Here is a 144,179-nt window from a genome sequence, read left to right on the forward strand (position 1 = left end):
GTGAGACTGTCGGGGTAATCTATTGTGCCTGTTGCTCCCCGTGTCGCCTCCTGTGTATAACTGAAACCCGACAATAATTAGGAGACTGCTACACCGAATGATTATGCTCCGCCCATTAGAAAAAAAGAGGGACATCCAGGGAGCCAGCGGCTTTAATTCCACACACCATCCCCATTCACATATCTGTCCATGATCTCCTCTACTGGTGGGTGCAGTACTTATTTGGTGGAGCATCACCTTACAATGCGCCTGGGTAAGTCCAATCTGATGGCATAAACAACGATTTCTCGAAGTTCCGATAAAGGTCCAACACTTAATAATTTCCCTCTCTAAGCTTATCTGCACACCTTCCCCTCACTTCCCGCAGGACCTCCCCCCACCTTTGCTTTCTTCGGTCCTATCCTATTAGATTCGCTTTCACCACCCCGTATCAATTTCACCAACCAGCGCATAACCTCACCCTTACCCCTAACAGAGTTTCATGTATCAACTAATACACACAAAATGCTGGTGGAACGCAGCAGGCCAGACAGCATCTATAAGGAGAAGCACCGTCGGCGTTTCAGGCCGAGATCCTTCGTCAAGACTGACTGAAAGGAACAAAACTAAGAGATTTGGAAGTAGGTATGGAAGTGGGAAATGCAAAATGATAGACCAGAGGGGGTGTGATGAAGCTAAGAGCTGGGCAGGTGATTAACTGAAGGGATACAGAGCCGGAGAAGGGAAAGGATCATGGGATGGGAGGCCTAAGGAAGAGGAAAGGGGGAGGGGAGCCCCAGAGGGAGATGGAGAACAGGCAGGGATTGGTGGAGAGAGAGAGAAAAAAAAAACAACTAAATGCGTCAGGGATGGGGTAAGAAGGGGAGGAGTGGCATTAACGGAAGTTAGAGAAGTCAAAGCTCATGCCATCAGGTTGGAGGCTACCGAGCCGCAAGGTGTTGTTCCTCCAACCTGAATGTGGATTCATCATGAATGATTCATATCAGAATGGGAATGGGACATGGAATTAATATGTGTGGACACTGGGAGATCCTGCTTTCTCTGGCGGACACAGCATAGGTGTTCAGAGAAACGGTCTCCTCGACTGCGTCGGGTCTCACCAATGTATAAAAGGCCACACCGGGAGCACCGGACGCAGTATACCACACCGGCCGACTCACCTGTGAAGTGTCGCCTCACCTGATAGGGCTGTCTGGAGCCCTGAATGATGGTGAGGGAGGAAGTGTAAGAGCAAGTGTAGCATTTGCTCCGCTTAAGGATAATTATCAGGAGGGAGATCGGTAGGAAGGGATTTGGGGGACGAATGGACAAGGCAGTCGAGTAGGGAGCGATCCCTGCGGAAAGCAGAAAGGGGGGGGGGAGGAAAAAATGTGCTTGGTAATGGGATCGCCTAGGAGGTGGCGGAAGTTACGGAGAATTATACGTCTGAAACTACACCTTCTGGTTCCTCCTCGCCATCCACCAGCTTCTAAATCTGTCTCTGCATCTTTTCCCGGCAGTAAATTACACAACATTCATACAAAGCAAGTTTTGGGGGAGGAGAGCTGTCATAAACTCACGATGTTGTCGGGACTTGAGAATGTCCTCCACAGAAATTCCGCAGACAAGGAAACCAGAGGGTTTCATTTCTGGGGCTTGTCCCGGATCGATTTACTTCTGCGCTTTGTGATTGACATGCCCATTGATCAAGTGGTTTGTGTGTTTAAGCCTGTGTTAAATATTTGACCGGTAGATTGATTAAGATATGTGCTCATGGATGCTGCAGATTCTGAGCACTGGTGCGAATCCATGGGGTTCCCGGCAAGGAAAGCGTGTGCATTTTGGTGGAGCAACACCTTACAACGTACCTGGGTAACTCCAATCTGATTGCATAAACAACGATTTCTCGAAGTTCCGGTTATGGTCCAACACTTCACCATTTCCCTCTCTAAATGCCTCTCACTTACACCTGCCTCTCACTTCCCTCAGGTCCTCTTCAGCATTTGCATTCTTCCGTCCTCTTCTAATAAATTAGCTTTCACTAACCTGTATCAATTCCTGCAATCACCTTCTCAGCTCATTATCTCATCCTTGCTCCCATCCGAGTTTCATGTATCACCTTCTTGTTCCACCTCGCCTTCCACTAACATCTAAATCTGTCTCCGCATTTTCGCAGGTAGCAAATTGCACAGCATTCAGACAAAGCGAGATTTGAGGTCGGAGAGCTGTGGCAAACTCAACAGATTTTCGGGACGGGAAAGTGTCCTCCAAAGAAATTGCGCAGACAAGGAAATCAGAGGGTTTCATTTTGGGGACTTGTCCCGGATCGATTTACTTCGACGCTTTTTGATTGACATGCCTATTGATCAAGTACTTAGTGTGTTTAAGCCTGTGTTAAACTTTTGACCGGTAAATTGATTAAGACATGTGCTTATGGATGCTGCAGATTTTGAGCACTGGTGCGAATCCATGGGGTTACCGGCGTCGAATGCATGTATACTTCGAGTGATAGGGATTCGGGTTTCCGAAGGATTGTTAAAGCGATCTTTCGGTTCCTTTGAAGCAGTTAGAGCAGGTACGATGACGGAGCGGAGGTATGACAAATTGCTGGACAAAGACTTCGTTTTAAATCAGACTAGAACTGCCATAATCGCAGTTGAACTGCCTGGTATCATACTCCGGGAGAGTAGGGGAGTGATGGGCGCCGTTGGCTGCTCATACTTTCCGGGAAGAAGGGAGTGTGGCCGAGCGTACTGAATCGGAAACCGAGTTTCCCGTAGCAAAGAGTGGAGAATTCAAAGAAGGGTTCCTTTCATTTCTGCGGAACAAAGGGGTGAAGTAGTCTGATGTGAGATATTCAATGAGTCCTCCAGAGAGGAGTGATAATTTTGAGTTGTAATCATCCCTTACATTCCTGGCGACTGAATAGCAATGTAGAAAGTCACAGCTATTCAAAGCTGAGATTGTCCTCAGGAGTGAAGCCCGCACCGAGGTGGAAGAGTAATAGCTGACTTGGGCGAAGCAGAACTCTCAGATGCTGGATGAGTGGCGTGCGCTTACAGCAGGACAAAACAAACACAACGATTTATTGCAAGTTTTAGGTGAATCTGCCAACGCGGTGAGATCCGTTTGCTGCATCAGCCATCTAGAGAGTGTGATTGCGGCGAAGGGAAACGCAATGAACCATATAACGGCTGAGGAAGGAATGGATCCCGGTGGAAGGGTACCAGTCAAGTGGGCTGCTTTGTTCTGAATGATGTCAAGCTTCTTAAGTGTTGACGGATTTGCACCTATCCCACCGAGTGGCCAGTGTTCAACTACACTCTTGACCTGAGCATTCCAGATGTTGGACAGGCTTTCGAGAGTGAAGAGTTGAGTTACACGACACAGAACTCCTAGCCTCTGACCTGATCTTGTAGCCACGGTGTTAATATGACCAGACCAGTTCGTCTTCCTGTCAATGGTAATCCACAGGATGTTGATAGTGGGGAATATCACTTAATGTAAAAGGACGATGGTCAGATCTTCTCTTGTCAGAGATAGTCATTGGCTGACTGGGTTCTGCTGCATTTGGGTATGAACTGCTTCACTGTCCGAGGAGTCACGATTGGTGCGGATACTTCACCCGTGAAAGTCCTGTAGTGATATACTGAGAATAAGATGGTCGACCTCCAAACAGCACAACCATCTTCCTCTGTGTCACGTGTATTTCCAACGTCTGATTATATTAAACTCTCATTCACAGTGTGTCTATTTTAGCTAACGCACCTTGATGCGATTCTCAGTCGAATGCTGATACGTTGTCCAAGGCTTTCACTCCCGCCTCACTTCTGGTATTTAGCTCTTTGGTCGGTATTTGGAGCAAGGAAGTGATGAGGTCAGGATCTGATTGGCCATGGCGGGACCCACACTGGGCATCCGTAGGCATGTTATTGCAGAATATGTGTTGCATAATGGCACTGTAGATGACCTGCTCATTTTTTTCTGATGATTGAGAGTCTGCCGATAGTGCGGTAATTGGCTGGGTTGGACGACTCATGTTTCATGTGCACAGGACACACTTGGGCAACTTTCCACATTGCCAGGTAGATGCCGGTGTCGTAGTTGCACTGGAAACATATGGTGCGGCAAGTTCTGGAGCACAAGTATATAGGACTCTTGCCGTTTTTTTTATTTCTTCTGAGCTACTAGTATTTTACAGTGTCCAGTGCGTTCGGTCGTATCTTGATATCACGTGGACTTAATCGGATTGGCTGCCTGCTGACAACTGGGAAGTTGGGGGCCCCTGGAGGAGGCCGAGTTGGATTATCTACTCGGCACTTCTAGGTGAAGGGTGTTGCAGTTGCCAGAGCCTTATCTTTTGCACAGGTGTGCTGGCCTCCATTACCTGACAGTACTATTGTTCTGAAATGATCGATATGGTGGCCAGTCAACAGTAACGTTTGTACAACATCTTGATTTTTCTGACAATATGCACCAACTCCGAACAACTGTACTTCAAATGCAAGCGTAATTATTAGGATGTAGCCTCGGGAAATGATTGATAATTCATCTTTGGATTGCTTGCGGTTTCTGACAATTTGAGGATGGTATATATTGGAAAAAAATCACTATCTTGTTTCTCTCCGCTGATGTGCCCTGAATTGGTAAAACAGTTTGCCATTGCTCAATAGCAGGTAGCAGATGGCTTCGAAACACAACATGGTGATATTTCCATGATCAGTATTTGCGTAATCTTCCTGAGATGTCACTGTTTTCATCGTTAAAGACCATGTAAAATACGTACTCATATTACGCCCACCGATTCAGAAAGTTTAGTCTGGCATTCACTAACATCCTTAAGAAAAAGCAACTCCATCTCTCTGACGGCTGTTGTTTTGCAGTGTCCAAGCTCTTGCCAGGGAACTTAACCTAACCTACTCTTTCTGCCCAGATTACATTTAAATTAGTAACAACAACCAGCCAAAAACGTCGCAGGCCTCTGGTGCTGAAAGAATCCTTCTTATGTGGCGATCTGCATCATCAATTACGGATGCTGTTAGTCATTTCCTTCAGGATCTCGTGCGAACTATCCTTTCACCCTTGCTTACATATGGAACTTCATCAGAGGCCTTTTCGATCTCCGATTAAACCACTTGCACCGCTTTGCCTCAAATTCATTCCTGATCACATTGACAAAAAATATCATCATTCCCTAAGACAGGGAATACGATCCATTAAAAAAGAAAACTGTGCGGACAATCTCTAATCAAACGCCATCTTGGTCAATCCATGCTTTTTTTAATTCTTCAGAATCAGAAACTGTAAAAAAAATGTTAAGTTTACTGAATTATAGCTCCGTTTTTTTCTCTGTCTGATTCCGTCTTATACGAAGCAAATCATTTCTGAGTCTCCAGCGTCCCGGTCCGTCACCGATGGTTAACGGTGAGCAATTCTTCGTGCAATTTCTTCTATAACCCTCGCTGTGTTCCAACGTTAGATAGTCACGACTTTATTGGGTACGACCTATACCTAATGAATTCGAAACTGTGTGAATATTCCTGGTCGTCTGCTGCTGTAGCGCATCCACTTCCAGGTTTGACGTGTTGCGTGTACCGAGATGCTCTTCTGCAGCTGGTCCTCAATCCCATGCATTCAAATTTTAGATGCTGATCTGTAATGTGGAACTAAAGAAAGTTCTCCCGGTGTCCAAATACACTACACACACACTCGCTCTCTCCACAGATGTGCATGATCCTATTGTAATGGGTTCTTCAGACTGGAGTATGTCAGTCTTCGAGGCTTCCGGAGCACTCGTATTGGCTAAATGATCTGTAACAGGAGTGATCAGAGTTATTTAGATTTAGCCTCGAGAGACTCGCTCTTGTCATGCGGCCTCCTGTTAAAGTTTGTTGGGTTCATTTTGATTGGCTCACGGATTCAGTGTTTATTGTCTTTCTGATGCTGCTGCCAGATTAGCACTAATGGCCGAGTCCCATTTACTTCTGACAGTGTTAACGGCCCTGATACCAAAATTATTTTGGATTAATTATGAGCAAAGACTATATCAGTGTTCCTATATCAGAGTATTTACTAATTTTCCTCCTCGACTATTGGGGTGAAGATAGCGCAGTGAAAATGGCTCCGGGGCAGTATTTGTTGTATGTTTGCTATGTCAGAAATCTAGGAGAGCGGCTGCGTCACGAAAACTCCATTTTCCACCAAAGTGCTGTTCCTTAGAGAACGTGTTAAGGAGCTGGAGCTGCCCTTGGAAGACCTCCAGCTCATGCAGAAGACTGTGAGGGTGAAATAGAGGTGCAAACTCATCCTTCTGTTGTCGGGGGCAGGTATCTGTCAGTATAAGTTTAAGGAAGGGAAATAGGCCGCTCCCCTCACTAATAAGACTGCCACTGATTACTATTGAGGGGGATGAACTGCCGCGGGTGGGGAAGGCGCAGTCACCGTGTCTCTGGCTCTAAGTCTGGGACTGTGGCTAAGAAAAAAATAACGAAGTTGACGAGGACTGCAGTGGTGTTAAGAGTTTCCATGTGTTCCACCAGCATTTTGTGTGTGTTGTTGTTTGTATTTCCAGCATCTGCAGATTTCCTCGTGTTAGTAGAAGAGGGACGTAAATTCTGCGCGCTCGATAGAGACACCCGGACGGTATGTTGCCTCCCAGGTGCGAGTGACATGTATACATCCGATCGGGAATACGGCATTCCAATGGGGGTGTTTGAGCAGCCAGATTTCAAATAGCAAATATTGGAACCAATCACATATCTATGGAAGTGATGAGGTCATTATGAGCTATTTTAGCTGGCGAGGTGAAATGTTGCGAAGCAGGATCTCTGGGCTAATAAATCTCTGAGTTGGTACTCATGCAATCGCCAGTGAGGAAAAGACCAGGATGGTTTCGCGGAAAACTGCGTGAGCGAGAAACTGGCGCAAAGGGGAGGAGATCAGATTTCTAGATCACTTGGGATCTCTTCTGGGGAAAGTACTACCTTTACAAAAGGGATGATTTCGACCTGAACCCAAGGCCCAACAATATCCTTGCATGCAGGGTTGTGATAGATGTTCGGGAGAATTTACGAGCAGGAACCGTGTATCGTGAGACTGCAAGCAAGGACAGCTGATGATGGGGCAAACTGTTAGTAAATGGGATGAGCTGCGATCTAAAAGAATGTGAACATTGCAAAGTGTGATGACGATGGGATTAAGGACGTGGTCTATAAATTAGAACAGGGAATAGAAAATGCATTCCAAAGGGTCAATATTACATTTGAATGCAAGCTGCAGAACGGAACAGAAAGAGTTGTAGCACAGTTTCCAATTACAAATTCGACGTTGTGGGCATAACTGAATCATGTCTGAAAGAAGGTAATAGATGTAGGATTAATATGCAAGGATACTCAGTATATAAAAAAAGACAGGCAAATAGTCTGCAGATGTTGTGGTGGTAAAAAGCCAAATAAAATAGCTAGAATGAGCTTCCAGTAGAAGTGGTAGCAGTTTCGGTAATGTCATTTAAGATGAAATTGGATAGGTATTCGGACAGGAAAGGAATGGAGGGTTATGGGCTGAGTGAGGGCCAGTGGGACTAGGAATGTGTACGCGTTGGCACGGTCTAGACGGGCCGAGATGGCCTGTTTCCGTGCTGTAATTGTTAGATGGTTATATGGCTGAAGAGGTGACATAGCATCGTTATTGGTCCAACTAAGGAACTGCAAGGCTAGAAAGCCTGTGATAGGTTTTCTAAAGGTCTCCATACGGCAGCAAAGATGTCGTTCACAAATTACAGCAATTCACGTCAATAGGTCAATATTACGATAGTTTCAGTGGTTTTCAATATGTATGGGACCAGTTATTCTCGACTGGGTGCTCTGAGGGAGACGGATGGGGGTGGTGATATGGCATCGCATCTGAGATACTGCATGTCTAATATATAGGTCTGATGTAATATCATAATACGCCGCAAGTTAAACTACTCGCAGAGACAGATACTCAGGAATTCTGCACGGTGTTGACCAATAGCTGATGTGGATCATCTCAGCTCCACTGGCCGAGCATTACTAGTATTATCTGTCATTTTACAATTGTCATCTTCATCCGAAACAAACTTTACAGTCTGAATAGAAACGCTTGTCATTTGTAGTGGATAGTGTCTGCGTAGATTTGTAATTGGTACATTGTATTAGCCAAAGAGAGGATGCGCTCCGCTGACAGATTCCAAACAAACTATGAAATTCCACGCAAGTTCTAATCACTGCTCTTTAGATGTTGAACTTTCGGACACCTGTGTACCGCAGAAATAGGGAGATACACCGGAAACTTGGATCCAGTAGAGATTCGCTTCATGATTGAAGCATTCTAAGGAAAAGATCTGTTGTTCGTTTGATCTGTAGCATTTCTCAAAACTTCCCGCATCTCTTTTAAGCTCAATTAAACTTGTTTTGTGGACGGTCGATGCATGTTCGCGATATTAACTCCTCCAGGGAAGCGAATATGTTTCAATCTCTCTCAATAATTGCTTATGAAAGCAAGATGTGATACCAGCTCTGAGATTTCCTGCCCAGATACTCAGAAGTTTCTATCCCACTCACTCTCCCTGACTCCTAATGGCAGGGACATTATTGGTTCGATAATGGTTTAAGTCTGATGCAAACAATTTTCACAATTGTGCTGCACAGCGCCCTGAGAGTCAGACACATTTTAGGAGTCATTGACTTTGTCACTTCAGCATTTCCTGTCAGATTCTTCTCATGTTCAGATACTCTTGCAAACAGCGCCCTTTCAAATACATGCCGTCAGTCTATCTGTGTCAGCCAATCTCATGCATTTACCAGCGCATTAATTAGTGATGTGTACGTTGTATTATATAGTATTGTATTGATATTGATATTTATTGTGTTTTCAAAGATGCCGCCTCGGATTCGAGTAATAATCGTTTTGCTCTCCATTTCGCTGTTTGTCTGATGAGTGACAATACGTACGCTTGAGATTTGTCGAGCTGAAGTCAAAGCGAGCTACAGACTGATCCGAGTGAAAACAATGCCGAAAACGCACAAACGGAACAAAGGTTTTCGGTTTTCCAGTACATTTACATATCGGTGCCTCTGGGGCTACACTATTCAATGAAAATTATTCAAGGAAATTCAACTGAACGCTCCTGCGTGATCTTCTAATTTACGTCTCATGGTCATTATTCCTCGGAGAGGTAATATTCAACAACTTCACAGTTTGCACACAATATGCGTGGCGGAACAATTTTCCTAGTTGCTGGTCCTGTGATGTCATTGACTGGATACGAGTGGCTGGACAGGCGATGATGAGGGAAGGGAGATAGCAGACATCAAAGCTCAGAACATCATGGTGAAGCCTTTTACATGAGTATAAAGGGACGCGACACAAGATCGTAACAAGGAAGAACTCCTGACTAGCGTAGACTCCTTTCCTACGTTTTCTTTTCTTTCGCTGTTCATTGTATGTTGGGAATGGATGTTTCGGGGACAATTAGCAGGCGTACACATAGGTTTTTGGATGTATAAATTAACGTGTTTTAATTGATACAATACGTACAGAATCTGTCTGTGCCTAGCTCATCATTGTTACAAATGATGTTCATCACCCAGCATAAATTGGTGTCAACGTCGACAAAACATCGTGCACCAAATGGCCTTTCCAATAATTTACATAATTTTCTCCTTTTCAATAACACTTCAGAATATCCGCAACTTTAAAAACTCCATGTACGAGCTAATGCGCCACTAGGATAAAGTGACGACTGAACGACTTGTTTTTTTTCCCGGTTCTGGTTGCATTGAAGTATTTGTAATCAGGCAGGAAATGTATTCGTATGTATGCAGACCATTATCCACTAAGTAACTCTGATTTTGGCATTATTTTGTATAAAGTTGGTTTCACCTTATGGCCTCACTTACCTGGAACTACCAACATACTGCCAGTGTCACAATGAAAACTGATGGAGAATATTTATAAAGTCCGTCAGCTATTTCATTACTCTGATATTACTACCTCTCGAGCATCGCTCTTCATCCGTCCATTATACATTCTCATGTATCTCTAACAGTTTATCTATCTGAATAAACGTTTAGTGGTTTATTTAATAGTATTGGCTAGCATGATTTTGTATTCCTATTTTAACTTCTTAATGGCATTTTATAGTTGCATCTGTGGGCACTTAAAAACTTCCGAATCATCTAAATTCCCACTAATTAAACACTATTGTAAGCTTTCGCTTTGGCTATTATGTTGGCTCTGACTTCTCTTGTTCGCCACGATTGTATCTTCTATACTTTAGAACACATCTCCTCTTTGGGATGTATATAGCCCGTGTCTTCTAAATTCTTTCCGAAAATCATTGTCATTCTTACTGTGAGTTATATCTGCCAATGTTCTTTTCTAGTCAGTTCTGGCCAATGTCTCCCTCAAGACTCTGTAATTCCCTTTAGACCACTGTAAGTCTAATGCATCCCACATCACATCCCTTTTATTAGGCTTCAGAGTGCATTCCATCATATTAAGATCATCTTCACCAAAGCGTACTTTTACTAAGCCCTGTAACCAATTCCGGCTCATTTTACAGCAGCTAATTCAGAATAGCTGATCCCATAGTGACTAAACCTTGAGCTGCTCTAACATCAATCAGGTATGTATTCAAGAAATCCTGCAGCTTGAAATCCAGCACCAACATGATTTTCTCACTCTTGCTGAATATTTAAGTCCCTTATGACGATTGTTGTACTACCCTTTTGGCATTCATTTTCTATCTACCGCTATAATTTGTGCACAACATCCCTACTTTTGTTTGGGGTTCGGTGTATAACTCATATCAATGTATTTTACCCTTACAGTTCAGTAGCTCTATCCACAATGACTCAAGGACTCACGATTCTATATCACCTCTTTCAACTTATTTCATTTCATTTGTAACTAAATGTGCAACACTGACGCTCTACCTTTCTGTGTGGAATTCTTCTGCAATCTGTATCATTGGCGTGCAGTTACAAACTGTACTCTTCTTTCAACAATATGTTAACATTTTCTGTACCCATCAGCTTTCGAAGAAATGTGGCAGTGTGAGCTTCATTTTCTGGATATCAGTCCTTGGTACAGAGTGAGAGTATGGGATTCCTCAGGTGTCAATCTCTGGTTAAATGTGAATGTATAAATTTTCTTCTATGCATACCAGTCTTTGCACAGCGTGAAAATGAGGGTTTCATTCTGTATCTGTCAGTCTCCGTTACAGTGTGAGAGTGTGCGTTTCACTCTGTATATCTCAGTTTCTGCTACAGTGTGAGAGTGTGGGTTTCATTCTGTATTCGTCAGTCTCTGCTACAGTGTGAGAGTGTGGGTTTCATTGTGTATATGTCAGTCTCTGCTACAGTGTGAGAGTGTTTATTTCATTCTGTATATGTCTGTCAGTCTCTGTGAGAGTGTGGGTTTCATTCTGTATCTGTCAGTCTCTGCTACAGTGTGAGAGTGTGGGTTTCATTCTGTATCCATCAGTCTCCGCTACAGTGTGAGAGTGTGGGTTTCATTGTGTATGTGTCTGTCAGTCTCTGCTACAGTGTGAGAGTGTGGGTTTCATTCTGTACCTGTCAGTTACTGTTACAGTGCGACAGTGTGGGTATCTTTCCTTATCTGTCAGTTTCAGGTACGATGAGAGAGTGTAGGGTTAATTGTGTATCTTTCAGTCTCTGCTACAGTGTGAGAGTGTGGGTTTCATTCTGTATCCATCAGTCTCCGCTACAGTGTGAGAGTGTGGGTTTCATTCTGTATGTGTTTGTCAGTCTCTGTTACAGTGTGAGAGTGTGGGTTTCATTATGTATCCGTCCGTCACTGTTACAGTGTGAGAATGTGGGTTTCATTGTGTATGTGTCAGTCTCTGTTACAGTGTGAGAGTGTTGTTTTCATTCCGTATCTGTCAGTCTCTATTACAGTGTGAGAGTGTGGGTTTCGTTCTGTATGTGTCAGTCTCTGTTACAGTGTGAGAGTGTGGGTTTCATTCTGTATGTGTTTGTCAGTCTCTGTTACAGTGTGAGAGTGTGGGTTTCATTCTGTATCTGCCCGTCTCTGCTACAGTGTGAGAGTGTGGGTTTCATTCTATATGTGTCTGTCAGTCTCTGTTACAGTGTGAGAGTGTGGGTTTCATTCTGTATCCGTCCGTCACTGTTACAGTGTGAGAATGTGCGTTTCATTGTGTATCTGTCAGTCTCTGTTACAGTGTGAGAGTGTTGGTTTCATTCTGTATCTGTCAGTCTGTGCTGCAGTGTGAGAGTGTGAAGAAAGGAATCAATCAGGGTAAACACATCAGGAAGCGATTTCTTCAAGCAAGTAATCCAGTTTTCAGTAAGTGACAATATCAGAACAGTAGGGACCTGACAGAATAATAGAATCGTAGCGACTACCATTCAATTAAAATTAAACAGTTTTGCAAATCTGTGTGCCCTCAATGCCGTCTGTTGGACCGAATATAAGTAAAGAAACAGAGAGCAGAGATTTCAGATAAATCTCTGTGCCCTCAATGCCGTCTGTTGGGCCGACTATCAGTAAATAAACAGAGAGCGGAGATTTCAGGTAACCATGTCTGACGATTGGTGGATTTCGTACTTCTTGAGGCAAAAGCACTGAATGGCGCAATAAATCTGCGGCATCTCAACTGTCGTGAACTAAGTGTCCCATTAGATAAAAAGCAGGTTCCCGTCGCTGCGCGTCACCCAGGTCACCGGCATTGGCAAATGGAGTAGCAACCCAATACCCAATGATTGCACCTAACTTCCAGTGTCCTGACCTTTTGGAACTGAACATTTCCTTCAAATTATTCCGCGAGTTACAGTCTCAGTTACGCTTTCCTTTCTCCGCAACAATGGAGTTGATTTGTCACCATAACAATACGTCATCATCAATATTTCAAGAAATTCCAGTGGTCTATCATCTGTTACTTGGGCTTTAAAAACCGTCAAATGCAACTGGTGTGAAAGTATACAGTAATGATCTTCGCATTTTATAATTTTTAGGATCCCAAATAGAAAATGTAGTTTTAAGAACACAGTGGGGAGGAAGATGGTCAGATGTAGAAGAGGGAACTCCTGATTACATTCGCGGAGAGAATGCTTCCTTTGCTTCAGTGGAAACGCAGGCTGACATGAAAGCTGGAAAGTTATAAACGATTTTATTCAGTTAGTATTCCGACCGATGTTGGTTCAAACGACCAGGGAGAAATGGAGGAGGAGTGTTCACGATGAGGTTTCTTTCCTACGAGGAGACAGATAATAAGATATACTGTTGTGGTAAACCTGCTCTGGATCATCGCAACTGTCAGCACGTATTTCCTGAGACAGGAGTCCTGGATTCAGTAAGTTATCAAAGCGCAGGCATCAAAGATTTGCTTAATTATCAATTGGGATGCGTGCCAGCAGCATTAATTATTATTATGAGAGATACACGTCAGAAGGAAAATGTGTGGTTAACTGTTGTTTTATAAATTATCTTTAGAAGGGACTCACCGGGAAGAGCAATGATAGCGAGGACTGGGTAGAAAATCACCTGAATGGCGATTAAAGCATTCGTGACTCGAACATCTGCCGTTATCCGTTCATCATCTGCAAAAACATATGGAACCATCCAGAAGATATTTTTCCCATTTCCTGTTATATTCCAAGCTGTCCTTCCAGAATTCTGATCCATGACAGAACGAGCTAGTCTGTCGTTACTTTCCCTCGTTGTGCAGCTCCGGATCTCTGTCCCAGGCAGGAGAGGCTGCTCCCACTGAAAGTGGGGAACTGAGAGAAAGGGACTCTTATTAATAAGAGAGAGAAACCCTCCGGTGACGTCAACCGTATAACTTGAAAAGATGTTATTTATTTTCCATGAAATGACAGAAAGAGTTAACCCTTGGTTTACCGAGTAGCTGCTATACGTCTATTACATATATCGGAATTACCAAATTAATTAAAAAATAACTAAAAAGATTTCGGTCGACTTAACTGAATATAAAGTGGAAAAATGGTCCTTAAATAATAAACAAATGTATGCATTTACTTTTAAAATCCCGTGAAAGGAATGAGGTAAATTAGTCAAAAATCACATTTGATTCTTTCGTGATGTGTGTAAAATGAGAAATGCAAACAGCGGTTCTGAAACAGCGGCATTAGCTCAGGATATGTCAATTTTATAAGAGAGAAAGACTATCAGCCTTTCTCGAAAAAGGAGTTATCTTGGTAGCCGGGAGTAGAGACGAGGCAAGAACGTCAGACATGCGGAGGAGAGGAAGGCAGGAGGTGAGAGAGGGAAAGGCAGAATGAGAGACAAAGAATGATGGAATTAACTGTCGGCAACAGGGTTCCGTCCGACACAATGTAGATCGTATCTCCGAGTGGTCGATAAGTACTCTTCGCACGCAGTCTTTGCACTTGTGCCTTCACAAGTGGCTGATTAGTATTTCTCATGTCATCCTGATATAGTAGTAGCTTAATAATATTCGACATGTGCACTCTGCCTCATGCTGTTAAATCAGAAAGAAACAAGGAAAAATGGTCCTCTTACTGTCCATACCCGTACCCGTGTCCCACACAAGAGGCCAGGCCGCAGTCATATAGACTTTACCACTGTACGGCAGCTGTTGCTTTCCCGCTGGATGTAAACAGTCGATATGATAGAAAACGCTTTAATCCAGGGGCATCATCACCTTTTTGTGAAGTGACTTCGTATTTATTGGTGATGCTCTACGTTTGTACAATTTGCCCTCGATTGAAGCTCTCACAAAAACCAGCAGCCACCAGTGCTCCTAATCGGTTATTCAGATTATTTTACTGTGCCTTTTCCCCCTTTATGTGCCTTCTTGGAATGTTTCGTGTTTTTGAACAGTATCCACCTTCATATATTATTTGCAAATCTTTGGAAACGGATGTTATTTTCCTTTCCCCCTGAATAAGAACATGGCATATTTGTAAGACTTCAAAGGGCGAACGAGAACTAAGAAGCACGTCTCTTCTTGAATGTTATTAATCTCTGCTGTGGTTTCCAATGAGCTTCTCTTAAAGCTTAGAAATGTAGAAACAGCAGAGAGGACATGTTGATTCACATTGAACATTTGACAGAAATGTGTTCAAACCTGGAGACGGTTTCATTAACAGGTTACAATAAAACAGATTTCTTCGTCAGACAAAACATCAGGCAAGCACAGTTTTTCTACAGTAGGTGTCGAAGTAAAGATAGTATTAGATTATTCGGTTGTCACCATTACGACCAGCCACTGAATACAGGCTGCACATGTGATTTTCTTTTTCATCTGCTGATCAACTGGACAGTGATCAGATTTAGATTTGAGCGTATAAATCATGAATTTCTTCGGTGTAATTTCAACAAATTAATTTTACGGATGTGTAGCTCCGTGCAATAAACACTCCCTTTCCCCGTTCTGCTCGGAGTGCAACCACAGTCTGATGTAATGACAATGATAAAACACAGCGAGCGTTCTTCCCCAACAGCTAGTGTTTACTGATATCCTTGTGTAAGATCAATACATCATTTGATCTTAACTTTTTGTGTGCTAGGAATCCCATTAATGATAGGAGATGAATTATTAACTAGAAACGTTGTGCATAATCACTCAAAGAGTTGACCTGCACGTAACGAGAGCTGTACAATTCATCTGCTTCTAACTCAGGCCACGAACATATCAATCAGCCCTCGTATAAATGAGACAATCTTGAGTTTCGACACGTACCCAAATGCACGGACAGTCTGCAAGATCGTGCGCAGTCACCTATTCGACGATACACCCTAAATCAGCATGCTTCCCTGCTCAAACCCTCATATGCACATATGATTATACCAGCGAAAATATATTTAAACAGCTCATCAAGTAATCGCCTCCACCTGAAAAAGTTGCAAGAACAAAATGAAAAAAAAATTGAAATCAGTCACACGCCCAAATCTGCCGACATCAACAAATCCATGTGCATCCATACACCCCTAAATCTGTGCCCAATCCCGCACACACTCACACATCTGTGTGCCCAGAAATCTTTACACAGCATCAAACTCACCACATGCATAATTGATTATACCATTTCAAATCTTTCAAACAGATCAGAAAATAGCTGGATCCACATGAAAATGTACAGTGAAAATAGAGTTTATCATTCAAATGCATTTATTATGAAGGTATCTACAAATGAAACATGCTTGAGATTGTCACAGCTCCAAAATAGCCGTTATATTCTTTACGTTTGAACCCATTTTCACCACAACACCCTGAAATCTGCGTACATTGCCAAATCCACACGCAGCCAGATATCATGTCCTCTGCCCCAAATCCATGTACTCCACACAGTACACATGCAATGCAGAAAGTAGTGTGCGCCTCCTAATACACGGACACCAGTCGGCATATTCGCCGGCAGACGCAAATCTGAGCACATCCCCAAGTTCACGAGCAACCCCATATTCGCCGAGGCACCGCCTAATCTCTGCACATCCCGATATCTGTGCACAAGCCGAAATCTGCTGGCCCGCCACTTGCACATTAGATTATCCCAGAGCAAGAACAGTTAGAAAAATTGGTGTCTCCATTTTAAAGAATAGCAAGAGCAAAGCTCAAACTTCAATGAGTTTTGGGATTTATCATACCCGCAGATCGACAGACTCGCTGAAATCCGTGCGCTGCCTTAAACCCGGCGATACGCCCGAATCTGTGCGCACACCTAATTCCAGTCCACCAAAATATACTACGAGAGAAACGTAAATCTGTGCACACCCCAAATCTCGGGCGTACCCTGTTTGGCATACAGACCCTTAAATCGTTTAGCATCTCGAAATTATGATGCATATTTGACGACAAATGCTTTAAAAAAACGCTTCCTGGTGTGTTTACCCTTATTGCGTTTTGGAACGCTGGCCTTTATAAATCAAAGCATTGAGTACAGAAGTTGGGATGTAATGCTAAAGTTGTACAAGGCATTGGTAAGGCCAAATTTGGAATATTGTGTGCAGTTCTGGTCACCGAATTATAGGAATGATATCAATAAATTAGAGAGAGTGCAGAGACGATTTACTAGGATGTTACCTGGGTTTCAGCAATTAAGTTACAGAGAAATGTTGAACAAGTTAGGTCTCTATTCATTGGAGCGTAGAAGGTTGAGGGGGGATTTGATCGAGGTATTTAAAATTTTGAGAGGGATAGATAGAGTTGACGTGAACAGGCTGTTTCCATTGAGAGTAGGGGAGATTCAAACTAGAGGACATGAGTTGAGAGTTAGGGGGCAGAAGTGTAAGGAATACACGAGGGGGTATTTCTTTACTCAGAGTGATAGCTGTGTGGAATGAGTTTCCTGTAGAAGTAGTAGAGGACAGTTCAGTTGTGTCATTTAAGGTAAAATAGGTATATGGACAGGAAAGGAGTGGAGGGTTATGGGCTGAGTGCGGGTAGGTGGGACTAGGTGAGATTAAGGGTTCGGCACGGACTAGGAGGGCCAAGATGGCCTGTTTCCGTGCTGTGATTGTTATATGGTTATATGGTTATATATTGATTCCTTTCTCGGGGAAAGTGCGGACTCTGCAGAGTTGCAAAACACAATAACAGGGATCAAAATTCAAGTTAAAGTTATTATTGGCGTATCTATAAATGATGCAACTTTCACCTCCAAATGGTTAGACACACCAGATCAACGATAACCCCGAAATATGTTCGCACTCACAGATCCATATCATGACACCAGGCTTTGACCCAAGCCCCGAAGGGTCAGTGCTAATTCTGTGATGGATGTGTCTCATAGAAACATTGAAAACCCACAGCACAATATAGCTCTGTCGCCCACAAGGTTTTGGCTAACATGTCCCTACTCTAAGCTCCATGTACCTATCTAAAAGTTTTTTATTTTAAAGACTCTAGAATATCCGCCTCCACCACCGTTGCCGGCAACTCATTCCTCACACTCTCCACCCTCTGTGTAAAAAACTTACAGCTGAGAACTCCACTGTACCTATTCCCCAGCACTTAAAACCTGTGTCCTCTTGTGGCAACCATTTCAGACCTGGGGTGGGAGTGGGGAACCTCTGACTATACACACGATCAATGCCTCTCATCATCTTATACTCCTATCAGGTCACCTCTCATCCTCCGTCACTCCAAAGGGAACTGGCCGAATTCACGCAATCTGATTTCATAAGGCATGTCCCAAATCGAGGGAAAATGCTTGTAAATCTCCTCTGCACCCTTTCAATGGTTTCCACATCCTTCCTGTAGTCTCAAACGTCGACTCTATTCCTCCTCATAATGCTGAATACTCCGAGAGCGTGACAGAAAGCCGTGAATAGCATGCTAAAGTATATTGGTAACGGCTTTCTATATTGAAGGCTGATGACCAGTTGTAGAGCGTAGAGTAGAAATTAAAACATATTGTGGAAAGTAGAAGGGGAGCGATCCAAGTTACAGCAGATATCCGGTGACAAGACTGCGATGGCGTGGTAGACTGAGAAAGGGCACTCACCCCCAGTCAGAATATTCAGTGAATACAAATCAGCTGGGCCCTTTCAGCGTTTGGGTCAACGATCGACTGGACAGTTCGGAACGGTGTACGGAAGGGAGGTTTTCGCAGTCATTCTTATTGAGACCACCCCCAGCCCTGTACTGTACATCCACTTAGCTTACTGCTGACCATGGAGGAGTTTAGAACCAGAGTGCAAAGCATCAGAAATGAGGGCGTCCTTTTAGAACGAAGATAAGGAGCAATATCTTTAACAAGAGGATGGTCAATCTGTGGAATTCATTGCCTCAATAAGCTGTGGAGGTCAATTCGCTCTGCGTACTTAAGGCAGAGATTTACGGGGAGAAGGCAGAAGATCGAGGCTGAGAGGGAAAATAGATCATGCATGATCTAAACACGGAACAGAATCGGTGAGCCAAATGACCTAATTTTGCTCCGTTAGAATTTTTCGCATGGTCGAAGTTGATTAAGTTAATGAAACAGGAACAAGTACAAAAAAAAGATGCTGTTTTGTTAGGAATATGAAGGCATGCGCTAAGTACTAGAATGGCTGCTGTTGATGGTCTAATCACGGGAAAAAAATCCAAAGCCAATTACTTTAAAATACACTTAATCTACTGTGTAAATGAGAAATAAAGTATAATAAAACTACATATTTACAATACACTCTAATAATGAAATATTATAGACTCAACAGAACATATTGGCGAAGAAATGATAGATAACATTTAAGCTGCTCAAATACGAAACCTTAACCTTTGAGAGATGAAGTACAAACACAACAATGAGAAAGGCTGGGAGAGTATTGATATGCAGAAGGATCTTGGGACGGGGTTCGATCGAGGACAATAAGATTATAGCGATAATAGTCAGCGTAGATGACTATTTCCCGCAGTGGATCTGCCGAATACCAGAAGGTTACTTTATTTGTGATAGGGCGAAAGAACCGCAAGGTTAAAAACAAAACACTGCTGGGAATTGTGTACAGACCCCGAAACAGCAGTAATGATGTGGCCTGCAAATTACAACGGGAAGTGGAAGATGCATTCTGGAAAGGCCATGTTTCAATTGTCATGGAGAACTTCAATATGCATGTAGTTTGGTGGATATCTGGTGGGTGCTTCATTACGGGATACATAGTTTCTAGAATATCTACTAGATGGCTTATCAGAGCCCCTCGTGTTTGAGCTCAATGGATCGGCTCTTCTGTACTGGGTGATGCACAATGAACCAAAATTGTTCAGAGAGCTCCAGCTATCAGAATCCTTAGGAGAAAGTGATCATAACATGATCGAATTCCCCCTGAAATTTGAGAAGAAGCTAGAGCCAAACGTATCAGTACATCAGTGGAGTAGTCGGAATTACAGAGGGTGAGTGAGGAGTTGGCCAGAACTGATTGAGAAAGAAAAGAAAAAAAAACTGGCAGGGATGACAGCTGAACTGTAATGTCTGGAATACGCGGAAACAATCTGGAAGGCACAAGAAATATACATCTCAAACAGAAAGAAAATCATTTTAAAGAAATGATGACACAACCATGGCTAACGCCACGGTAGAGGATCTGAATGCGCATTTTGCAACAGTCTTCACAATGGAAGACGTCTGCAGTAAACTGGACATTCAAGAGTGTCCTGGAAGTAAAATTTGTGCAGGGAAAATTACGACTGAGAAGGTGCTCAGGAGGCTTCCTCGTCTGTGGGTGGATAAATCTCCTGACCTGATGGAAAGCACCCTCTGGATCTGAAGGGAGTAGCTGGAGAGATTGCAGAAGCATTAACGATGATCTTTCAAGAATTGATGAATTCTGGCATTGTACCGGAAGTCTGGAAAATTTCAACTTGCAAATGTTACTCCCCTATTTAAGAATGGTGGGAGGCAGCAGAACGGAAACTAGAAACCAGTTAGTCTGATATCGGTGTTTGGAAAGTTGTTGGAATCGATTGAAAGGGATGAGATTACCGAGTATCTAGAGGCACATAGCAAGGTAGGCTAAAGCCTGAAAGGAAAATCCTGCCTGACAAACCTGTTGCGATTTTATTGGGAAATTACAAGCAGGGTAGTCAAAGGAGATGCAGTAGAAGTGGTGTACTTGGATTTTCAGAAAGCCTTTGACAAGGTGCTATACGTGAGGCTGCTTAACAAGATAAGAGCCCATGGAATTACAGGGAAGTTGGTGAAGCCAGGGAAGCATAGGTTGCACAAGAGGGCACGACTTCAGGATTGATGAATGTCCATCTAGATTTGAGATGAGGACAAATTAGCTTAGTCAGAGGGTGGTAAATCAGTGGAAATTGTTGCCACGAGCGTCTGCGGAGGCCAGGACATTCGATGTATTTAATTCAAGAATAGATAGGTTCTTGATTAACTAGGTCATCAAAGAGTATGTGGTGAAGAGACAGGGAAGTGAGGATGACTGGAAGATTTGGATCAACACATGATTGACTGGTGTAGCAGACTCAACAGGCCGAATGGAATACTTTCACTTATATCTTATGGCTATCTGGTCTTAATACGGGATTTCAAAATGAAAATAAAAAGCAAAAGAGAGGGTGAACTATTGAGCAAGATTAGTTGGAGGTTGGAGCACTGGAAAGTGATTATGAAGGGAAAGATCGAGTACGAAAGTATGATAGCGAATAATATTAGTAAGGACATCAATCTCTTCTTCATATATAAAAAGTAAGAAAAATAGCAAGACTGGACATCAGATCGCTGAACAACGATGCTGGAGATGTAGCAATGTGGGACCATCAAATACCGGAAGAACTAAAAAAATATTTTGCATCAGTCTTCGTTGTGGAAGACACTAGCAGTGTGTTGGAAATTTGAGGTGTCATGGGTATGAGGTGTGTGAAGTAGGTTAGTGAGTAACTCAAATATCTGAAGGTAGATCAGATGGACCATACGGTGTACACGCCATAGTTGTGAAAGAGTTGGCTGAAGACATGGTTGAAGTATTATAAATGATCTTGCAACAACCACTCGGTCTGCAATGTTTCCGGAAGACTTGAATATTGTAAATCTCACTTCACTCTTCAAGCAGGGAGAGACAGAAGAAAGGAAAATCTAAGCCATTTTGTTTGACCACAGGGGTTGGGAAGATGTCCGAGTTAATTATTACTGATGATGTCTCAGTGTACTTGGAGACACATGATAAACTAGGCCGGAGTCAACATGGCTTCATCCAGGGAAAATCTTGCCTGAGAAATCTAATGGAATTCTTTCAAGGGGGAACAAGCCAGACAAATGAGATCTTCCGAATGCTTTTGAGAAGGTGCCACACAATGAGGCTGCTTGACAAGCTACATGGTAATACAGTGAAGGTTCTAGCATGGACAAAGCAGTGGCTGATGACTGGGGGGGGGGTAACTAGAGCGTTTTCTGACTGGTAGGCGTTGTCCAGTAGTGTTTCACAGGGGACTCTGTTGGGGTCTATTCTTTTTTGCGTTAAATGTCATTCATTTAGCGATGGAAATGGTGGTTTTGTTGGAACAATTGAAAAATCCTATGACTTCTATAGCTCTGCCGATTAACGCACACTCTGTAGTTACTCGCTTTATCCAGACTTCCGTTCTGCAAGATGGAGCAACATAGCTATTCCCCTGTCCCACAGTGTCCTTGGCAATCCGGGGCATTGATACATTGGTTAAGACCGAACAATCTCATCTCAGCCTCTCTATCCTCAAGCAAATCCCATCAGATGCTATAGTCCATGATTAATATTACAAGTCCACTTTTATTTTAACTCCCTCTTTATTTTGTATTGTTTATTTGAAATTAGTGACATCATTCATTTTCATGACGGTAAAACGTTTTTGAATACGTCTTCGTATAAATGAGCAACTTGCAATTGTTGTAATTTCTAAGCAGATTTATGTACGCCAGGATAGTCATTATAACATAGAAATACAGTTGCGTCAGCATTAATTAAACCGCCTGCCTGGTGGAAGACATCCCGTAGCATTCGTTTGCAGCATTTAAAATGTGGTACAGTTTCCCGGATGGTTGCAGCTGGAACAGTTTGTGGTTAGCGTGACCCGGGTCTCTTATGATCCTTAGAACCCTATTTACACACCTGTCTTTGTTTACGTCCGGAATAGTGGGAATTCCATATGTACAGATGAGCCTGGATGTTAGAGTCCTGCCATGGAGCGAAGTACAGTGTGCATACCAGGCAGTGATGCAGCCAGTCAGGATGCTCTCAATCGTGCCACAATGGAAAGACCGTAAAACTTGGAAACCCATACCAAACGTTTTCAAACGTCTCAGGTGAAGGAGGCGCTGTTGTGCCTTTTTCACCACAGAGCTGGCGTGTACAGACGACTCGAGATCCTCGGTGATCTTTATGCCGAGGAATTCGAAGCAGTTCATCCTCTCAACAACAGATCCATTAATGTCAATAGGAACTCAAAGTAAGAAGCAATTGCACTGGTCACATCAAACACTGTGCCAAAAATCTTCTGTTTGGGCTTTCCCGAAGCTTCGTACTGTCCTCCACTTCTAGTGTTCCCGATGGTGAATTCTCACTCTGAACTTCAACCCATCAGCGAGCACCTTGGCAAAGGATGGGATTATAAGTCGACACTGAGACCCGTGTTTAGGTAGGCGATAAGGAATAATTGTTAACATAATTAGCACACACAGTAACGCCTCTAGCCTGGTTTTCATTTGAACATTCATGTTTTATTCAATATTTGTAAACATTTATCAATTGTATAGAACTCCATTTTTCCCGATTATGGAGTGTGGACCAAGCTCCATAATATACGCCATTGGGCTGCTTCTCAAATAAAACTGTTGTATGTTTGCATGAATTTTGTGTATTAGTGTTTGTAAAAGAATGTCGATTTGGAACAGTGCAAGCCGAAGGAGAGTGGTCATTCATTGAGTACATGTACAGATATTTGGCTCATTTCTGAACGCGTCCCACTTACCAGAAAACGTCCGTCTCCAATCGACACTTGTTAAGTGTTTTTGATACTGTCAAAATTGACCTTTCTCCAATGAAAATTCTCAACGCACGAACAACAACGAGCAAAAAGCTCGTTTACATATTTACATTGAAACCAATGGCATTGTGATCACCAGTTACGAGTTCGTTAGATCAAGCTTTTATCTCTTGCCCCGACTCATTAATTTCATAATAGTATATAAAGTATCGCAAACGCTCTCTGCAGCTAGTAAAAATCCTGAACACATTGGACGATCTCCTAACGCGGGACCGAATGGTCTACGTCTGCACCTATTGTCTATTGTCATATAGTCCTTTAAAAGTGTGGAATTAACAATCAACGTGCGGAAAGTTAAAAACACCTACTCTAACAACCGTAATGGTTTGCAATAAACAGCGATATCTCCTCAGCATTGGCCGTCAAGGTACTATTGACTATTGGGTGGGTAGTAAACTATCACCATTAACGTGATCATACCTTTCCTCTTTTTCAGTTTCACTCATAAAACCACAATAGTTTAATTCTGCATCTGTCCTGACTGAAGTCAGCCGTGACATTTTCGCTGACTATTAACGCTACTTTTCCTGCTTTAGTCCATCCCGCTCTATCACTCTGAAACAAAGGAACTCAGGGATACTGAAATGCCAGACCAGACTCTTCTGCAATCAAGTCTCATAAACGGCTAAGTTACCATGATACCAGGTTTTGATCCTAGCCCAAAGTTCATCGACTTATTCTCCGATACTTCTGCGACTGAAGTATACGCAGTGCAGAGCACTAGTCGTACCTTCCTGCCTTTGTGTGAGATCTTATCAAAATGTCGGTACAATCTCTCCACTAACTGTTCTGGCACGCTCGTTCCCACCTCCCTACAAATGTTGTTTAAACTTACTCATGCAGCGCCAGCTAACCTTCGGCAGGATATTATCATTTCTAGTTCACGTGCAAATCGTCTTTATCAATGGGTCTCAGGTTCCCTGGAAGAGAGATCAATGATCCAAAAAATCGTATGGCCTCCCTCCTGCACCAGACCATTAGCCACGTGTTAATCTGCATCATATTTCCTGTACTGGCCTGATAAGGACGCGGCACGAGTCGCTGTCAGAACCCCGAAGATCCTGCCCTACACCTCAGCACCTAAATCTCTGAATTTCCATTGCAGGAATTCGTCACTATTCCTACCGATGTCATTGGCACCGAGCTGGAGCCAACCCCTGCCGGCTCACGCTCCTACTGGAGAATGTTCAAGACTTAATCCAAGTTGTCCCTGACCCTGGCACACGGGGGGCAACATACCATCCAGGAATCTGTTCTTCCCTTACCAGTCTGAGTCACAGACCATACACAGTGCCAGAGATCCGACCTCTATGTCTTTCCCCGTCCAGGCCATCCAACCAGAAACGGCATCCAGGTGTTGCTGACGGTGATGGCCTTAGAGATAGTCTGCACTGGGTCTTTAAAACCTTTTTCCTCCTGATTGTCACCCAGTTTTCTGTGTCCTATCACTCTATATGTTCCGGTCCATCACGTCCGAGGCTCTGAATGAACTGGAGTTCATCCAGCTTCAACTCCTGCACCCCAGGGCGGATTGTTACACGCTGCAGGTGTGCGCACTTCCGGCAGGTGTCTTCATCAGGAACTCTGGAGGCCTCCCCGTCTTCCACATCCCGCGAGGAGCCTTTTACTGAGTCGATGGCGTCCAGAGCCTGTTCCTGCCTTATTTTAATGTGTTCAGTGCCGTTAACACTGGATCAGAGAACCTGAGCGAATTACGTTCTCTAAAGCGTCTCATCTCTCAGAAAGGCCGCTGCTCTAACGTCCAAAACACCCTGCTTCTGTTTCCTCTCCGTCAGATTAAACATTGATCTACAAGCCCGAACAACATTCTGACTGTAATAACTCATCCATGACGGAATGATGAAACAAACACAGGAGACCAAACGGCCTTTCTGCACGATGTCTTATGTTCTTGCGGAACTTGTCACATCTTCGCTTTATTCCACAATCATCAGATTATTGGGCCTTGTAGTCTACTTAACAGCATCCATCTGTAAAGCAGCGCTGCTCGGTATCATTGAACAAACTGTATTCAGTTTCTTTTGACATTGTTGCGATCAACTCCCACCCAGTTTTCAGATTCAGTCCTGTCTATAAACGTTTATTTCTCTGCTTCCCTAAATGTAAAATTATTGAGTCTTCCAAGCGTTCTCATCCATCTCAGCAAACATCCTTCACAGATTCTTGCCGAGACGCGTCTCACGAGTCTTCGATTTGGAATTGTTTTACAGCTTCACTTTCCACAGAAGTTGCCTAACCTGAGAAAATTGTAACACTCTCGCTTTCATTTCCGATTGGCAGGTCGATATGCGTGATTGTGTGTATATAACTTTGCTTACAAGTCAGGCATTCTTTCCGTTCTCAAACACACATCAAAAGTTGTCAGGATGGCCGAGTGGTCTAAGGCGCCAGACTCAAGGAATGAAAGTCCTTCCACCAAACGGGAGTGTTCTGGTCTCCATCTGGGGTCGTGGGTTCGAATCCCACTCCTGACATAATTTGTCTTTAAGTATTCAATCGAGGCGACGTTATTTCTGCAAACAAACCTTGGGTTGTTTGAGGTGGATTAGAAAAACTGTTGGAGGATAAGATTATGTTCTTGACACTGTTCATCGCATTACAATAGATCACTCGACACCGAACTGTGGGTAAATGATTTATTCAGAAACAATTTCACGGTGAAGGATCTCGTCCCGAAACGCCGACTGCTTACGTCTGTCCATAGATGCAGCCTGGTCTGCTGAGCTCCTCCTGGCATACTCAGCTGATCAATATAGTTTCTAAAGTGAAATGATTGGTCGTCGGAATATTCAATGGATGGGCATGTAGTGTACACTATCACCTTTTGATCAAAAGTCCGGTGTCGGATGGGTAGTAACTGTTCTTGAACGTGGTGGTGTGAGTCCTGAGGCTCTTGTACCATCTACCCAATGGCAGCAGCGAAAAAGGAGCATGGCAGGATGGTGACGACCTCTGACGGTGGATGCTGTTTTTCTATGACAGCGTTTTACGTGGATGTGCCTAATGTTTGGCAGAGCTTTTCCCGTGATGGACTGGGCAGAATTCAATAAACTTTTTAAAGATTTTCCTTCAAAGGTACGGTATTTCCGTACCACGTCTCAATGCAGACAGACAATATACTCTCTACGAAACATCTATAGAAGCTCATCAAGGTTTTTGTTCTCACGCTGAATCTCCGCAGTCTCCTAAGAAAGCAGAGGAAATCGTAATGTCAACAAATTAAAGATACAGACGCGCCCCGCCTCTGATCGTCCAAGGAGAACTGGCTCAAGAACCTCAGGTTTTCCCTCTGCTGAAGACAACAATGGTTTTGCCGACATAAAGTTATGGGGTGTTGGCAAATCGTGTTTATAACATCCCCTCTTAGTTGAAATGTATGCCCTAAGAGAGGATCGTTTAAAGACTTGTAAACCCTGGAATGGAGATAACTTTTGCATGCACTACCAATATCTATGCCTGAAAATCTAAGAAACGACTGTCGGATTGCCCCTCACCTCCGATGCTCCAGAGAAAAAGAACAAGTTTGACTAAACTCTCGTTATTGCACAAACAGTCTATTTCAGGTCGCATCTTGGTGATGCTCTTCCGCACACTCTCCGAATCCTCGTCATCCTTTCTCTGGAGGATGGCCTGAACGGGGTGCAGCACAATTCCAGTGTTGTGATGCTGTACGCTCTGATTCCGCACATGTTCGGCAACCTGAGAAAATGCATCACGTCCATGTTCATTTAAAATCCCAGGATATAGAGTGTGTTTGTATGTATACCCTCTCATCAAAGCAGTCATTCAGACTATTCCAAAATTCAGCTGTTTATCTGGCATGTGGAGAGAGTACTGCAGAGCGGTCAGGGTGGCCGAGTGGTCTAAGGCGCCATACTTAAAGCGAGTAAGTCGCATCCTAGTAAACGTGAGTGTTCTGATCTCCAACCGGAGGCGTGGGTTCGAATCCCACTCACGACAAATACTCTGTTTTCCATGTGCTGTTTTTTTATAATGTAATCACTGTAATTTTACTGCAGCGATCAAAGCGTGGTATGTTTGGGAGTATGAGAAAGACACAATTAACATAAAGATTTTGTTTTAGTCACAACAGAGAGCAGAACAGGTTACATGGGATTCGGGCTGCGGTGTTTGATGAGAAAGAGGCCTCGGTGAGGAGTGTCTGCATCACCTTCTCATTCAGACACGTTGCTGGTCTCTGTATTGAAAAGGCATTTTACATCGTCGTTCTCAAACGTACATCTGCCGCGGAGCTCAGTAACGTGTGCTTAACACCTTTCTGGATTTGGGAATATCGGATTGATCATTCCGGACTGGATTATATACACTTTGCATTGTTTAACAGGCCACTTTTCCTTGTTTTGCAATGCAGATACTTTAAGTCGTACAGCATGGAAAATAGCCTTCGGCCCAATTGGTGCAAAGTTCAAAGCCGAAAGTAAATTTTGCATCACAGCATATCTGTATGCATATATCACCATTTGCAGCAATGAGATTGACATTCCTGCGGGCATCCGAGAAACACAATAAAATCCATGAAGGACCGCACTAACAGGACGGTCAAAACACTCAACGAGTACAACACAGCAATCTGTGCAAAGTCAAGTGAGAGAATAATGGTGATAGCAATATTAATTGTTATTTTACGCAATAATCCAGGGCGACTATGAAGCTCACTGGAGTTTGTTTAGATTTAACCTCTCTCAGAGACAACCAGATGAATTACACATTGACAGAGGATCGAATATGCACGATTTGGAATTATTCATGTAAAGCTGAAACACAATAGATAGTAAATATGATTTCAAAAGCTATAAGAACACAATCTGGACAAAATAAGCGTGTTAGATTAAACATAAAGAGAGTTGCAATTGAGGTAGCGTAATATATAACGGAACTGCAGGATACAGTACAGCTGATGGATGAATACTCTTATTTTATGTGTTAATGATTTGGATGCTGGAATTGATGATCATACGGACAGGTTTGTGGTCCAGATGATGATAGGAGGAGGTGCAGGAAATCTGGAGGAAGTAGAAAGTCTACAAAAGGACAGAGGAAGATGAGGAGAATGGGCAAAGAAGTGGCAGACATAAAACACTGCCACAAAATGTATGGTGCTGCACTTGAGCAGAAGAAATAAAATGGAAGGCTATTTTCTAATCGCAGAGAAAATTGGAAAATCTGAGGTGCAAAAGGACTCAACGTTGTTCGTCCAGCATTCCCTGAGGTGAATATGCAGGTTGCGATAGTGGTGAGGAAGGCCAATGCGATGTTCGCGATCATTTCCAGAGGAATGGAGTATGGATGCAGCGATGGAATTTTCAGGTTTTAAAATGCACTGTTGAGGCCTTACCTCGAGTATTGTGAGCAGTTTGGAGCCCCTTGTCTGAGACAGGTTGTGCTGTCACTGGAGACGGTTCAGAGGTGGTTTAGAAAATTATTCCAGGGTTGAAAGCTTTGTCATGCATGTGACGGTTCTGGGTCTCTACTCAGGGGAATTCAGGAGAGTGAGTGGTTCGCGCATCAAATCACCCCTTGGAGAGTCTCTATCACTCGTGTCACCCAGCTGACTACTGGACCGTCTCTCCCGGTGTCTGTCACTTGTGTCTCCCGGCGGCTTAGGCGCTCCTGCTCCATGACAAAACTTAGCTTCCCTCTGTTTTATCAGCTGCGGATGAATGTCAGGAACCCCCGCTGGAACCAATCAGCGAGACCTCTCTCGGAAATAGATGCCCTCGGTTCCTCTAATACTGTGGCAAGTACTCTTGGAGAAATCAAACTCAGAACTGCAAGTGGAAAAGGCGTCTTCACGTTCCAACACGTTATCAGTTAATCTCCATTTCCCTTCCTCGAACATTTCAGCAAATCTAGGTTTTCCGGTCGCTCGAGCTGCTCCCAGAATGTAACATGACAGGTTTCGACGGGATGCACCTCACAGTTCCTCCTTTCCGCTCATAATCCTACTTAGCAGGAACTTGCACCGCCTTAAAAGCAGCTCTGAACACATGGTGAATGGTCAAATTGCTCAAAAAGTTCTCTCTACTTCTCTCTTTGCTTGCTCCTTGGAACCTTCTCACAAGAATAAAAAAGTTCCATCCGTTTCCATCGTCTCAGTTACTCCAACATCTGCTTCCATAAATGCCAGCTTCAACGAAAAGTAGCCATTGTATGGGTACTTATCAGTACTAAGCCCCAGAATTCCAAGGGCACTAACAGGCACCAGTGGACACGGTTTGAAAATGACACTAGAAGACACTAGACAACAGGATATGATAGCACAATACAGACCCTTCGGCGCTCGATTTTGAGCCAACCCATAAATGTATTTCATCCATTTGCCTGTGCAAGAGGCTCTTAAATACCCCTAATGTTTTAGACTCCACCACAATCCCTGGCAAGTCATTCCAGGCACTCACAACCGTCTGTGTAAAAAAATGTCTCCATAAACTTCTAGCCCTTAAATTAACTGTGTATGCATGCCCTCTGGTGTTTGTTATTCGTGCCCTGGGAAACAGGTACTGGCTAGCACCTTATCTATGCCTCTCATAATCATGTAGACCTCTATAAAGACCCCTCTCATCCTTCTATGCTCCAAAGAAAAAAGTCCCAGCTCTGCTAATCATGCCTCATAACACTTGTTTTCCAATCCAGCCAATTTCCCTGTAAATCTCCTCTGCACTCTCTCCATAGCTTCCACATCCTTCCTATAATGAGGTGACCAGAATGGAATACAATACCCTAAGTGTAGTCTCACCAAAGTTTAGTAGAGTTGCAACATGACCTCTCTACTCTTGAACTTAATCCCCCTATTAAAGAAGCCTAGCATCCCACAGGCCTTCTTAACTATTCTATTAATCTGTGCAGCGACCGTGAGGGATGAATAGATTTGAACCCCAATGATCCTCTGTTCATACACACTCTTAAGTAACCATTAACCCTGTGCTCAGCCTTCTGGTTTGTCCTTCTAAAATGCATCATCGCACACTTAATCGGATTGAACTCCATCTGCCACTATTCTGGCCAACTCTGCTTCCTGTACATACCCTCTTGTAACCTTCGACAATCTACATCTCCATCCACAACTCCTCCAAACTTCGTGTCATCCGCAAACTTACACACCCATCCTCCTGCGTCTTCATCCAGGTCATTTATAAACATCACAAAGAGCAGGGGTCCCAGGACTGATCCTTGCAGCACTCCACTAGTCACCGACCTCCAGGCGGCATACTTTCCTTCCACAACTCCAGTAACCATTTTTTAATCCAAAAGCAAGGATCCACTGATCCCATGCCTCATTAATTTCTGGATGAGTCTCTCGCGGGGTCAAATGCCTTGTTAAAATCGATGTCGACGACATCTACCGCCCTACCCTCATCAATTTATTTTGTTATCTCTTCAAAAAACTCAATTGGGCCCGTGAGGCACGATCTTCCCTTCATAAAGCCAGGTCGACTATACTTGAGGAGTCTGTACTTCTCCAAATGCTCGTAGATCCTATCCTTAAGAATCCTTACCAATGGTTTGCAGACCACCGACGTAAGACTCACTGGTCTATACCAGGTCTCACCAGGTTTCTCTGTTACCTTTTTTAACAAGGAAACTACATTAGCCGTTTTCCAATCCTCCGACACCTCCCCTGCAGCCAAAGAGGATTCAAAGATCCTACTGCTCCAGCGATCTCTTCTCTCAATGCCACAGCAACCTGGGGTATATCTCGTCCGGACCTGGGGATTTGTGGTTTTTAAAAAGATCCAACACTTCTTCTTCCTTAATCTCCACATTCTCCAGCATATAGGCCTGTTCTATTTCGACCTCACCCTGATCAAGATCCTTTTCACTTATGAATACTGAAGCAAAGTATCCATTTAGTAACTGTCCAACCTCCTGCGCCTCCAGGCACATGTTGACCTCTTTATCCTATTGCGGGCCCATCTTCATTCTTGTCATCGTTGTTCTTCACATACGCATAGAACACCTTGGGGTTTACCTTAATCCTAGACGCCAAGGCCTTCGTATGCCCCCTTCAAGCTCTCCTAAATCCTTTCTTAAGCTCCTTCCTGGCTACCCAATATTTCTCATGAGCCTCTCCTGCTTCCTGCTTCTTATATCGAACATATGCTTTCTTCTTTCTCTTGACGAGTTGCCTCGTTTTGTCAGACATGGTTCCCTTTTTCTACCACTTTTTCCTTGCCTCAGTGGGACAAACCTATCCTGAACCCAGCCCAAGTGTTCCCTAAACTTCCTTCACATTACTTCTGTGCTTTCACCTTTGAACATCTGTTTCCAATTTACTCCCACTAGTTCCTGCCTCATCCCTTCAGTTAGCCATTCCACAGTTAAGCACTTTCCCATTGGCTGTTTATCCTTTTCCATAGCAATTCTGAAGCTAAGGGAGTTGAGGTCACTCTCACCAAAATGCTCTGCCACCTGATCAGGTTCATTACCTGTAACTAGATCCAGTATGGTTTCTCCTCTCATCAGCCGGTCCACATACTGTATCAGGAATCCTTCTTGAACACACCTGACAAATTCAGCCCCATCTATCCCCCGTGCAGTCAGGTGGTGTCAGTCAATATGAGGGAAGTTGAAATCACCCATAAGTACAACCCTGTATTTCCTGCACCATTCTAAAATCTGCCTGCTTATCTGCTCCTCGGTGTCCGAAGTGCTAGTTGGGGGCAGATAGACTACTCCCAGCACACGTGATTGTCCCCTTCCTATTTCTGACTGCCACCCACACCGACTCAGTGGACACTCCCTCTGCAGCGTCCTCCCTTTTCTATAGATGTGCAACTATCCCTGACCAGTACTGCTACTCCCCCCCCCGCCCTTTCTACCTCCCACCTTATTCCTTTTAAAACACCTCAACCTCGGTACCTCCATCAGCCAATGCTGTCCTTCCTTCATCCAGGTTTCAGTAACGGCCAGTGTCATAACTCCACATACTGATCCATGCTCTAAATTCATCCACTTTATTCCTAACACTCTAAGCATTGAAATAGACACATTTCAACCCCTCTGTGGCTACATTTATGTTTTATCGCCTGCCTGTCCTTCCTCACCAAATCAGAACACATAGTTTCATGCCCTTGTCCTTGTACCCTAATCTCTGCACTCACATTCTGATTCCCACCCCCTGCCAAACTAGGTTAAACCCTCTCCAACAGCTCTAACAAACCTGGCCGCCAGGATATTGGTCCCTTTCCTTTTCATGTGCAGCCGGTCCACTTTGTACAGGTCAGACCTTTCCCAGAAGAGATCCCAATGTTCCAGAAGTCTGAACCCCTGTCCCCTGTACCAACTCTTCAGCCACCCATTCAACTGCCATGACTTCCAGTTCCTACTCTCTCTGCCTGAGATTACCCCCCTTGCTTTTTACCTTTTATACTAACTCTCTATATTCCTTCTTCAGGACCTCATCCTTACTCCTATCTATGTCATTGGTCCCCACTCGGACCACAGCTGACTGCTCACCCTCTTTCCTGAGAATACCGAGAACTCGATCCAAGATATCACGACCCTGGCACCAGGGAGGCAACACACCATCCAGGATTCTCGATCTTTCCCACAGAACCTTCTATCAGTCCCCCTAACTATCGAATCCCCAATCACTACTGCTCTCCTCTTTTCCCTCCTTCCTTTCTCAGCAAAGGGGCCAGTCACTGTGCCGGAGACACGACCACTACAACTTGTCCCTGGTAGGTCATCCCCACCAACAATCTCCAAAACATAAAACTTAATGTTGATGGGAACGGCCACAGGGGTGCTCTGCTCTCTCTGTCTATTCCCCCTCCCTCTCCGGATAGTCACCCAGTTAGTTACCTGTCTCCTGACTTTTAGGGGAGACTGTCTCCCCGAAACTTCGATCTATTACTGCCTCTGCCTCCCGAATGATCCGAAGTTCATCCAGCTCCAGTTCCCTAACTCAGTTTGACAAGAGCTGAAGCTGGATGCTTCTGTTGCTGGTGTAGTCATCAGAGACAATTGTGCTGTCCCTGACTCCTGCATCCTACAATCGGAGCACTGGACTACCCTATCTTCTGCCTCCATCACCAACTCCTAAGTTAATTAAATTAACTTAATTAAATTAAATTAATAAACCCACTGGGAGCAAGTTCGTCCTCCGCCTCTGCTCGCCAAAACCTCTCGAGTCAAAGCCTCAAAGCTCCACTGCTGCTCAGGCCCCACTCATTCACTGGCCGCTCCAGTTGATCTACCCCACTTTTTATTTGTTTGTTGAGCTATTCAATTTACGATTACCCAATCAGACTGCTTGGTCACATGACCTCGATTGCCCAATCAGCTGCTTTCTGCTGAGTCTGAACTACTCAAATCTTTTCATTATTATTGTCCAAAATAACAAGCGTACATCAAAGTAAATAACACTTACAATGCGTCAAGGAAAAAAAAAACATTGTTTTAAAGATTGAAAAATATGGTGACACAAAAAAAGGAAAGTAAAAAAAAACACTAAAGCAAAGAAAAGTGAGGAAAAAAATACTAAGAACTCAACCCCGGAGCCATGCGTTATAAAAAAAATGCTTCTAAAGATAACCAGCAAACCGCCAGCAAGAAAAAAAAATACAATTAGATCATGGAGAAAATTATCAATTAACTCAAATGGTAATAACGAGAAAATGAACACCTCCTTTTCTCAAATTCAAACACAGGTTCAAAGGTTCAACTTCTAATTTTCTCCAAACTAAGATATAGCATCACTTGGAAGAACCATTGTAACAGAGTGGGAGCCGACATATCTTTCCTCTTCAACAGAATGGCCCTCCTAGCTATCAGTGTAACAAGCACAATAACATGTTGGTCAGACAAAAAAAATAGCTTGGAGATTTTGAGGAATTATTCCAAAAAGTACAATTAATTTGTTAGGTTGTAAACTAATTTCAAGTGCTTTAGAAATTGTAGAAAAAAACTGACTTCCAGAACTGTTCCAGTGTAGAACAAGACCAAAACATGTGTGTCAGTGTAGCTGTCTCAGTTTTACATCTATCACAATAACTATCAACATCAGGAAACATTTCAGACAATCTCTCCTTCGTCAAATAGTAATGATGTACAACTTTAAATTGAATCAGTGCATTACTAGCACAAATCGAAAAAGAGTTAACCAACTTCAGAATCCGTGTCCAGTCCTCCGTCATAAAAGTCAAATTAAGTTCCAGTTTTGTTTAATCTTAAATAAAGGACACTTATCCCATTGTGATAGTAATTTATAAATTCTTCCAATGGAAACCTTCATCAAAGGCTTCATACTCGTAATAGTACCTAACAAGCCGGCATTCAATATGTAAGGAAAATTAGTTAAATGTTTTTGTAAGAAATGTCTAACTTGAAGTTATTGTAAAAAGTGTGAGTACGAAAGAGAACAGTTATCAACTAATTGTTCAAAAGGCATCAGTCTATCTTCTTTAAATAGATCCAAAAAAGAATTAATACCTTTATTTTCCAAAGTAAAAAAATTGGATCACTCAAAGAATGCTTTAAAAAATTATAATAAATTAAACTATAAAGTATATTTTTTTTTAGATTAAAAAATTACAGAACTGGAGACAAATTTGTAAAGAATACTTAATCAGAGGGTCTAAATTTAAATTAGCAACTTTAGCCAATTGTAAAGCAGCTCCCAATACCGAGGTTAAATAAAACAGTTTCACAGCTTTCAATTCCAGATCAACCCAAATTGGCCGTTCATTCTTATCAACCCAGTGTAACCAAAAGGACATACAATGCACATTAACAGCCCAGTAATACATTCTTAAATAAGGCCAAGTAAGACCTCCATCCTTTTTCAATTTTTGTAAGTAACATTTACTAATTCTTGTTCTGTTATCATTTCATATAAAAGATGAGATAATAGAATCAATCCGATCAAAAACACATCATCAAAAAAACAGGGATATTCAGAAAATATAAAAATTTTGGTAAAATCAGCATTTTGACTATAAGGATGTGACCAACAAGTGGAAATGTAAGTGGGTTCCATCCACTAAATAAATACTTCATAGAATCTACTCAGGGAACAAAATTAGCTTTGTAAAGATCCTTATTTTTTTTTAGAGATTATAACACATAAATATCTAAAAAAATCCATAATGTTGAAAGGAGTATTATCATATTCAGAAACAGATTCATTAAGGAAATAGTTCATTTTTATTAAAATTTATTTTATATCCTGAAAAATCTCCAAATTCATGAAATAAATTTAGCAAGGCAGGGAGATTCCTCTGGATTAGATACATAAACCAGAAAATCGTCAGCGTAAACAGAAATCTCCTTCACAAGAATCCCATGAATATCTTTAGCTTCACGAAGAGTGATACCAAGGGATTCTAATTTTAAATTAAATAACAAAGGACTTAATAGACAACCTTGTCTTGTCCTCCGTGAAAGTTGAAAAAAGAGATCTACAATTATTAGTAATAACAGAGGCAATAGGAGTTTTATATATCATTCTAATCCAATTATTTAAATTAACACCAAAACCAAATTTCTCGAAAACATTAAATAAATATTTCCATGCAACTCGATTGAATGCTTTTTCAGCATCGAAAGAGATGACACATTACTGAGTTTTAACAGAAGATGGGTATCTAATGTTAAATAATCTCCAAACATTGAAAAGATATAACGGCCGTTTATAAAGCCTGTTTGATCTTTAAAAATAACTTTACCCTAAAAGTTTCCAACCAATTGGCCATTATCTTTGACAGGATCTGAGCGTCAACATTCAATAATGAAATAGGTCTATATGAGGCACAATCAGAAGGACCTTTATCCTTTCTAAGAATTAAAGCAATAGAAGTGTCATAAAAAACAAAGTGTAAATCGCCTTTCACAAAAGAGTCCTTAAACATTTCCTACATATACGGAGAGAGCAATTTTCCAATTTTTTAATAAAGTTCTACAGGATACGAATCAAGTCCAGGGGCCTTACCAGATGGCATTGAAAAAATAGCTTTATGAATTTTGGCTTTGGTAATTTGGGCATCAAGAGGTTTTTGATACTTAACAGAAATTCGAGGAAAAACAATCTTTCGTAAAAAAAAATTCATTTTAGAAGAATCGACAGGAAATTTAGATTTATAAAGTTCAGTATAAAAATCTTATTAATGTCTTCATATTCCCAAGCAAGGGTACAAACTTCCTTACAGATTTTCAAAATTTGCCTTTTGGCTCTGGCCGTTTTTAATTGACACGCAGTTTATTATTTTTATCTCAAACATATAATATTGACTTTTTAGCTTAAGCAAATAGCCTTCAATAGGATGAGTTAATAATAAATTATATTGTGATTTAAGTTCCATCCTTTGTTTAAATAAGTCAATATTACGGGAAATTGCATAAGTATTATCGGACTTTAACTTGTTTTGTAATCATATCTAATTCTAATTTAGTCTGTTTTTTTCAGGTTAGAATAAGAAATGATCTGACCACCTTAAAATGCTCTAAATGTATCCCATATGATTAATTTAGATGTACCCCCTAAAACATCAAAAAGAAAAAAAAAATATTTTACCTGTTTCTCAATGAAACTAACAAAGTCTGAATTCTGCAATGATGTCTGAGACAGGTGCCAAGGTGGGTGGGCTAGGATGGCATCATCGAATTCGAAAGACAAACTGAAAGCTGCATGAGCAGAAACAGCGAGAGTGTCATATTCACAATTCTTAACAGTAGGCAAGAAGTAAGGGTCAACTGTAATATAATCGATCCTTGAATATTTTCTATAAACATGTGACAAAAAAGAATATTCTCTGTCATCAGGCTGTAAATATCTGCATAATTCAATCAATCCAAAAATCGGTCAAAAAGGAATTAATAAGTAATGCGGAGTGATTTGGAAGTTGCTGGTTGGTTCAGCTCTTGTCAAAGGATTTAAACAACAGTTAAAATCCCCGCCCATTATTAACATATATTCATTTAAATGAGGCAGTAAAGCAAATACATTTTTTAAAAAAATATCATCTAAGTTAGGACCATACAAATTGGCCAAAACAGCTTTTCTGTTACAAATTATTCCTTTAACAATTAAAAATCGACAAAAAAATCTGACTTAATGTCCTCTTGAATGAACAAAATATTGGATTTAATAAAAATAGACACTCCCTTAGTTTTACTTTGAGAAGTGGAGTGAAATTGCAAACTCTTCCACGATCCAAAAAACCTATTTTGATCTCCCGCCTTTATATGCGTCTCCTAGGCAAAAAATTGTACCAGGTTGAAATCGATTGATGATTTTAAAAGTCTTTTTTCATTTGATAGGATGATTCCAACCACATACATTCCAACGTATTACATTAATGAGTTTAGATTCCAAACTATAATTTTATTCTACTTTACACATGTGCCGAGCACATACCAATAAGGGATGATCAAAAATGGTGGCGATGGACAGTACAACCACACAGAAAACACACATGCTCCGGAACCACCCAATGGGACAAAAACCCTAATTCTAACCCCATCCCACTCCCCCCACAGCCCAGAAAAATGAGGCACCCTATGATAGAAAACGCAACCAAGACTGCTCTGTCTGTCTGAAAAAAAAGATTAAAAAAGGTTCTCTATCCCTTTGAATGACAGTCTCAACAAAGGAAAATGTTTACATTCCAGCATCTACAAACTATCCCATGTTTATATTTAGTCTTTTTTTAAAACAAAGAGGAAACCAAAAAATTGTTATCTCTTAAAAAGAAAAAAACAGCTCCTTCTTAAACTTAACATTAAATCCCCTAAAAAGGCTTTAAATTCAGTTATAAGATGCAATAATATTCATTATATAAAAAACATATTAATATGTTGAAAAGAATTTAAAAAATAAGCAGTTATTAAAATCTAAAACATATTACCTAGAGAAACCAAGCATAGTGTTTAATAACAGATCAACACAATCTTGAAAACTAATAATATTATGCAAGTAATTGAAACCTCCGCTAAGTATATATAAGAGAAGGAAATTGCCCCATTAGAAGGAAAAACTGCCAGTTATTTAATTAAGAAAAAAACACAAAAAAAAATCAAACCAGATATTAGGTTAAAGGAACAAGTCCTTTTATGTTCTTTTCCTCCGTCGAATGTCCAAATAACCATTTAAACAGTCATACTTGAACCATCAATCCTCTTACCAAAAAAAAAATGATATGCAATAATAAATGTCCCCTAATCTTCTTTTAATAGTCTCTCAATGAAATGTCCAAGTAGTCTTCATAAATCTTCTTTCCAAAATGCTATTATGCAGATAATATGCCAGACAGTTCAATCGGCAGTCGCAGCAGATATAGTTTAAACAAACGCCAGTGCAACTTTCTGATCACAAAATATACGAGGAGGAGAATCAGGAGGAAAAACTTTAATTCTTGTTGGGTGACGCAAGGAAGGAAACAATTTCTTATCATATGCCTGTTTCATTACCAAAGCAAATTTTGATCTTTGTTCCATTACCTCCTTTGAATAATCTTCATAAAAACCAAGCTCAGATGTCTCAAATCTAAAAACTCTTGTTTTCTTGCCTGTCACATTATTTGACCTTTAATCTTAAAATAATGAAAACAAACCAGAAAAGCCCTTGCTTTATCTGGATCTTGAGATCTCAAAGTAAAAGTTCTGTCTGCTCTTTCTATAGTAGGCGGCTGTGATAATATAGAAGGAAATAAGGGTATGAGAAAGCTTACCAATGTAAGCAGTTAAATCTCCATTTTCAACTCCTTCCTGCAGCCCAACAATTTGTATATTCCTTCGGCAAGACCTAGTTTCGAGGTCTATAATATTATTTAGATATCTTTCCAAACGAGTTTTACTTCATTTTACTTTCAAGCAATTTTTGCTTAATTATCTTCAATTCCTCTTTCTGTGTAGTGACTTGAGCTTCCAGATCCTTAAGTTTTCCCAGAAATGACATCATTTCATTACTATTCTTTTTAAGTTAGTCTTTAAATGAACTGTTTCAAAGCCATATCTTCAGCCCACAATGGCATTTCATCAGATCCTTCCTTTTGCATCTTTCCTTTCCCGTTGCCTTTATCACTAGGTTCAGACAAGTATTTCCCACTCCTCAAAGACATATTGTTCCCCTTCAAAAATCAGCAACTCAAGATATTAAATTTGGTTTAAACTAGGGGGAAAGGGACAAAACTAGCAGCTCAGAAACTGATGTTACTCCATTCACAGACAGGCGTAGCCTCCAGGAGCTATTCACATCTTGATTGACTTGATTGCACAATCCATCTGCCAAAACTACTTGAGCCAAAGCCTCAAAGCTCCACTTCTTTACTGGCCACACGCCACCCCCGTCAATATTAAACTCCAGTCCCATTAAAGGTGAATATGCAGTAGAAGAAACTCCTCCTGTGCCCAGAACTGAATGCGGTGAGCAGCAGCAATAATTGCAGAGTTCAGCACTGATAGTCACTCTCAAAATAGCTTTAGCAACAGTGATGGACAAATATCCAGCATGCAACTTATTGAAACTTTTTCCGCTGTGTGAAGCTGGTAGTGTGTCACAAATGTAACAGGCTGTGAGATTTCACTGCTAATGTAATGGTGTCTGTGTTATATTTCACTGCTGAGCTAATGATTTCTCTGCAGCAGCAATGTTTAGCTTATGACTAGAAATAACAGGGTTTTGGAGTGCCTAGCTATCCAATGATAAAGATATTGTCCTTTCCTGTGAATCTGGAACGTAGATTTTCACGGTCTTTTGCCAGGGAGAGATGAGAAGACACAAATGGAGAGAAAGGGCCCTTTTACCTTTATTTGTTTCCTTTACTAATCCCATAGTCAAAGTAAGAATTAAATAGCTCAATTGTTTAATCGCATATTGTGTACCATTTGTTATTTTTGGGGTACTGATTTGTAACAGGGGACACATCATGCAGCATTCACACAAACGAGATTTCTTAGGTTTGGCCAAGCTCAGGGGCTATCACCCCCTATATTAAGTTGCTAGCTGAAGCAAGAGTTACATAAGGTTAAATGACCTGAGTGAATCGCTCCCCACATTCACAGCAGGTGAACGGCCTCTCCCCACTGTGAACTCAATGATGCACATTTGGTTGATTTTGCTGATAGAATTACTTCCCAAAGTCTCAGCAGCTGATCGGCCTCTCTCCTGTGTGAACTCGCCTGTGTGTCTGTAGATGAGATGACTGAGTCAATACCTTCCCACACACTGAGCAGGTGAACGGCCTCTCCCAGTGTGAACTCGCTGATGTACCTTCAGTTGGGATGAGCAACTGAATCCCTTCCCACAGTCTGAGCAGGCCGCTCGCCAGTGTGAACTGACTGGTGGCTCAGGAGGTTAGATGATTTAGTGAATCCCTTCCCACACTCTGAGCACGTGAACGGCCTCTCCCCAGTGTGAACTCGCTGATGTACCTTCAGTTCAGATGAGCAAGTGAATCCCTTCCCTAAGTCTGAGCAGGTGAATGGCCTCTCTCCAGTGTGAACTCGCTGATGTACCTTCAGTTGGGACGAAGAAGTGAATCCTTTCCCACAGTCTGAGCAGGTGAACGGCCAGACCCCGGTGTGAACTCTCTGATGTACCTTCAGTTTAGATGAGCAAGTGAATCCCTTCCCACAGTCTGAGCAGGTGAACGGCCAGACCCCGGTGTGAACTCTCTGATGTTCCTTCAGTTTAGATGAGCAAGTGAATCCCTTCCCACAGTCTGAGCAGGTGAATGGCCTCTCTCCAGTGTGAACTCGCTGATGTACCTTCATTTGAGATGAGCAAGTGAATCCCTTCCCACAGTCTGAGCAGGTGAACGGCCGCTCGCCACTGTGAAGTGACTGGTGTCTCAGTACGTGAGATGATTTAGTGAATCCCTTCCCACAGTCTGAGCAGGTGAATGGCCTCTCTCCAGTGTGAACTCGCTGATGTACCTTCAGTTCAGATGACTGAGTGAACCCCTTCCCACACACTGAGCAGGTGAATGGCCTCTCCCCGGTGTGAACACGCTGATGTATCTTCAGTTCAGATGACCGAGTGAATCCCTTCCCACAGTCTGAGCAGGTGAACGGCCTCTCCCCAGTGTGAACTCGCCGATGTACCTTCAGTTCAGATGACTGAGTGAACCCCTTCCCACACACTGAGCAGGTGAATGGCCTCTCCCCGGTGTGAACACGCTGATGTATCTTCAGTTTAGATGAGCAAGTGAATCCCTTCCCACAGTCTGAGCAGGTGAACGGCCTCTCCCCGGTGTGAACAGACCTGTGCAACTGTAGGTGGGATGATTTAATGAATCCCTTCCCACATTCAGAGCAGGTGAATGGCCACTCCCCAGTGTGAACTCGCTGATGTAACTTCAGTTTAGATGACTGAGTGAATCCCTTCCCACAGTCTGAGCAGGTGAACGGCCACTCGCCATTGTGAACTGACTGGTGGATCAGTAGGTAGGATGATTTAGTGAATCCCTTCCCACACTCTGAGCAGGTGAATGGCCTCTCTCCAGTGTGAACTCGCTGATGTATCTTCAGTTGGGGCAAAGAAGTGAATCCCTTCCCACAGTCTGAGCAGGTGAATGGCCTCTCTCCAGTGTGAACTCTCTGGTGTTCCTTCAGTTTAGATGAGCAAGTGAATCCCTTCCCACAGACTGAGCAGGTAAACGGCCACTCCCCAGTGTGAACAGACCTGTGCAACTGTAGGTGGGATGGTCGAGTGAATCCCTTCCCACAGTCTGAGCAGGTGAACGGCCTCTCCCCAGTGTGAGCTCGGTGATGAACCTTCAGTTCAGATGAGCAAGTGAATCCCTTCCCACAGTCTGAGCAGGTGAACGGCCGCTCGCCAGTGTGAACTGACTGGTGGCTCAGTAGGTCAGATGATTTACTGAATCCCTTCCCACAGTCTGAGCAGGTGAATGGCCTCTCTCCAGTGTGAACTCGCTGATGTTCATTCAGTTTAGATGAGCAAGTGAATCCCTTCCCACATTCTGAGCAGGTGAACGGCTGCTCCCCTGTGTGAACCCGCTGGTGTGCCATTAGGGTGGATGACCGAGTGAATCCCTTCCCACAGACTGAGCAGGTGAATGGCCTGTCTCCAGTGTGAACTCGCTGATGTACCTTCAGTTGGGACGAGTAAGTGAATCCCTTCCCACAGTCCGAGCAGGTGAACGGCCTCTCCCCAGTGTGAACTCGCTGATGTACCTTCAGTTGGGACGAAGAAGTGAATCCCCTCCCACAGTCTGAGCAGGTGAACGGCCAGTCCCCGGTGTGAACTCTCTGATGTACCTTCAGTTTAGATGAGCAAGTGAATCCCTTCCCACATTCTGAGCAGGTGAACGGCCTCTCCCCAGTGTGAACTCGCTGGTGTACCTTCAGTTGGGACGAAGAAGTGAATCCCTTCCCACAGTCTGAGCAAGTGAACAGCCTCTCTCCAGTGTGAACTCGCTGATGTACCTTCAGATGGGACGAAGAAGTGAATCCCTTCCCACAGTCTGAGCAGGTGAATGGCCTCTCTCCAGTGTGAACTCGCTGATGTTCCTTCAGGTTAGATGAGCAAGTGAATCCCTTCCCACAGTCTGAGCAGGTGAACGGCCTCTCTCCAGTGTGAACTCGCTGATGTACCTTCAGATGGGACGAAGAAGTGAATCCCTTCCCACAGTCTGAGCAGGTGAACGGCCTCTCTCCACTGTGAACTCGCTGATGTACCTTCAGTTGGGACAAAGAAGTGAATCCCTTCCCACAGTCTGAGCAGGTGAATGGCCTCTCTCCAGTGTGAACTCTCTGATGTTCCTTCAGGTTAGATGAGCAAGTGAATCCCTTCCCACAGTCTGAGCAGGTGAACGGCCATTCGCCAGTGTGAACTGACTGGTGTCTCAGTAGGTGAGATGATATAGTGAATGCCTTCCCACAGTCTGAGCAGGTGAACGGCCGCTCGCCAGTGTGAACTGACTGGTGTCTCAGTAGGTGAGATGATATAGTGAATGCCTTCCCACAGTCAGAGCAGGTGAACGGCCGCTCGCCAGTGTGAACTTGCTGGTGTGCCATTTGGTTAGATGATCGAGTGAATCATTCCCCACAAATTCAGCAAATGACCAGCCTCAGCCCAGTGTGAACTGACTGGTGTCTCAGTAGTTGAGATGATTTTGTGAATCCCTTCCCACAGTCTGAGCAGGTGAACGGCATTTCTCCAGTGTGAACATGCTGGTGTGCCATTCGGTTAGATGATCGAGTGAACCATTCCCCACAAATTCAGCAAATGACCAGCCTCTGCCCAGTGTGACCTGACTGGTGTGTCCACAAGTGGGATAACTGACTGGATCCCTTCTCACACTTACAACAGGTGAATGGCCTTGTCCAGTGTGAACTTGCTGATGTACCTTCAGTTGAAATGACTGAGTGAATCCCTTGCTCCTCTTCTTAAATATCTGGACAGAGACAGCAAAACTGGCGTGTTGTGTTCGAGATTCCCATAGACAAATTCCTTGTCATATTTAACCTGTAAAAACATATACAAAATCGATCAATGGGTGTGGGACAACATTTCAGATGAGATCAGTTGAGTTGGCAAGGTGTGAGCTGACATCACACTGTTACAGTAAAGTTCAATCCAAGTTGGAGAGAGGAATCATCTTCTAACTGGGCACAGTGCTGGTATCTGGAATGACCATCACACTCTCTGATGCTCTTCCTGAATCTATAACATAGGGGCTGTTCTGCCATTTCCAACCTGTGATCTGGCTCAGTTGTCTCTCTCCATTGGTTTTATTCCCTGTTCCCAATGAGCCGCATCGGTACTCATTGCCTGGTCCCACAGGAACTGAAACACTCTGTAAAAAAAACTTACCCCCGACATCCCCTCGGTATCTATTTCAAAGCACCTTAAAACTATGCCCCCTTGTGTTAGCCATTTCAGCCCTGGGAAAGAAACCTCTGACTATCCACACGATCAATGCCCCTCATCATCTTATCCACCTAAAAAAATGCTCTAAACATAAACAAGGAAATTACACATTGCTTTGAGGATTTATTAGAAGTCTACAAAACTATATGGAAAACCATAGGTTAAATGCCAGCAGCTCTTTCCACTGAGGTTAGGTGGGATGACAACCAGAGGTAGTGGGTCAGTGGGGAAGGTGAAAATTTAACAGGAACATGTGGAAAAGCCCTTCACTGAAATGGTCGCGAGAGTGTGGAATGAGATGCCAGCACAAGTGATGAATGTGAGCTCGGTTTCACCATTTAAAAGAAGTTTGGATGGGAGCCTGGATGGTAGGGGTATGGAGGGTGATGGTCCCGGTGCAGGTAGATGCATTCGACAGCTTAAATGTTTTTTTGGCATTGACTATATGGGCCAAATAGCCTGTTTTTGTGCTGAACTTCTCCATGTTTCCATGATGTCTAACTTGCTTCAAAGGGAAAACAAGTAGGAGTGACAATGGAACAGCAATGGCTGGAGTTTCTGGCAGAAACTCGGGAGTTGAGTGATCGATACTTACGAAAGAAGTGGAAGCATTGGAAAGGCAGGAGGACACAACCATGGCTGAAATGAGAAGCCAAACAGAGGGCAAACAAAAGAGCAAAAACTATTGGGAATCTTTTAGGAACCAACAGAAGATGACAAAAAAAAAGTCAGATGAGCTCAGGAATTGGAATGATGATTAATGAGTCAGTCGTTAAGGAGTCTTGGCAGCACCCAACAGTCTGAGGCATTTAGAGGAACAAAATATCTGGGGCCTCAATATCTCTTGAGAACCAAGGTTCTCTGCACCATTTACCTTTCAACTTCTATTTTGACAGGCACATACAAACTCCACACCCTCAAAATTTCACTTCTGAAGGCCTCCCACTTACAAGTACTCCTTTGCCAGAAAACAGCCTGTCCCAAACCACACTTGTCAGATCCTTTCTGATACCATCAAAATTGACCTTTCCCCAGTTTAGAATCTCAACCACTTTTTGCATATTTACTTTCAAATTCATGGCATTATGATCACTAGTTTCTGTCAACAGCCCTGGGTTATTTCCTAACAGCTTATTGCACAATTTACGTCGGGAATTCTACGTCCTGATTAAGGGCACATTTGACAAACTCTGCCTCATCTAGTCCTTTCACAGTATGGGAATCCCAGTCAATATCTGGGAAGTTAAAATCACCAACTGAATCAACCTTTGTTTCTTGGCATGGTCTGCGATCTCTCTACAAATTTGTTGCTCTAAATATCTCAGACTGTTGGGTGTAACCAAGTCCCAGTAATGGCTACAATATCGTAATTCCCTGTCCTGAGCTCATCTGGCTTTCCTACGATGCTTCTTGCATTGTGATATACACAGCTCAGCACATTCATCGCACCATGCTCAACCATTTGATTGCTGACTCTGTCTGAGGTCTGAACAACATCTGACTGGTGTCAAGAAAACAACCTCTCAATCATTGTCACAAACCCAAAGGAGCTAATTGTGGATGACAAAAGGAATGGGGACAGGCTAACCCCTATTGGCATCAATGGATCTGGGGTTGAGAGGGTCACCAAGGATCTGACATGGTCTCTACATACTAGCTGTGTTGTGATAAAAACACAACAGCACCTCTTTCACCTCAGACGGTTGAAGTTTGGGATGGGGACCCAAATCCTAAGGAGTTTCTACAGGAACACAAATGAGAGCATCCTGACTGGCTGAATGACTGCCTGGTAAACTGCACTTTCCTTAATTGCAAGAACCTACAGAGAGGGGTACGCACAGCCCAGCACATCTCTAGATGTGAACTTCCCACTATTCAGGACATTTGCAGAGGCAGGTGTGATAAAAGGATATTGAGGACTCAATTCACCACAACCACAAACTGATCCTGTTGCTACCATCCAGGAAACGGTACCACAGCAAAAGGACCAACGGGCTCTGGGAGAACATCTTCCACCAGGCCATCAGACTGATTAATTGATTTCTATGTCATATTGACTGCCCTATCTACATAATATTTTTTATAAATTACTATAAATGACACATTTTCAACAGAGACATAATGTGAAGATTTCTACTACTCATGTAGATGCAGAATGTATGCAATAAATTCAATTCAATTAACCTTCTCCACTATCTGTTCTGTCATTCTGGTTACCGTTCCCACTACAACTTACTTTAATCACATCACCCCTCCCCCCACACTAGCATTAGAAAGCCTTACCACGAGGATATTCATTCCTTCTTGTTCTGTTCCCCTAACTAACGAATCCCCTATCACCCATTTGACTTTCCTCTGCTAATAATCCCAACAGTTTCTGAAGTGGTCCACCTGTTGTTGTGTGGGATGGTCACAAGAGTATTTTGTGAGGAATGTTTAACCTCATCCCTTTCCTCACTTTCACCCAGTTTCCTGTGTCTTGTACCTTGAGTGTAACTCATCTCACTTCACGTCATATCTATCTCCCCCACCAACTCCTGGATGATCCAGAATTCATCCGTTTCAAGTTCCAACTCCTTAAAGTGCAGGATTACAGGCTGCAGCTGGATGCACATCTTGTAGGTGAGGGCATCAAGGACACTGGAGGACTCCCCACCTTCCCACCAATGTCCCCTCTAACTTGCAATGACCAGTGGGCACATAAATCTCATAATGTGCATTTCTTTACCCAGTGATAACATGTGCACAGTGTATTTTATATAGAGGTATTTATTTTAACAGCGAGCAAAGCATTGTCCATAAGAACTTTGATCTCTGAGTTAGATCAAGTTCATCTGCACTCTCACACAACCTATGTAGCAGGCTTGTAACGGGTAATGAAAACTTTTCTCACCAGAGCTTTTGCACTTTGTCCATATGCGATTTGCTTGCTAAATTACACTTTAAAATGTCAGATTTCCAAATATCACTTCGCACTTGTAAATTCTCCAGCAACTTCTGCATCGCCACAATAACCACAGGTAACATGAGTATTTCCCCTGAGCACTCCTGAGGAATTGAGGATATATAACAAAATCATTTTGAACCTTTGTAACCTCTGGCTAAAAGAATAATTGGGACTGAATAGGAATTTTGGAACTTAAGTAAACTCTGTTTTCAGCGGTTAACTAAGACAGGCACATTCCCAGTTCTCTCTGGCTTGCAGAGAGACACACTGAGAACTGATAACATTATACATTGTACCCTTATTAGTTGATAACATTATACATTATATCCTCGTTAGTTGATAACATTATACATTGTACACATATTTGAGTAAAGGGAGGAGGACTCGCTGAAAAGGACAGGAATGAACATCTGTCTGTAACTAAGTCAGGGCCTTGCAAAGGAAATAACTGATAAGGACAGAACAGCACGTGCATCTGCAATTAAAACCTTCATTTTATGAACTCTCTTATCTAAGTAATTAAGTTTTGCACCAACAGACTTGGTGAGCATACCAGTTCAAATAACATCTTGCAAATAGTAATGTATGGGGCTTAGTATGTATAAATACACGACTGTAACCTGACTGCTTACGTGCCTTCCCTTTGACAACTGGGTCTCAAACTCCTACAGGAGAATGCGCAATAAACTGTGGTGACAATAGCTGGTCTCTCGTGTTTTATTCAGATTCAACTTTAACATTTGGTGTCACGAACAGGATCCCAATATAGGGAGTGCCATGCAGACGGGCTGAGTAAGTGGCTGGACCACTCTGGGGACTGCGGAGACCGACCAGGCGCCCAATAGGTATTTTGTCATTCTCCGTTAAGTTCCTTTCGAGGTACGGTCCCTCTCCCAAGCTGATCACATACCTTGACGGGACCGGGAAAGAATCTGTTGGGAGACTCATATAAGGTGGGCAAAATTTTACTGAGGAGGCAGATGGGCCGGGTAAATTTTAGTAAGTGGGCAGGAGGAGGTCCCAGGTAAATTTATCAATTTCACAGGAGTTGCCAGCCGTGTAAATTTATCTGATTGTTAATTGAGCAGAAGGCTTTGTGCCGGGTAAAGAACAGAGGTCAATTGCAGTCGAGTGATATGAGTGGGACAAGAGCAGCCAAACACAATATGTGTGAGAGTTTTCCAGACAAGGGAAAAGATTTGCGAATGTTGAGTGCAGCGCTGAGTAAGAAATTGGGAAACAAAATCTGGCCACTGGGGGGGAGCCTGGGATATTACCTCATGAGAACAAGCAGTAAATTTGATATGGAAAAAGAACAGTGGAAAGAAGTGGGAATTACTGAAAAGGGAATGGAAGGATAAGGCCAATGCAAAGTGGAACAGTATAGTATTAGCAAGTTGGTGGAATAATGCATGTGACAAAGCGTTAGAGGTATGCACTGCCGAAGGAACGCCAAAGGTTGGGAGAGGCTGAAAGCGGAGCATGAATGGGTGGATGGGCGCCGAAAACGAGAGTATGGAAAACAACCTAAGCAAATCAAGGCCGGCCTGGATAGGAGAGCAGGGCAAGAACATCAGTTTGAAGTTCTAAGTGATAAGTGAAACAAGGGATCCCGAACCCATGTCTGGCATACCGACCCTGTTTGAGGACAGTGACTGTGATGCTGAGTGCATAATACGACTCCGCAAGATTTATTCGCTCTGCTGCATGATTTTCTCAGCTGATGAGGGGTGGAAACGGAAGGCAGAACTGAGATACCAAACCTATCCGGAGTTACAGACAGGAATCCATGATGAGAATGAACAGACAGACCGGATCATTCAAGCCTTGGAAAGGGCTCTCCAGCAACCTTCAAACATCACTAAAGTACGTCAAAGAAAACCTAAGCCTGGAGAATCGGGACCAGTCTATTGGGAGCGATTTATGGCCTGCTGAGCACTTTCACAGGAGACCGAGTCTTTAAAGATGGGAATCCGTCCCTCCCGTTTAATGCCTAACTGCTCCAATGCTTACCAACTAAGTTAGCCAACATGATTAAAACAAATGATATGGATTGGCCTGACAAAGACTGAAATGGAACGTGACAAGCTTTGACCCGACTTTCGAATCCCGATCGACCCCGAAGGGAACTAATATAACAGGTAAATAGGCTCAGCGGGACGAAGGACATGAGCGGGCTATATCTGGGGAACAGAAATGGGAACAAAAACCTACCAAGGGACCGGTGGGGACAACAGCCCGTTTAGAAATTGACAAACAAGGATGCTTCCAACCATGAGTATCACCCCTCAGGAAGAGCCCAATGTAATATTGCAAATGGCTGGAATTCCATTTATTATCGATATGGGGGCAACCACATCAACTCTCGATCAGGAAATGGTTTCAGAAAATGGAAAACAGTTATCAGAAAAATGGACTGTCTGGGTTCAAAGGCAGGGCACGTATGTATTCAATAACCCAGCCTCTGCAGGTGGAATTCCAGGGAACCCAGTGTGAGGTTTCATTTACAGTCACCACCAGTCGGGGATTAATCTAGCAGAGAGAGACTTGTTCTGTCCGTTGGAAATCGAGATTCTCTGCATGGACGAGGATATCACCCTGGGACTAGTGAACAAGGACATCTTCTCCAGTTACTGACACCCCCCCCCCCCCCCAGTGCTGGGCACTTTAGCTGGACACTGCGTTTGAACCCCTTCTGCCAGCGGCCGACCCTCATGTGACTCTGTGCTATGACCCTCTGAGGTGCTGAACTGAGGAAAGCCAATATTATGCACCCCTCGAGGGACAGAATTTCCCATTCACGGTGATTGGAGAGGTTAAAGGAAAAGAGGTCAGCGCATTACAGCCTGAAGTTCCGGATTTCCTTTGGCGACAGACAGAACTGGTGCTTCCCCATATCACTGTCTGGGTTTGCCCTGGGTTAAAGCCAAAGAGCCCAGAGTTCAATTCAGAAGGTCAAAGGAACATCGAAACAAGCCTGATGCATTTTGGAAACAAGTCCTGTGGACTGATGAAGTTACAATAGAACTTTTTGACTGCAATGAGCAAAGATATCTTTGGAGAAAAAAGGGTGTAGAATTTCATGAGAAGAACACCTCTCCAACTGTTAAGCACGGGGGGTGGATCGATCATGCTTTTGGCTTGTGTTGCAGCCAGTGGCACAGGGACTTTTACTGGTAGAGGGAATAATGAATTCAATTAAATACCAGCAAATTCTGGAAGCAAACATCACACTGTCTGTAAAAAAGCCAAAAATGAAAAGAGGATGGCTTCTACAACAGGATAATGATCCTAAAAACACCTCAAAATCTACAATGGACGACCTCAAGAGGTGCAAGCTGAAGGTTTTGCCAAGGCCCTCAGAGTTCCCCGGCCTAAGCATCATTGAGAATCGGGGGATAGACCTCAAAAGAGCAGTGCATGCAAGATGGCTCAAGAGTCTCACAGAACTAGAAGCCTTTTGCAAGGAAGAATGGGCAAAACTCCCCCAAACAAGAATTGAAAGACCCTTAGCTGGCTACAAAAAGCATTTACAAGCTGTGATACTTGCCAAAGGGGGTGTTACTTGGTGTTGACAATGAAGGGTGCCCAAACTTTTGCTTCAGGCCCTTTGCCTTTTTTGTTATTTTGGAACTGTAAAAGATGGAAATTAAAAAAAAAAGTTTCCTTGCTTAAAATATTACAGAAATGTGTGATCTTTAACTTATGTCTTTTGGAAATCAGTTCAACTTTTACTTGTTTAACAGTAACAGAAATTTTGACCGGGGTACCCAAGCTTTTGCATGCCATTGTAATTGAGCAGGCCTCTTTTGAAGTGGCTGTCTCTGCCCAGAAGGCTGAGCTGTTTGCACTCCTGTGTCCTAGCAACAGACTAAAGTGTGGACTTTTACATGGACTCCCGTTAGGAACTGACTACGGGGCTTTAGGGATTCCTGACTTCCTCTGGCCACCCCATTAGTAATGCTACCTTTGTAAACAACTACAGCTACCTCGAGTTTTCACTATTATTAAATGTGCAGCCCAAACTGGGGAGTGTGATGAGATGTTCCAGGGTAATGTTAGGGCTGATGCAGCGGCCAAACAGACAGCCTTGAATCCCACACTTTTAGTCCCCTGGGGAACCCAGCAAGCTCCTATTAGTCAAAATCTAAGCACGGGTATGCCAGACATGGGGGAAATACGTAACTAACAGGGGGGCGCACCTGGAGGAGAGCACAAACTATGGTCCCAAATGGGTTGCCACCTGGAACCTCAGACCAATTTATGGGTGACCCCTGCGGGACAGCTCTGTGTTCCCTCTGTGTTCGTACCTATTTTTATAGATCATGTACATAATTGTACACGCTTGCGCAAGGAGGGAATGGTTAATACATTATTACAATCTTGACTTCCAGAAAGCAGCTGAAAAACCAGCCAAAGCATGCTTAAATTGTAAAAAAAAACATGCTGGGAAGGGGATGCCTTGTGGTTCGGGAACTACCCCCTTGCCTGGTGGACCTTTTTCTTGTTTGTAACTTTAGTTTATAGAATCACCTGAGTACATTGTTATAGGTGTTGCTCAGTGATAGTAGATGTATTTAGCAGATGGATTGAAGCTGTTCCTACAACTAATGATACCACAATGACTGTTGTGAACATATTGCTAAAAGAAATAACTCCTCACTGTGGACTTCCAGAAGTGATAAGCTCGGACAATGGGCCAAAATAAATGAGGAAATCTGTAAAGAACTTGCTATAAAACAGCAGTTCCACTGCACCCATCATTTGAACGTAGCGACACAGTGGAACTTTGTACTTTGAAAGATAAGTTGGCAAAACTTACACAAGAAACTGGATTGACCTGATTGAAGGTTTTACCCTTAGTCCTATCCCATATGGGAATCACGCTATCAAGTAAGACGGGGTTATCACCTGCGGAAATTATCTACAGGAAGCCCATGAGAACCCCATGGGGACCCCGACCTTGTCTGCCACTCCTCCCTGAGGGCTTACCCGCAACATTGGATATGCATACCTTGGGGGAGGAGATGGGAAAATACTTATGGAAATTAACTAACACTCTCCAAAGCTTGCATTCACAGGTACGACAAGCCTATCGAGAGGATGAACCCTAAACTAAAGGTGACTACTCCACCATCCAGCCTAGAGAATTGTCCTGCTCAAGAACTGGGATGATAAGAAGTTGGGACCGAGGTGGAGAGGACTGTACCAAGTGCTACTGACAACGCCTCCTGCAGTGATGGTGGAAGGGCAGCTCTGGCGGATACATCAAACGGACTGTAAATAAGGACTGGAAAATGTACTGGTTAATGCTAATTTTATTGACCCTAAGGGAACCTGCCCCTGTCTCGGGAGGCCCCCAGTTTAACACTTTCCTGTCCCTCTGCCACACCTATGCTAAGCAAGATGAGCGGGGAGCACATTGGGAATGTGCCCGAATTCTCCAACAGGGTAAGACTATGTCAGTGGTGCCCCTGAATACTAGCGCAGTCAATTCAGTTCTGGTGTTTTAAAAAGCCATCTCGTAGACATTCTGCAAATACTCTCTCTTGAGATCCAGTGCCGAGCTGATTTTCCCAATCCACTCGTATGTTAAAATCCCCTACAATGATCAAAACACTGCCCTTCTGGCAAGCCTTTTCTATTTCCTGCTGTAATTTGTAGTCCACATCACTGCAGCTGTTTAGAGGCCTGTAGATAACTGCCATCAGGGTCCTTTTACCCCTGCGATTTCTGAGCTCAACCCATAAAGATTTCAGAAATGTCACTCCACTCTTCAAGAAGGGAGAGAGGCAGAAGAAAGGAAACTATAGGTCACTTAGTCTGACAGTGGTTTGAAAGATGTTGGAGTCGATTGTTAAGGATGTGAGTTTGGGCACAAGATAAAATAGGACGGAGTCAGCATTGTTTCTGCAAGGGAAAATCTTGCCTGATAAATTTGTTGGAATGCTTTGAGAAATAATAAGCAGGGTAGACAAAGGAGAATTGGTTGATATTGTGTACTTGGATTTTCAGATCTTTGATAAGGTGCCACACATGAGGCTCCTTATCGAGCTTTGAGCCTGGTTGGGCGGCGATGAGGAAGGAGCTGGTCTCGAGCTTGTGTAAATCGAAGGGCGGTTGCAGTGGGAAAGAGTCAGGACCGAGCCAGACGGCTGCACAGTCTGTTCCGGGAATGGAGGATCAGTTAGTTCTGGTTCCCCAAGCAATGAGAGTGGATGTCGGTAACGAGGATCTGTTTACGTGTATGGGTGTGGGGTAAATGGTGGGAAAGTTGTGGGGTTACTGGCGGGGTGGAGGGAGGTTGGGGATGTGAGTTATCGGACACAGTGTGACCCGGGAGGAAGAGTCCTAGGGCAGATCATGTTGTGAGCAAGGGAGGATCAGGTCCATTGCATCAGACAGCTTTCAGGAAGCAACAAATATCTCTTTATATTACTCACTGTCTAATCTTTCTACTAACATTGTGTTTGTCACAGAGCCCAGAGTCTGGGAACAGCTCGATGGTAGGAAGCAGATGGTGATGATGGGAGGCTGTTTATTGGAGTCAAGGCCCGTGCCTCCTGGAGCTCCCCAGGGTGACACCCATTGCTACTTGTCATCTATGTCAATAATCTGGTTGAGAATGTACAGGGTATGGGTAGTGAGTCTGCAGCAAGTAATTGCAAACAATTACCTCCTTTTGCAGGATAGTAAATATAAACACCCCTCTTTCCCTCCCCACACTCAGAACCGACCAAAAGCTACTTCAGAAGATACAAGTTCTTCAAATGAGCAAACACTGAGGGAATGTGAGAGACTTTAAAGAGCTGGGATACTGATAGCACATTACCAGACCTGGAATGATTGCAACTGGTCTGATAGTATTTCTGGTCACATTCAGCTCACTCCAACTATTCCCTACCTTCCTTTTATAAGTATGTAATGTCTAAAGGACCAGTGTTTGAGTAAATGAGACTCACCAGACTTGCTCCTGACTGAATCAATGGAAACCCTGAGTCAGAAGGGTTTCTCTCCAGTCAGTGCTCTCAGTCCTCGGGCTGGTTCACTTGCTGCTGTTCCCTCGTCTTCAGTCGTGGTTTGCTTCCAGTTGTGGGTTTTTCTTCCAATAAATCTCTCACCGCAGGTCTAACATTAACATGAAAGATAATGAAGCATGCTAACAATACAAAGGACAACAAAATATTTCTGCTCACTGAAATCTAAATATTGAAGACAAATATAATGAACTCAGTGAACAAATCTCTAATTGTCCCTGACACGTCACAAAACCTGATGTGGGATAGGAAGGAGTCATCGTTCTGTCATGGTAAGATGTAAGATGCAGGAACAGAATTAGGTGATTCCATCCATCAAATCTGCTCCACCACTCAACCATGGCTGAGATTTATTCCAACACCATATCCCTGCCTTCCTGCTGTAACCCTGAAGCTACTTAGCAATCATGAGTATATTAATCTCTGCCATAAATATACCCAAATGGCAGCCTCAACCAACCTCTGCAGCAACAAATTCCACAGTTCACTCATCTTTTGGATGAAGAAATTTTTCTCAACTCAATTTTAAAGGTAATCATCTTTATTCTGAGCCTGTGCTGTCAGGTCACAGATTCTCTGTCTAATGGAAACATCCTCTCCATGTCCACTGTATCCAGGCTTTCCAGCATTCGGTAGGTTTACTTAACCATACATCCCTCCACCAACCCCACCGTCCCTCTGAACTCCATTGAGCACAGGTCCACAACCATCAAATGCTCCTCAAACATAAAGCCGATCATCCCTGAGATTATTCAGGTGAATCTTGTTAGTAACAACTGCACTGAACACATTCCCAAGTATAACAGACCATCAGGAAATTTAAACCATTCCCGAGTGAATGGAATAAAAAGAAACCGGAATCACCAGAATCGCTCAAAAGGTAAGGAACTGCTGTGGGGAGAGCAACAAATTTAACGATTCAGGTTCACAATCTTTTGTCAGAATGGATTCAGAACTTTTCATTTTTAGTGCAGATTTCCAGCAACATGAGTTTCTGTTTGATTCCTACTGTCTGACAGACAGGTAACAGCGAGGAGGAATTCCCAAACACAGTTCGAACACTGAACCCCCCAGGTCTATTTCTACTGGTTCAAACACAGAACAGCTCATTTACTCACAGCCTGTCCTTGTGAGGGATGGAATATAAACTCATTCTCTCCTCAGATTAGCAGCATTGCTTCCAAAGGAACTCCAGAAGCAAACATTTGATCCCAGACCAGAAATACTCGCTCAACACCTCATGAACCCGGGCAGCTTGATCTCTGGGTCCATTTTACTTGGATCTAAACAGGGGTGCAGAGCACCTCCGGAGCTCACCGGAGCACCACTCCAGCACCTCTGTAAAAAACACTAGATCCCAGACCAGAAATACTCGCTCAACAGCTCATAAACCCGGGCAGCTTGATCCCCGGGTCCATGTTACTTGGATCTAAACAGGGGTGCAGAGCACCTCCGGACCTCACCGGAGCACCACTCCAGCACTTCCGTTAGAAAATAAGTAAAAAAATAAACAAGCAGGGAATTTAACAGCGGCCGCATATTAAATAGAGGGAATTTTAAGGAAACTGGGGTTAGGGAGAGGGGTTGGTGGCTGGTGAGGAAAATACTACCAATAACATTAAGATAAGATATTTGATAGCTTTTGGTGAACTCCTGGAGCTGTGATTGTGGTGGTCCGTGGATTACTCACTAATACAAAAGTAAATTTTTCTCACTAACAACCTCATGGCTTCTAAGCAAACAACCTTATTTCACTTGGTTGATCATTATATTTTATGATAATTAGTGAATGCAACTGTGCAATATTTGTATTATTATTAAATTAAGTGTTATATGCTTTAGTGTACCAGTTACATACTGAAATGCAGTGATTGTTTATAAGCATGTTAATGTTTTATTTATCACTGTATTTCTGTGGAGCTCTGGAAATCATATATATTTCTTTCACCTTGGTTTAGTGTTTGACATTATAAAAAGCTCTATTCATATACACACACACACAAGCCCCCCCCCCCCCCAATTTGTGTAACTGCTCATCACATGAATGGGACAGGGAAGTTGCCCTGCATATGAAATGAGCAGGTACACAAATTGGGTGTGACATAGAGGGGTGACTGACAGGTTCGTGGCCTAAGGTGGAACGAGTCGATTTTAGAAAACCTTGCAATTTTCAATTATCTGAAACAGAAATATGGCAAAAGTGATTAATTTCAAACTTTCATAATCACTCAAATAGTTGAACAGCACATACATGTACCGAGATCTGTATAACTAGACCTCCTAACATAGGCCATAAACTTATCAATCACCCCTCGTACAGCTCCGGCAGCTTTCCACACGCACACACACACACACACACATATATATACACACCCCCAATTTGGGTACCTGCTCATCACATGAATGGGACAAGGAAGTTGCCCAGTACACGAAAGGAGCAGGTACACAAATTGGGTGTGACATACTAGGGGTGACTGATAAGTTTATGGCCTAAGATGAAAGGAGTCAATTTTACAAAACCTAGCAATTTTCAGTTATCTGTAACGGAAACAGCACAAAACTGATTAACTTCAAACTTTCTGCAAAATGACTCAAAGAGTGCAGGTACCAAGAGCTGTATAACATTAGGCCACGAACTTATCAATCACCCCTCGTACAGCTCTGGCAGCTAAAAGACTGGCACTGCACCCCTGCTCCAGCCGTCCAGCAGAGCTCGGGCCCGGCCCTTTCCCAATGCAACCGGCCCGGATTTACACAAACCCGCCGGGATCAAACTCCACTCACCCCCGCTCGTGTCGGTGAACCGCCAACGACAGCTGCTTTCGGCAGTGCGCATGCGTTTATCAGGATGTTCTCCGCAGCACCACCAGTGGTCGGAGGTCCATACAGCGCCCCCAGTGCTCGGAGGCGTGTGGGACAACGGAGAGGCAAATCACAAACGTGACAAAGTCTGCACATGCAGGAAATCCAGCTCAGCACAAACAAAAGGCTGGTGGAACTCAGCAGACCCGGGAGCATCGATCGAAAAGGGTCGACAGTCGACGTTTCCAGCTGAACCCTCCTTCAAGATTGAGATGGAATGGGGGAAATATCTAAATAAAATCGGGGCGGGCGAGAAAATGCCTGCCGGGATGGTGATAGGTTGAAGCCAGGTGGATGGGAAAGCTCAAGAGCTGAAGAAAATAGAATCCAGAGGGAAGTGATAAGCACATGAGAGGACGTGAAAAATCAGAGAGGAAGAGGGGGAGTGTTCACTGGAAGGAGAAATTGATATTCATGCCATCAGGTTAGGGGGAGGAGCTACCCAGACGGAATATAAGGTGCAGATCCTGGACCCTGAGGGTGGCCTTAACTTGGCACAACAGGAGGCAATGGGTTGACACGTCGGAACGGGAATGGGAATGGGAATCAGAATGAAAATGTTTGGACACTGGGAAGTCCCGCCGGGAGCGGATAGTTCAAAGGTCAGTTTATTATCAAAGCAGGTATCCATAAACAACTCTTGCGTTTTTTTTTTCGCCAGAGAACCACAAAACAAAGAAAGAGCATGAAAGTCTTTCAGAGAGAAAAATCAAACTCCCACCCCACCCCCCACATCAACAAGAACGGCATCCCGATCATCAACCCCCAAAACCCACCCCTCCCGCACAAAACGGAACAATAACATCGATCCGCCCCCCCAAAAAAACAACCCTACCCCGCACAACTGCGGAGCAGCTGGTGTCACCAGTGTAGAGGCGGCCGCATCGGGAGCAGCGGACACAACGGGCGTCCCCGGAAGATTCACAGGTGAAGTGTCGCCTCACCTGGAAAGATGTTTGTACAACGGAGAGAGATCGGCCGTCCGGCCCTTTCACTGTGACACCCCGAACTCCACATCAAATCCGTCCAAACGAATCTGGGCGAACTTTAATGACCAATAAATATAATTCCTCCCAGCGATCAGCTCTCTGAATGATTCCCTGACTCTGAGAGGAAGGGGTGTCTATGGTCCACAGTGTCAGGGTGTTGAGTTTACCAGGAGACAAAGACTGCAGGGACGAGAGGTTTTCTGTTGACTAATACACTGTGTGTGGACCCCGCTGGCAATTCTGGTGTTGTGACCCGAATCGAGACAAACACCACACTGCCCACTCCACCAACAACACGGCACAGCCGGTCACATATCAGGGGACTTTATATCTCACAACACTGGATTCAGTGATGAAACCCGAGATTAATGTTGTTGTCCCACTGGAATGATCAGAAACGTCCATTCAGGTGTTTTAATTACAAGCGCTCCCACACAGGTGACGTCACACACGCGAATTCACGCGCCTGACGTCACACATGGCCTGCCCTCACGTGCGTGGTGTCTTACATCACCGACACGCTGGTGAGCTCGAGCTTTATCGGTTTAACGGCTGAGCCACCAATCGCGTGACCGTCCCCACCCCCACCGCTGTAAACCAAAGCTTCAGGGGCTGCGCTACTCCCATTGATGCGAAGCAATGTCAATCACTGGTTACAACCAGTAATGGAGGCAGACAAGCCAAGTGGACATTGCCTCGCGGAAACTTTCCCACTAAAGTGTCAATCTCCCGTCAGGGCGGAGCAAATCCCAAAGTAAATGTTCGCTTTCTGATTTATTTCCATTTCCGTCCAAGGGAAGTTGCGGAGTTTGTGAAGCATCTCCTGAGGCCGGAGTCTGATGTATCACTGAGAGGTAGGAGGAAACCGCTCGGCCCATCGGCGATTCCGGGAGAGAGGAGGATGATTTTACTGAAAGGATGAAGATGGTGTGAGAGGGGGCGGACAGGATGTTTGTCCCGGTGGGGACAGGAGGGGCTCATCTCTGGAAATGACTGAAACCCATGGTGGTGGCGAGCAGAGGGATTCACCACATTGGGGGGCAAACACCGGCACACTGTTACCCTGCAATTGGAGCCAATGGTCCGCGCAAAGTGACAATTATTTGGGTTTTGTTGAGACTGTACCTAGAATATGGTGTAAAATCCCGCTCCCCATACTAACACGGGTTATACAGACCAAAGAACAAACTGCCGGAGGAACTCAGTGGGTCAGGCAGCATCTGTGGAGGGAAATGGACCGTCAACATTTCGGGCTGAGACCCTCCCTCTGGACAGAGAGTGGACGGGAAATAGTCAGAGAAAGGAGGTGAGGGGTGGGGATGGGGCAAGAGCTGGGGAGTGAGAGGTGGATCCAGGTGAGGGGCGAGGTGGGAAGGTGGAAATAGTGACGGGGGTGGGAGATGAGTGGTTGGGGCAACACAGGGCTGCAGAAGATGGAAATTAATTCCGTAGAGGATTAACAAAGAGGTTAGAGAGTATTTGTGATAGAGAGTGCAATGAAGATTCACCAGACTGATCCCTGGAGTGGTGGGGTCATCATATGGAGAAAGATCAAATGCGATAACCCTTTCACTTAGGACTGAGAGGTGAACATATTGATATGCACAACATCATTACCAGTTGAACCAGGGATCCCAGTCTCTGAAAAAGGGGATGGACTGTCCCGGACTGAGATGAGGGGAAATGTCTCCACTCTGAGGGTGGGGAATGTCCCTAAAAACACACGACAGAGGGCAGTGGTGATCGTCCTCACATAAAACAGAGGCCGGCAGAAATGTGGAGACCAAAGGGATCGAGGAAATGAGCATTGTGCAGAAACAGGTGAGATGAGAGAGCAGCCGCCATTTTGTTGATGGTTAGAGGGGCTGAATGGCCTCCTCTTGCTGTCTCTCACTTGATGTTTCAGTGTTCCTGTCCAGTGAGGCCGGAGGAATATGAATAGAAATTAGTGTTTATAAACATGGACTGATTTAAATGAATCCTCCACATTTCTGGTTTGGTTATTGTTATGAGTTAGGTTCTACCGCTGCCGCAGAGACAACAAATTTCATGACATATGCTGGTGCAATTAAACTTGATTCTGATATTGATATGGGAGACCCACCACCGGTCACCTGATCCCAGTTACCGTAATGTGAGATTGAAGCATTTTCTATTTATTGGTATTCCTCAGAAAAGGCAACAGTTAAGTTTCCTTCTGTGGTTCCAAAGCAGAAGCTCTGTCTGTCTAATATTTCCACACAATTAAAATGGGGATATTGTTTATTATCATCATGTACTGAGCTACAGTGAAAATCTTGCCTGATGTACCATCCACACAGATCAATACATTACGACAGTACATTGAGTTGATATACGACAAGACAATAACTGTAACAAAGCATTATGGCTGCAGAGAAAGTGCAGTGCAGATAGACATCTGGTGCAGGGTCACGTCGAGTTACATTGTGAGGCCGAGTCCATTTTATCATTCATTTGGCTTATAACCGCAGACAGGAAGCCGACCTTGAGCTAGGTGGTACGCGCGTTAAGGCTTTTGTATCGCTTACTTGAAGGGAGAGCGGTTTTGCAGCAAGAATGTCCAGGTCCTTAGGAGCTTTGAGTACATCGCCTGCTTTTCCGAGGCAGGGGAAGTGTAGGAAGAGTCCATGGAGTGGAGGCTTGTTTCTCTGATGTTCTCGGCTCTCCTAAGTTCTCTGCAGTTCCTTGCGGTCATGGGCAGAGGAGTAGCCATACGAAGGCGTGACGTATCGACAAGAAGCTCAGAGACCTCGGCCTTCACCCTGTCTTGTGCAGCTGGATCCTGGACTTCCTGTCAGATCGCGAGAATGGGCTCCCTTACCTCTGTCTCTCTGACCGTCAGCACGCATACCCCACAGGGGTGTCTCCTTGCCCCCTCCTTTACTCTCTGTGCACCCACGACTTGTGTCGCCACTCACAGCTCAAATCTGTGAATTCAATTTGTTGACGACATTACATTGATTGGCCTAATCTCAAATAATAATTTTCAATCAATCTCCTGACAAGACTTGGTCCAAACAAACTTGTCACCCTTCTTCAGGAGATTAGTCAGCGGAAGAGCGATGCCAGCAAAGCTCTTACAAAGTTCTTACAATAATATCCAACCATTCCCAGAAACCTTCCAAGAGCCTTGTTACCAGTCGGAATAGAAACTTCAGAAAATTACCTGGACTTTTGCCTGAACAGAAGCCAACTTGACTTGACCTACAACATAGCCATCATAGGTCAGAGTGGCATGGCCAAGTTCACTCTTAGCTAAGTTAACTGTAAGGCTGGCCTGGGAAAGCCTGTCAAACAGCTTTTCTACTGCAGAGATATGCTCTTCCCAAGTGTCACTCCCAGTGACTACGTCAGTAGAACAGGTATCTGTGTGTTCCAACTCTCGAATTACAGAATCAATCATTCTCTGGAATGTTCCTGGGGCATTTTTCATTCCAAACAGCAAAACATTGTTTTCGTACAACCCAGATGGTGTCACAAACACAGAAATCTCTCTACCTCCGTCCGTCATCGATAATCTCTCAACAGATCAATCTTTGTTAGAAATATAGCTTTTCCAACCTTACGATGCAATCATTCAACTGAGGGATAGGATAGACATCTGTTATTGTTACTGCATTTACCTTTCCATAATCAGTGCAAAATCTAGCAGTGTTATGCATATATAGTTTTAAATATATATGTCCCAAACTTAGGCGGTAAATGATACAGTCTTACGCTGGTGTGGTAAGGATATTCAGTTCAGTTCACAGGATTGAAGTGAGTGAGAAATTTGGCATTCAAGTAAACAGGTGTCGATGTTCTCCGAATCTTCCAATTTAGTCAAATGCGAGCAACTAAAGAGCTTCTTCTTCAAGTGAAATCTACCAACCCAGGCAAGGGTTTTCAGCAGATTTCACAGGGTTGCTCTCACATGCACTAATAGTCACAGACCGATTCATCATAACCGATCCTCAACCCCACACGCGAGGGCATTTAAAACTTCAGTGACAACTCTTCCCACTAGCCTTTGTGTGTCTGCCTGTCCTATGAAACAAACAGCAACGCTCCTTTAAATACCATTGTGCTGAACACCAGCTGTCCATCATGCAGGCCCTCCGCTCTATCTGTCTCTGTAACAAGCTGCTTGTTCTCGTCTCTCTCTCTCTCTTTTACAGACATGGTACTTAGAGGCACAGTTCATAATCACAGGCCTAATAATACCATTGTTCAGCATATATTCAATTTCTTGCTCAGCCAATTTACACTCTTCTACATTCATACAATATTCATTGTTACAATATACAATATATTCATACAATACAATATTGTTTAATTGGGTTGGCTTGACCAATATCTACGTCATATACTGTGACCGGAGTTTGCTTGGGAACGATGGGAAATAAATCTTTATACTTCAGAATTAATTCCTTCAGCTGTTGTTGTTGCTTTGGCTGCAGATGAGCCAACTTGCTATCAATGATTTCTTGAACAACCGAGTTCATTAGCTTAACTGGGACAGTGTTTGGCTTGTGAAAAGTCTCGGACGAGTCAATTGTTTCATTCTCAGGGTTGCCAGATTCAAATGTTTTGACAACACTCACAGATGGTGCCTGCTTGTCAACATAAGGCTTTATCTTATTTATGTGTACCACCTGTGTTGGTTTACGTTGGTCAGGTCTTTTAATAACATAATTCACATAGTTAACGAGAGATTATTTCATGCAGTCCATTGAGTTTCGCCTTAAGTGGATTCACCCACATTGGAAATAAAGCAAGCACCTTATCCCCCACCTGGTATTTTCTTTCGCAAGCCCGCTAATCAAACCAAAACTTCATTGTGTTTCGAGAAATCTTTAAATTTTGTCTTGCTAGACTGCAGGACTGGTGTAGTTTGATTTTGAATTTCAAAACATAGTCTGACAAGTTAACATGTACATCCCATCAATCCACTGTTCCTGTAACAAGGTCAAAGGTCCCTCACTCTCTGACCAAATACAAGTTCAAATAGACTAAAGCCCAGTGATTCCTGTACTGACTCTCTTACTGCGAACAAAAGCAAATGTATTCCTTCATCGCAGTCTTTTCCATTTTCAACACAGTATGTCTTAATCATTGTTTTGAGGGTAGAATGAAATCTTTCTAAACCCCTTGTGATTCTGGATGGTACACAGACGATGTAATTCGTTTAGCTCCCAGTTCACAAACTACCTGCTGGAATAATCCAGAGGTAAAATTACTTCCTTGATCAGATTGGATTTCTTTGGGCAAACCAAATAAAGTAAAAAACCTGGTAAGAGCCTTCGTCACAGTTTGAGCTTTAATATTCCTGAGAGGTAGTGCCTCTGGGAATCTGGATGAGGTATTCATAATAGTTAGCAAATACCGATGGCTTCCTTTAGTCTTTGGCAATAGGCCAAAACAATCCACTATAACTTTGGAAAAGGGTTCACTGAATGCAGGTATAGGCTGGAGTGGGGCCATTGGTATGACCTGATCAGGTTTACCCACAACTTGACAAGTGTGACAGGTTCTGCAAAAGATCACAACATCTTTCCTCAAATTAGGTAGTAAAATTCCTTCATAATCCTTTTTACAGTATAATTCACTCCAAAATGGCCACCAAAGTACATACTATGGGCCAAAGTTAAGTTTTCAGTCCTGTAAACTTTAGGAACTACAACTTGGTGAACAATTGCCCATTCCTCACTCGCAGGTATAGCAGGCGGCATCCACTTCCTCATTAACACTCCATCCTTGAGATAATACCCTACTGGCACTTTCTTAATCTCATCATCAGAAAGAGCTGTTTCTTTTAAAGCTTCAATCTCAGGGTCCCAGTTCTGTTCTGCTATAAACTACTTCCTAGACAGGGATAAATCTTTCTCATCAGACTGTCTACATGAATACTGTTTAAACACTGAAGGCAGAAAAGTCCCTGACAAGTCAGCATAATCTGAATCCCGATTTTGGCTATCATGGGTATCAGAATCATGCTGCACAGAACTGTCTGCGTCGGCAGACTTTTTAGCCATACTGTGAGTTACTGCGCAGGAAGGATAAATGTTAAAATCCATCTGTGGGTCGACAGTGGTTGGCTTAGTTGTCAACTGCACTGCAGGAACAACTTTACCATCTGCCAGGTCATTCTCTAACAGCAAAGTAACATCTTCCACCAGTAAACTGGAGCATAATCTGATCTTAGCAGGTCCCGAAATCAACCCTGACTGTAAAGGTCCCTTGTGCAATGGCACAGAAACCACGCCGCCCCCAATGCCTTTAATAAGATTTACCTCACCAGTGTCAGTCTCATCACCAAACTTTAGAACGCTGTCTCATATAAGTGACTGAGAAGCCACAGCATCTTGAAGAATTTTCACTGGTACCTTCGCAGACCCTTCCTGTACTAATACAAACCCATCAGATATATAATAATCAAATCCCTTCTTAACTCAGTCAGAACTCTCAGTTCTTAACTGAGTCTCAACAGAATGTTCAGAACCCTGTGGGGTTATCGGTGCTTCAACATACTGAACACAGGCATTCGGGACTGGTTCCTTTTTCTTTTTCTTCTTCAGATGTCTTGCTAGACTACAGGACTGCTGTAGTTTGTTTTTGAACTTCAAAACATAGTCTCACAAGTTAACATGTACATCCCCATCAATCCACTGTTCCTTTAACAAGGTCAAAGCTCCCTCACTCTCTGACCAAATGCAAGTTCAAATTGAACAATTGGTCATCATATGAGCAGCTTTCTTACAATAGTAACAAGTAAGACCAGAATATTTCTCCTTCAGCTGCTTCCCTTCATCCTTACTCGTGTCACTAGTCCCAGCTTTAATTTCTGGTTTACCCTGGTGATCCCTGCTACTCTTTTGGAAACTCGTATTCTGGGTAACTTTAACAATATGAGTTAAAGCAAACTCATTTGCTGATCTAGCAGACTCCTGCAAAGTGGCAGCATCCTTTTCATCTAAATATGCCTTTATGTCATCAGAGACGCATCTTTCAAATTGTTCAATTAAAACCAACTCTTTCAAGCTGTTAAGATCATCATTTATATTCTTATATGTGCACCAGTGGTCAAAATACACAAACTTCTCATAAGCAAATTCCATATAAGTCTGCCTCACAGATTTCCAAATGTCTAAACTTTTGCCTGTATGCTTCAGGGACCAACCCATAAGCTTAGAGCACACCCTGTTTCACTATGTCAAAATCAGCTGCTTCATCAACTGTCAAAACAGAATATGCTTGCTGAGCCTTCCCCTTAATTACACTTTGTAAGAGAATATGCCAGTCCTCTTTTGGCCACTTTAAACTCTGAGCAACCTTCTCAAACAGCTGAAAGTATTCATCAAACTCTGGCTCGTAAAAAGGAGGTACCAATTTAACTAACACACACAAAATGCTGGAGGAACACAGCAGTCCAGGCAGCATCTATAGGGAGAACCACTGTCGAACCACTTTCCTCATGTTTGTTCTACCAATTTAACTTACTGACTGGCCTCAAACTTATCACCAGAGTCTAATGCCAGACCCCTTTGCTGCAAACTCTCTATATTTTCCAGCTCTAACACCCTCTGTCTTTCTGCTTCCCCCCTCTGTTTTTATGCCTCTCTAGCCTCAAACTGCCTCTGCCTTTCTGCAGCCTCCATCTTTAATTTTTCTATCTTGTACTGGACCTCCAGCTCGCTAAGATTGCTTTCAGAAAACACCTCCAACTCCTCCACTTTAAACACACCCTCAGATAAATAATGTTCTGCTATTATCCTCGTCATATGTGCTCTCTTCATTGTCAATTTCACCTTTTACCAATACTCAACAACTCAATCCTACTGGCATCCTCTAATGCCTCAGAGGTTGAGGCTTCCGGAAATCTATCAACATCTATTGATGCTGATATTCCACACACAAATAAATCAAAAGGGATTTCCCCAATGAAATCAATAATTAATCAATCAATATGCTCCCAAATCTGTTCATATCCAGGACACACCCCCAATTTTGTTATGAATCGTAACGCTTTAGAAACGAACCAGCAGCAATAGATGACACCTGAAGACTGTTTTTGATGATAAAAGGATCTTTATTAGAATCTAGTTATAATACAGTAACTTAAGCAAGATAATCAGAAGTTATGTGTATATATGTGTGTAAATATAACTTCCAAACTATTAAGCTTGGGGGAAACAAGGCTTCATGTCTTGATGTGTTAGAGTATGAAAGTTCAGTATAACCACAGAATAGGTGATGAGAGAGATATTTGTAATCCAGGGTAAATGGCGAGAGAAGGCAATTACGTCGAATTCCATAGGCTCCACTGTGGTAAAACGAGACAACAGTCGCTGTAGATTTTATGCTTCATCGTTCCAAATCCACATACAAATTATCACTGAAAGTGACTTGTCACAAGGGGTATCATCTTCAAGTGAATTATCACATCAAACCCAGACAAGGGTTAACACATAACTGGTCTTCACAGGATACGCCAAATCCGATCCACACCTATGGATCAAACGAGGTGATAACCACACATTCGATATACGGTGAATCGATAATTAACCCACCCTTGTGGTCACAGGAAAGTTCCAAACAGTGACCCTCAGCCACTAGTTCCCCGGTTCCGATCCTTCCACTTTTCCTCCTTCCTCTCCGTCTGAGTGTCTCTGTCCTCAGTTAAAACAAAACAAGCTGTGAGCAAATTAAACAACCTGCAAGTCAGACTGACTCACCATCCTAATTTCTGTCTCTCTCTCTCTTAAAATGACAGTCCACAGCAAACAAAACCTAGGGATTCATAATAACGACCACTCCCCATTGTGAACTGACTGGTGTGCCAGTAGTTGGGATGACTGAGTGAATCCTTTCCCAAATTATGAACAGATGAACGGCTTCTCCCCGGTGTGAACTTGCTGATGTCTCTGTAGGGTGGAAGAGCGAGTGAATCTCTTCCCGCATTCTGAGCAGGTAAACGGCTTCTCCCCAGTGTGAACTCGCTGATGAGTCTGTAGGTTGGATGACTGAGTGAATCTTTTCCCACAGACTGAGCAGGTGAACGGCCTCTCTCCAGTGTGAACTCGCTGGTGACTCTGTAGTGTGGATGACTTAGTGAATCCCTTCCCACAGAATGAACAAGTGAACGGCTTCTCCCTAATGTGAACTCGTTGGTGACTCTGTAGGTCGGATGACCGAGTGAATCTCTTCCCACAGACTGAGCAGATGAACGGCCTCTCCCCAGTGTGAACTCGCTGATGACTCAGTAGGTTGGATAACTGAGTGAATCCCTTCCCACATTCTGAGCAGGTGAATGGCCTCTCCCCAGTGTGAACTCGCTGATGTCTCTGTAGGCTGGATGAATCAATGAATCCCTTCCCACATTCTGAGCAGGTGAACGGCTTCTCCCCAGTGTGAACTCGCTGGTGACTCAGTAGGGTGGATGAATGAGTGAATCTCTTCCCACAGTCTGAGCAGGTGAATGGCCTCTCTCCGGTGTGAACTCGCTGATGACTCAGTAGGGTGGATGACTGTGTGAATCTCTTCCCACAGATTGTGCAGGTGAATGGCCTCACACTAGTGTGAACTCGCTGATGATTCTGTAGGTGGAATAACTGAATGAATCCCTTCCCACATTCTGAGCAGGTGAATGGCCTCTCCCCAGTGTGAACTCGCTGATGTCTCCGTAGGCTGGATGAATCAATGAATCCCTTCCCACATTCTGAGCAGGTGAACGGCTTATCCCCTGTGTGAACTCGCTGGTGATTCTGTAGGGTGGATGACTGAGTGAATCTCTTCCCACATTCTGAGCAGGTGAACGGCTTCTCCCCAGTGTGAATTCGCTGGTGTCTCTGCAGGCTGGATGAAGCAATGAATCCCTTCCCACATTCTGAGCAGGTAAACGGCCTCTCCCCCGTGTGAACTTGCTTGTGACTCAGTAGGGTGGATGAATGAGTGAATCTCTTCCCACAGATTGTGCAGGTGAATGGCTTCTCCCCAGTGTGAACTCGCTGGTGATTCTGTAGGGTGGATGACTGAGTGAATCTCTTCCCACATTCTGAGCAGGTGAACGGCTTCTCCCCAGTGTGAACTCGCTGATGTCTCTGTAGGCTGGATGAATCAGTGAATCCCTTCCCACATTCTGAGCAGATGAACGGCTTCTCCCCAGTGTGAACTCGCTGATGTCTCTGTAGGCTGGATGAATGAATGAATCTCTTCCCACAATCTGAGCAGGTGAATGGCTTATCCCCAGTGTGAACTCGCTGATGAGCCATTAGGTCAGATGACTGAGTGGATCCTTTCCCAGAAGTTCAGCAGATGACCAGCCTCTGCCTGGTGTGTTATGAACTGACTGGTGTGTGCACAGGTGGGAAGACTGACTGAATCCCTTCCCACACACGGAACAGGTGAATGGCCTTACCCAGTGTGAACTTGCTGATGTACCTTCAATCGAGATAACCGAGTCAATCCATTCCCACTGTCTGAGCAGGTGAACAGCCTTTCCCCTGCGTAAAATGACAGACATGCTAGTTGGCCAAAGGACCGAGTGAATCCCTCCCCACAGTCTGTGAAGGACAGATGGTCTATTGAATCTCTTGCTCCACTTCTTAAGTATCTAGTCCAGGGGTCAGCAACTTTTACCACTGAAAGAGCCACTTGGACCCGTTTCCCATAGAAAAGAAAACACTGGGAGCCGCAAAACCCGTTTGACATTTAAAATGAAATAACACTGCATACAACGTTTTGTTTTGCCTTTATGCTATGTATAAACAAACTATAATGTGTTGCATTTATGAAATTGATGAACTCCTGCAGAGAAAACGAAATTACATTTCTGCATGCAACAAAAACATTTTGAACTCCGAAAAAAAGACGTTGGGTTGAAGGTTACTTTTAAGTAAAATACTCAACGTCTATTTGAGTCCTTCTTGTATTTATGAAAAACACCAAACTTAAATTTGCCGCCAGCAGCAAACCAAAAATAACGTCAGCCAGCTGTCAACCTGAAAAATAAAAGGACTATTTCACTGAACAATGAAAACATATGAATATACGTAAAATAATAGGCAATTAAAATATTTATCATACTTGGTCAGGTTGACTCACACCTGACAATGCAGTCGTATTCAGTAGGGATGGATCGATGCTTAGGGGAGTGACCGGGAAGGATAATGTGTTTTTTTCCTCTCTGAACTCACAGAAGCGTTTCCCAAACGATGTTTGCATTGCGATGATTGCAGAACGTAAATACTCCGAATTTATCATGTCATGACCTTGTTTGAACTCTCTCAAATTGGGGAAGTGAGACAATGTGCCTTTCTGTAAATCTCTGGCAAGCACTGTCAACTTGCGCTCGAATGCCAAAACATCCTCCAACATGTGCAGGGCTGTTCGTCCTTACCCCGTTGAAGAGCTGTGTTCAGCGTGTTCAGGTGCGCTGTCATGTCTACCATGAAGTGTAGCTTTTCCAGCCACTCTGGCTGTTCCAGCTCAGAAAAGGTGGGCCCTTTGCTGCCCAGGAAAGTTTTCACTTCTTCCAGACACGCAACAAAGCGTTTCAGCACCTCCCCTCTGGACAGCCAGCGATAAAAACACATTGTAGCGGTGTGCTACACGCAGTCAGTAAACTCCAGTCAAAGATAGCTTTATTCGAACTAAACAGCCTTGCTTTTAAGCCTCCCTCAACCCGCCCCCCATGGGCGTGGATGCTGCAAAAGACACGTACTCACAAACCCCCGTAGGCTATCTCCCTTAGCCTGAACGCTGGCTAATTGTGAGCCGGTTCGGATGTGTCGGGAAATGGGTCGCCACAACGTCTTAATTAGATTGTACAAGATCACCATAATCTTCAAATTTAGAATTACTTTTCAAAAACTAACAAACTAACATAAAATACATTTTAATTAAATACTGACCAATTATTTCCCAAAGCAACAGGGAGCCACAGCACAGACGTAAAAGAGCCACATGTGGCTCCGGAGCCGCGGGTTGCCGACCCCCGATCTAGTCAGAGACAGCAAAACTGGTGTGCCGTGTTTGAGAGTCTTGGAGATAAATTCCTTCTCATTCTCAACCTGTAACAAGATTTACAAAATCCATCAATGGGTGTAGGACAACATTTCAGATGAGATCACTTGAGTTGCCAAGGTTTGAACTGGTATCACACTGTTACAGTGAGGTTCAACCCAAGTTGGAGAGAGAAATTATCTCCTGACTGGGCACAGTGCTGGTATCTGGAATGACCATCAATTTCCTCATGCTCTTGTGTCTCTATAGGAATGGGCATTTCTGCCATCTCCAATTTGTACCTTGGCTCAGTTTGACTCTATGCATTGGTATTATTCCCGGTTCCTGCTGAGCAGCATTGGTGCCTGGCCCCACAGTAACTGAAACAGTCTCATGCAAATAGTCTTTCTTGATGTGCAACTGGGATTTTCCTTAACTTAACGTGCCACAGTTTTAATGCCATATATAAAAAACAAAATCCTGCTGAGATGAATGGTTGGTCTTCACAGCTGTTAAAAGGATTTAGAATGAATTTTTGTATTATTTCAGGTTCTTGTTACAGTAATAGAAAATTACAACACAGAAACAGGCTCTTTTGGCCATCTAGTTAGTGCTGAACTACTTCAACTGCACACTCCCATACCCTTACCATTTAGGTACCTATACAAAGATCTTAAAAGCTGAAATTGCACCACTTGTGCTGGCTGCTCATTCCACACCCAGATGACCGTCTGTGTGAAGAAGTTTCCCCTCATGTTTCCCTTAACGTTTCACCTTTCACCCTTAACCCATGGTCGCTGGTTGTAGTCCCACCCCATCTCAGTGGTAAAAGCCAGCTTGCATTTACCCGAGCTATGCCCCTCTATCACAATCAAATCTCCCCTCAGTCTTTTATGTTCCAAGGAATAAAATCCTGACCTGTACAATCTTCCCTTATAACCCAAGTGCTCCAGACCTGGCAACATCCTTGTGAATTTTCAATGAACTCTTTCAACCTCTTTTACATCTTTCATGTAGGTAGGTGACCAAAACTGCACACATTACTCCAAATTAGGCCTCACCAATGTCTTGTACAAAGTCAACATAACATCCATCTCCTGTACTCAGTACTTTGGTTTATTAAGGCCAATGTGACGAAATCTTTCTTTCCGTCCCTATCAAACTGTGACACCACTTGCAGTGAATTCCCAGTGAATCTGTGTTCCCAGATCCCTTTCTTCAACAGTGTTCCTCAGTGCCCTCACATTCACTGTGTAAGACCTAGGTCCTACCAAAATGCAACTTGTCTCAATTAAATTCCATTTTGCATTACATAACCCATTTTTCCAGCGGGTCCAGATCACACTGCAAGCCGTGATAGTCTTCCTTGCTGTTCACTACACCCAAATCTTGGTTTCATCCACAGAGTTGCTGATCCAGCGAACCATGTTAACATCCAGATTACTGATATAGATGACAAACACCAACAGATCCAACAGTGATCCCTGTGGCACACCACTAGGCGCAGGCCTCCGGTCAGAGAGGCAACCATCTGCTACCACACTCTGGCTTTTCCCAATTTACTCATCCAACTTACTAACTCATCCTGAATGTTGAGTGACTGAACCTTCTTGACCAACATCCCATATGAGACTTCGTCAAATGCCTTGCTGAAGTCCACGTAGATATCCTCTGCCTTATCTTCATCCACTTTCCTGATAACTTCTTCGAGAGACTCTGTAAGATCGGTTAGACAGGACCAAGCCATGCTGCCTATCCTGAATCAGTCCACATTGATCCAAATACTTGTATATCCAGCTCCTATATGTTTTGGTCATGTTCTGTACTGAAACATTTTTGGAAGTTTATTTTCTCTACAATTTCTAAAGTTTTAAAAATTAATTTACAACCTAATAAATTGACTGTTTTATTTGGCATAATCCCTCAATATTTTCATGGTATTTCTCCATCAGACCAACATGTAATTGCATTTGTCACATTATCGGCCAGAAGGGCTATTTTGTTGAAATGGAAAGATGCTTCTGCTCCTACGTTGATACAATGGTTTTCTCAGGTGATGTTATGTCTTAGTTTGGCGAAAATCAGAAGTCAAACTTTTGATTCTCGATTTGATTTTGAGAAAAGGTGGAGTTCACTTGCCCACCTCTATCATCTGATTTGAGTTAATTAATATGGTTTCATTCTGATTTTTCTTTAAATGGATTTGAGTTAGTGGATTGATGTTTATTTTTTATGCAAGCGTGTATGATGTATAGCTCCGGGGTTCTGCTGCTAATGCTTTTTTTTTGTTTTTTTCTTTCAGGGATTTTTTTTAGTTAACAGGGTATTTTTTTGCTTCTTTTTCTTTCAAAAAATATTCTTATAAATTTATTTTTTCTTATTATTACTGATATATTGCTTAGCTTTGTTAATCAGTTATTTGCTAATTTAATTTTTTATTGTACATAATGACATATCGACTTAATGTATCTTTTTTGTTAATCATCAATAATAATTTATTTAAAAAAAGATTTTAAAATGAAATATCTGCAACCTGCACACACTTTCCAATAACTTTCCCACCAGTGATATCAGGCTCACCAATGTATAATTTCCTAGTTTATTTTTAGAGTCTTTCTTGAACAGTGGAACAACACTGGCTGTCCTCCAATCCTCCAGTTCCTCACCTGTCACTAACGGGGATTTAAGTATCTGTGCTTTGACCCCAACAATTTCTGCACTTGTGGTCCACAGGGTCCAAGGGAACAACTTGACAGGCCCTGGGGACTTATCCATGGTAATTTCCCTTAAGACAGCAAACACCTCCACCTCTGTAATCTGTACAGGGTCCATGGAGTTGATGCTGCTTTGCCTCACTTCTATATACTGTGTCCATCTTCTGTGTAAATACGGAAGCAGAAAAATATCTCCCCCATCTATTTTGTCTCCTCATATTCTGATCTTTCAGATGATTGTTTTTTCGCTTGCAATCTTTTTGCTCTCAACGCATCTGCAGAATCTCTGAGGATTTCCCTTCACCTTGTCTGCTGGGACAACCTCATGCCTTCTTTTATTTCTTTCATAAGTATTCACTTGAATTTCTTGTACCCCATTTCTTCCTATTTACCTGTAGCTGGTATGCACCTCCTTTTTATAGATCTGGGAGAGGAAAGCCAAAGGGCTGATAGACCTGCATGGTGGGAGGTGGGGGTAAGGGGGGGGGGGGGGGTTAATCTAAAGTTGCAGGGGGAATGGGAGCCTGAATAACAGAACAGATATTGGAGGGGTGGTGGAGACAGATGTTGTTCTGTCCTCAAAGTCAGGAATGAAAAAGTTGAGCATGGTGCTGTGAATATGCTGAGCCCGGTATATTTCAATACAAGTAACAGTGTAGGACAGGTGGATGTGTTAAGGGCGTGGATCAACACCTGGAATTAAGATATCACTGTCATATTAAGAAGTTAGCATCTCATAGGCCGCTTGTGACCCTGGCTATTTTATTTAAAGGTCATAGCATCCATGAGCTTGAGAATAAGAGTATAAAGGTACAATTGCTTTCCCATGAGATAAGCTGAGCGGGTGAGCAGCCTTGGTGTGAGAAGCACATTGTGCCTTGTGTTTCTCATGGCTCCTGCAAGATAAGCAATTAGAGCGAGTGACTATTTACAAGGGCAGCAGACTTTGGGTGGTGGGCCTGTGTCTGTCTGCATCCACACATAGTAGCAAATAAAACTGTTATACAAACAATTTATGACTGATAAAGTTAACAATACCCATCTGTAGAGAAACTAAGGGGGGTGAACCCACAGGTATCTGTGTACATGACTGCATGATATAAAGAGAACTGTATTTGCTTCAGGAGAGAGAGACCCTCGAAGCAGCCTCCAAGAGAGAGTGCAACCCACGTGTGGAACCAAAGCAGATGGCCGAGATCTTAAATAATTTTTCATCTCTATTTACTCAGGAGATGGACAAACGGTCTATGGGAGTGTGGGAAAGTGGCATTAAAATCCTAGACATGTACAGTTTAAAGAAGAGAAGTTACTTTGCTGTTCAACTTCAAACATAGAAGTCTACAGCATATTCCAGATTTTTCAGCCTAAAATGTGCCAACCATGTAACTTACTCTGGTAACTGCCCAGAATTTCCCCAGCGCATAGCCCTCTATTTTCCTAAGCTCCATGTACCTATCTAAGAGGCTGTTAAAAGACCCTACTGTACCTGCCTCGACCACCGCTACCATCACCCACAACTCTCTGTGTATAAAAAACTTATGGCTGACATCCCCATGGTAGCTATTTCCAAGCACCTTGAAACTATGCCCCCTCAAGTTAGCCATTTCAACCCTGAGAAAAAAACCTCTGGCTATCCACACGATCAATACCGCTCATCATTTTATACACCTAAAAAAGGCTCTAAATATAAACAAGGAAATTAAACCTTGCTTTGAGGATTTGTGAGAAGTATAGAAAATTATGAGGGTATGGATCAGGTAAATGCAGACAGCTTTTTCCACTGAGGTTGGGTGGGATGATAACCAGAGGTCATGGGTAAGTGGAAGGTGACCATTTAATGGGATAGTGTGGAAAAGCTCTTTACTGAAATGGTTGGGAGAGTGTGGAATGAAATGCCAGCGCAAGTGGTGAATATGACCTCAAATTCACGATTAAGAGAAGTTTGATAGGTACCTGGATTGTAGGGTTATGGAGGGTGATGATCCCGGAGCAGGTAGTTGTATTAGACAGCTTAAATGTTTTTTCGGCATTGACTAGATGGGCCAAATAGACTGTTTCTGTACTGAACTTCTCCATATTTCTATGGCAGAGAAGTTGTCCAAACTTGTTTGGAAGGGAAAAGGTAGGAGGGACAATGGAGCTGCAATGGCTAGAGTTTCTGGGAACAATTCGGGAGCCGAGTGATTGATACATCCCAAAGAAGTGGAAGTATTGGAAAGGCAGGAGGACACAACTTTGGCTGAAATGAGAAGCCAAAGCCAACATAAAAGCCAAAGTGAGGGCAAACAAAAGAGCAAAAACTATTGGGAAGCTTTTGGAAACTAACAGATAATGAGTAAAAAAAAAGTCAGATGAGCTCAAGGCTTGGAATTATGATTTGTAGTCATTAATGAGTCTTGGTAGCACCCAACAGTCTGAGGCATTCAGAGGAACAAAATGATCCGGGCCTCAATATCTCCTGAAAAGCACAGCTCCCTGCACCAGGTACCTTTCAGCTTTTATTTCGGCAGGCACATTCAAACTCCACACGCTCAAAATTTCATTTCTGAAGGCCTCCCACTTACCATTGCCAGAAAACAGCCTGTCCCAAACCACACGTCAGATCCTTTCTGATACCATCCAAATTGACCTTTCTCCAATTTAGAATCTCAACCCGTGGTCCAGACCTATCTTTTTCCATATTTACTTTGAATCTCATGGCATTATGATCACTAATGTCTGTCACCAGCCCTGGATCATTTCCTAACAGCTTATTGCACACTTCTGCATCGGGAATTCTACGTACTGAATAAGGGCACATTTGACAAACTCTACCCCATCTAGTCCTTTTACATTATGGGAGTCCTAGTCAAAATATGGAAAGTTAAAATCAGTTATTGAATCAACCTTTGTTTCTTGGCATGGTCTGTGATACCCAAGGACATAGGGTGACAGAGGAAATGAAACACATTAACATTAGGAAGGAAATGGTGTTGAGAAGACTGATGGGACTGAAGGCTGACAAATCCCCAGGTCCAGATGGTCTGCATCCGAGGGTATTAAAGGAGGTGGCCCTGGAAATTGCGGATGCATTGGTAATCATTTTCCAATGTTCCTTAGATTCAGGATCAGTTCCTGAGGATTGGAGAATGGCTAATGTTATCTTTCTTTTTAAGAAAGTAGGGAGGGAGAAAACAGAGAACTATCGACCTGTCAGCCTGACATCGGTGGTGGGGAAGATGCTAGAGTCCATTATTAAGGATGAAATAGTGGCATATCTCGATAGCAGTGATAGGATTGGGCCGAGCCAGCATGGATTTACCAAGGGTAAATCATGCTTGACTAATCTGTTGGAGTTTTTCGAGGATGTAACCAGGAAGTTAGACGGGGGAGATCTAGTGGATATAGTGTACCTCGATTTTCAGAAGGCATTTGATAAGGTCCCACATAGGAGATTGGTGGGTAAAATCAAAGCTCATGACATTGGGGGGAAGGCATTGACATGGATAGAAAACTGGCTGGCAGATAGAAAGTAAAGGGTAGTGGTGAATGGGTGTTTCTCGGAATGGTAGGTGGTGACTAGTGGGGTGCCACAGGGCTCGGTATTGGGACCACAGCTGTTTACAATTTATGTCAACGATTTGGATGAAGGCATTGAAAATAACATCAGCAAATTTGCTGATGATACTAAGTTGGGTGGTATGTTGGGTGACATGTGATGAGGATGTTAGGAGAATTCAGGGTGACTTGGATAGGCTGGGTGAGTGGGCAGATACTTGGCAGATGACGTTTAATGTGAATAAGTGTAAGGTTATCCACTTTGGGAGTAAGAACAGGAAGGCAGACTATTATCTGAATGGTGTAGAGTTAGGTAAGAGATCTAGGAGTCCTTGTTCATCAGTCACTGAATGTGAATGAGCAAATGCAGCAGGCAGTGAAGAAGGCTAATGGAATATTGGCCTTTATTACAAAGGGAATTTCAGTACAAGCGCAAGGAAATCCTCTTGCATTTGTACAGAGCCCTAGTGAGACTACACCTGGAGTATTGTGTACAGTTTTGGTCTCCAGGGTTAAGGAATGACATCCTGGCTGTCGAGAAAGTGCAGCGTAGATTCACGAGTTTAATTCCTGGGATGTCTGGACTGTCTTACGCAGAGCGGTTATAGAGACTGGGCTTTTACACGCTGGAATTAAGGAGATTGAGAGGGGATCTGATTGAAACATATAAGATCATTAAGGGATTGGACAAGATAAAGGCAGGAAATATGTTCCAGAGTCCAGTACCAGAGGGTATGGTTTGAGAATAAGGGGTTGGTCATTTTGGACAGAGTTAAGGAAAAACTAAGGAGTTAAGGAGAGTTGTGGGGGCCTGGAATGCACTGTCATGGAAGGTTGTGGAGGCCAATTCTCTGGATGCTTTCAAGAAGGAGCTAGATAAGTATCTTATGGATAGGAGAATCAAGGGATATGGGGACAAGGCAGGGACCGGGTATTGATAGTAGTTGATCAGCCATGATCTCAGAATGGTGGTGCAGGCTCGAGGGGTCGAATGGTCTACTTCTGCACCTATTGTCTATTGTGATCTCCCGACAAATCTGTTCCTCCAAACACCACAGATTGTTGGGTGGAAACAAGTCCTAGTAATTGATTCAATATCATAATTCCCTGTCCTGAGCTTATCTGGCTTTCCTACGATGCTTCTTGCATTGTGATATACACAGCTCAGCACATTCATCGCACCATGCTCAGCCATTTGATTGCTGACTCTGTCTGAGGTCTGAACAACATCTAACTGGTGTCAGAAAACAAACTCTCCCTCATTATCACAAAAACAAAGGAGCTGATTGTAGACGACAGGAGGAATGGAGACAGACTAACCTACATTGACACCAATGGATCTGGGGTTCAGAGGGTGAACAGCTTTAAGTTCTTTGGTATAAAAATCACCAAGATTTCACTTTGTCTGCACATTCTGGCTATGTTGTGAGAAAAGCAAAACAGCACCTCTTTCACTTCAGACGGCTGAAGAAGTTTGCGATGGGGCCCCAAATCCTAATAACTTTCTGCAGGGACACAATTGAAAGCATCCTGACCAGCTGCATCACTGCCTGTTATGGGAACTGTACTTCCTTTAATCGCAGGAACCTACAGAGAGTGGTGTGGACAGCCCGGCATATCTGCAGATGTGAACTTCCCACTATTCAGGACATTTACAAAGCCAGCTGTGTAAAAGGGGCCCAAAGGATTTTGGGGACCCAATTCACCACAAACACCAACTGTTGCTACCTGCTGCTACCATCCAGGAAACAGTACCAAAGCAAAAGGAGCAACAGGCTCCGGTCATCATCTTCCACCAGGTCATCAGACTGATTAATTCATGCTGATACAATTGCACTTTCATGTTGTATTGACAGTCCTATTTATTATTAATTACTATAAATTACACATTGCACATTTAGATGGAGATGTAATATAAAGGTTCCTACTGTTCATGTATATGAAGGATGCGCATAATAAAGTCAATTCAATTCAATCTCTCCACTATCTGTTCTGTCATTCTGCCTCCTATTCCCCTTACAATTTACATCACCCTCCCCCACACTAGCTCTAGCAAGCCTCACTGCTAGAATATTAGACCCCTTCCTGTTCTGCACCCCTAACTCACCAATCCCCTCTCACCCCTTTGACTTTCCTCTGCCAGGCAACTCCCCTCAACAGTTTCTAAAGTGGTCCCCCTGTGGTTATGGGGGATGGCCGCAAGAGTACTCTGCGATGGCTATTTAACCTCATTTCCTTTCCTGACTCTTACCCAATTTCCTGTGTCCTGCACCTTGTGTGTAACTCACCTTTCTTCATGTAATATCTATCACGCCCTCCAACTGCTGGATGATCCAGAATTCATCCATTTCAAGTTCCAACACCTTCAAGTGCAGGGTTACAAGCTGCTGCTGGATGCACATCTTGTAGGTGAGGGCCTCAAGGACACTGGAGGTCTCCTCACCTACCCACCAATGTCCCCCCTAATTTGTAATGACCAGTGTGCACATAAATCTTGTACTGTGCATTTTTAGCCAGTGACAAGATGTGCACAGTGAATTTTATATGGAGAGGCATTCATTTTAATAGCTAGCAAATCACTGTCGATAGGAACTTTGATCTCCTCTGGGTTCAATCGAGTTCATCTGCACTCTCACGCAACTGGTTTAACAGGCCTGGAACAGGTTGTTACGAAGGATGAACAGCTCTGATGGGCAGAAGGTTGCCCATGTCCCCCTCCCCTGGGAGAATTACAAACCGTTACTGTTGCCAGCCTGTTAATGAGAGAGAAAGAGATGGAGCAAAACATATTGGAATGGAACATTTGCTTCAGGCAGGGGCTAGATAACACCGGGGGAGAGAGACCATATTATGACTCCTGTAAGACTCACGGCTCCGGAGAGGGCTGTTTACTTGGTACTATTCTGTTCATTAAAATTCCTCAGTGGACAGCCGGAGTGGGCTGGTTTGATGGGCTCAGCCATTCAAAACTGATTGACACCTGAGAGCCTGTGAGTAGGGATAAAAGTGAGGTCTGGGGATACACCTCTCAGACGCACCAAGCGACACACTAGTGAGCACTGTTTAAGTGTTGGAACCCACGAGAAAAGTTGGTGACATCATAGTCCGAATGGGGAATTTTAACTCACAGTGTTTATAGCGAGGCCGGTGGGGGCTTGTGGGTGAGTCCACCCTTGCCTGGGTGACGAGTCCACCATAGAAGAACGGTCTAGCTAAAGGTGAGAGGGGTCATACCTGAATGGCCACAACAACACATCAATAGATCAAGATCGTAAAGGAAGGTTTGCAAGACAATAGCTGTTACTGTTTGCTCACTCTCTCTCTCTCCAACAATTACAACACATCAACCAACAACTACCTCAGCCTGTATGAACTGAACTTTATACTCACATATGACAATTCATTATCCCCTAGACAATGATAGCTTGTTTATTATTGATTATTATTATACCCACCCTTTTAAGTTTAGTATTGCTAACGTGTATTATCTGCATTGTTGATATTGATTTGTATATTTTACTAATAAACACTGTTTTGAATATAAATGGATACTTCTATTTTTGCTGGTAAGACACCCAGTTACGGGGTACATAACAGGGTAATGAAGGATTTTCTCACCAGAGCTTTTGCACTTTGTTCATATGTGGTTTGCTTGCTAAATTACAATTTAAAAAGTCAGATTTCCAAATATCACTCCACTTCTTCCCACTTGCAAATTCTCCAGCAACTTTTGCATCACCACAATCCACACAGGTAACAACAGTTTCTATATTGGACATAAATATTTCCCCTGAACCCACCCCCAAATGACTGACAGTGGTGAACTCAGTGATGGCAATGCCAATGAATATGAAGGGAAGGGCAGTAGTCTGTCTCATTGTAGTCTGGCACATCTGAGATGTGAATGCTACTTGTTGCCAGACAGAATGAGATAAAACATGTTCTCACTGGTAGAAAAGTCCAGAGCAAGAGGAGTTAGAACAAGCAACACACACAAAAGGCAGGAGGAACTCAGCAAGCCAGGCAGAATCTATGGAAAAAAGTACTAATGTTGAATTCCGCCGGCATTTTGTGTGCGTTGCTTACATTTCCAGCATCTGCAGATTTTCTCTTGCTTGCGACTGGAGGTAGACCAAAGGTGATTTTCTCAACTGGTGATGTAAAAGATTTTGTGCCCTTTCTCCGAGTTCCCAAGCTGGAGCTCAGCTCTGTCTGAGAACCATCGGTTCCCATTCCCTGGGGCCCGTGTACGGATCGGGGGCTGAGAGAGAGGGAAGAGAGCAGGACTCTCCTGGGGTTGCGGGTCACAGGAATTGCCCCGAAATCGGTGTTTAAGGTAAAGAGACAGAAAATCGCTCTTACCTGCACACGATATTTCAAAGGCCTTCTGAGTACTGTGCGCATGCGTCATACTCAGAGACGCCACAACCCTGACGCCTGCGCATTTCATCTGTGCTTCAATGCCGGCCAAAAACTATAACGCAGGGGCCTATGGGTATTCACGGTGCCATTAAACATTTCTGCAAGCACTGGTTTAATGTCCGTACCTCATTTTTTTTTCGTGTGTATAGAAAAATCTGCAGCTGTTTTAACGCAGAAAGCGGCACCGATAAACAATATACTCAGTATCAACGTGTATCTCATGCCAAAGTAAAATGCAGATCTGAAACGCAGGAGATTCTGCATTTTGGAAATACAGAGACGCACACACACAAAATGCAGAAGGAACTCTGCAATTCAGGGAGCAACTAATTAGCGGAATACACAATCGAGCTGAAGGGGCTCCGCCTAAACGTTGTCTATTTATTCCTCTCCACATTTATTGCCTGATCTGTTAATTTCCACTACTATTTTCCAGAAATTAACCACCTTTTTTTTCGGGCAACCTGTTTCCAAATGTTTCCGATCTTTCTTTTGTAGCCACAGCCTGCTGGTTTGATTCCACCTCCTCCTCGTGAACTCCAGGCCCCATCTCTCTCTGGAGCCCCAAAGCCCTGACTAAGGCTGGCAACTCTTTGGTTTCCGACTGCACCATGGAAGATTCACTAGCTAGTCTACTATCAGACTTTAGAGATGCATTGTGTTGCGAGACCGCAGGTTCGTTTACTGTGAGTGTCGCTTTAAATGTCTGAGTGAGGCGGGACTGTGACGTCAGACACAAGCTGCGGCAGAGAGAGAGGGAGAGAGAGAGAGAGAGAGAGAGAGGGGGAAGTTGTTGGAACTTCCGCTTGTCACTGCTATGGGTTGCAATGCCCAGAAAATCGGGTTCATGATCGGCACGCCGTGCACAACGGATGTGTGACTGTCACTTCGTATAATCCATATTTGTGAATTTGCTGGAGTATACTGTGGTATCACTTTTGTTGGCCCTTACCTGGTATCGGGGTGTTCTACGGTAACCACTTGAAGACGGTATTCCTGACACTGTCACCTGGTGATATTTTGAAGTGGATTTTGGAACGGATAAGATCTTTGGCGACTGTTATTTCGTTTACCCAGCGTGGAATGTGTGTGGAATTCTTCGTAATTGCCCTCTCTCTACATGTTCGGGTGGATTTATAAATCTCTCCCCTCTCTCACGTATTCCGTGGATTACTGAACTTTTCTACCTTACCATTTTAGGACTTTAAGCATTGTTTCCCAAGCTTGATAGTTTGGAAGCTCTACATACATATATATATATATATACGATAACGCTGTTAACTTCTGTTTGTTTCGTTTAATCTTTTATATTTGGAGTAGATACTGATAAAGATAGTGGATTTAACATCGAAACCAGACTCCATTAGTGATCTATTGCTGCTGGTACGTAACAATTCCAACAACCCAGCTGTCTGAGGCACAGTCCTTTAAAATTGGTGAAAATGACCCAAAACGTTGAAAAGAGCGGGGAAGAAGGAGTTTAACCAACTTCGTCCGGAGCCCTGAAGAACGTCACAACCACATTGAGCTCATCGTCTTGTTCAGCCCGGAGAAAATCATGCAGGAGATTCATGCAGGTGTATGAGATGATGAGAGGCATTGGTCGTGTGGATAGCCAGAGGCTTTTTCCCAGGGCTGAAACGGCTAACACGAGGGGGAATAGGTTTAAGCTGCTTGGAAGTACCTACAGAGGAGATGCCAGAGCTAAGTTTTTTTAAACAAAGAGTGGTGCCTGTGTGGAATGCACTGCCAGCGCCGGTGGTAGAGTCGGATACAATAGGGTATTTTAAGAGACTCTTAGAGAGGTAAATGGAACTCAGGAAAATAGCTGTCTATGCGGTAGGGAAATTCTAGACAGTTACCAGAGTAATTTACATGGTCGGCACAGCTGTAATATGCTGTAGACTTCTATGATTCTATGAAATTCAACGGAAATCTCCTATCCCACTGTGTGTGACTAGTTGAAACCTGTCATCTCAGGGAGAGTGATAGGGGAATGGCACGGATAGGTTTTGATGTACTGATATGGAACAGAAACATGGGCAGGGGTAAGATAGGCCGAGTGGCCTTTCTAGCGTACATTGTGAGTGTGGTAAAGACAGTAACTACCTGAGACAGTGGAGTGAATACAGAACTGATTTATCTTTCACGGATCCACAATATTAAACACCAGTCTAGTTCAAGGCTAACATCAGCAGAACAGAAACCTCCAATGCTCAGTGACCAGGGTTCAATCCTGGGTGCGATGAGCAGTCGCAAGAACTGCAGAATCTGACAGTAACAGTCCCTCATGAACCTGCAGCTGCCTTCTGTCACCGTGATGGTTAAACATTTAACACGGAGCTGATTTGAACTTCCTCCCTATGTGAAGTTGTTGGCGTTGCAGCAGCCGGGATGATTGAGTAAAACTCTTTGCTCACTCCGGACAGAAATGTGGCTTCTATTTATTGTGAACTCACCGGAGCATGACAAGGTGGGTTAACTGAATGAGTCTCTTCACACACACGTAGCAGGTGAACGGCCGCTTCCCAGTGCGAAGCTGCTGGTGTATCTGCGATGGCCGACTGAATCCCTTCCAAAATGAGAGCCAGTGAATGACATCAACACGTACAAACAAGCTGGATGAACTCAGCAGGTCGGGCAGCATCAGTTGAAACGAGCAGTCAACGTTCGGGCCGAGACCTTTCGTCAGTGAATGACGTCACACTGCTATCAAGTCATGGCAATGTATCAAATCAGATCACGGACATGGACACGTGTTCGGGCTCTCCTTGCAGCGAGTGGGGCGCTGTCGTCCCCAACATCTCTGCCTGCACATTCAAGGATCGGTGGCATTCAAGTACTGGCGAACTGACAGATACAGCGGAACTAACGTGCTGTTGTGTTTGAGATTCCCATACACAAATCCTTTGACTTCTCTACACTGTTAAAACGTTACAAAGCACGTCAGTGGGTGAAGGACATTTCAACTCAGATAATTTTAGTCTCCATGGTGTCTTCTGATAAAAAAAACTCTGTCACAGCTCAAAACAATTTGGAGGAACAAGATTTCATCTTCTAACTGGCTACAGTTCCGGCATCAGGAACAATATCAAACTCTCCGCTTCCCTCTGTATCAAAATGGACCATTCCTCCCCTTCATCAGTCTGTGACTTTGCTCAGGTTGTCTATCTTCTTCACATTCTTAGAAGGATGAGAAGGGATCTGATTGGAACAGATAAAATTATTTACGGATTGGACACACTGGAGGCAGGAAACATGTTCCCAATGTTGGGGGAGTCCGGAACCAAAGGCCACAGTTTAAGAATAAGCGGTAGGCTATTTAGAATGGAGTTCAGGAAATTTTCACCCACAGGGATGTGGATCTATGGAATACTCTGCTGCAGAAGGCAGTGAAGGCCAATTCCCTGGATGTCTTCAAGAAAGAGTTAAGTAGAGCTTTTAAAGATAGCGGAGTCAAGGGATACGGGGATAAGGTATGAACGGGGTACTGATTGTGGATAATCAGCCATGGTCACATTGACTGGCGGTGCAGGCTCGAAGGGCCGAATGGCCTACTCCGGCACCTGTTGTGTATTGTCATGCACCACACACCTACTGATATCACATTTTATTTATACGGCTGCGACTAGGGACTTTCTGATTATTATGTCCCCCCGGCATCTGTCGGTGGTAAACTGATCACCGGTCACCTGATCCCAGTTACCGCAGATCGTAATGCGAGATTGAAGCCTTTTTTATTTATTTGCATTCCTCAGAAATGACAACAGTTCAGTTAAGTTTCCTCCTGAGGTTCCAAAGCAGACGCTCAGTCTGTCTAATATTTCCACACAGTTAAAATGGGGAATTCGTTTTTTTCTTATCACGTACCGAGCTACTGTGAAAATCTTGCCTGCCGTACCATCCACACAGATCAATATATTACGACAGTACATTGAGCTGATATACGACAAAACAATAACTGTAACAAAGCATTATGGCTGCAGAGAAAGTGCAGTGTAGATAGACATCTGGTGCAGGGTCACGTCGAGTTACATTGTGAGGTTAAGTCCATTTTATCGGACTGAAGACCATTCATTTGGATTATAACCACAGACAGGAAGCCGACATTGAGCCTGGTGGTACACGCTTTAAGGCTTTTGTGTCTCTTCCCCGATGGGGGAGCGGGTTTGCAGCAAGAATGTCCAGGTTGTGAGGATCATTGAGTACATGGCCTGCTTTTCCGAGGCAGGGGAAGTGTAGGAAGAGTCCATTGAGGGGAGGCTTGTTTCTCTGATGTTCTCTGCGCACCAAAGTTCTCTGCAGTTCCTTGCAGTCATGGGCAGAGCAGTAGCCATACGAAGGCGTGACGTATCGACAAGAAGCTCAGAGACCTCGGCCTTCACCCTGTCTTGTGCAGCTGGATCCTGGACTTCCTGTCAGATCGCGAGAATGGGCTCCCTCACCACTGTCTCTCTGACCCTCAGCACACATACCCCACAGGGGTGTCTCCTTGCCCCCTCCTTTACTCTCTGTATATCTATGACTTGTGTCGCCACCCACAGCTCCAATCAGTTTATTAAATATGTGAGGACACTGCACTGACTGGCCTAATCTCAAGTAATAACGAGACAGCCCACAGAGAAGAAGTCATCACCCCGACACAGTGGTGTCAAGATAACAATCTCTCCCTCATTGTGACAAAAACAAAGGAGCTGGTGGTGGATTACAGGAGGAATGGAAACAGGGACCAAATTCAACATTTCCAAGTCCGTTATTGCACATTTTAATATTGAATATGACAGAACGTATTGTATTTAAAATACGCATAATGACATATTTATAGATAATAGATTGTTACTGACAGAGAATCGTATCATTGTTTGTTCCGTGTGTTATCTGAATGTACTTGCCTGTGATGCTGCCACAAGTCAGTGATTCTCTACCTGTACCTTCCCGTACTTGTGCACTTGGCAATAAATTCAACAGGACCTGAGAAATCTCAGTGAGATTTGATTAGTGATGATAATCTCGGAAGCTCGGTAGGTGGAATGTATGAGACAATGAGTACACTGTTAAATGCAAAATCCTGAACTCTGTTGATGATCAGAGGGATCTCAGACTCCAAGTTCAACGCTCCCTGAAAGAGACTGCACAGATTGATCGGGTGGTTCAGAAGGCAAATGGCGTGGTTGTCATTAGTTGAAGCATTGAGTTCAAAAGTCGGGAAGTTGTGTTGCAGCCGTTACGAGCCTGCGGTCGTAACTGTTTCTTTAAGAGCGCCAGCGTGAGGAGGCGGGACTATGTCGTCAGTCACAGGCTGACGGCGCTGACTGTGGATTAACCATGAGAGAGAGAGAGAGAGAGAGAGAGAGAGAGAGAGAGAGAGAGAGAGAGATCTGCAGACGGCCAGTCTAAAGAGAGAAGGAGAGACTGGAAAAGCTGATAGCTTCAGTTTGTTGCAGCTGTGGCTTGGAACTCTCCTATGCCCAGAAGAGTGGGTTGATCATTGGTGCACAGAACCTCAACGAACGTGTATGGTTGTCCCTTGTGTTAACCCTTGCTTGGGTATGTTGTACGGTAACCCCTGGTAGACGGTATTCCTGTGACAGGTCACTTTCGCTGATAACTCGTATATGGACAGATTCAACGGATAAAATGTTCGATGACGGTTATGTCGAAGTAACGGCCTTTTCTCTACGTTTCACCGTGGAACACAAATATCTCTCTGCCATCATTTATTCCGGGGATGACTGAACTTTCCTACTTTACCATCTCAAGACTCTAAGCTTTGTTCCCTCAGGCTCGATAGTTTAGAGTTATAGTTACACATATACACACATAACACTGTTACCTTTCCTTTATTTCGTTGTTACTATAAGTAGATACTAATAAAGAGAGTGGTTTAAACATCAAAACCAGACTCCAGTGTGAACTCTATTGCTGCTGGTTCGTCTCTAAAACGTAACAGTTCGTAACACAGTTTTAAGACCACATCTGAAGTATTTCATACAGTTCTGGTCGCCCCCATTCTCACAAGGATGTCGGGGCTTTGGAGAGGGCGCAGAAGCGGGTTACCAGGATATTGCCTGGATTAGAGGGCATGAGCTGTAACGAGAGGTTGCACAAACTTGTGTTGTTTACTCCAGAGCGGCGCAGGCTGGGGTGAGACTGGACATTTATAAGATTACGAGAGGAATAAATAGAGTGGACAGACGATATATTTTTCCTGGGGGTGAAATGTCTAATACATTTAGGGTGAGAGGAGATGTGAGTGGCATGTTTGCTTCTTTCCAAAGAGTAATGGACAGCTGGAGTCACTGCCCCGGGAAGGGGGTGGGGGGGTGGGTGGAGAGAGAGAGAGAGAGAGAGAGAGCGCGCGCGCGCGCGCGCGAGGAGGAGTCACGTGATCCGATTTGCCGCTCCCATTTAACCACAGATGAGCTGCAACTCTGCGTCGCTTCCGAGGCCCCGCCCTCCGGATGATGCGCCAATATCTTTGCACATGCTCACAGTCTCCAGGTGGGTTGCGTTCTGCGGATTTGGGATCATTGTCTGGGGGCAGAAGAATCGGTGAGTATTGAGACCGATCCCGGGCGGGGAGATCCAATGCTGGCCTTGAGCCCCGAAATGAGGGCCTATTACTCATTTAGTACCCAGTTATCTGGGCTTGTCAGAAATGTATCGGCTTCACGGAATCTGCATTAAGCGATCCAAACCAGGAGCCCAGGCTGTCTATTTTCTCAGCACTGAAAGGGGAGGCCCGCCAACAGGTCACGTGAGACTGTGCGCCGCAGATCGGCCCCGCCCTCCGCTTTGTGACTCACGATCACGTGGTGTGTTGCGAACAAGGTTTACAAGAATAATCTCAGGAATGATCGGCTTTATGTAAGAGGAGCATTTGATGGTTGTGGACCTGTGCTCAATGGAGTTCAGAGGGACAGTGGGGTTGGTGGAGGGATGTATGGTTAAGTAAACCTACCGAATGCTGGAAAGCCTGGATACAGTGGACATGGAGAGGATGTTTCCATTAGACGGAGAGTCTGTGATCTGACAGCATAGGCTCAGAATAAAGACGCTTCCCTTTAAAATTGAGGTGAGAAAATTTCTTCAGCCAAAGGATGTCTGATCTGTGGAATTTGTTGCTGCAGAGGGTAGTTGAGGCTGCCATTTGGTTATGTTTATGACAGAGATTAATATATTGATGATTGCTAAGTAGCTTCAGGGTTACAGGAGGAAGGCAGGAATATGGTGTTGGAATGAAAATCAGCCATGGTTGAATGGTGGGCAAACCAGATTGATCGAATCAACTAATTTTGTTCCTGTGTCTTGTGTCTTACCATGACTGAATGATGGCTCCTTCTTCTCCCATATCTTTTTGTGAAGTGTGAGGGACAATAAAAGATTGTTCACTGAGATCATTATATTCAACATTTAAATTTCAATGAGTTTTGCTCTTAGTAGCATTAAGCAGAAATGTTTGGTTCTCCTTACTATTGTCAATGTGCTTCATTATTTTTCATGTTAAAGTTAGACCTGCGGTGAGAGATTTATTGGTATAAAAAACCCAACTGGAAGCAAACCACGACTGAAGATGAGGGAACATCAACAAGTGAACCAGCCCGAGGATTGAGAGCATCAACTGAAGAGAATCCATCTGACTCGGAGATTCCAGTGATTCAGTCAGGAGAAAGTTTGGTGAGTCTCATTTACTCAAACACAGTCCTTTAGACATTACATACCTGTACAAAGGAAGGTGAGAAATAGTTGGAGGGAGACTGAATGTGCCCAGAAGAACCAGTTATGCCTCTGTCAGATCCAGTTGCAATCACTCCAGGTCTGGTAATGTGCTTCCAGCAGCCCAGCCTTTTAAAACCACTGCCATTCTGTGGAAGTCGAATCTGGAAAAAGTCACTCAAAGACCATATAAATACAAACTCTTTACTCCAAGCACCAGGGACTTACTCAGTTAGTCGTTCAAACAGGAACAGTCTGTGACTGTTCCCGCCCAATCCACTAACTGACTAACAATTCCCCTTACACCACAGGTACCCAGATACCCACCACACAAGGCAGGCTGGTTATTTACTATATTACAGCCCCTTAAGATAAATTACAAAATAGTCATAACGGCTTACACACACAGGACAGATTGAAGCTGTCCTATCTCTGCGCATGAGTGCACAATTCAGATAAACATCCAGAAACCCTAGCTAGCTACCCTCAAGAAGAAATATGGCTCAGCAAGGCTTGGTACATTGGCTGATCATCAGCAATTTCTTTCAGAAGAACAGGCGGCTATTGTTTAAGGAAGTGTTAACCCTTTTACATAGTTCACCACTCCCTCCTTTTGATCATTACATGATCAAGCAGTAATTTTTTCACAGAGAAAGCAACCGTGTACAACATTGACTTATCAATGGATAAAAACAGTGCACAACATTAAATATAACAATGATGTGCACAACTATTAAGCCATAATGCAATATCATGCCTCACATATTACCAAACAGGCCTTCAAATACTAACATTTCGACCCTTCGGTGAACCTGTGTAAATCCTGCCCTACTTTCTTGATGCAATCAATCTCCCTGGCAGTGTGCTCGGAAAGGGATGTAATGTTGGTAGACTCATCAGGGATATAGGTGCAGCATTCTATGTCACTAATAGCACAGGTTCCCCCTTTCTCAGTGAGGATAAAATCTAAAGCCAAATGATTCTGTACGACTGTTTGCTGGATTGCACTCGTTTCAGTGGAATTGTCTGTTTTCTTGGGCCTGTGTTTCTGTCAGAGCCCCTGCAGTATTGTGGCCAGCTCCTCAAGTGCTGTAGCCAAATTGATTATCTTTGGTGGATTCCTGGCTACTCCATAGGAGAGAAAAGGGATCATCCAAAATCACTCAGTCTCAGTTGTTCCTCTCCGCTGCTGGGCACCTGCAAGTATGGTCAGGATGCATGTTTCCCAGTCTAGGAAGTTGTGTTTGGTGGGAGCCTGAGATACCATCCCTCAGAATACTGACAGCCACAGTCATCTCTGACTGGACCCCAGTTCCTCATCTCTCTTCCCCTGGCGTTATTTGTGAAAGCCCAGGCTGAGAGTTCCTCACTCTGGTTGAGCAGGATTACTGACATTGGAGTCATAGTTTTACTATGCTGCAGAATTTCGGCACAAACCCAGCAGGCCCCTAGTACTACCTGTTCGGCATCGGTGTGACAGAGATACAGAAATGTGTTAACATGGGGACCCTGGATGCTGGGGTGATCCCTCTCAAAGACATAAACACGAATACCAGTGTTACATACCTGTAACAATTTAATTGAACCAGCAGCTATAGACCAGACATGGAGTCTGGTTTTGATATTAACACCACTATCTTTATTTGTATCTACTTATACTATAACAACTTAATCAAAACAATCAAAAGGGACCTTTGGGTTCAAATCCATACATCCCTCAAGGTTGCTGCACAGGTTGATACGGTGGTTAAGAAGACCTATGGTATGCTAGGCTTCATTAACAGGGGGATTGAGTTCAAGAGTAGAGAGGTCATGTTGCAACTCTACAAATCTCTGGTGAGACTGCACTTTAAGAGTATTACGTTCAGTTCTGGTCACCTCATTATAGGAAGGAAGTGGACGCTATGGAGAGGGTGCAGAGGAGATTTACCAGGATGTTGCCTGGTTTGGAGAACAAGTCATATGAATCAAGGTTAGCAGAGCTGGGACTTTTCACTTTGGAGAGTAGAAGAATGAGAGGGGACTTGATAGAGGTCTACAAGATTATGAGAAGCATAGACAGGGTGGATAGTCAGTCTCTGTTTCCCAGGGCAGCAATAGCAAACACCAGAGGGCATATGTACAAAATTAAGGGAGGGAAGTCTAGGGGAGACATCAGTGGTAAGTTTTTTTACACAGAGGGTTGTGGGTGCCTGGAATGACTTGCCAGGGATGGTGTTGGAGGCTATAACATTAGGGCTATTTAAGAGCCTCTTGGACAGGCACATGGATGAAAGAAAAATAGAGGGTTATGTGGTAGTGTGGATTTAGTATATTTTTTAAGGGTTATATGGGTCGGCACAACATGAAGGGCTGAAGGGCCTGTACTGTGCTGTAGTGTTCTATGGTTAACAGTGTTATGTGTATACATATGTGTAAATATAACTCCCAAACCATTGAGCTCAGGGAATACCAAGCTTAGAGTCTGAAGATGGTAAAGTATGAAAGTTCAGCTCATCCCCCGAATAAATGATGAAAGAGAGATATTTGTAATCCAAGGTGAATGTCGAGAGTAGGCAATTGCTTCCAATTCCACAAGTTCCACGGTGATAAAACAGGATAACAGTCGCCGAAGATCTTATCCGTCTTCGTTCCAAATCCACATTTGAATTATCACCAAAACTAGCTGATAACAGGGGTACCGTCTTCAAAGCGAACTACCACCCAGGCAAGGGTTAACACACAGGTAGATTCCACAAGGTACTCTCAATCCAGATCCAACACACAAAGTATTACCGACAGTGATTTCCACAGAATAACTTTCTCACAAGTGGTCACCAGATAACGCACCCAAATCCAGTTAAGGGTTAACAAAAGTTGTAGCCACGGGATACTCCATCAAAATCCCCATATGGATTATAGGAATTATCACCAACAGTGATTTGTCACGGGGTACCCTGTACCAGTGAGTTACCACCCCCAGGCAAGGGTTGGCACAAGTGGTCTTCACAGGACACTGCCAAACATAAAGATCCACTCTAGTGGATCAAACAAAGTGACAATCACACATTCAGTATTGTTCTGTGGGCACAGGAGGGTTCAAACAGCGAACTTCGGCCACTAGGTCCTTTGTTTCGAACCTTCCATCCTCTTTCTTTCTCTCCGTCTGACTGTCCGTCTCTGACTGTCCTTGCTTAAATAAAGCAAACTGCAAGCTATGTAAACACAAGCTGTGAGCAAGTGTAAACACACTGCAGAGTCAAATAGTTCCACCCCTCCCTCTCCCTCAGTAAGAATAAAACAGCAGCCGAGAAAGCTGGCGGATGACGTCACTCAGGCACTCTCTCTTAAAATGACAGTCCATGGCAAGAAACCTCGAGGTTCGACACACCACTATCAACCAATACATTTTCCTTTATTCCGAGAGAGCCCTTCTACTCAGTTCCTTCAGTAACACGTTTGTAGTCTGTTCGATATATCCACCGAGATTGCCCCTTCAGTCTCAGAGCCGTGGAGTGGTCAGTAACACCTAATATGCTCCTCTCCACCGAGTTCTGAGTTTCCCTCAATCCCAGTTCTTGGTCAGGTCAAAATTCCCAGGTTCTTGGGTGGGATAGTCACTCCTCTCTGCGTGGTAGTTCTCTTCCTTGTAAGCCAATCGTACCTGTGAATGTAATGCTTGGAAAAGTTTGTTTAGTTGGCATATGCATTTCCCCATCTCTTCCCCTAGGGTATGCATATCCAATTTACCTGGTAGACTTTCTGAGAACAATGGTGCACAAGGTCTTGGTCCACAGGGTGTCCTCATGGGCCGTCCATAAATGATTTCAGCTGGTGACAACACTGATTTCCCCTGTGGGGTGACCCTCATGTGGAATAGGTCTAACAGTAGGACCTTCAACCAAGTGAGTCCAGTCTCCACTGTTAGTTTGGCCAACTTACTCTTCAGAGCGCCATTGACACTTTACAATAAGCCAGCGGCCCGTGGGTGGTGTACAGAGTGGAATTGTTGCTTGATAGCTAGTTTGTTACACACCCCTTCGCTTGCTTTCGCCACGAAGTGTGGGCCATTGTCAGAGCTCAGCATCTCTGGCAGGCCGTACCTGGGAATTATATCCCATAATAATACCTTCACAACAGTCATAACAGTATTATTGGTAGTTGGAATAGCTTCAATCCATCTATGAAATGCATCTATAATAACTAAGCAGTATCTATAGCAATGTACTCTAGGCAATTCAGTAACATCAACTTGTAGACACGAACATGGTCAAGGGAGTCGTACCCGGTGTGCAGGGTGCAGGTTAGCAACCAATCCCTCCTTTTCCAGGTGTGTACATAATTGACCAATATAGGTAAAAACTGTGTAGGAACACAAACCTGTCCCACTGTGGTGATCCAAATACCTGGGTAGGGGTCTTTCTGGCACCCCATCTGGGACCACAGCTTGCACTCCTCCTCACAGGTGTCCCCCTGAGAAGTACGTAACTCTCGCATGTCTGGCAAACTTGTTCTGCCTGAGTCATGGAGGATTGCTTGATGGGAACCCGAGGAGACTACAACTATCGAGGATTGTGCAGCACTTTTCGCTGTGTAATCTGCTAAAGCATTGGGTTTAGTGACCTGTTTGGACATGCGGGTGTGGGCCGCACATTAATAATGGCCAGAACTCAAGGTAGCTGCGGAGCAGTGAGTAAGTTGTTTACAAAGGTGGCATTACTAATGGGGTGGCCAGAGCAAGTCAGGAATCCCCATGTTCCCAGAGAGCCCGGTAGTCATGTACATCTCCAAATGCATAACGGGAGTCCGTGTAATTGTTCTCACTTTTATCTGTTGTTCGGATACAGGCACAAGTCAGAGCAAACAGCTCAGGCTTCTGGATGAGACGGCTGTTTCAAAAGAATCCCGCTCAATTACTTTACTGTCAGTTACTATCGCATCACCAGAATATTGTTTCCCTGCTGGATCCACAAAAGGGCTTCCATTCTCATAAAACATTGCCTCGGGCTTGAGGGGATATAGCAGAATGGATGGGAATCTCTGTCCTCTTTTCATGGTGATCCAGATGGGGGGCAGTTTTAGAAATTAACAAGCAAGGCCAATTTCATGGCCTGAAATTGTGCAAAGATGGGGTACAGCCTCTTGGGTTCAGTCAATATTAAAAGAGTGTCTTACCAGATGTCCTGTCTTCACCTGAGTCCTTCCAGTATCAGAGTTGGCATGCGGCCAAGTCTGGCCAGCCTCCCTCGGTGCTGGAGGCTTGTTTCATCAGGGTGTAGGCAAGGAACCCTAGGCTCTTTGGCTTGAACCCAAGGCAAACCCTCACGGTGTATGGGGAACCACCTGTCCTGTTTGTCACCAAAGGAAATCCGGAACTTCGGCCAGTAGTACAATGTTCTCTCTTCCTTTAACTGCTCTAACGTGACTGGGAACTTTGTCCCTAGAGGGGCAAATAATACTGGCTTTACTCAATCCCCCTGGAATTCCACCTGCAGTGGCTGTGTATGTGAATACGTGCGTTCCGTGCCTTCGAACCCAGACAGAGTGATTGTAGTGTTTGATAGCTGGAATCCATTTTCCAATATTACTTCCTGATTGAGAGTGGCTGTGGTTGCCGGCATATCAATCATAAACGGAATTGGAATTCCAGCAACTTGCAATGTTCCGTTGGGCTCTTCCTGAGGGATGGTACTCACGGCAGGAAGCATCCTAGCTTGTTAATTTGAAAACGGGTTGTTGTCCCCACCTGTCTCTTGGTAGGTTTTTCTTCCCATTTCTGATCCCCAGATATCGCCCTCTTGTGTCCTTCTTCCCACTGAACATCTTCACCTTTAATATTAGTTCCCTTCAGGGTTGATTGGGATTTGAAAGTCAGGTCCCAACAATATGTTAAAGCTCGTCACATTCGATTTTGGTCATTGTCAGACCATCCATGTTATTTGTTTTAATCATGTTGGCTAACTTAGTTGGTAAGTATTGGAGCAGTAGGGAGTTAAACTGGGGGGACAAATTCCCGCCTTTAAAGGCTTGGTCAGATGTTGTTCAGTCCTCAGATGGAATCAGCAATCAAATGGCTGAGCATGGTGCGATGAATGTGCTGAGCTGTGTATATCATAAAGCAAGAAGCATCGTAGGAAAGCCAGATGAGCTGAGGACAGGGCATTATGATATTGTAGCCATGACTGGGACTTTGTTGCACCCAATAGTCTGAGGGATTTAGAGGAACAAGTTTTTAGAGAGATTGCAGACCATGCCAAGAAACAAAGGTTGATGCAGTAAGTGATTTTAACTTTCCATATATTGACTAGGACTCCCATAATGTAAAAGGACTAGATGGGGTAAAGTTTGTCAAATGTGCCCTTAATCAGTGCGTAGGATTCCCAACGTAGAAGTGTGCAATAAGCTGTTAGGAAATGATCCAGGGCTGATGACAGAAATTAGTGATCGTAATGCCATGAGAATCAAAAGTAAATATGGAAAAAGAGAGGTCTGGACCATGGATTGATGTTCTAAATAGGAGAAAGGTCAATTTTGATGGTATCAGAAAGGATCTGATAAGTGTGGTTTGTTACTGGCTGTTTTCTGGCAAAGGAGTACTTGGTAAGTGTGAGGCCTTCAGAAGTGAAATTTTGAGGGTGTTGAGTTTGTATGTGTCTGTCAAAATAAAAGTTGAAAGGTAACTGATGCAGGGAACCTTGGTTTTCAAGAGATATTGAGGCCCCGGATATTTTATTCTTCTGAATGCCTCAGACTGTTGAGTGCTACCAAGACTCATTAATGACTACAAATCATAAATCCATGCGAGCTCATCTAACTTTTTTTTTTGTCATCTTCTGTTGGTTTCTAAAAGCTTCCCAATAGTTTTTGCTCTTGGTTGTTTGCTCTCTCTTTGGTTTTTATGTTGCTTTGGCTTCTCATTTTAGCCATGGTTGTGTTCTCCTGCCTTTCCTGTGCTTCCAATTCATTGGGCTGCATTGATCACTCAGCTGCCGAATTGCTCCCAGAAACTCCAGCCATTGCTGCTCTGTTGTCACTGCTACCTTTCCCCTTACAAGTTTGGCCAGCTTCTCTGTCATAGAAACATGGAGAAGTTCAGTAGAGAAACAGGCTATTTGGCCCACCTAGTCAATGCCGAGAACACATTTAAGCTGTCTAATTCAACTACCTACACTGGGACAATCACCCTTCATGCCCCTACCATCCAAGTACCTATCAAACTTCTCTTATTGTTGAAACCGGGCTTATATTCACCACTTTTGCTGGCATCTCATTCTACACTCTCATGACCATTTCATTAGAGAGCTTTCCCAAATGGTACCGTTAAATTTTCACCTTCCCCACTTACCCATGACCTCTGGTTGTCATCCTACCCAACCTCAGCGGAAAAAGCTGTTTGCATTTACCCTATCTATACCCTCATAATTCTAACAGATCCTCAAAGCAAACTTACTTTCTAATGCTCAGAGACTTTTTTAGGTTTATAAAGTGATGAAGGGCATTGATCGTGTGGATAGTCAGAGGTTTTTGCCCCAGGGTTGAAATGGCTAACACGAGAGGGCATAGCTTTAAGGTGCTTGGAAATAGCTACCGAGGGGATGGCAAGGGTAAATTTTTTACCTAGAAAATAGTGCGTGCGTGTAATCCACTGCCAGCAGCGGTGGTCGAGGCAGATACAATAGGGTGTTTTAACAGCCTCTTAGATAGGCACATGGAGCTTAGAAAAATAGAGGGCTATTTGCTAGGGAAATTCTAGGCAGTTTCTAGAGTAAGTTACGTGGTTGGCACAATGTTGTAGGCTGAATGGCCTGGAATATGATGTAGATTTCAATGCTCAATGTTCTATGTTGAACAGTGAAATAACATCTCTTCTTTAATCTGTACAGTGTCCATGATTTTAATGTGGCTTTTTCACACTCCAATAGAACCTTTGTCTATCTCCTGAGTAAATAGAGATGAAAACATATTTAAGATCTCCCCCATCTGCTTTGGTTCCATACGTGGATTGCCATTCTGGTCTTACAGTGAACCAACTTTGTGCCTTACAATCCTTTTGCTCTTAATCTATCCCTGGAGTCATTGATGATTAATCTTTTCTGCAAGGGCAACCTCATGTCTTCTCTTAGCCATCCTGATTTATCTCTTATGTGTTCTCTTGTATTTTTTACACTTCAAAAGAACCTGCCTGCCGATCCCTGTTATGCAACTCCATTTTGTGCTTCACCAGTGTCTCAATATATCTTGAAATCCAAGGTTCCCTGCAGTTTCTATCTTTACCTTTTATTCTGACAAACACATACCAACTTTGTACTTTCAAAATTTCACTTTGAAGGCCTCCCACTGACCAAGCACACCTTTGCCATAAAGCAGCCTGTCCCAGTCCACAGTTGCCAGATCCTAGTGTCTTAATTCCAGGTGTTGATCCATTCCCTGAACACATCCACCTTTCCTATCATGCACCTTGCATTGAGATATACAGGGCTCAGCATATTCACTGCATCATGCTCAATGTTTTTCATTCCTGACTTTGTCTGAGTTCTGAACAACACCTGTCTTCAAAACCCCTCCACTATCTGTTCTGTTATTCAGGCATCTATTCCCCCTGCAAATTTAGTTTAACCCCACTTACCCCCACCCCCCAACATGCAGCTGTATCATCCCTTTGTTTTGATAGTGTTTTGATCACTCCCAGATCAATAAAAAGGAGGTGCATACAGGCAGATAGGAACAAATGGGCTACTTATGAGATACAGGAAATTCAAGTGAACACTGATGAAAGAAGGCATGGATTCTGCAGATATGTTAAGTGCAAAAAATTGCAAGGGAAAAAATTAATCCTTTGCAAGATCAGAATGGTAATCCATATGAGGAGACAAAATAGATTGGGGAGATTTTTTCTGCATTCGTATTTACTCAGGAGATTGACACAGAGTCTGTAGATGTGAGGCAAAGTAGCATCAGCTTCATGGACACTGTACAGATTACAGAGGTAATCTTGTTGCCGTATGAAGGAAAATTACCAGAAATATATCCCCAGTGCCTGACAAATTGTTCCCTCGGACCCTGTGGAAGACAAGTGCAGAAGTTGTAGGGGCCCAAGCACAGATATTTAAATCATCCTTAGTGACAGGTGAGGTACTGGAAGATTGGAGGACAGCCAATGTTGTTCTGCTGTTCAAGAAAGGCTCTAAAAATAAACTAAGAAATTGTACCTTGGTAAGCTTGACATCAGTAGGGGGAAAGTTATTCTAACATATGTGCAGGAACTGGATATATAAGTATTTGGATCGATGTGGACTGATTAAGGATGGAGAGCATAGCTTTGTGCATGGTAGGTCATGTCTAACCAATCTTATAGAGTCTCGAGGAAGTTATCAGGGAAGTGGATGAAGGCAAGGCAGTGGATGTTGTCTACATGGACTTCGGCAAGGCACTTGACAAAGTCTTATATGGGAGGTTGGTCAAGAAGGTTCAGTCACTCAACATTCAAGATGAGATAGTAAATCGGACGAGACACTGTCTTTGGGAGAAGCCAGAGTATGGTAGCAGATGGTTACCTCTCTGACTGGAACCCTTTGACCAGTTGTGTGTCATAGGGATCAGTGCTGGATCTGATGTTGTTTGTCATCTATATCAGTAATCTGGATTACTGTGGTTAACTGCATCAGTAAATTTGTTGATGACAACAAGATTGGGGTGTAGTGGACAGCAAGGAAGATGATCATGGCTTATAGTGCGACCTGGACCAGCTGGAAAAATGGTTTGCGAAATGGAAAATGAAATTCAATGCAGACAAGAGTGAGGTGTTGTATTTGACTGGTTGGGCACTGAGGAGTGTTGTAGAAGAAAGGGACCTGGGAATACAAGTCCGTAATTCACTGAAAGTGGTGCCACAGTTAGATAGAGATGGAAAGAAAGATTTCGGCCCATCGGCCTTCATGAACCAAAGCACTATCAACAGTAGGTAGATGTTATGTTGACTTGTAGAAGGTATTGGTGAGGCCTAATTTGGAATATTTTGTGCAGTGTTGGTCACCTACCTACATGAAAGTTGTAAAAGAGGTTCTGAGAGTTCAGAGAAAATTCACAAGGATGTTGCCAGGTCTGGGCGACTTTGGTAACAAGGAAAGATTGAACAGGATAGGATTTTATTCCTTGGAATGTAGAAGATTGAGGGGAGATTTGATTGTGATAGAGGGGCATAGATAGACTAAATGCAAGCTGGCTTTTACCACGGAGATGGTGTGCGACTACAACCAGAAGCCATGGGTTAAGGGTGAAAGGTGAAATGTTAAGGGGAAATGTGAGGGGAAACTTCTTCACACAGATGGTTATCTGGGTGTGGAATGAGCAGCCAACACAAGTGGAGAATTCGAGCTGAATTTAAGGAGGTTTGTGTAGGTACCTGAATGGTAGGGTTGTGGGAGTGGGCAGTTTAAATAGTTTAGCACAAACTAGATTGTCCAAAGGGCCTGTTTCTGTGTTGGTACTTTTCTGCAAGGGCCTGAAATAATTCAAAGATTCACTCTGTGTCCATTGAACAGCTGTGTGGACCAACTATTCTTCTCAGCAGGAAATTTTTATAAGGCATTAAAACTGTGGCACTTTAAGTTAATAATACATATGGGAAAATTCCAGCTGCCCATTAAGAAAGACTATTTGTGTGAGAATGTTTCAGTTACTGTGTGGCCAGGCACCCATGCAGCTCAGCAGGAACAGGGAATAATACCAATGGAGAGAGCCAAACTGAGCCAGGTCACAGATCTGAGATGGCAGAAATGCCCCATTCCTATAGAAACAAGAAGAGCATCAGGGAATTGATGGTTATTCCAGATACCAGCACTGTGCCCAGTTAGAAGTTGATTTCTCTGTCCAACTTGGGTGGAACCTCACTATAACAGTGTGATGCTGGATCAAACCTTGGCAACTCAAGTAATCTCATCTGAAGTGTTGTCCTACTCCCGTTGATGCATTTTGTAAATCTTTTTACAGGTTAAAAACGAGAAGGAATTTGTCTCCCAGAAGCTCAAACATGGCACAGCAGTTTTGCTGTCTCTGTCTAGATATTTAAGAGGTGAAGCAAGGGATTCAATCAACCTTCCTATCTGATCAGACTACGGGGCAGGATTCACTCAGTCATTTGACCAACTGGCACCTCCATTATTTTACACAGGGGAGAGCCCATTCTTCTGCTCAGGCTGTGGGAATGGATTCAGTCAGTCATCTCAACTGAAGGTACGTCAGTAAGTTCACATTGGGCAAGGTCATTCACCTGTTCTGTGTGTAAAAAAAATATTTAGTCTGTCATCCCACCTGTGGACCCACCAGTCAGAAGCTGGTCATCTGCTAAATTTCTGGGGAAGGATTCACTCGGTCATCTGACCTAATGGCTCACCAGTCAGTTCACACAAGGGAGAAGCCATTCACCTGCTCAGACTGCGGTAAGGGATTTACTCGGTCATCTGACCTAAAGGTACATCAGCGAGTTCACACTGGGGAGAAGCCATTCACCTGCTCAGTCTGTGGGAAGGGATTCACTCGGTCATCCTACCTGCAGAATCATAAGCAAGTTCACACTGGGGAGAAGCCATTCATCTGCCTAGAATGCGGGAAGAAATTCACTTTGTCATCCAGCCTGCGGAGTCATCAGCGAGTTCACACTGGGGAGAAGCCATTCATCTGCTTAGAATGTGGGAAGAAATTCATTTCGTCATCCAGCCTGCTGAGTCATCAGCGAGTTCACACTGGAGAGAAACCGTTCACCTGCTCAGAATGTGGGAAGGGATTCACTCATTCATCCAGCCTACAGAGACACCAGCAATCTCACACTGGAGAGAAGTTGTTCACCTGCTCAGTCTGTGGGAAGGAATTCACTCAGTTATCCAACCTGCAGAGTCATCAGCGAGTTCACACTGGAGAGAAGCCATTCACCTGCTCAGAATGCGGGAAGGGATTCACTTTCTCATCGACACTTAAGGTACACCAGCGAGTTCACACCAGGGAGAAACCGTTCACCTGCTCAGTCTGTGGGAAGAGATTCACTTTCTCATCTAACCTGAAGGTACATCAGGTGGTTCACACTGGGGAGTGGCCGTTCACCTGTTCAGTCTGTGGGAAGGGATTCATTAACTCAACTGAACTGATAGTTCATCAGCGAGTTCACACTGGAGAGAGGCCATTCACCTGCTCAGACTGTGGGAAGGGATTCATTAAGTCAGCTGAACTGAAGGTTCATCAGCGAGTTCACACTGGGGAGAGGCCGTTTACCTGCTCAGACTGTGGGAAGGGATTCACTTCCTCATCTAACCTGATGACACACCAGCGAGTTCACACCGGGGAGCGGCCGTTCACTTGCTCGAACTGTGGGATGAGATTCGCACGGTTATTCACCCTACAGTGTCACCAGCGAGTTCACACTGGGGAGAAGCCATTCACCTGCTCAGACTGTGGGAAGAGATTCACTCAGTCATCTGACCTAAAGGCTCACCAGCGATTTCACACCAAGGAGTGTCCATTCACCTGCTCGGACTGTGGGAAGGGATTCACTTTGGAATCGACTCTAGTGAAACACCAGCGAGTTCACACTGGGAAGAAGCCATTCACTTGCTCAGAATGTGGTAAGGGATTCACTATGTCATCTCACCTACTGATACACCAGCGAGTTCACACTGGGGAGAAGCCATTCACCTGCTCAGAATGTGGTAAGGGATTCACTATGTCATCTCACCTACTGATACACCAGCGAGTTCACACTGGGGAGAAGCCGTTCATCTGCTCAGACTGTGGGAAGGGATTCACTTGCTCATCCCAACTGAAGGTACATCAGCGAGTTCACACTGGGGAGAAGCCATTCACCTGCTCAGAATGTGGGAAGGGATTCAGTCGGTCATCCAGCCTACAGAGTCATCAGCGAGTTCACACTGGGGAGAAGCCATTCACCTGCTCAGAATGTGGGAAGAGATTCACTCGGTCATCCCACCTACTGAAACATCAGCGAGTTCACACTAGGGAGAAGCCGTTCACCTGCTCAGACTGTGGGCAGGGATTCACACTGTCATCCCACCTACTGAGACATCAGCGAGTTCACACTGGGGAGAAGTCGTTCACCTGCTTAGACTGCGGGAAGGGTTTCACTCGGATATCCAACCTGCAGAGTCATCAGCGAGTTCACACTGGGGTGAAGCCATTCACCTGCTCAGAATGCGGGAAGGCATTCACTCGGTCATCGCACCTACTGAGACATCAGCGAGTTCACACTAGGGAGAAGCCATTCATCTGCTCAGAATGAGGGAAGAGATTCACTGATTCATCCACCCTACAGAGACACCAGAAAGTTCACACTGGGAAGAAGCCATTCACCTGCTCAGTCTGTGGGAAGGGATTCACTCAGTCCTCCACCCTACAGAAACACCAGTCAGTTCACACATTCTGAGCTATTCACCTGCTCAGAATGTTGGAAAGGATTCATTCAGTCATCCCAACTACTGGCACACCAGTCAGTTCTCATTGTTATTAATCCCTTGCTTTTGCTTGCTGAGGACATTCATTTTAAGAGAGAGAGTGATTAAGAAGGCAAATCAGTCTGGCTTGCAGCTTGTTTACATCACTCACAGCTTGTTTAGTTTTAACCGAGGAATCAGACACTCAGAGTCAGACGGAGTTAAAGGAGGAAAAATGGAAGTATCGAAACCAGGGAACTAGTGGCCAAGAGTCACTGTTTAGAGCTTTCCTATGCCCACAAGTGTGGGTTAAGTATTGATTCACCATGCATCGAATGTGTGGTTGTCACCTTGTTTGATCCATAGGTGTGGATCAGATTTAAGGTATCCTGTGAAGACTACTTTTGTGTTAACGCTTGGCGGGGTGTGGTGTGATAATACACTTGAAGATGATACCCCTTGAGACAAGTCACTTTCGGTGATAATTCGTATGTGGATTTGGAACGATGAAGCATAAAATCTACAGCAACTGTTCTCTCATTTTACTACAATGGAACCTTTGGAATTCGACGTAATTGCCTTCTCTCGACATTTACCCTGGATTACAAATATCTCTCTCTCGTTACCTATTCCGTGGATGAACTGAACTTCCATACTTTACCATCTCAAGACTCTCAAGCCTTGTTTCCCCCAAGCTCAATAGTTTGGGAGTTATATTTTGTTACGCCCCAACCTCTGAGGGGCCGAAGGGTACAACGTAGCCCCCTCCTTTTTGAGAATCGCAAGATCGCTATGAATTCAGGTCAGGAGACCCAGGAAATGAGAGAAAGACACGCAGAATCCACATGGGGTTTTTAATGTCCCAGCCCCTCAGCGATACAAAGCCACGGGAAATGGTCATTGTCACTTGGAGATGGAATAGTGTATTGAGTTCCGTACTATTTAGTTGAAGCCCTCAGGGAAAGAGCCGAGGGGGCTGGCTGAGAGATTGCATCATTCCAACCTGATTGACATCTGAGAACCTGTGAGTAACGATAAAAGAGGGTCTGGGGAACAACCCCTTTAGACGCACCAGGGAAACGATAGAAATCCCGTCTGTCCATCCTTGCCCGGATGACGAGTTTTCCACGGAACGGCTTAGCTAAAGGACCGACTACAAAAACAGAACTCTCGAAGGATTGACATCATAAAAAGGAAAGCCGGCAAGTTTAAAACATCTCTCTCTCTTGACTCCAACAAAAGGCTGCAGCCTGCACAAACTTGAGTGACTTTTATATTTCCATCGGACAATACATTATCTCCTAGACAACGATAGAATTTTTTCTTATTGATTATTATTATACCCGCGCTTTTAGAATTAGTATTGACGACGTATATTATCTGTATGTTTGCATTGAAATTATTTTTGTGTATATTTTTCAATAAATACTGTTAAAAATGGTACCATCAGACTTCAACGGACCTCTCTATCTTTGCTGGTAAGTAACCCAGTTATGGGGTACGTAACAACTTGGGGTTCTCGTCTTGAGATTTGACATCAAATTGGGAGGCCAGTGAATCGGGAAAAGGAGTCCAAACTTGCATCTGGTACACGGGTAGCCAGACGGGAAACCAGCAAAGATGGATGTGGATGAATTTATAGAAAACCCGACTCTGGAACCGCTAGAGGCGGCCACCAAATTGGACTTGATAAATATGGCGAAGGGGCTAAATCTCGCAGAGGTGAGGTTGTCAATGAAAAAGCCAGAGGTGCGAATGGCCATAACTCAGTATTGTATTGTGAAGAATGTGTTTACAGTTGAGGTATTGGAAAATATCCCTGAAAAGGTACCAGCTAGTGGGGCGGCTCAATTATAGTTTGAGAAATTAAGGTTGGAATATGAAATTAAATTAAAGCAGCTGGAAGCAGCTGAGAAGGAGAAAGGCAGAGCTGAGAAGGAGAAAGAAAGAGCCGACAAACAAAGGGAGCATGAGCTCCAGCTAAAGGGGTTAGAGGTGAAAAAAGAGCAGGACAGAGCTGAGAAGCAAAGAGAGCATGAAATTCAGTTAAAACAGCTGGAGGCAGCTAAAAAGGAAAAGGAGAGAGCCGAGAAGGAGAGAGAGAATGAGGAGGCAGAGAAAGAGGCAAAATGACTTGGATATGGAAAAGTTAAGGCAAGAGCGAAGAGCTCAAGGGTCAGACCGAGAGGAGCGGTTTAATGTTAGTCGGGAGTTGAGGTTAGTACCTTCATTCGAGGAAAGGGATGTTGAAAGTTATTTCTTGCTTTTTGAAAAGGTGGCAGTGTATCAGAAGTGGCCCAAAGAGCAGTGGGTGGCGTTGTTACAAAGTGTGTTAAAAGGGAAAGCACAACGGGCATATGTGGCGTTGTCTATGGAGGAGGACGAGGCGGAGAATTATGACTAAGTAAAAGCGGCCATTCTCCGTACTTACGAATTGGTACCTGAAGCGTATAGACAAAAGTTCAGAAATCTAAAGGAAGGGTGGAATCAGATGTATACCGAGTTTACCTATGAGAAGGGTGTGCTCTTGGATTGTTGGTGTACAGCAGAAATAGTGGAAGAGGATTTTTGGCGTCTCGGGGAGGTAATTCTGATTGAAGAATTTAAAAGTGGTTTTTCGGAGGATATCCGGATGTATTTGAATGAGAAGCCTATTACGTCCATCTCCAAATTTGCTAGGTTCGCAGATGAATATGCCCTAACCCACAAGACAAAGTTTACCTCGAATAAAAGTTCCCAGAGAGATCGTGGGAACGATAGAGAAAGCCCGCTGGCTGAGGCAGAGTTCCCGCCGGCAGTTACTGGTAAGATTGGGGAGGAGAGGCAAGACAGCCAGAGATTTCCAGGCTTGACCTATTTTAATTATGGAAAGGGGGGACATATTGCATCTAGCTGCTTTGCTCCGAGGAAGGAGATAGGAAAGGGGAAAGCAGCAGTCCCTATTGGATGTGCCGTGATAATCAGTAAATCGACAAGAGAGCCCTGGGTAGACAGAGTACGAGAAGGGTCTGAGACTTGTATGTCAAATGGAACCGGGTCTGTGAGAGAGGGACACCCACCAGTTCCCGTGCGAATCTGGAGAGAGACGGGGGCTGAACTGTCATTGATTAGCCATAAGGTACTGGATTTTGGTCGCAAGATGGGAATGGTAGCTGTGAAAGGAATAGGAAAAGGGAAGGAAGTGGTGCCCTTGCATAGGTTCATTATGAATTGTGAGCTAGTCTCTGGACCAGTTGAAATGGGTGTGCGATCAGAATTCCCGAGAACTGACGCGGACGCCCTTCTGGGTAATGATTTCGCCGATGGTAGGGTTTGGTCAGCAATGAAGCTGACGAGACAGCCGGTGGAGGCCCCGCCCCAGATTCCAAGATCTATCCCGCATACGCGATCACTCGCAGCATGTCGAGAAAGGCAGCTGAGAACGAGAGCACTTTAAATCCAGCCAGTATCGAGTTGGCCGAGACGTTATTCCCAACCCTGTACCACGAGGGTTTAGAGGGTGGTAAAACTAAGAGTAGTAAAGTGAAAGAGAGTAAGAGAGAGGAGGTAGACCTGCCCTTAGCGAGGAGAAAAGTTCTAGAGGCACGAAATAAAGATGAGAAACAGACAGAGCTGTTAAAATGTCTAGGGTTGGACATGGATGATCTGTCTGGTTTGGCAGAACTGTTTGAAGAAATGGAAAATTCTAACGGTGTTCCGGATGATGAAATGAGGGCAGTCCTAGATGAAAAGGGTACCCTTACCTTGAAGGAGTCTGCTGAGTTGGCAGATGAGGTTGTTTCAACCCATGGGGTTGAGTTTATTCCTGAAGGGAATTGCCCAGAGAGTAGCTGGGAGGAACAGGGGAATTTAGAATTTGGACCGGGTACGCATATTGAAAGCCTAGAAGAGGCAAATGTCTCGTTTCTGTGTGTCCAAGATGTGGATGCACGTGGTACTGAACCTAGTAATGGAGATCAGATAAAGTCTGAGGTATTTGATTCAGTTGAAAAGGAATGCAGTTCTTGTGGGTCAGATGGGCTTAGTTCAGTGAATACCTTGATAATAGTGGGAAGTGAGAGTTCCCAGGTGTTTGTGCTCGAAGGTGTGTTTCAAGTTAATGAGGAGATCAAAGCTGGTGAGTTGAATATTATTATTGAAGGTAAAGGGAAATGTGTAGTTCCCATATTGAATGAAGAGAATTTAAAGGCTGTACTGATAACAGAAGCAGCAACCAAGCTACAGAGACAATGGCTTGGTACCACAAAGCCTGTGAATCAATTACAGGTTGAGTTGGAAGGTAAAGGAGCCCCACACGCTATTGTTATTCCAGAGTGTGGTGTGAAAAGGCAGAAATTGAAATGTTGTTTGAACAAAGAGTTTAAACTGAAAACTAATAGCCTGAAGGGTCCTGAAGAGGAAACTAGCAACTTGCGTAAAATTAAGGCATTGGGTGGAAATTCGGAAGATGGTCTAAGTTTGGAACACATTGTTGATAAAATAACTCCTATGAAAGGAGCGGGCGAAAGCCTATTTCACCAGGGTGCCCAAGATCACCACGAGGAAATTAACCGGAGAAGAGGCGAGGGTTAATGGGGACACCATTTTTAAATAGCAGAAGCCGGTTTTAAGGGATTTCGCCAAAGTATGTGAATAATAAAGACAACCCCCATGGAAGCTTGACTGTTAATTTTGATAGTAACATAAAGATTAGTATTTTGCATGAACTTTTGTAGTACACACATAAGCTAAGATCACAACTCTTTAGTTTTGTTTGCTGAAGGAAATAAATAAAAATAGGTGGTGTAACGTTCTCCTTCGGGTGTAACGGAACGCTGAATTCAACGTCGAGATAAACCACAGTCAATGAAACCAGTTTGCAGTAAGATTAACCATTTACTGTTCACTCTTCATATTAACATATGGTGAAAAAGCGTTGCTCTCACTGTGATTTCTAATGCCTGCAAAACTACTTCTGCTCAGGTGTGCCTCGTGGTGAGCCCCCACCCTCGCGTTAATTTCAAACCGGTACTTTCCCACAAGAAGCGGCGAAACCGGATGTGACGTCAGCGCATGCCGATATATTTTACATGCAATGAATATACTTTAAACACTTCTAATTCTAACTAGAAAACACTATCGAATGAATTACGAAGCGAAAATACTATAAACTAAATAACTGTCGTAAAGACAGCACACTCCCCGCTTGACCTTCGTAAGGTCATAATGAACAGAGTACAAAACTTAGTCTCTTAATCAGTCATTGGGTAGAAGTAGAATAACTTCTGTAACTGGCCTTTGGTAAATTTTCACATCGCCTTGGTCGGTAGTCTTCAATTCGATCTTCCTGACATGTCCATCCCCGCGAGGGAATCTGGCAGTGATTCTGGCCATTGGCCAGCGGTTGCGGGCGATTTGCTTGTCCCTGAGCAGGACTAAGTCTCCAACTTGAAGATTCCTGCGGGGTTCTGTCCACTTTTGTCTCTGTTGCAACAAAGGTAGATATTCCTGTCTCCAGCGAGACCAGAACTGATTTGCCAGAGCCTGTAAGTTTGGTGTCGAGAAGTATTGGTTGTCCGCTCTTTCATTCTTGACTTCATCACGGAGTCGCGAGGGTAAATTGTCTTCCTCGTATGGATGTGATGCAATCGTGACTCTCTGAGGTTCCTCGTAGCTGGGGAAGTTATCGAATACGTATGGAGAGGGGAGACGAGCCTGCCAGTCTGTTTGATATTGTACGTAGTCGCTTGTGCGTTCCAATCTGGTCCTTTCTAAAGTAGATCTTACTTCGGTCAGATCATGCGTCCCTTCAGCTTCTTCTATGTACTCTGCTTCCGCCTTGGCAGCTTCTTCTTCTCTTTCTAGCTGCAGCACTTGCAACTCTGTCGATATTTTTGCCATTTCCTTCTGGATTTCGGCTTCTCCGGCAGCCTTTTCCTTCCGGATTTCGGCTTCTCTGGCGGCCCTTTCCTTCTGGATTTCGGCTTCTCTGGCGGCCCTTTCCTTCTGGATTTCGGCTTCTCCGGCAGCCTTTTCCTTCCGGATTTCGGCTTCTCCGGCAGCCTTTTCCTTCCGGATTTCGGCTTCTCTGGCGGCCGCTTCACTTTGTCTGGCGGCCCTTTCCTTCTGGATTTTGGCTTCTCTGGCAGCCTTTTACTTCTGGATTTCGGCTTCTCTGGTGGCCTGTTCCATTTTCAAAACTGCTTCTTGTCTGGCGTAACGCAGTCGCATCCTGGTGGCTTCTGCCTTGGCTCTTGCCTGGGTGGACTTACTTGATGCCGCTCTACTGTCCTTGTCGCTGGGCGCCATCGACTTGATGCTGGATCGAGCTGACATTGCAGCACTTGAAACACCTGATAATGCCGCTTTTTCACTGTAACGTTCTCCTTCGGGTGTAACGGAACGCCGAATTCAACGTCGAGATAAACCACAGTCAATGAAACCAGTTTGAAGTAAGATTAACCATTTACTGTTCACTCTTCACATTAACATATGGTGAAAAGGCGTTGCTCTCACTGTGATTTCGAATGCCTGCAAAACAACTTCTGCTCAGGTGTGCCTTGTGGTGAGCACCCACCCTCGCGTTAATTTCAAACCGGTACTCTCCCACAAGTCGCGGCGAAACCGGATGTGACGTCATCGCATGCCGATATATTTTACATGCTATGAATATATATTAAACACTTCTAATTCTAACTAGAAAATACTATCGAATGAGTTACTAGCGAAAATACTATAAACTAAATATAGACAGCACAGGTGGTTATTAAATTGAAGTCTGATGCTACAAGACTTTAGTAAGTTATAAGACTTTGAGTTATTAAAGGAAGTGAAAATGTAATCGTTAACAGTTTAGATGCCGAATTGAATGTATAACCTTATTACTCTGTAATGCAAAAAAAAAGCTTTGTTAGATTCTAGAATCCTGTAAGACTCTGTATTACTAAAACGGTTTGAAACAAGAGGGTGTTACGCCTGTGCCCCAACTCTGAGCAGCAGAAGTGTACAAAGTAGCCCCCTCCTTTTTGAGAATCGCAGGATCGCTATTAATTCATGTCAGGAGACCCAGGATATGAGAGAAAGACACGCAGAATCCACATGGGGTTTGGAATGTCCTGGCCCCGGGAAACGGCCATTGTCTCTTGGAGACCTAACTGTGTATTCAGTACCGTACTATTTATTTGAAGCCCTCAGGGAATGAGCCGAGTGGGCTGGCTGAGGGATTGCATCATCCCAACCTGATTGACATCTGAGACCCCGTGAGTAAGGATAAAAGAGGGTCTGGGGAACAACCACTTTAGACGCACCAGGAGAAACGATAGAAATCCCGTGACAGCGTTTAATAGTGACAGCCGGTGGTGACTCGTGTGTGTGTGTGTGTCCATCCTTGCCCGGATGACGAGTTTTCCACGGAAAGGCTTAGCTAAAGGACCGACTTCAAAAACGGAACTCTCGAAGGATCGACATCATAAAAAGGAAAGCCGGCAAGTTTAAAACATCTCTCTCTCTCTCCTGACTCCAACAAAAGGCTGCAGCCTGCATGAATTTGAATAAGTTTTACATTTGCATCGGACAATACATTATCCCCTACACAACAATAGAGTTATTTCTTATTGATTATTATTATACCCGCGCGTTTAGATTTAGTATTGATGACGTATATTATCTGTATGTTTGCATTGATATTATTTTTCTGTATTTTTATCAATAAATACTGTTAAAAATGGTACCATCAGACTTCAACGGACCTCTATCTTTGCTGGTAAGTGACCCTGTTACGGGGTACGTAACAATTTACACACATATATACACATAACAATGTTAACTTTTGTTTATCTTGCTTAAATTACTTTATTATAAGTAGATACTAATAAAGATAGTGGTTTTAACATCAAAACTAGACTCCAGGAGTAGTCTATTGCTGCTGGTTCATTTCTAAAGCTTTAGATTCTAAATTTTTGTTCATAACAAAATTGGGGCCTGCATCTGGGATATGAACAAATTTGAGGGCGTGTTGATTAATTAATTATTGATTTCATTGGGGAAATCCCTTTTGATTTATTTGTGCGTGCAAAAACAGCAGCAATGGATGTTGATAAATGTCTGGAAGCACCAACTTCTGAGGCATTAGAGGACACCAGAAGGATCGTGTTGTTGTGTATTGTGAAAAGGTTTAAACTTGCTAAGGTGAAATTGACAATGAGAAAGGCACAGATGCAGAGGATTATAGCTGAACATTATGTATCTGAGGTGTGTTTAAAGTGGAGGAGTTGGAGGTGTTTCCTGAAAGTAAACCGAGTGAACTTGAGCTCCAATACAACTTAGAAAAGTTAAAGATGGAGGCTGCGGAAAGGCAGAGGCAGTTTGAGGCTAAAGAGGCAGAAAAACAGGGAGGAAGCATAAAGACAGAGGGTGTTCGGCTGGAGAAGATAGACAGATTACAGCAAAGGGGTCTAGTGTTAGACTCTGGTGATAAGTTTGAGCACAGTCGGGAAGTTAAATTGGTACCTCCACTTGACGAGGCAGAGGTTGATAAATACTTTCAGCATTTTGAGAAGGTTGCTCATAGTTTAAAGTGGCCAGAAAAGGGTTGGCCTATTCTCTTACAATGTGTAATTAAGGGGAAGGCTCAGCAAGCATATTCTGCCTTGACAGTTGATGAAGCAGCTGATTATGACCTAGTGAAACAGGCTGTGCTCAAAGCTTACGAGTTGGCCCCAGAATCATACAGGCAAAAGTTTAGAAATTCAAGGAAATCTGTGAACCAGAATTATATGGAATTTTCTTGTGAGAAGTTTGTGTTTTGGCTGGTGCACATATAAAAATATAAATGATGATTTTAACCGCTTGAAAGAGTTGGTTGTAATTGAAGAATTCAAAAGGTGTGTCCCTGATGAGATAAAGACATATGTAGATGAAAAGGATGCTGCTACATTGCAGGAGTCTCCTAGATTAGCAGATGAATTTGTTTTAACTTATAATGTTAAATTTACCCAGAATAAGAGTTTCCAAAAGAGTAGCAGGGATCACCAGGGTAAACCAGAAATTAAAGCTGGGACTAGTGACACGAGTAAGGATGAAGGGAAGCAGCTGAAGGAGAAATATTCTGGTCTTACTTGTTACTATTGTAAGAAGCTGCTCATATGATGGCTAACTGTTCTATCCTGAATAAGAAAAAGAAAAAAGGAGGCAGTCCCAAATGCCTGTGTTCAATATGTTGAAGCACCTACAAACCGACAGGCTTCTGAACATTCTGTTGAAGGTCAGTTAAGAACTGAGAGGTCTGATCGAGTTAAGAACGGATTCGATCATTTTATGTCAGATGGGTTTGTATCTGAAGTAAAGGAACGGTCAACCCCTGTACCAGTGAAAATTCTTTGAGATACTGGGTCTTCTCAGTCACTGACATTAGACAGTGTTCTAACGTTTGGTGATGAGACTAACACTGGTGAGGTAAATCGTATTAAAGGCATTGGGAGCAGCATTTTATTAAAGGCATTGGGGCTTCTGTGCCAATGCACAAGGTAACTTTACAGTCACGGTTGGTTTCCAGACTTGTTAAGATTGGATTATGCTCCAGTTTACCGGTGGAAGATGTTACTTTGCTGTTAGGGAATGACCTGGCAGATGATAAAGTTGTTCCTGCAGTGCAGTTGACAACTAAGCCAACCACTGATGACCGACAGATGGATTTTAACATTTATTCTTCCTGTGTAGTAACTCCCAAGTATGGCTAAAAAGTCTGCCAACGCAGACGGATCTGTGCAGCATGATTCTGATACCCATGATAGCCAAAATCGGGATTCAGGTAATGCTGACCTGTCGGACTTTTCTGCCTTCAGTGTTTCAACAGGATTCAGGTAGTAAGTCTGATGAGAAAGACTTATCCCTGTCTAGAAAGGAGTTTATAGCAGAACAGAACCGAGACCCTGAGATTGAAGTTTTAAAAGAAACCGCTCTCTCAGATGATGATAATAAGAAAATGCAAGTAGGGTATTATCTCAAGGATGGACTGTTAATCAGGAAGTGGTGCCACCTGCTATACCTGTGAGTGAGGAATGGGCAATTGTTCACCAAGTTGTAGTTCCTAAAGTCCATAGGATAAAAATGTTAACTTTGGCCCACAGTATGTCCTTAGATGGCCATTTTGGAGTGAATAAAACTGTAAACATGATTATGAAGGAATTTTACGGCCTAATTTGAGGAAAGATGTTATGACCTTTTGCAGAACCTATCATACTTGTCAAGTTGTGGATAAGCCTAATCAGGTCACACCAATGGCCCCACTCCAGCCTATACCTGCATTCGGTGAACCCTTTTCCAGTTATAGTGGATTGTGTTGGCCCATTGCCAAAGACTAAAGCTGGCCATCAGTATTTGCTCACTATTATGAGTACCTCATCCAGATTCCCAGAGGCAATACCTCTCAGGAATATTAAAGCTCAAACTGTGACGAAGGCTCTTGCCAAGTTTTTTTTTTACTCTGTTTGGTTTGCCTAAAGCAATCCAGTCTGATCAAGGAAGTAATTTTACATCTGGTTTATTCCAGCAGGTGGTTTATGAACTGGGAGCTAAAGGGATTATATCATCTGTGTACCATCCGGAATCACAATGGGCTTTAGATAGATTTCATTCCACCCTCAAAACAATGAATAGTACATACTTTGTTGAAAATGGAAAATAATGAGATGAAGGAATATAATTGCTTTTGTTCACAGTGAGAGAGTCAGTACAGGAATTAATGGGCTTTAGTCCATTTGAACTTGTACTTGGTCAGAGAGTGAGGGACCTTTGACCTTGTTAAAGGAACAGTGGATTGATGGGATGTACATGTTAATTTGTTAGACTATGTTTTGAAGTTCAAAAACAAACTACACGAGTCCTGTAGCCTAGCAAGACAAAACGTATAGATTTCTCAAAGCAAAATGAAGTTTTGGTTTCATAAACAGGCTTGTGAAAGAAAATACCAGGTGGGGGGGGGGTAAGGTGCTTGCTTTATTTCCAACGTGGATGAATCCACTTAAGGCGAAACTCAATGGACCGTATGAAATAGTCTCTCAAGTTAATGACGTGAATTATGTTATTGAGACACCCGACCGATGCAAACCAACACAGGTGGTACACATAAATATGATACAGACTTATTTTGACAAGCAGGCACCATCTGTGGGTGTTGTTATCAAAACATATGAATCTGGCAACCCTGACAATGAAACAATTGACCCATCTGAGACATTTCACACGCCAAACGTGGTCCCAGTTAGGCTAATGAACTCGGTTGTTCAAGAAAGCTTTGATAACAAGTTGGCTCATCTGCAGCCAAAACAACAACAACAGCTGAAGAAATTAATTCTGAAGTTTAAACCACCGATCGTAATCTCGTTAAAACATAACACGGGGTGGCGGGATCAGTACATGTATTCAGTATTGAGTTTGCGACCGCCATGTACAAAAGATTAAAACAAGTGCGATATGGTGCTGGCTTCAAGCTGAAGGTTGTTGATTTTGCCAAAGGAACAAATAATTCTGCAGCTGCTAAGAGGTTTAGTGTAAACGAGAGAGAGTGAGAGAGTGGAGAAAGGCAGAGGACACGCTGAGGGAAATGCCAAAGACGCAGGAAAACACGCCAGTGGCCAGAACTGGAAGAAAATGTTTTAGAGTGGGTGAATCACCAGCGATCATCCGGATACATTGTTACCAGAGAAATGATTCGAGTTCAAGCGTTGAAACGGGCCGAAAAACACCATGAGGTCAGTGAAAATTTCAAAGCTACGTGAATTTGGTGCACCCGATTTATGATTAGACTCGATCTTGAGACAAAAAACAAAGATTACTCAGAAAATTCCTGCGAGGTGTTGTTTACGTTCAAAATCGCTGCTGGATGGACAAAGTAGGTTAAAGAGGTGTGGCGTTGACATTCGGAAGGTTTTGGGAAGGAAAAGTCGCTACTTGTCTGGGACGTGTTCAATGTGCACTTGTCAGGTGAGACAAAAGCAGCACTGAAAGCTGAAAACACAGAGATTGCAGTCATCCCCAGTGGTTTGATCTCCGTGCGCCAGCCACGAGATGTGATTTTAAACAAACCAAAGAATTCATGCATTGAGAGTGGAACGAATTTAACTCAAAAACAACCAATAAATCCGACCTGTCTTCCCTGTATTCGTTTTTCCAAAGTTGGCACCCTCTGTAACAGCCGACCTCCTGATTTTAGGACCAAAATTTGGGGCCTAATACTAGGCTTATACATTGGAATTTATGGTATCTGTACAAAATAAAGTAGGGAATAGTTGAGGTGAGAATGAATGTATCAGTTAAGTCTCTCAGACCCAGTTGCTATAATGTACTGTCAGTGTCCCAGCTCTTTTAAGTCACTCACATTCCCTCAGTGTTTGCTCATTTGAAGAACTTGTATCTTCTGAAGTAGCTTTTGGTCGGTTCTGAGTGTGGGGAGGGAAAGAGGGGTGTTTATATTTACTATCCTGCAAAAAGAAGTAATTGTTTACAATTACCTGCTGCAGACTCACTGCCCATACCCTGTACATTCTCAACCAGATTATTGACATAGATGACAAGTAGCAATGGGTGTCACCCTGGGGAGCTCCAGGAGGCACGGGCCTTGACTCCAATAAACAGCCTCCCATCATCACCAACACACACAAAATGCTGGTGGAACACAGCACAGCAGGCCAGACAGCATCTATAAGGAGAAACACTGTCGACCACTGGTGCTTCCCCCCTCCCCCTTTCTCTCTCCCTCAGCCTCCCGTCCCATGATCCTCTCCCTTCTCCAGCTCTGTATCACTTTCGCCAATAATGTTTCCAGCTCTTAGCTTTATCTCATCCCCTCTGGTCTACTTCTATCATTTCGCATTCCCCCTACTACTTTCAAATCTCTTAGTATCTTTCCTTTCAGTTAGTCCTGACGAAGGGTCTCGGCCCAAAACGTCGACAGTGCTTCCCCTTATAGATGCTGCCTGGCCTGCTGTGTTCCACCAGCATATTGTGTGTGTTGTTTGAATTTCCAGCAACTGCAGATTTCCTTGTGTTTGCTCCCATCATCACCATCTGCTTCCTACCATCGAGCTGTTCCCAGACTCTGGGCTCTGTGACAAACACAATGGTAGCAGCAAAATTAGACAGTGATTAATATAAAGAAAGATTTGTTGTTTCCTGAAAGCTGTCTGATGCAATGGACCAGATCCGTCCTTGCTTATCTGCCCTAGAACGCATCCTCCCGGGTCACACTGTGTCTGATAACCCACATCCCCAACCTCCCTCACCCCGTCAGTAGCCCCACAACCTTCCCACCATTTACCCCACACCCGTCCATGTAGACAGATCCTCGTCACCGACATCCACTCTCACAGCTTGGGGAACCACAACGAACTGATCCTACATTCCCGGCCCAGACGGTGCAGCCGCCTGGCTCGGTCCAGGCCCTTTCCCACTGCAACCGCCCTTCGATTTACACAAACCCGAGATCAGCCCCTTCCTCATCGCCGCCCAACCAGGCTCAGAGCTCGTTAAGAAGCCTCATGTGGCACTTTGTCAAAGGTCTGAAAATCCACGTACACAATATCTACCAATTCTCCTTTGTCCACCCTGCTTATTTTTTCTCAAAGCATTCCACCAAATTTATCAGGCAACCCTTCATTGCCTATTCCAATGGGGGTGATCCTGAGGCTGAGCCAGGATCCTCAAGTGTGGCACAAAGTCGGCCAAGTAGCAACAACCACTCCAACTCTCGTCCTCCCTCGAGAACCCGTCTGGTAGGGTGTGGTTCCATGCCGCTGCTCTGTTCTTTCTCCCGGCAGCCAGGGGTAGGCCCTATTTCCACAAACCCAATAAGCTCCATTTAGTGGTCCAGGGGTATCATAAGCTTGACTCTTGGAGTTACTACTTCCCACTTGATGGGGTGCACTCTCGTTCTAGTTACACCAACAAGTAGTACTAGCCACTGCTGGAGATGTAACTCTTATCCCCGGCCATAGCTTGGAGGGGTCTTGTGGAGGAGATCTACGACTCCAACCCTCAAAGCAACACCATCCCCAGTCTCAACTTCCAGACCTGGATATGGTGCCATTGACAATGCTACCATTACGGCTATCAGAAAACACCAGATCTGAATTTACTTCGCTAGTATTCAGGGCACCACTGATATGGGGATCATAGTCTGACCCTGTTGGGGAATTTCATCACATACCCAACATGCTCCCCGCTCTACGTGCTTAGCGTAGGTGTGGTAGAGGGACAGGAAACTGTTAAACTGGGGGCCTCCCAAGACAGGGGCAGGTTCCCTTAGAGTCATTAAAATCAGCATTAACCAGTACATTATTCAGTCTTATCAGTTCCGCCAGTAACTTGTTTACAGTCCGTTCGATGTATCCGCCGGAGCTGCCCTTCCACCATCACTGCAGGAGGTGTTGTCAGTAGCACTTGGTACAGTCCTCTCCAGTTCAGTCCCAACTTCTTATCATCCCAGTTCTTGAGCAGGACAAAATCTCTAGGCTGGATGGTGGAGTAGTCACCTTTAGTTGGGGTTTCGTCGTCTCGATAGGCCTGTCGTACCTGTGAATGCAAGCTTTGGAGTGTGTTAGTTACTTTGCATAAGTATTTTCCCATCTCCTCCCCCAAGGTATGCATATCCAATGTTGCAGGTAAGCGCTCAGGGAGGAGCGGCAGACAAGGTCGGGGTCCCCATGGGGTTCTCATGGGCTTCCCATAGATGATTTCTGCCGTTGATAGCCCTGTCTAACTTGATAGCGTGATTCTCATATGGAATAGGACTAAGGGTAAAACCTTCAATCTGGTCAATCCAGTTTCTTGGGTAAGTTTTGCCAACTTATCTCTCAAAGTACCATTGGCTCGTTCCACTATGCCACTGCTTTCCGATGATGGGTGCAGTGGAACTGCTGTTTTATAGCAAGTTCTTTACAGATTTCCTCATTTATTTTGGCCCATTGTCCTTGCTTATTTCTGGAAGTCCACAGTGAGGAGTTATTTAGCAATATTTTCACAACAGTCATCGTGGTATTATGAGTTGTAGGAACAGCTCAGCCTTCTGGGCGGAGACGACCGCTTCAAAAGTGGCCTGCTCAATTACACTGGCATGCAAAAGTTTGGGCACCCCTGGTCAAAATTTCTGTTACTGTGAATAGTTAAACGAGTAAAATTTGAACTGATTTCCAAAAATGGTGACACATTTCTTTCATATTTTGAGTAAGAAAGCTTTTTTATTTCCATATTTTATAGTTTCAAAATAACAAAAAAGGAAGAGGGCCCAAAGCAAAAGTTTGGGCACCCTGCCTGGTCAGTACTTAGTAACTCCCCCTTTGGCAAGTATCACTGCTTGTGAATGCTTCTTGTAGCCAGCTAAGAGGCTTTCAATTCTTGTTTGGGGGATTTTCGCCAATTCTACCTTTGCAAAAGGATTCTAGTTCTGTGGATTCTTGAGCTGTCTTGCCTGCACTGATCTTTTGAGGTCCATCCACAGATTCTCGATGATGTTTAGGCCGGGGAACTGTGAGGGTCATGGCAAAACCTTCAGCTTGCGCCTCTTGAGGTAGTCCATTGTGGATTTTGAGGTGTGTTCAGGATCATTATCTTGTTGTAAAAACTATCCTCTTTTCATCTTCGGCTTTTTTACAGACAATGTGATGTTTACTTCCAGAATTTGCTGGTATTAATTCTTTTCTTTACCAGTAAAAGGTTCTTGCAATTCAGGAAAGTACAGTTCTCATACCAGGCAGTGATGCAGCCAGTCAGGATGCTCTCAATTGTGTTCCTGTAGAAAGTCCTTAGGATTTGGACTCAGCTCCCGAATTGCTCCCAGAAACTCCAGCCATTGCTGCTCCATTGCCACTCCTACCTTTTCCCTTCCAAACAAGTTCGGCCAGCATCTCTGTCATAGAAACATGGAGAAGTTCAGTATGGAAACAGACTATTTGGCCCATCTAGTCAATGCTGAAAATACATTCAAGCTGTCTAATGCATCTACCTGCACTGGGACCATCGCCCTCCAAACACCTACCATCTAGGCTGCCATTCAAACTTCTTTGAAACGGTGAATCCGAGCTAGCGTGCACCACTTGTGCTGGCATTTCACTCTGCACTCTCATGGCCAATTCATTTTCCACATGTTCCCCATAAATTTTCACCTCCCCACTTACCCATAAACTCTGGTTGTTGTCACACTTAACATCATTTGAAAAGCCTGTTTGTATTTACCCATCTATACCCTTATATTTTCTCTACACTGAAACATAGAAAACCTACAGCACGATACATGCCTTTTGGCCCACAAAGCCGTGCCAAACATATCCTTACCTTAGAATTACCTAAGCTTACCCATAGCCCTCTAATTTTCTGAGCTCCATGTGTCCATCCAGGACTCTCTTAAAGGACTCTTTAATTTCCGCCTCTACCACCGCCTCTGGCAGCCAATTCCACACACTCACCACTCTCTGTGTAAAAAAAAACTAACTAACTTCTATAGTTCTAACAAATCTTCAAAGCAAAGTATATTTTCCTTCTTTATGTTTAGAGCCTTTTTTAGGTGTAGAAGATGATGAGGGGCATTGATCGTGTGGATAGTCAGAGGCTTTTTCCCAGGGTTGAAATAGCTAACACAAGGGGGCATAGTTTTAAAGTGCTTGGAAATGGGTACCGAGGGGATATCGGGTAAGTTTTTCACACCGAGAGTGGTGCATGCATGGAATGTACTGCTATCAGCGGTGGTAAAGCGGATAAAATAGGGCTTTTTTTTAACAGCCTCTTAGTTAGGAACATGGAGCTTAGAGAAATAGAGGGCTATGCTCGAAGGAAAATCTACGCAGTTTGTAGAGTACGTTACATGGTTGGCACAACATTGTGGGCCGAATGGCCTGGAATATGCTGTAAATATCTATGCTCTATGTTGAACAGCAAAATAACTTTTCTTCTTTAATTGGTACAGGGTCCCTGATTTTATTGCCGCTTTTTCACACTCCCTTAGACGCTTTGTCCATCTCCTGAGTAAATAGAGATGAAAAAATATTTAACATCTCCCCCATCTGCTTTGGTTCCACACATGGATTGCATTCCGGTCTTCCAGACGACCAACTTTCTGCCTTACAATCCTTTTGCTCTTAATCTGTTTTTGTAATCCCTGAGGATTATCCTTCATTTTTTTTGCGACAACAACCTCATGCTGTTTTTTAGCCATCCTGATTTATTGCTTGTGTGTCCTCTTGAATTTTTTATACTCCATTAGAACTTGCCTGCCTATCCCTGTTATGCAACTCCATTTTGTGCTTCACCAGGGTCTCCATATCTCTTGAAATCCAAGGTTCCCTACAGTTTTTATCTTTACCTTTTATTCTGAGAAGCATATACCCAATTTGTACTTTCAAAATTTCACATTGAAGGCCTCCCACTGACCAAGCACACCTTTGCCATAAAGCAGCCTGTCCCTGTCCACAGTTGCCAGATCCTAGTGTCTTAATTCCAGGTGTTGATCCGCAGCATGGCGTTGTGCATGGTAGGTCATGTCTAACCAATCTTACAGAGTCTCTCGAGGAAGTTATTAGGAAAGTGGATGAAGGCAAGACACTGAATGTAGTCTACATGAACTTTAGCAAGGCACTTGACAAAGTCTCACATGGGAGGTGGGTCAACAAGGTTCAGTCACTCAGTATTCAAGATGAGATAGTAAATTGGACGAGACACTGTCTTTGGGAGAAGCCAGAGTGTGGTAGCAGATGGTCGCCTCCCTGACTGGAGGCCTGTGACTAGTTGTGTGCCATAGGGATCACTGATGGATCTGTTGTTGTTTGTCATCTATATCAGTTATCTGGATGATGGTGTGGTTAGCTGGATCAGCAGATTTGTGGATGACACCAAGTCTGGTGGTGTAGTGTTCAGAGAGGAAGACTGTCATGGCCTGCAGTGTGAACTGGACCAGCTGCAAAGACCAGGATAGGTCTGACACAGTGACTGGTCCGGCACTGAGGAGTGTTGTTGAAGAAAGGGATTTGGGAATACAGGTCTATATTTCACTGAAAGTAGTGTCACAGTTCGATAGGGACAGAATGAAAGATTTAGTCACATTGGCTTTCATAAACTGAGGTACTGAGTACAGTAGATGGATGTTATGTTGACTTTGTACAAGACATCGGTGAGGCCTAATTTGGAGTATTGTGTGCGGTCTTGGTCACCTGCCTACATGAAAGATGTAAAAGAGGTTCCGAGAGTTCAGAGAAAATTCACAAGGATGATGCCAGGTCTGGAGCACTTGGGTTACAAGGGGAGACTGAACAGGTCAGGACATTATTTCTTGGAATATAGAAGATTGAGTGGAGATTTGTTTGTGAAAGAAGGGCATAGATAGGGTAAATGCCAGTTTGCTTTTTCCATTCAGATGGGGTGAGACTACAACCAGAGGCCATGGGTAAAGTGTGAAAGGTGAAACGTTAAGGGAAACATGAGGGGAAACATCTTGACACAGTTGATCATCTGGGTGTGGAATGAGTAGTCAGAACATGTGGTGCATGCGTGCTTGATTTCAGCATTTAAGAGGTTCGTATAGTACCTGGATAGTAGGCCTACGGGAGTAGACAGTTTGAATGGTTCAACATAAGCTAGATGGGCCAAAGGGCCTGTGTCTGTCTTGTACTTTTCCATGACTGTGACAAGTACCTGAAATGATACTAACATTCACTCGAATTCTGTGCAGACCAACAATACTGTACAGCTGAGTGGGAGATATTTACATGGCATTAAAACTGTGGCAGTTTAAATTAACAGTACATTAAAGAAATTCCATCTACGTGTCAAGAAAGACTATTTGTGTGAGACTGACTCAGTTCCTGTGGGGCCAGGCAGCCATGCAGCTCAGTGGCAACAGGGAATGACACCAATGGAGAGAGTCAAACTGAGCCAGGTCACAGATTGGAGACGGCAGATATGTCCCATTCTTACAGAGACAGGAAGAGCATCAGAGAGTTTGATAGTCATTCCAGATACCAGCACTGTGGCCAGTTAGAACCTCACTGTAACAGTGTGATGCCAGATTACACCTTGACAATTCGAGTGATCTCGTCTGAAATTTTGACCCACACCCACTGATGGATTTTCTAAATCTTTTGACAGGTGAAAAACGACAAGGAATTTGTCTATGGGAATTCAAACACAACACACCAGTTTTGCTGTCTCTGCCCAGATACTTAAGAAGTGGAGCAAGGGATTGAATCGACCATCCTTCCTACTCAGACGGTGGAGAGGGTTTCAGTCGATCATCTGACCGACTGGCATGCCCCTCATTTTACGCAGGGGAAAGGTCGTTCGCCTGTTCAGACAGTGGGAATGGATTCACTCGGTCAAATCAATTGAAGGTACATCAGTGAGTTTGCACGCGGGCAAGGCCATTCACCTGTTATGTCAGGCTTCACTGGCATTCACACCGGCAGAAGCTGGTCATCTGTTGAATTTGTGGTGAAGGAATCACTCGGTCAACTGACCTAATGGCTCGCCAGCGAGTTCACACCAGGGAGCAGCTGTTCACCTGCATGGACTGTGGGAAGGGATTCACTTCTTCATCTCAACTGAAGCTACATCAGCGAATTCACACTGGGGAGAAGCCGTTCACCTGCTCAGACTGTGGGAAGACATTCACTCAGTCATCCCACCTAAAGAGACACCAGAGTGTACACACTGGAGAGAAGCCATTCACCTGTTCAGTCTGTGAGAAGGGATTCATTCAATCATCTGACCTACAGATACACCAAACAGTTCACACTGGGGAGAGGCCATTCACCTGCTCAATCTGTGGGAAGACATTCAGTCAGTCATCCTACCTACAAAGACACCAGCGAGTTCACACCGGGGAGAAGCCTTTCACCTGCTCAGAATGTGGGAAGGGATTCTCTCGATCATCCAACCTACAGAGTCACCAGCGAGTTCACACTGGAGAGAGGCCATTCAGCTGCCCACACTGTGGGAAGGGATTCTCTCTGGCATGTCACCTACTGAGACACCGGACAGTTCACACTGGAGAGAGGCCATTCACCTGCTCAGACTGTGGGAAGGGATTCAGTCAGTCATCAAACCTAATGGCTCACCGACGAATTCACACTGGGGAGAGGCCGTTCACCTGCTCAGACTGTGGGAAGGGATTTACTTGCTCAGCCCAACTGAAGATACACCAGTCAGTTCACACTGGGGAGAGGCCATTCACCTGCTCAGTCTGTGGGAAAGGATTCACTTGCTCATCTCACCGACTGAGACATCAGTCAGTTCACAATGCTGAGAGGCAGTTCAGCTGCTCAGAATGTGGGAAAGGATTCACTCGGTCTTCTTCTTTATTGGCACACCAGCGAGTTCACACTGGGGAGAGACCATTCACCTGCTGTAAATGTGGGAAGGGATTCCGCCGATCAACTCATCTACAGAGACACCAGCGAGATCACACTGGGTAGAGGCTGATCACCTGCTCAGACATTAGGAAGAATTTCTCTCAGACATCTACGCCAAATGTGCATCATTGAGTTCACACTGTGAAGAGGCCGTTCACCTGCTGTGAACGTGGGAAGGGATTCACTCAGTAATCTAACCTTGTGACACACTGCTGGGTTCACACTGGGGAGAAAGTTTTAGTAAGCTTCATGCTGGAGATTTGTCCATCACCGTTGCGGAATGCAATTTCAAGAGTGACTGTCGGTGATGAACTCTGCAATTACTGCTGCTGCTCCCCACACCCAGTTCTGTACCCTGGTCACTGGGCATGGCAGGAGTTTCTTCTGCTGCACATTCACCTTTAATAGGACTGGAGTTTAATATTGTGGGTCTGAGACAAATAATCAGTTCTATTTTAAACTCTGTCTCCAGTACTCAGTGAATTTATAACACAGCTAGTGTACAGTAGAGTCAATTCAGGCTGGTTGAACCCTGCCAGTGATTCAGTTCTATGACAGTCCTTTGAAATCCTCCAATTTCTGGGCTGAAGAGGAATGACTGACAGTTAACCCCCTAATTCAGGGCTCGTTTCCACATTATGGGTCATTTTCCCTGCTTCTGAAGGGTTGTTAGAAAACACCACTGTCCTGTAAAGGCTGAAAGCTGAATGGGAAACCATTAGTTCAACCAAGTGGGGTTAGAAACCAGACAGGGCACAGGGCAGAGTTTGGGGCTCTGGATGATGGTCGGGTTAAGAATCTATGATGAGAAGGGAACCAGCAGCGGGGCGGACAACGAATGACAGAGTAGCAACATTTGGAAGCTAATTGACAGAGATAATAATTCAATTGTCTGACTGATGACACAAATAATGCCTGTGGTGAGGTACTCCATTGGTTGAGGAACTAGTGTGTTCAGAATAGTTTTTTTTCTATTGAGGGAGTTGTTCCTGCTTGCTTATCCTGTAATATTATATCCATTTGTTTATTATGGATTGTCCTATCTGCAATAATGTATTGATTATCCTATAGTTTGTAAGATTTTGACTCTAAAACTGGATCAGGCCTAAATTCATGGTGCTATAATGAAGTTATGGTGGTCATGAATGGGTTTGTATTTTAAAGCAAGATTTTGGTGACTGATATTTACCACCTGACTGTACCTTTGTAAGTAATCAGATTGAGTTAAACTGCTGATCCTGGAATGTGTTGGATTGTGTCTGGTTTCTCTAGGCATTTTCTGCATTTATTGCATTGTTTGTTTGTCTTTTATGTATTTCTGTTTATTTTAAAATGTAATTCCCCAAGGCACCCCTGTTTCTGGGAAGAGGTCTCCAACTCAGAGTCGGGCGCTCGATGCTTCCTTGTCACCATCTGATCTGCTCAGATCATTGGGATGTCTCCCATGGAGGGTCATACTCATTCCACTGGTTAATGTTTTCTTCCATAGTGATGATTCATTTTTCTGATTTGGCCTTTCATTTAAGTTTTCTGGTCTGTATTTCAAATCAGATTTGTATATACCTGTCTGGTGTGCTGAATCCTGTTTATTTTGTATGAAAATGTATACTTTAGAAATCTTATCAGACATTTGATTTTTTTAAATGACTATTATAGCTCTTCCCAGTTCTGTCCTCGGTAGTTTTCATCTAAGTGGTAAATAGGGTTTTCTGAATTTGTCATTTCAGTTCTTGTTTTTCTTTGTGAAGTTTCCAGATTGGAATGGGACTAAGGTACTTTGAAAAAAGAATACACTAATATGGATATAACAAAAGTGCGAATGGATAGCAGACCACTGGAAAACGAGGCTGGAGGGATAGTAATGGGGAGCATGGAGCTGGCAGATGAACTGAATAAGTATTTTACATCAGTCTTCACTCCAGAAGACACGAGCAGGATGGTGGATGTCCAGATGTCAGTGGTCAGAATTATGTAAAGTTACATTACTCATGAGAAGGTTCTTGGGAAGCAGAAAGGTCTGAAGGTAAACAGGTCACCCGGAGTAGATGGTGCACATCTGAGAGTTCTGAAAGAGGTGGCTGAAAAGATTCTGGAGGGATTAGTAACAATGCCTCAAGAATCAGTGGGCTCTGGTATGGTTCTGGAAGACTGGAAATTTGGAAATATCACTTAACTCTTCAAGAAGGTAGAGAGGTAGAAGATACAAGATTATGAGGCAGTTAGTCTGACCTCACTGTTTGGGAAGATATTGGATTCGGATGTTGAGGATGTATTTTCAGGGTATTTGGGGCACATGATACAATCAGCCATTTTCACCATGTTGTCTTAAAGGGAGAATCATACTTGACAAGTATGTTGACGTTCTTTGAATTTATTGAAGAAGTAATAAGCAAGGTAGATGGAGGGGAATCAGTTGATGATAGGCACCTGGGCTTTCAGAAGGTACTTGACAAGGTGCCACCCATGGGTCTGCTTAACAAGTTATGAGCCCATGAAAGTCTCTTTCATGGATAAAGCAGTAGCTGATTCGCACGAGGCAAAGATAGTAATATGGGGAACCCTTTCCGGTTGGATGGCAGTGACTATTGATGTTCCACAGGGATCCGTGTTGGGACAGATTCATTTCATATTATATGGTAATGACATAGATGTTAGAATTGATGGCTTTGTTGCAGAGTTTGCTGATGATACCAAGACAGGTGGAGGGACAGGTAGTTTTGAAGAAGTAGAGAGGTAATAAAACAACTTCATCAGATTAGAGGAATGGGCAAAGAAACAGGAGATGGAATACAGTGCAGGGGCTACAGGTCTGCCCTTTGGTGCACAGGTTACCTCAGCTTAATGTTGCATTAGAGGCGAAACAGTCGGAGACAATTTCATTTTGTTACAAGCAAATTACCATTTTTGAACTAGAGGTAAAGTGCATTTCCATAGTGGTGGAGAAGCTCTCAAACACGCCTCGCCATCTGTGGAAAAAAACCTTCCAGCCCCTCCATCACTCCCCATCTCTGTAAACCCCTCTGACCCCTACAGCACTCGCCATTTCTGTAAATCCCTCTGACCCCTACAGCACTCGCCATTTCTGTAAATCCCTCTGACCCCTCCATCACTCGCCATCTCTGCAAACCCCTCTGACCCCTCCATTACTCCCCATTTCTGTAAACCCCTCTGACCACTACAGCACTCGCCATCTCTGCAAACCCCTCTGACCCCAACAGCACTCGCCATCTCTGTATACCCATCTGACCCCTACAGCACTCGCCATCTCTGTAAACCCCTCTGACCCCTACAGCACTCGCCATCTCTGTAAACCCCTCTGACCCCTACAGCACTCGCCATCTCTGTAAACCCCTCTGACCCCTACAGCACTCCCCATCTCTGTAAACCCCTCTGACCCCTACAGCACTCGCCATCTCTGCAAACCGCTCTGACCCCTACAGCACTCGCCATCTCTGCAAACCCCTCTGACCCCTCCATCACTCGCCATCTCTGTAAACCCCTCTGACCCCTACATCACTCACCATCTCTGTAAACCCCTCTGACCCCTACAGCACTCGCCATCTCTGTAAACCCCTCTGACCCCTACAGCACTCGCCATCTCTGTAAACCCCTCTGACCCCTACAGCACTCGCCGTCTCTGCAAACCCCTCCACCATCCACACTGGAGTATTCAGGCGACAGCTGACCCGAGAAAGACACTGTCAGTGGCGCTTTTTGTTTATAAAACTACCGATTTGCATGGATATCTGGACTAAACCTCCTCCCATGCTGTTCCCTGTTTTTTTAAAAAAAGCTATTTTGTCTCTGCCACATTTGTTGACAGCGCGAGGTTTTGCTTTCTAGATCGTCCAAAATGTCCTCCTTCAAAGAATGCAGTTTCCCTTCCACCACCACTGAGGCCAATCTCACACCGAATTGCTCTATTTCCTGAAAATCTGCCTTCACTCCATATTCCAGTCACTTCCACAACTTCTCTTAACTCCAACCATCAAACACATCTTTTTCTAGCCACCCCCCGCCCCATCTCACTGCTTTCCATCAGGATTTCCTAGTCCACTCGTCTCCTCCCACTAATCTATTTCCTGGAACGTATCCTTGCAAAGCGAGGGAAGTGCCACACGTTCCTATTTACCTCCTCCCTCAGCACCATTCAGGATTGCAGACTCCGTCCAGGTGAGGCAACGTGTCACCTGCGGGTCTGTCAGGTTCTACTGTATCCTGTGCTCCCAGTGCGGCCTCCTGTACCTGAGTGAGACCTGATGTAGATTGGAAAATTTCTTTGTCATGCACATTCCACAATAAAATGTATTTCCTGGTGGCTAATCATTTGAAAACAACTGCCTCCCATTCCAACATATCGGTCCATTGTTGGACAAACATAATGAGAGCCACACCTCATAATACATCTGTGTAGCTTCCAACCTGACAGCATCGATGCTTTTAACTTCCACCTCCACTTATTTCCAGCCACACCCCACCCTCTCGGTTCTGCATCCCCTCTTACCTCCTCTCTTGCCCTCTGCCGGTCATCTCCCTCTGATGCCTCCTTTCCATTCTTTTCTCCCATAGTCCGCTCCGTCTCCTCTCAGATTCCTTATTTTCAGCCCTTTGCATTTTCTGCCTACCACTTCACTGCTTCTCACTTCATCTCCCACCTCCCCCACCCACTCACCTTCACTCTTATCTGGCATCACTATCATCTGCCAGCTTGTACTCCTTCTCCTCTGCCCAACATCTTATTCAGCCTCCTTCCATTTCCGAGGAAGGGTCTTAGGAATAAATGTATGCTATGCTTCTCCCCCCCCCCCCCCCCCCGTAGATGCTACCTGGCCTTCTGGGTTCTTCACACATTTTGTGTATGTTACTCTGCATCTCCAACATCAGCAGAATTTCATTGGGTCTCAATGCAGAGACTACATCGGGTCTCTCTACTGTAAAGGAGGCCACACCGGGAGGACAGAAAACAGTAGATAACTTCAGGCACGAAGCTGAAGAGTTGCCTCACAAGGAAGGACTGTTTTGGACCCTGAATGGTAGTGAGGAGAGAGGTTTGGGGCAGGTCTACCACTTCATCCACTTGCAGAGTTGGCTTCCAGCCTCCTACACCCCTCCTTATCGCTGCTAACCTCTCCCTATTTTGGACAACATATATATCCTGTTATCCTGTAATATATACATTTTTGCATTTTATTGTTGTATTGTATTACGTACTTTGCTAATAAACGCCTTTAGTTACAGTACCACCAGATTCCAAAGTGTCTTCCATTTCTGCTGGTTTGGCAACCCAGTTACGGGGTACGTCACAAATTGGGGGCTGGTCCGGGATTTGGTTACCTATGGGGGCCGGTGAATTGATTGGGGTACATTCCCTTATCTGCTTTGGTTGTGTGGGAACCAAAAGACAAACTGCAGAAATGGAGTTTGAGGTGTTGGCCAGAAAGAATGACAATCTTCAAATCAGTGAATTCAAATGAATCAAGGACAGTGGAAACAGTCTTTGTTCTTGCCGTGTGTTTGGGGGATGGGGGCTGCCATTTTGTGAAGACACTCGATTCTCCATTTTGTGAGCTTGACATGCTGGACTTGATTATTGTTTTAAAGAAGACACAAAGAGCAGGTAATCTGCTGGACTGGAGGTCATTTTCAAATAAGGAATTTGTTTGTGAGGTATTTTTTGGTTGGCTATAACATGCAGACTTGTGAATGCCTGAGGTGATTCGAGCTCATTGCTGACTGAAAACAAAGAGCCATGAGTCAGCAACTGTCCCTTGATGTGGAGAGGACAATAGATGGATGCTGCTTTGGACCAGGGCCAATGACCAGGTGTTAAAGGCCAGACACATGACCTGCGGATTGCGACGTTTGAATTGATAAGGAATGGATATAAAAGTGGATGCCTTGTGGGTGCTGGGGGTGGTAACTTCGAAGAATAACCATCGCAGACACAAGCGAGAAGAACCCTGCGTGAAGCACGTGGAGAGTGTGTCGGGACCACGAGGAACAAGGAGCGTCTGGCCAGCGTAAATTCCTCCGCCAGGGTAATACCTTTGATATTCCTTGACTATCCAGCAGAGTCAGGGGTACTAAGCAGCTGTGCGCACAAGGTATTTAGTGTATGACTTCAAGTATCAGTTAGTTCGAACAATACAGGTAATTGTCAGTAAATACAGAACTCTCTGTGCCTCACTCAGAATAATTGGAAGCGGTAGAAGCGGTATCTGTCTCTCTCTTTTTCGAACAGAATTGGCGTCCCTGGGTGGGCTCGAGGTTAAATCTCTTGTTGAGTCAGCACGAGACTCGAGCCGGACCACGTAGGTGAGAAATAGAGAAATCGGGGCGGCGTAACTGGTTGGTAGAGACCCAGGATGAAGAATTTAGGGAAATCTGCAAGTCCGAAGGACTTGGCTAGCTTTGATCGGAGGGAATTCCTCCAGAAGTACTTATTGGGGAATAGCCAAAATACGGGGTGTGTGCTGGACACACCAGCGGTAAAGGCGGCGAAGTGTTGTTTAGAATTGCCCGAGGAAAATTGTCGGACAAGGAATTTAAGCGATTACTGAAGCAGTTACCTGCCTCCCTCAGGAATTAATAGTAAATCGCAAAAAAACCCGACGCTGAGAGAGATAAGTTAGCAGACGAAAACAAAAGAATCCGAGAGGAGTTAGAAAACAAAAACAGAATGCTTAGAAAGGAGTTACAAATCCTCAAGGGAAATTTTACAGATTTACAGGGACAAAGAAGTATGGATTTGGTGCATATGGATCAGTTTCAGCTGAAATGCGGGAAACTCGTTAAAGAACAGAGTAAACTGGAAAAGGAAGCTAATGTAGCCGAGTCAAGCAGAAGAGTTAAAGAAAAAGTGCAGTCATTTAACAACAGCTATAAATATGATACAGAAATCAGTTTCTGAAAAGAGAAGTAATATTAGTGACCATACAAAGTGTTTAAAGCAGATACAAAAGCTGCAGGACCAACTTTCTGCACAGAAGGGAATAATATGCACCTTTGGATCAGAAAGAGGGGAAGAGAGTGAATATGTAGATATAGATTGGAACGGTTTAGCCGATGATGCGACTAGATATGGTCTTGATAATGATGAAGCGCTTTTTCCTGAGCATCCCCCGCCCGCATACAATACTCAGGAATCGCCAGTGCCAACGGCACCACTAGCTCCCGTAGTTACTATTCGAGAGTGGGGAGCTGTAGCAGGAAAACAAAACCAGAATATAACATACACTACTCCGTTCGGAGTACAGCAGCTCAGAGATATTGACAAAGATATAGGTATTTGTGGGTTCGGAGATTATCCTCGGGAACTGTTTCTAGCCACTAATCATCAGAGAATAATACACGGTCTGGATGACACCGAGGTAAGGAAATTGATTATAATGTGTTTGCATCCAAATATACACTGGGCTTTGCCAAATATACAACAACAAGGTGGGGGCACAAATGAGGAATTAAAGACGGCAATATTGACGGTTATGGGTATTAACAGAGTCGATCCTGTAGAGGCGCTAGCCAAATGTTACCAGAGGAGAGGTGAACATCCCACAGCGTTTGCCTCCCGTTTATGGACGGTGTTCCAAGGAGTATATGGAGCAAAAGTAGATCGAGACCATTTAGGACCAGGGCCCTTAAATAGATGGTTAATCGGTGGCTCACTCTACCGATGAATCTAAAAAGGTATTCGAAATGTTTCATCCCACTGACCCTACACTTAATGAGGCATGGATACTGAGGAAAATGAGCAGAGCATGGGAAAAGGAGACACAAAGGCCAAATAAACCTGCTAATGGGAAATTGCTGTTTGTTGGAGGTAAGGCAAGTGCCTGGAAAAATGAGGGTAGGGGACCCACTCCAAATATCATCCCACCACACTATCAAGTGACTAGGAAAACCAGAGGAAATGAAACAGTGTCGAGAACAGAGAGACTTGGAGGTGGAGTGTTTAAATGCTATAATTGTGGTCAAGAGGGACACATCAAGAGAAAATGTCCAAACCTGAGAAGTGGGAGACTAGGGCAAGGAGGTCTGACCTGGGAGGGGCCAGACAGAGCAAGCCCACAAAACAATGTGGTGGAGACATCGCCATCTGGGGTATTGTACCCGAGCTTCAATGACGGTGTCAGGTCTCAACAACATGGGTGTGTAACACAAGGTGGGACGAAACTGGAAGACCTCTAGTAAATGGTAGGGTCAGAGGCCGCCCTGTTACCTTTTTATGGGGCACTGGAGGATCCCGAACCACCGTCAACACCACTAACGTAACTAATGCAAACTGGGAAATACAAGGTAAAATTATCTTAAGTGGATTTACAGATCATTCACAAGTGGGACATGTGACTGCATCCTTAGAAGTTAGAATAGGAGACATAGCGTTCGAACATTCCATAGTGCTAGTTGAATTACCTCGGGAGCAGGAACATATACTGGGGAGTGATTACATGGCCAAAGAGGGACTTTGTTTTGATCCAGTTAACTGCATGATTTGGCGAATGCAAACCGGTATGAATGATACATGTCACAGACAAATTCCAGTAGGTGAATATCAGGATAGAATCTGCACCATGGGGGAAATGGGGATAAAACCAGAGGAGATGAGCAATGATCATATGGTACAGTAAATCATTACTCAAAACTCAGGGGCATTTGCACGGTACAATCATGTCTGCGAAAAAAATGGCTGGCAGTGTGTGCATACAAGGTCCAGACCCCAAGCCACAGAAGCAATATGGATTTCCAAAGAGAGCTGAGGAAGATGTAGGTAAGGTAATACAGAGTTTGGTACAGCAGCGGTTACTGAGGCCAGTAACCTTAACTAGTAACTCACCCATAAGGCCAGTGAGGAAACCAGATGGTAGTTGGAGATTGCCAATAGACTATCGAGAGCTGAATAAAGTAACCCCTTTAACAGCCCCAACTGTAGCAATAGCCCAGAAACAGTAGTCAAACAGAATGAAAAAGCGCAAGGGTTTACTGTTTTAGATATAAACAATGGGTTTTAGTCAATCCCATTAGAAAGAGAGTGTCAATACACGTTTGCATTTACCTTTCGGGGACAGCAATATACATGGATTGCCCTACCACGGGTTTTATAATTCCCCATCTATATTTCATCAGCATTTAAGGGAAAGCTTAAAGAGGTTCTCAATGCCTGAATGCTTGGTCAAATATGTAGATGATTTACTCCTGCAGCCGAAAACTAAGCAGGAACATTATCAGCTATTGAACTGTTTAAGTTAAACTGTTTAAGGTAAATCTTAAAAGGCACAGGTGATGAAACAAGAAGTTCGTTATTTGGGAATGCCCTTGACACCGGGAAAAAGAGAAGTGGATAAACGAAGAGTAGAGTCGGTTATGAAACTGCCTATTCCTCAAGATGTGAAAGGGCTGAGGTCCTTCCTGGGGCTAATAGGATACTGTAGAAATCACACTGATGGAATTTCCACTAAGACAGCTGCTTTAATGGAATTACTGAAAAAAGAATGCGGCATGGGAATGGAAATCAGAACACTCCCAGGCTATCACAGCTCTGAAGCAAGCAATGGCCATGGCGCCTGCTTTGAAAACCCCAAATCCGGATGAACCATTCTGATTGGAGGTGGCGACAACTGATACCACCCTCTCAGCAGTCCTATTACAGGAGACGCATGGGATGTTACGACCTGTAGCGTAGGCATCACGCATGCTCTGACCAGTAGAACATGGGTATACTGTATGTGAAAAACACTTGTCGGTTTTCTGGGCAGTACAACATTTCAACTACATAGTGAGACTTAATCCACTTACTATTATGACAGAACATACTCCCATGCAATTACTGTTAGATGGAAGGATTAAAGATGGCTCAGGAAGCCAAAACACATTTGCCAGGTGGACATTGCTGTTGCAAGGGAGAAATATACTGTATGTGAAAAACACGACAGCGGGTTTCTGGGCAGTACAACATTTCAACTACATAGTGGGACGTAATCCACTTACGATATTGACAGAACATACCCACATACAATTACTGTTAGGTGGAAGGATTAAAAATGGCTCAGTAAGCCAAAACAGAATTGCCAGGTGGGCATTGCTGTTGCAAGGGAGAAATATAACTGCAAAACGCGTAAGTGCAACCACTATGTTAGCTGACAACCTGGTGTATCAAGGTGGTGAACATGAGTGTCAGGTTCTGATAGCAAATGATCCCAAGGGACCATTTGTATCAAAACAAACAGGAGGGGTAGAGACAAATCTGAGAAAATAATCTTTGAGACCAAAGACACAAAGGAGAAGGGAAAAACCTATTTTAAAATTTTTGTAGTTGGCTCCTCATCAGTACAGGATGGTGAGAGAGAACTGGGTGTGACATTTACAGAGGATGAACAAGGACAGGAAAGGTATAGTATAGCTTTAAAGCTACCCAAAACCATGAGCGCACAAGCAGCAGAATTGGTAGCGGTAGCATATGCGGTTAGCCACCCAGAATATTTTCCACCCGGATCAGTCATACCCTCTGATAGTATGTATGTTTGTAACAGCCATTTGCCTCTGTGGGAAGCAAGACGGTTTGTTTCAGCTGACGGAAAGCCCCTTCCATCTGCTGCTCTGCTGCAATATATATTTGAAGAAGCAAAGAGGAAAGAATATGGAGTTGTAAAGGTGAAAGCTCACTCTAAATTGTCCCCTGGGGGGAATAAAAAGGCTGATGAGTTAGCAAAGCAAGGTGTTTTAAATGGACAGGAATGGCAATCACAGATTGGGGAGATGGGAAGGCAGAAGGAACAACAGATTAAGGTTATGGATTTATCCGAGGAGCTGAAGAAGGATAAAGAATTTAAAACAATAATAGAAGGAGTAAGGTCAGAAATGTATGAAGAATACAAGGGTGTAACATGTTAAAGATGGAGTAGTCCTGTATGAAGGAAAGTTTGTGGTTCCAGAGTTAGGAAGAAATCAGATGATCCACTGGTACCATGATTTATGGGGACACCTGGGAGCTGAAAGAACACTTAAAAAATTCAAGGAGGTGTGTTGGTGGCCTCGGATGAAGGACGATGTCAAGAATTGTTTGGTTTGTGCGCAATATAATGCTGACGGAAATGTAAAGAAAGGAGCCCTCCGACATACCAGACCAATGGAAGGACCTTGGACTAATTTGCAGATAGATTATGTTGGACCCTTGCCACCAACCACAGGAGGGTGCAAATGTATATTTGTAGTAGTAGACACTTTCACCAAATGGGTGGAAGCTTTCCCAACTAAGACTAACACAGCCAAAGCTGCTGCAAAAGTCTTATTGGAAAGGGTTTTTATTCATTGGGGGTTACCTCGGAGTATAGGATCAGAGAAAGGCACACATTTTACAGCCCAGATAATGCAAGATGCCATGGCACTTTTCTGAATTAAGCAGAGATTTCATATACCCTATAGACCACAGTCCAATGGAATTTTGGAAAGAATGAACCGAACTTTAAAAAACATGAAGGCCAAAATGGTCCAACAACATCGAACAACATGGCAAACAGTTCTGCCTTATGGTAATAAGGAATACAGTGGCATCTTCAACAGGTTACACCCCTTATAAACTCATGACTGGAAGAAACATGAGAGGGTTAGAGGAGTTGTTAGGGTTAGATTTGTCAGAGCCTGAAATAGATGGGATTGTGTCAGAAAAGTGGGTACAACAGTTGGTAGAGACAGTGAAAGAGTGCCAATTATGTGGCGGCTCATCAAATAGGAAAGAAGAAGCAGCAGAGTAAAGCCTACTTTGACTCAAAGGTCTTTCCCATAAAATTAAGCCCAGGACAAAGAGTGATGATTAATATACACCAACCCACTTCATTTTTAAATCCAAGGTTTGCAGGGCCCGCATTAGCAAGTCCATCAGTATACAGGGTGCTAACTTCTCCAGATAAAATTGGATGGTACCACATCAACCACTTGAAATTGGTGGGGGAGAAAAAGGAAAATTATCATCATCGACATGTAACAATTGATGTACATGATCGTCCCAATTTTGGAGACTTGACAATTGATGTACACAATAGTTCTGATTTGGAAGATCTCAATTTGGAACAGTTATTCCGAGAGGATGGCAACAGATCTGACCAAGAAGGAGTTTGTCCATTTTTTTCAGTTTGAAAAAACAGGGGAGATGCGTAAATAAAATAAAGAGGAGAAATACATTGGTTGCTGCCTCCCCTGTCTTGAAACGGAATTGGGGGAGAAAAGATGGACGACTTGAGTACAAAGATGATTGGCAGCCTAGATTGCATGGGTTTGAAAACAAGATAGAAAACATGGATTTAAAGTAATTCAAGATTGAAACTGGAAATAAGAGCAGATATTACCCTTTGTGTATTTACAGATTTAATTTAATATGAAGAGAATAATGCATTTTATGGTGATGGAATTGACCATGACTGGGGTGATGATTGGTTGCGCTTCAGAAACATTACTGCCAATGAACTTGTCAACAACAACGTCGTTATATGAAGAAACTTTCCTCAACGGATACGGGTAATACGGGCGCATGTGGAAGAAATGGAAGACTCGAATTTGTATTATGCTGGGGTAGATGGTTTGATGTGTGTGGATAAAACATTAAATATTCCATAGGGTACTGGGTACGTGATGATGATAAAGGGAGGTTTTATGTGGGTAACATAAGCTATGACTTATACCAAAGGATGGAAAGAGTGTCCTTTGGGAAGTCACAATGTTGCAATTGTGGATGTGACTTTAAATTTGACTATTGGAGGACAAACTTTGCCTAAACAAGCAGTGGAGATTTGGGGACTATTTTGTAACTGAGTTACCACCGATTCCTCATTTGACTGCAGACTGGACACGAGTGGTGGAGGAGGCAAAGGAAACAATTCATCTGTGGGCTGAACATTCAAAAGTTATTAAGACACATGCTGAAAAGGCTAATTAAATGTTGAGTGATTTAGACTTTTGGGGTAAATTTTGGAATTGGGGATCAAATGTTCAAATACGTCCATGGGTGAGAATAATCTCACATGTTGCAGTAATATTAATTTTTTGAACACTGATGATTATATAATTTAATGTGTATCAACTCAGAAGATGGAAGGCTGATATTATGCAAAAGGGAATGATTTTGCACTTCTGAAAATAACGATGGCTAGTATAAAAATTGTAAGAATGTAGTAAGTAAAGATAAAATGTAAGTGCAGCACACCTGCTGGGGGTCCATGGCAATCCAGTGAATAGTCCACAGAATAGAGGAGGATAGTGATCCTAAGATAAATCTTTGGATCAAGAGGAGGGATATGTTGGCCAGAAAGAACGATAATCTTCAAATCAGTGAATTCAAATGAATCAAGGACAGTGAAAGCAGTCTTTTTCTTGCCGTGTGGTTGTGGGATGGAGGCTGCCATTTTGTGAAGACACTCTATTCTCCATTTTGTGAGCTTGACATGCTGGACTTGATTAGTGTTTTAAAGAAGACACAAAGACCAGGTAATCTGCTGGACTGGAGTTCATTTCCAAATAAGGAGTTCTTTGTGAGGTGTTCTTTGGTTGGCTATAACATGCAGACTTGTGAATGCCTGAGGTGATTCAAGCTCATTGCTGACTGAGAACAAAGAGCCATGAGTCAGCAACTGTCCCTTGATGGGGAGAGGACAATAGATGGAGGCTGCTTTAGACCAGAGCCAATGACCAGGTGTTAAAGTCCAGACACATGACCTGCGGCCAATGACATGGGAATGCGACATTTGAATTGATAAGCAATGGATATAAAAGTGGATGCTTTGTGTGCGCCGCTGGCGGTAACTTCGAAGAATAACCATCGCAAACACAAGCGAGAAAAACCCTGCGTAAAGCACGTAGAGAGTGTGTCGGGACCACAAGGAACAAGGAGCGCCTGGCCAGCGTAAATTCCTCCGCCAGGGTAATACCTTTGCTATTCTTTGACTATCCAGCAGAGTCAGGGGTACTTAACATTTGTGCGCACAAGGTATTTATGGTATGAATTCACGTATTTGTCAGTTTGAACAATAAAGGTAATTGTCAGTAAATACCGATATCTCTGTGCCTCAATCGGAATCGTTGGAAGAGGTAGAAGCGGTATCTCTCTATCTCTGTCTTTTCCAACAGTCTAGCATATTGGAACTTTGCTGCAATGCTGAGGCTTTACAAGACAGTTGTGAAACCTCAGCACGAGAATTGTGAATGTTTTCTGATCCCCACAAACAAAAGATGTGCAGAGATTGAACAGGGTCAAGGTGAGGTTCACAGGGAAGATTTCAGGAATGAACGGGTTAGCACATGAGTACACTTTCAGGGCTCTGGGTCTGTATTCGCTTAAATTTAAGAAGGATGAGTTGTGATCTCATTTAAACCTTTCGAATGTTGAAAAGCCTTGTCAGAGTGGATGTGGAAAGGATGTTTCCCAAGGTTGGAGTGTCTAAGACAAAGGGTGTAGCCGCAAAATAGAGAGGCAGCAGTGAAACAGAGATGTGGAAAAATTTATTTTGCCATAGGCTGGTGAATTTGGGGAATTTGTAAACACATTCAGCTGTGGAGGCCGTGTCGTTGTGTTTATTCAAGGCAGATATTTATAGAATGTTGATGGAACACGGCATCAATCGTTATGGCCAGAAAGCCGGGAAATGGAGATGAGCAAGAGAAATAGAGGATTAGGCAAGATTGAGCAGACCAAATTGCCTAATTCTGCTCCAGATGTAATGGACTTATGACCTTGTTGTCAGAAATGGGTGGGAATCTCGGACATTTTTTTTTTATCCATTTTCCCTTAAGTTCTCTATCACGCTGACTAGTTGCAAATGCCTGTAATGAGCAGGGAACTGATTGAAACTATGTAGAGAGAAACAGTACATTGCAGCTGTCATGTCCCAATGAATGGTGCTGGATCGAAACATCAAGAACTTCTTTATTTCCAGAGATGCTGTCTGACCTGCTGCGTTCCCACAGCATTTTCTGTGTGATTCTGCTCTAATTTTAGAAGTCAAAGGCCAATGATTATCGAAATACTGTAATGACCTGGTTCATATATGTTGTATGTATTTCATTTAGCAGTTCGGTAAGAGCAGTCCGTTCTGCTGGCAACCTGTTTGGATCACTGTTAAAGTTAAGGAAAGTGTGCCATCCAGTTAGCATGGTCAGATTACGGGTGAATTTCTTGGTGAGGGACATTATGTTTGGTCTTGTTTTTCTTTGGTTAGGCGGAGATGCGGAACGAAGACGCTGGGAGAACCGACCGTAGGATAGAATGCAGTGGGAGACCAGTTTGTTGGAGATGGATTGCGAGCGGCATTCGGAAGGTGGTGTGTGCTTTCCAGTTCACTGAGGGTCCAGCAGGCGAGTGACAAGGAAGTTCAAGATGAGCTCTAACTGGTTATACGTTTGACTGTTTAGTGTGGAATTTAGATTTTCTTTAAAAATCGTAATGCTCTGGCTTGGTGTCCTGCAAAATAGAGGGAGACAGACAGACAGAGAAGATGACACAGATGAACCGATTGCCGATTACCCAGCGAACGTATCTGCAACATGATAAACGGCCGAGTCAATGATTAGCCGTTGGTTATGAAAGGACAGGATGGTTTAAATATTGTGGGCAGTCAACCGGCTCCTGACGGATTTCCTTGTCCTTCCAGGAACTAAAGAGGGAAGGTTACCTTCTTGGCCGCAGCTCAGCTGGACTTTGCTGTATTTTTGGACTGTTTTTATTTGTTCTTTGAACCGGGGAGTTCATTGAGGATTGGGAATGCTCAATTGAGGTTCAGCAGCAGTCGTGGCCTCGCAAACATCAGGTTCTTGAACTAGACTGGAGTGCTTCACTCACCCCAACACTGATAAAACCTGAACTAAACATGCCTGTTTCTCAATGACCCGGAGCGTTCGGAGTGTTCAAGACATGCTTAGTGTTGTAGCGTTCTGGAGAATTACACGAATATTTTGTCTGTACGGGTAGTTTTTTTTAATGCTGTTCTGTAATGACTGGGAGGATACTCGTTGTAAATATTACATTTGGTACAATATTAACCCTGTTCATGCGCCATCGTCTTTCACTTTCCTTTTTAATTCAGAATATGGTGATGTAGTTCAAGCTTGGATTTCTGTATGTTATCTGAGTTCGCAATGGCTATATCTATTGAATAAATTGTTGGCCTTCGTCTATTCTGTGTCATTTTATCCGGACGGTTATGATGGATTATTCTTTCTGTAATCACTGATCTGTAAATTATTGTGCCTTTACTGTTTCTCAGCAGCTGGAGGAACCTCATGTCCAGACACAGCCAATCATACTCATCTCTCATTTGCTCGGAACTTTCAGACTATCCTGGTGGTGTTTAATATTGTAGCGCTCTGGAGATGTCCATAAACAGTACTGAGTAGGTCCTTTTCTGTTTGGACAGCGGTGATCAGTGGAGTTCGACAGCACTCGCTTCTTATCCCGTTGTGTGTTGATGATTTGAATGAAGGATTTGATTGCTTTGTTGCAGGGTCTGTGGATCCTCGGAAGATAGATGGAAGGGCACGTAGAGTTGAAGAAGCAGGGCGCTTGCAGAAGGAGTTATACAGACTGGAGAAATTGGCAAAGAATTTGCAGAATGAATATAATGTAGGGAAGTGCTCAGTCTTACTTTTGGACTGACTAAATGAAGGCGTGGACTATTCTAACAATGGGGTGAACATTGAAACAAGCAGAGGTGCAGAGCAGCCTGGGAGGATTCCACACAGGAAAACAATGCAGAAATATGAGGAAGCCAAATGCAAAGTTAGCACCCATCTGCAGAGGATTGGAATATAAAAGCACTCTTTTACAACCTATTAATCTGTATACTCTCCCCGGGTCCGGCCCAAAAGCATGTGGCACGGGTAGCAATCCTGAGATCACAACCCTGCTCGCCCTGCCCTTTAACTATGCTCTTAACTCCCCGAAATGCCTGTGCAGACCATCGTCTTTCATCGTATCCATGCCATTTTCACCGACATATACCACTAGTTCCAGTTGTTCACCCTCCTGCTTAGGGATGCTGTAGACTGGATCCAGGATGTCCCTGATGTCGCCGACAGAACCTCCTGCCCGTGCAGAGTGCATTCCCCCTCCCTCCACACACGCCGCCCTCTTCCCTTCTTAGTCACAGCGGCAAACTGATTGGCAGAGACACGAGCACTGTGACTGAACTCTGTGAGGGCGCTGGATCAGGGATCCAATCACAGACCCTGCACTGTGCACACTGTGATATTTATTGAGTAACAAATCCCGAGGTGCAAACAAATCCGGCGTCAAAGTTCAGACAGAGATCAAAACCAGGCAGAGAAATTAAAACATCAGAATCGAGAAACGGGCAGAGTCGATATTCAGACGGACAGATACGAATGCTGGAAAGTCTCAGGGAAATTCATTGGGAAAATCTCGCAACCAACAGGTGAAAACACAGTGCTGAAATACACTGCACAATAAAGGGAGAGGCAGATGATCGGTGGAATACAATGAGATAGAAGTGGCGGGAAAACTGGTCGTAATGTCTAACAGGTGAGAGACATGTACTCAGTAATACAGGGGCAGGAGTAGAGTAGGATCGGGGACAGAAGCACATGGGGCATGAAAACAAACAAGAGCACATGTCAATATAGAGTCATAGACGACGGCTTAGGGGAGAACGCACATCAAAAATACACAAAGTTCAGTTGGAGTTATTGACCCACGTTCAGCCGTTTCACCTTCCTGACTGTCATCCTGTCTCCTGTGTCCTGCACCTTGGGTTTCACTGCCTCTCTAATTGTCCTGTCTATCGGTACTTCAGCCTCTCGAATAATCTGGAGCTCATCCATTTCCAGCTCCCCTTCCTGATTTTTAGAAGCTGCAGCTGACCGCACCTCTCGCAGCTGTAATCGCCAGGGACTCCGGAGGTCTCCATGCCTTCCCGCAATCCCGCAAAGGAGCTTTCAACTATCCTGCCTGGCATCTCTGGTATCCAATCGGAGAAGATATAAAGAAGAAAATGTCCCTCGTACTAGCCTTTTCATTGGTACGTACATGGGCCACGACGTCTGGCTCCTCACCCTTCCACAAGAATACGTAGCTCGATCAAAGATATCCTGGTCGTTGTCGCCCAAGTACCCTCTTGCCACTCCCCTTAATAATGAGGCCCCTATCACCAGAGTGTGCTTTACACCTCCGCCTACTCCCATGCCAAACTCCCTTCTTTGAGCTATGAGCTTTCAATGTCATAAACACGCATGCTCCGTTATCAGTGACTCACAATTGTCTGCAGCTACCTGCATATGTATTTCAGTAAGTTTATCCATGTTGTGTCGCCTTACAGACACGACACACATCCGTGGACAGTTAACTGCTGGGATTACTAGATACACTTCCAACCCAGCATTTGTATTTCTTAACTGACGGCCTGCAGATAAAGGGTTGACTGCACCTGTCATTCCATAGAATTTAATGAAGGGAGTTTCCCTGGGGATTGTCGACGTCACCACGGAGGTGTGGCTGCTGGTTGCCTGGTCTATTAATATGAATCCCTCACAACGACAGCTACAGTGAGAGCCGGCAGTCTACGCTATCAGTGACGAGCCGGCTCCAGATAGAGAGAGGACAGAGGCTGAATCGCGAACGGTAATCTGGACTATCCCAGCAATGGATCATAATCTACGAAATGCAACGCGGAATGCTGCGGGAATCTCGAAGAATATTTTCTGGGCGTTTCAATATCTTGTTGAAAATCATGAAAAGTTGCACTTGGATATTCGAATCATGATTGTTCTTCAGACCATCCAACTCATTTACTACCCTCTACTCGCCATTTTAGCTGTTCCTGGTTAGTGTCTCGTCTCGTCTTTTTCTCCTGGTTAACGTTGAAAAATATGTCAGATTCTCTTTCTAATTGCATAGCGGCTTTCTCCACCCGGTATCGCTTCCGCAAACTTCCTCTGAGTATATTTGATTAGGTAACCCATTCAAGGCTTCCGGTGAAGTAGGGAGGTATGCGATCCAAGGGGGATATTGGTTTGTAGAACCAGAAATGGTTACCTATGTGTGGTTGTAGACGGGTCTTATTCTGCATGGATGTCTGTGACCAGTGGTGTGACTCAGGGATCTGTTCTGGGACCACTGCTCTTCTTGATTTTGTATTATTGGCCTTGAAGCATAAGTGAAGGGGTGGATTAGTAGAATTGCTGATGTCGCAAATTTTCGGGGTGTTGTGGATAGTGTGGAGGTCTGTCAGAGTTTACAGCGGGACATTGAGAGGACGCAAAACTGCGGTGAAAAGTGGCAGATTGATTGCAACCCAGATAAATGGAAGACTCCTAGCGAGATTGGAGGTTAAGAGGGATGTTAGGGTCCGTGTGCATAAGACAGTCAAAGCTGCTGCTTAGGCTGACGCTGTGGTTAAGAATGCCATACGGTGCACTTGCTTTCAATCATGAGATTGAGTTTAAGAACCAAGAGGTAATATTACAGCTTCATCGGATCCAGTACAGACCCCACCTGGCGTACTGTGCTCTGTTCTGGTGGCCTCCCAACAGGAAGAATGTGGAAACCATAGAAAGTGTGCAGAGGAGCCTTACAAGGGTGTCGCCCGGATTGGAAATGAGAACAGGCTGAGGGAACTCAGCTTTTTCTCCCTGGAACGGCGGAGGATGAGAGGTGACCTGATAGAGTACTATAAAATGACGAGAGGTACTCATCGTGTGGATAGTCAAAGATTTGTTTTCCCCTAGGGCTGAAATAGCTGACACGAGAGGACACAGTTTTAACGTGCTTGGAAGTAGGTCTGGAGGAGATGTCAGGGGTATATATCTTATGCAGACAGTGATTACGCAGAACGGACTGCCGGCACTCTGAGGGAGTGGGATTCGATAGGGTCTACTGGATGGCCACATAGAGCTTAGAAAAATGGTATACTATGTGTATCCCTAGGAATGGAAATGTTTGGTACAGCATTGCGGGCCGAAAGGCCAGTATTGTGCTGCAAGTTTTCTATGTTTCGATTCATTGCGGAGTTTCTCCTTCCATCGTTGGTGCCCTCGGTGTCCCGATTAATTCTCTGACAGGCAAACATTATCTCTGCCTCTTCTCCTTTTAAACTCATCCACCAAGTGACCTCCCAAGCACCTTCACTCGAAGAGAAACAAGTCTGAGCACACACAGACTCTCCACACAGGGAATTATCTGCAATCCAGTCAGCATTCTGATCTATTTCATACGCACACCCGTGAAACTTACAAGTCCTTCCAGTAGTGAGGGGACCAAGACGTCTGTTGTTTATGATCCCCGTAGCGATGTGTGCAGTTGTGTCAGGGCAGGATTAGTCGGCTTTGCAGAACTTTGTTGGAGTGGGCTGCATTGCTGAAAAGAATAAATATTAAATAAATAAATAGCTCCAACGTCTCACCAGTTGAAGAGCATGATGTCATCTGGGCATCATCACGGCCATGAGTTATCACCGTCACCAAGAGTGTTGAGTAAACTGAGCGCCTGTAGAGGGATATTGGTAGGTTAAGCGAATGAAGTAGCGCTGGCCGATGGAGTACAAAGTTGGTTTATGCCAGGTCATCCACTTGGGAATGAGAAATAGAAGAACAGATTATTATTTAAGTGCTAAATGATTGCAGTGTTCTGTTGCACGGAGGGATCTTGGAGTGCTTCTGCTTAAATCAGAAAACGTTGGTTCGCAGCTGCAGCAAGATATCAGGAAGACAAATAGAATGTTGGCCTTCCTTACGAGACGAATAAAAATTAAGAGCAGGGAAGTTATGCCGCATCTGCACAAGGTAATGCTGAGGCTGTGCCTGGAGTATTGTGCAGTTCTGATCTCCTGACTTGAGGAAGGATAAACTGGAGCTGTAGGCGGTTCACCAGTTGGTTGCAGAGATGAGAAGGTTCGACTATGAGGAGAAATAGACTCGCCTGGGAACGTACTCGTCGGAATTCATAAGTTTGAGAGAAAATCTTACAGACACATTTAAAATTGTTGAAGCGATAGGTAAGATAGAGTTAGGGAAGTTGTTTCCACTAGTAGGTAAGACTATAACTGAGGGAAATAGCCAGAGGATTCTGGGATGTAAATTTGAGACGGAGATGAGGAGGAACGGTTTTTCGCAGAGATAGGTGAATTTGTGGAAATATATGCGCAATGAAGCAGTGGAGGTTTGCGCATTAAATATATTTAAGACCAGTTATCATTGTTGTTTGCATACCAGAAGAATTCAGGGCTCTGAGAAGAAGGCGGGTATGCGACGATGAGTCCATGATCAGATCAGCCATGAACATCTTCATTGCCGGAGCATGCTAGACCGAACAGATGGAGTATTCCTGCTCGAATTGCTAATGTTCTTATGTTCTCATGTTCTCTCATGTTTGCATTTGAGGGGAGCTGAAGTTCCCCCATCGTGATACTTGATACATGAATCAGTTCATTATTCTCTTTACACCTCCCGGTTGCAACTCCTTCTGGCGCGGAACATCTGAGTACATTCCAGCCATCGGTTGATATCACTGCTGAGCCCATAAGGCTCGGGAGCTGAATACGGCCATTTTCGCACCTAGCCCTCTCCGCCATTCCATCATAGCTGATTTATCATCACTCCCTAACACTTTCTAGACCCTCTCCCCGCATCCTGTGAAGCTCCGACAAATCAAGAGCCGATTAATCCCCGCTACAAATCGTTCCAATGAACTGACCATCATAACGGTCTGTGGCGATGAATTGCACACATTTACCAGCCTCGGTCCGAAGATATTTCTCCCCCTCTCTGTTCGAAAGAGGTAACGATTAAAAGAATTGTAATTTCAGAATGTTTCCATCCAAAAGTC

At 43.9% G+C, this 144,179-nt stretch overlaps 2 protein-coding genes, 1 long non-coding RNA gene and 1 other non-coding gene across 4 annotated transcripts; 2 read left to right on the forward strand and 2 right to left on the reverse strand.

Moving 5' to 3' along the window:
* Positions 1 to 25,860: 25,860 nt before the first annotated feature.
* Positions 25,861 to 25,974, forward strand: trnal-caa (transfer RNA leucine (anticodon CAA)). Its single transcript has 2 exons — positions 25,861 to 25,898; positions 25,940 to 25,974. It is a non-coding gene; the product is annotated as a tRNA-Leu (tRNA).
* A 10,566-nt stretch (positions 25,975 to 36,540) lies between these two features.
* Positions 36,541 to 76,383, reverse strand: LOC132386177 (zinc finger protein 721-like). The gene is made up of 5 exons (XM_059958468.1): positions 74,860 to 76,383; positions 70,102 to 70,260; positions 67,074 to 69,189; positions 53,338 to 53,465; positions 36,541 to 43,516 (listed from the first exon to the last, which is right to left on the reverse strand). The coding sequence occupies exons 3-5, from the start codon at positions 68,458 to 68,460 to the stop codon at positions 40,733 to 40,735; spliced, it is 4,299 nt and encodes a 1,432-aa protein (XP_059814451.1). The 5' UTR covers positions 68,461 to 69,189; positions 70,102 to 70,260; positions 74,860 to 76,383; the 3' UTR covers positions 36,541 to 40,732.
* On the reverse strand, positions 50,856 to 57,444 carry LOC132386176 (uncharacterized). Its single transcript, XR_009509425.1, has 3 exons — positions 57,123 to 57,444; positions 54,264 to 54,429; positions 50,856 to 50,934 (listed from the first exon to the last, which is right to left on the reverse strand). It is a non-coding gene; the product is annotated as an uncharacterized LOC132386176 (long non-coding RNA).
* Positions 76,384 to 87,744: 11,361 nt separating the features above from the next.
* On the forward strand, positions 87,745 to 101,845 carry LOC132386170 (zinc finger protein 850-like). Its single transcript, XM_059958461.1, has 3 exons — positions 87,745 to 87,940; positions 88,375 to 88,542; positions 99,550 to 101,845. Exon 3 carries the CDS (start codon positions 99,944 to 99,946, stop codon positions 101,843 to 101,845), a length of 1,902 nt encoding a protein of 633 aa, XP_059814444.1. The 5' UTR covers positions 87,745 to 87,940; positions 88,375 to 88,542; positions 99,550 to 99,943.
* The last annotated feature ends 42,334 nt before the right edge of the window (positions 101,846 to 144,179 follow it).

Source organism: Hypanus sabinus, unplaced genomic scaffold (assembly GCF_030144855.1).
Source record: "Hypanus sabinus isolate sHypSab1 unplaced genomic scaffold, sHypSab1.hap1 scaffold_105, whole genome shotgun sequence".
NCBI classification, from domain to species: domain Eukaryota; kingdom Metazoa; phylum Chordata; class Chondrichthyes; order Myliobatiformes; family Dasyatidae; genus Hypanus; species Hypanus sabinus.

Excerpts from the sequence above, each read along its gene's own strand:
- LOC132386177 (XM_059958468.1), bottom strand. The coding sequence starts at position 68,460 with ATGGCTCATCAGCGAGTTCACACTGGGGATAAGCCATTCACCTGCTCA. Across the intron at positions 53,466-67,073 it reads CGGGGAGAAGCCGTTCATCT|ACTGTGCAGCCGTCTGGCTC; the intron begins GTTCATAATTTG and ends TTCCCGGAACAG. Across the intron at positions 43,517-53,337 it reads AGCTCGATAAGGAGCCTCAT|ACTCGATCATCTAACCAAAT; the intron begins GTGTGGCACCTT and ends GGGGAATGATTC.
- LOC132386170 (XM_059958461.1), top strand. The coding sequence starts at position 99,944 with ATGGCTCACCAGTCAGTTCACACAAGGGAGAAGCCATTCACCTGCTCA.